General features: G+C 37.9%; 1 protein-coding gene and 2 pseudogenes across 1 annotated transcript; 1 reads left to right on the top strand and 2 right to left on the bottom strand.

The window, feature by feature from the left end:
* The window catches only part of LOC129521176 (nucleoside diphosphate kinase, mitochondrial-like), a 4,260-nt pseudogene extending 537 nt beyond the window's left edge, over positions 1-3,723 (bottom strand).
* Positions 3,724-55,901: 52,178 nt separating this feature from the next.
* Positions 55,902-141,481, top strand: ENPEP (glutamyl aminopeptidase). Its single transcript, XM_055342471.1, has 20 exons — positions 55,902-56,656; positions 68,335-68,476; positions 70,552-70,683; positions 85,412-85,532; positions 88,674-88,828; positions 89,278-89,391; positions 92,267-92,401; positions 94,199-94,264; positions 99,154-99,219; positions 99,346-99,497; positions 108,307-108,386; positions 118,037-118,173; positions 118,310-118,365; positions 126,876-127,026; positions 128,086-128,159; positions 128,267-128,371; positions 128,460-128,630; positions 130,243-130,383; positions 138,947-139,025; positions 140,008-141,481. Exons 1-20 carry the CDS (start codon positions 56,022-56,024, stop codon positions 140,158-140,160), a joined length of 2,865 nt encoding a protein of 954 aa, XP_055198446.1. The 5' UTR covers positions 55,902-56,021; the 3' UTR covers positions 140,161-141,481.
* Positions 82,407-83,247, bottom strand: LOC129521166 (dnaJ homolog subfamily C member 8-like; annotated as a pseudogene).
* Positions 141,482-144,179: the final 2,698 nt, after the last annotated feature.

Below are 144,179 nucleotides of genomic sequence, written 5' to 3'. Positions count from 1 at the left end.
GCTTCCTCTGCAGGTCACCGTAGTGCTCAGCAAGGCTCTCTCTGGCGCCTGCAGCATCTTCATCCCCACCAGCTTGAAGCCCCTCCTCTCAAGCGCCGGATCACATCCCCACAAGCCGCCACTGCACCCCATCTGGCTTCACTGCAACCAGGGTCCGCCCTCGAGTCCAGGAGGACCCTCCCGAGTTGGGGCGCGCCAGCAGGCTCGGCCCGAGGGGGGCGGGGGGCCCAGGGCGGAGCGCGGGGAGAGCATGGGCGACTGAGCCCCGAGGATGAGCTCCTCTTTCTTCTCTGGCTAGTTCCTACTACAGACTATTCAGTTTCCAGAAATTTCCATAACAGAATGTGCTCACTCGATCCAGGTTGTTCACAGGTAAGGAAGGCTAGTGGTTGGCACTGTGCTCCCTTCTCCCCCCTGATGCGGTGGGAGTGGAGTTGGGGCCATGATCACTTGGTTCCATAGACCCACGGCTCCAAATGACTTAGCAGGGAGTGGGGCCTATTATAGGATGGTTTTTTCTTTACTGTTCTTCTGTTTTTAAAAATTTGCTATTACACCAATGCAAGATTTAAAAATTCCTTAGTTACAGGAGAGTAACTCGACTTGATTTCTTGCTTTCATAGTTTCTACCGAGAATTGACGTAGGATTTGGAAGCCCCTGAATGTACTGACCAACACAAAGCAATGGAGGTGCAAGAGAGCAGTACCCCTCAGTCATGGTTCTAGTTGTTTCTCGGAAAGGCCCGTTCTGTCTACTGTTACTTCCCAGGATAAAATTTCTTCCTTCAGAAACTGGTGCTGTCTATTCTTTATTTCAGACTGAAACTAACTTTTGTGTAAAGCAGCATTTTCATTTCTTTGTAAACAGAGATGCAGTTTTAAACCTGCCAAGAATGAAGTGGTAAGTGTTTAACTTCAGAACAAGTTATTTTAAAAATATTCATATGGGAAACTTTATGTCACCTACTGCCAACAAACAAGAACGATTGCCAGAATTAATAGATACATGCACAGCTAGTTCTGACCTCTGTTTAGCATGGTAAAGGAGGAAAATGTAATTTGACTATTAGGTATAACTTTCTTTACAACATCTTTGCTTTTAAGTGATTGCCCAACACTCTATCTTGTCATCACTGGCCAAATCAGTAATGTCCAATTTTTCATTATTAACAGACCACTTTGATATGGAAATTCATAGGCTTTCTTTCTATGTATACCAGGAACTTTCATGGAAATGCTCACCTAATTTCAACAATAACCTGAAATGGGGGCTTTGTTCTCACTTCATAAGCTAGTTTTTCAGAATCACAAAATAAGTCAGTGGAAGAGCATACATTATTCCTTAGGTTTGTTCAATCCCAAACTTAATGATTCATTTAGTCATGCTTTAACAGTGGTTACTCTATGGTACTTTGCTGGGGACCTAGCAATTGAGAATCTGGTGCTGTAATTAACAAGTACCAACATGATTTTTGGAGTGGGTGTCTCACAGAGTGGAAGGGAAGTTAGAGAATAGATGAGACCAGACAAAGAATGAAGACAAGACTTCGAATAGTCTCTGGATATCTAGGCAGCAGGATACTCTGGACTCCATGATAGAAGGAAAAGCTCCAAAAGTTGTTGTTGTCCTCTTAATTCAGTTTGGTTGTAATTCCAAGTCCCAGGAGAGAGATTCCTATTAGACCAGCTGGCATTAGATGCTCTTTTGCTAGGGGAAGGAAGAAATCCTGAACGTAATACCAACAAGACTGCTTATAGCTGGGAGAAATAATTCCTCCAAAGTGCTTTGAGGAAGGGAAAATGGGTGCTAAGATGTCCCCCCTCAAAAAAAGTCAAAAGTTCACATATGGTTGTCTTTGAGAGCATTAACCTTACGTAGTACTAAGACTAATCCTGAATTTCACTTCATAATCTATTATGCAGATTTCATACATGGATTTTCTCAGACCGTTCATAAATTTCTTTTTATATTGAGCCATAACCACTGACTCTGATAAAATTTCTTCCAGTAGTTTCTGCATAACTACTTCATGCAAAAATTAGAATTTATTTAATCTTAATAAACACTTTAAGATTCCAAGAATGTCTGATTCAGGATGTGACAATATGTTTTATTCACAGCCTTTGTGATTTGTAGAATGTGATAATATTTTCTCCTGTCCCTGGATGTTCCTGTCACATTTCTGGTCTTTAGCACATCTAAGTCAAATGCAACAAGGTTAGGTAGCCTAGTGAGAGCCAGAGTAAGAGAGAGTTCCACACACCCAGGTAGGAACAGGCACAGCGTGCTGTCCAAAGGGGGTGGCAAGTGGTCTTAGGCTTCCAAATGAAATTAATGGAGCCTTGTGATGGAAAATCGAAGAATGGAAGATACTCTTCATTTCTACACAAGTTGAGAATCAATATCAGAAAAGCTTATTCAAAATAGTATGCTTGAGGGGATCCCTGGGTGGCGCAGCGGTTTAGCGCCTGCCTTTGGCCCAGGGCACAATCCTGGAGACCTGGCATCGAGTCCCACGTCGGGCTTCCAGTGCATGGAGCCTGCTTCTCCCTCTGCCTGTGTCTCTGCCTCTCTCTCTCTCTCTCTCTCTCTGTGTGACTATCATAAAAAAAAAAAGAAAAAAGAAAAAGAAAGAAAAGAAAATAGTATGCTTGAAACCACTAGGCTGTGGTTCAGGGGCAAAATGATAAGTTGCTCATTCATACTCTAAATGCCTTACCAGTCCATAGACAAGACTCCACAGATATGTGCACTCTGTCTGTGGAAAGCCTCCAGACCACCTCCTACTCAATTCACTAGTCACTTTAATTTTGGCCTTCTTAATTCAATGATTTCCTGCATTTGGACTTTGTACCTTGACCTCCTTCACCTGAACTGGCTTGCTCCATAACAGGCTCCTGGCCTCGACTTTGGTTATATGTCAGCTCTCCATTCACTGGCTACCAGGTCACTGTGGTCCTGGAAAGGTCACTGAGTGTTCTCTGCCTTGGAGCCTGGTTGGGCTGTCCTGTAGCTAGAGAAAAAACAGACAAGGGGGAGTTAGGACAGCTGGAGGGAGATGGGATTCTTGCCCACTGGTCTCCAGGATTCATCCTAGGGCAGGAAATGTGTGGAGAAGAGAAAGACCCAGGGGCCTGAAATTGGCCTCGGGCCTGACACCAGAAAATGAATGGCCTAAAACCGCAAGGTCATGCTCTTGGGTCAGGACTTCAACCCAACTGATTACTTTATTTGCCTCTCTGACTTTACTGGCTCCATGATGTCTTTCCTGAGGTGTGGCTATCTCCAATTCACATAGTAATCAAGGTACAAATCAGCCATGTGTGTGAACATGGCTGTAATAAATGTTTCACTGGAAGTTTTTCCCACATGCCTCCTAGCCTAATGCAGTGGAATATTTCGGGGGAGGGAGAATAAAATAGATATAATACTTCTTAATTCTTATTTTAAGAATTTCTATTCTTAAGAGATTATCTTACAAGAAAATTTGGATTATATGTCTCTAAAGGTATTTCTTTCTGGCTTTTTAAAAAATAAAAGCCTTTCCAAAGCTTCTGACAAGTTACTTCCAGACATCTAACAATTCACTCACTCTTACAGGGGGCTGCCAAGTGGTACCAAGACCTCTCTTGGACCACTGGCATGGTCTGTTCTACCATTACCATGGTTTTGACAATGATGTATTTTTCTATATTCAAAATTGCTAAATGGTTCTTCCTCATAATTGTTCCTGCTCTGTATTCCCAATATCCTCACTTATTTTTATGAAGGTATTTATTATACTTATTTAAATTCCCACTCTGTTCAACTCGCTCTGCTTCTCTTGAATAAGGCATTTTATTTATTGTGTCTGCTTCTTGGCTCTTGTTTTCATATGTCACATAATTTCCATTCCGAATTTATCTTTATTGCCTTGGGACAACAGCCCCAGTCACATTGCAATATTGTTAATTAAAAAAAAAAATGGAAGACTTAGAACAGTGCTGGAAAGAAAGCACCAAATACTTGCTAGCTATGGCATATTTACTTTCTCTGGGTATGTACTGAATTACCCCCAACAGCTGCTTCAGACAATATCTATTTATTATCTCATAGTCTATATGTTAGAAGTCTGGGTGGGCTCAACTGATGTGTCTTTTTTTTTTTTTTTAAGATTTTACTTATTTATTCATGAGAGACACACAGAGAGAGAGGCAGAGACACAGGCAGAGGGAGAAGCAGGCTCCGTGCAGGGAGCCCGACATGGGACCCAATCCCAGATCTCCAGGATCGCACCCTGGGCTGAAGGCGGCACCAGACTGCTGAGCCACCTGGGCTGCCCTCAACTGATGTATCTTGATAAGAGATTCGAAGGCCAAATTCAAAGTGTTGTCTGGACTTGGTTCTTAAATCTGGAGGCTCCGAGAAATAGTCCACTTCCAGCTTCTTTCAGGTTGTTGACAGAATTTGATTTCTTGTAGGTGCTAATCTGAATCCCCCCCCCTTTTTAAAGAATTTATTTATTTATTCATGAGAGACACAGAAAGAGGCAGAGAAATATGCAGAGGGGGAAGCACAAGCTCGCCTCAGGGAGTCTGATGCAGGACTCGATCCCAGGATCCCAGGGTCGACCCCAGGATCCCAGGATCATGACCTGAACCAGAGGCAGATTCTCAACCACTGAGCCACCCAGGTGTCTTGAATTCCCCCCTTTAAAGCCTGTTGTCAGCTTGACCACTTTCAGCAACTAGAGATTCCCCTCAGTAGTGTGGCACATGACCCCTCCTTCTCTGAGACTGCCAGGTGCAATCCTCCTCATGTTTGGAATCTCTGATTTCCTCTTTTGCTGAAGAAAACTCTGCTTTTAAAGAGCTCATGTGATTAGATTATGTTCACCCTGACAATCTTTCTTAAAATGCAAAGTCAACCGATTATTGCATTATTTTGCTAAGGCTAACACAGCAAAATACTAGAAACTGGGTGGTTTGCACAACAGAAACATACCAACTCACAGTTCAGAAGGCTAGAAGGGCAAAATCAAGGTGTGGGCAGGTACCTTTGGATCCTTCTGAGGGCTGGGAGGGAGGATCTGTTGCCTGCCTCTCCCCCCTGCATTGGTGGTACTACTGAGTCTACTGAGTCTACTGGTGGTAGACTCGGATTCCTTGCCTTGTGAATGGCTTTCTCTCTGTATCTTCACATCATCTTCCCTCTCTGTGTATCTTCCTCTGTCCAGATTTCCCCCTTTTTATAAGAAAATAAGTCTTATTATTGACCTCATCTTAACTTGGTCATCTTCAAAGACTCTATTTCCAAATGAGGTCACATTCTCAGGTACCGTGAGGATTTCAACACCTTTTTAGGTGATAAAATTCAACCCACAACAATGAGGACACTTAATTATATCTATAAAATCCATTTTGCCATATAGCATGATGTAATCATGAGAGTAACACTAGAGGCAAAGCTCATGGGGCCATCTTAAAATGCTTATCATCATTTTCATTTCTTTTAGTGCCTAACAATTAAAGGCTTCAGACTATGCTCAAAGGAATGCCTTCTAGAGAGTAGAATCTAAAGAATGTCTAGTTCCAATCGTGTAAGGGTCTAAAAGATCTGGGGAATTATCATATACTTAAAGAAACAGCACAAAATGTTGAATCTGCTGAGTCACTTTCAATTTTCTTCAGTTATTGCCTACCTAAAAATATTATAGATTGCCTTAAAAATGTTGTTTTATCTAAAGAAATATGTATTCCAAATATAGAGTAGCAGAGAATTAAGATTTTCAGAGCTATGATAATTCTCACTAATTCTCTCTTTTATTACTAATTTTTTTTACGTGGATGCCATTTGCATTTGCTAGAAATTCAGCAATGGGTGATGCCCAAGCAGTCCCTTTGACATTAGTAAAAATACATTTTTAGGTTTCATGACTTATATGCAGACCTGGTAACAATATCTCCTGCCAGATGAACTTAATACTGCTTTGTAGAGCAACTAGGTGAATCACTTTTTATTTTAAAGAAAACCATATGGAAAAATCTATAGATTGTAGTGTTAGTTAAATTTGAAATGTGTAGTTATGATATTTTAGTTTTTAGGGTCTTGATGACTCAGTATTTGGTATATCTATGAGGGAATGGAGTATGTAGTTGCAATATTTTGTAAGGCTGCTGTAACAAATGCTACAGACTGGGTGGCTTAAACAACTGAAATTAGTTTTCTCACAGTTCTGGAGGCTACAGTCCAAAATCAAGGTGTTGGCAGGATGAGTTTCTCCTGAGGCCTCTCTCCTTGGTTTGCAGGTAGCTGCCTTCTTGCAGATGGTCTTTCCTCTTTATGCCAACATCCCTGGTATGTCTTTGTGTATTTGAATTTCTTCTTGTAAGGATACTAGTCAGTTTGGATTAGGGCACATCCTAATGACCTCATTTTAACTCATTTAAAGGCCCTATGTTTTAAATACAGTCATATGCTGAGGCTCTAGGAGTTAGAGCTTCAAGGTATGAATTTTGCAGGGGTGGTGGATGTCACAAGGCAGTCCATAATAGTGGTCAAGCTTGCGCATTTTGGAATCAGTGAGACCTAATATTGAAAGTCATGCCTTCAGCATTCTATATCCATCAGGATGGGCCAGGTTGGGCTGTAGTGATAACTAACCCCAAGACACACAAAGATTTATTTTTCACACATGCTACATGCCACAGTGGCTGGGGTCCCTAGTCTATGTTGTCCCCACTCTAGAACCCTGGTTGACAGAGCTGACATCAATATCTGAAACATTGATGGCAAGTAGAAAAAGAACTCTGGTAAATTTTATACTGACTCCTTGAAATTCTGCTCAGAACATAAGTCCACATTTCTAAGACCAAGGCAACTTATATGGCTATGCCCTACTTTAAGAGTGGTGGGGGCATTGGGGAAATAAAATCCAGTGGGTGCTTAGAAGGATACATAACCTGGAATATTTGTGAATAGCCTCAACATCAATGGAAACCACTTAGTAATGAGTGCTGTAAGCAAGTTATTTAATCCCTCTAGGCCTCATTTCCCTTAACTGAAAAGTGGAATAATATTACCATTACTACCTATCATGTGCAGCTCTTGTGAATATTAGGTGTGATAATGAAAAGAATGCACTTAGCACAGTGTTTAGAAAGGGTAAAATGCTCAAAGCATTCAATGCTCTCCATAAATGTTAGGTATTACTACTATTACTATAAATAACATTTGAACTAGACAATAGAGAACTAGTCAACTCTTCTTTTTCTTTTTCTTTCTTTCTTTTTTTTTTTTGAGGTTTTATTTATTTATTTGAGAGAAACAGAAAGAGTATGAGTGGGAGCAGGGGCGGGCAGGAGCAGAAGTAGAGGGAGAGGGAGAAGCAGACTGTAAGCTGTCACAGAGCTTAACACAGGACCTATCTCAGGACTCTGAGATCATGACCTGAGTGGAAGGCAGACTTAACCAAATGAGCTACCCAGACACCCCCTTCTTTTTCAATAAATAAGGGAACAGAGGTCTATAGTGGATAAGTGACAATCACTACCTGGAATAGAACTCAAGACAGAATTTATTACTTCAGTCCGTTGTCCTCTATACTTTGTTGAATTTCATAACCTTTTAAAAAATATATATTATGTATTATTTATTTATAATATTTAATAATAAACATAAATAATATATTTTACATTTAATAACTATATTAAAGAATAAATATGTAATATTATATATTTATATATAAATATGTTTATATTTATATATACTATAAATTATATATATAATAGATATAAAAATAATACATATTTATTATTCTTTAAATATATATTAAATATATATATTAAAAATATATTTTTAAGCACATGGGCGACTCAGTCAGTTAAGAATCCAACTCGATTTCAGCTCAGGTCGTGATCTCAGGGTCATGAGATCCAGTCCTGAATTGGGTTCCACAATCAGTGGGGAGTCTGCTTGAGATTTTTTTTCCTCTCTCTCTCCCTCTACCTCTCCCACTGCTCATGCTCTCTCTCTCTCTAAAATAAATAAAATTTTTAAAATAGATATATAATTTAATAATATATATAAAATGCATATAAATGGACTATAATAAAGGACAAATATGATAGTTTATAGAGTTTGAGAAAATCCAGATCCTGTAATACTTAAATGGACTAAAGACAAGAAATGTTTTAGGCAAATCCTCTTTATCAAATATGTTAGTGATTGTGAGTTGGGAACAGGAGCCCATAGGGAAGAAACCAAATGAGCTGCTGAAAATGAGAAAGAAATGAGAAGAAAACGAGCTGCTGAAGTGCCAGCTGGCACCACTGCTCAAGAACAAGGAGTCATCTGAGTTTACAGGTGGATACAAAATGCATATAGAAAATTTGAGGGACAAAGAGCTGAGTGTCCACTGCTGCCCTCTTTTTTTTTTTTTTTAAGATTTTATTTATTTATTCGCGAGAGACACAGAGAGAGGCAGAGACATAGGCAGAGGGAGAAGCAGGCTCCCCATAAGGAGCCCAATGTGGAGCTTGATCCCAGACGACGGGCTCACACCTTGAGCGCCCTGAGCCAAACTTAGGTGTTCAGTCACTGAGACACCCGGGCGTCCCTACTGCTGAACTCCTGACATGCACAATCCTTTCACAATATATTTTCTGAACTAATACTCTTTGCAGGGAAGTGGTCTCTCTACCAGGGATAACAAGACATTCTCAATTGCCCCTTGGGCTCAGTATGGTTGGCCTTGGAGGGTTTGTTCTTTCCTGTATCTTGCAGAATACCTGGGAAGGAGCTCCTCATTCGTTTATGCTTCTTTCAACTACCAGGTAACATTAGCATTGTAATTTAAGAGTAGAGTCTATTGAAAAGATGTGCTGTCATTAAAAAAATGTAAAAGAACTAAAATGTTTATGAAATTGAAAATTTTTAAAAATTTAAGGAACAATGCTACAGAAATTGTGAGAGTGCCAGAATTAACTAGGATAGCTTTGGCAGAGGCATACTTCCTCACTTGACAACAGTTTGGAATTGGGCCAAGCGACCTGGGTTGTAACTCTGGCTCCCACCCCTTTAACTATGTGACCTTGAACAAGGTGCTTAATATCCGTAAGTCTTCATTTCCCTAGCAATAAAAAAGGAGATAATAATAATCTGTAACTCATAGGCTTGCTATAAAGCTTAAGTGAAATCTATCATCAAGAAATACTATCTAGAGGGGCACCTGGGTGGCTCAGTCAGTTAAACATCTACCTTCAGGTCCTGATACTGGGGTCCTGAGATGGAGACTTGCATTGGGCTCCCTGCAGCAGGGAGTCCTCTTGTCCCTCAGCCTCTTCCACTTTCTCACTGTCCCTCCCCCCAGCTCATACTCTGTCTCTTGCTTTCTCTCTCTAATACATAAATAAAATCTTTTAAAAAAAGAAATGTTATCGAGAATCACTATCCTCCTCATCATTATACTCTCAGAGTCTCTTCACACCCAAATTGAACATTTTCAGAACTAAATTTCTTTTTTTACAGATTTTATTTACTTATTGACGAGACACAGAGAGAGAGGCAGAGACACAGGCAGACGGAGAACCAGCCCCATGTAGGGAGCCCGACGTGAGACTCAATCCTGGGTCCGCAGGATCAGGCCCTGGGCTGATGGCAGCACTAAACCGCTGAGCCACCCGGGCTGCCCTCAGAACTAAATTTTTAAGACAAAATCTATCTTTTCTCTATAAATCTGGTAGTGAATATAAAGCTTTTTAGTTCAATGCTTACTTTTTTGTCAGTTAAATTAACTCTCTTAGCATTTCAAAATTACACTGATATTCAGAAAAAAATTGCTTACTGAATTTTCTTTGGTTAGAAATCTTTGTAAGAATGTAGTGAAATTTCTTAGTATGAAGGCAGCCTGACTCAGGGAAGAGAATACTAAATGTGACCATCAAGAAACCTAGATTTTGTCCAAGAACATTATCACTGACCAGCTGATGAATGGCTTTACACTAGTCTCTGAATCCTTGGTTTTCTTATGCATCAATTTTGAATCAAATTAATGAGGCATCACTGGGTATTCAATGAAGATTCAAAAAAAGTCTCAATTTGAACGATTGCAAGAATAATAATACTTCTCATCAAAATATGAAAGTGGGAAGATAAAAAACAGTCTGTCATAAAAGAACATAAGTTTTCTTTTAAACATGTTGAGCTCGAGGCTGATGGCAGAAAATCCTCTAGGAAATACCTAGAAATCAATTGGCAATCTACAATTGCCAGATTTCAGCAGCAAAGTTAAGGCAGAAAATGTCAATGTTAGGATCATTACTTCGAACACTTGACATTATTAGAATGGATAATAATTTCGATGATAAATAGGTCGATACCGAAAGAACTACATGGCTAACAAATTATGTTGAGGAAGGAGAGTGGAATTAGAGACAGGCCAGAGAGGAATCATGACAATGTAGTGCATGCTGTAGATGTGCATGTCTTTCTGGTCAGGCAGTGATGTGTGAAGGTGCAGGTGAGGATGGTGTGAATTTTGAGTGCCTGAAATGAGCACAACTTTTGTTAAAAAGTTGTATGCTGGTCCTTTCTCCTCCCCCAAACCAAACCAAACCAAAACAGAACAAAATCAAACTCCAAACCCCAAAAACCCCAAACCAAAAAACTTTGGGTCTAATTAGGCACTGAGTAAGCCACTGGCTTCTAACTCTTGGCATCAAGGGAGGAGAACATCAAGAAAAATCTGGAAACGGAATGTCAGTTATGGCAGATAATCCAAAGCATGAGGCTTGAGAGTAAAAGTCCACTGAATTTCACCCTCGAGAAATTTTTGGTGGCCTTCAACAGTGCTGATTCGTCCCTGGATCAGATTTATCAGAAGCCATCTTGTTGGGAATCAACTGGAAATTGTCTGCGAGCAAATAGAAACTCCAGAAATTTGGGAGTGAAAAGAAGGCAAGATTTGGTCTGACAGTGAAAGGAAATAAGAAGGGTAAGATAGAGAAGCAGGCCATATATGGAGGTAGAGGGAAGGGAGCCCATTTGGAGAAAACGATTGAGATGAGATCCATATAATCAAGTGGAACAAAGTTTTGAAATGTCAATCTAAGGTAGTGATTATTCTTTAAATATTTACTCATTGGGCAGAATGATTAATGTAGAAGAAAAATTCTGTTAAAAGCAACTTCTCTGTTTCAAGAATATGTTTTAATTATTTTAAGTAAAGGCAGATTCTACCTAAACTAATTTACTAGTCTGTTGATGCTGAGGATGTGAGATTATTTTATTAATTTGAATGAATGGCCTCCCCCCAATCCCACCATTTTTCTTTCTCTTTAGTTAGTTCTAACAATCCCCAGGGAGACTTGTTTTTCTCAACAGCTGTCTCTGATTTTGGCACTCAGTGACCCCTTCCCAACCCTCTGCAACCAACCTTTATGAGCAGAGGGGAGCTAACTAATTAGACTGGTAGCTTACAGAAATATAGATTGTGGTACACACCCACGCCAGAAAGGCTTATAAGCACAAAATTTGAGTGTTTGGGCCTGCCTGAGCTGTCCAAAACTGGTAACCTCAGACTTTCTCTCACACTTGGAAAATTGGTTTTATTCTACTTTGTTTTACACTTTGGCATACTATATAGAAGTTTTGCTCCTGGAATAAAAACTACATTTGAAACGATGAGATCTACTTTGGGAAGATTATGTATGAGAGGATTTGGAGATAACGACCCAACCATTTGTCACTAATGATAACATACAGATTGGCAAAATGGCAAGATCTGTTTTAGCTGTTGAAATTTTGAGGACAACTTTAAAGAGGATTCACTTTTATTGTGCCTTATAATGAAAAAAACTCCCACATGTATCAATAGTTGGCTTGTGAAATATGGTATTTTCTGCCCAGCTTCTGGTAGAATTGTCTTTGCTGAACCCAACTGTAATGTCAGTGAAGTTGTAGCTAGCTGTCAGTGTCAGAGGAGAGGTCAGAGAAGATGCAATTTTTCTAATCCATTGGCCACCCACATCAGAATTAACTAAGCTTGTTTAAAAAAAAATGCAGATTCCAAGAATTCACCCTGCATCTACTAAATCTCTATGGGCAAGTTTTGAGCTCCTGGGTGATTCCCACAAAAACTAAAGTCTGAGAACTACATTTCAAAACCGACAACCACATTTAGATTCAGCACTGCTCAGAGGGAGTGAAAATAGAGCATCTATGATGTGCCAATTTTTTCTTGCAATTTTTTTTATCAGAATTTAAAGTGTGCATATCCTTGGACACAATAATTTTTATTTCTAGGACTTTATCTCAAGAAAATTGTACAAATGTGTAAAGACACATGCAAAAATCTATCTCCATTATGAAATTGGCAATTTAATAGAAAAGTGGTAATAATTTAAATACCTACCAAGATATTTTGATTAAATAAATTGTATATACTTATATATTATTATTATGTACATTGTTCTAAGCACTTCAAAAGAAATGTCATTTAATCCTCATAACATTATGTAATATAATACAGTATAAAATGTTAGTATAATATAACAATGTTATTATGTCCATTTTACAGAAGACAAAGCTGAAACACAGAGCAGTGACATCCTTGTGCAGGATCACATAGCTAGTCCCCAGCAGAGCCAGGATGCAACACCAGGTAGTGTGTCTATAGAGTCTGTGGGCTTCACCATCCAGTATCTGCCTCTCTTGACACTCCGCTGCCTTCACATAATCATTGTATGAAAGAAAATATTTTACAAAAAATTATGTTTAACATGATCATATTTTTGTGAAAATGAATATTTATATTGGTATTTTGAAATTAAAGTTTTTTTATGAAACAATAAAGAATAGGCATGAGAAGTGGGGGCACTGAATTAAAGATAGTGATGGATGTTTTCTATGTTTCTCTTGTTCCTTATCTATGATTACTTTTTCTATTTTTCCTCTTTCTGGCAACGAACATATAATGTTCTCGTAAGAAGACAAGAGCAGGGCAGCCTGGGTGGCTGAGCGGTTTAGTGCCTACCTTTGGCCCCAGGGTGTGATCCTATGGTCCCAGAATCAGATCCCACATCGGGCTCCCTGTGTGGAGCCTGCTTCTTCCTCTGCCTTTGTTTCTGCCTCTCTCTCTCTGTCTCTCATGAATGAATAAATAAGATCTTTAAAAAAAAAAAAAAGACAAGAGCAATAAGTGATTGTGCTTGGTACACAAATGTATTGTAAAGTTTGTGCTTTTGTGAGAGTGGCCTTAAAGGATAAATAGACTAGAGTATAAAGAGAGGGAAGGGAAAATCAACCTATCTGCTCCAACATTCTCCTTTCTCCACACTAGTCAACTGTGTTTCCAGCATGTTCGTCTTCTCAGTCAGGCTTCTTTTCTATGAACACACAGTATAAGTGCCTTTTTTTCTTTATTAGTAATTTTATTTTCTTTTTTTTTAAATTTTTATTTATTTATTTATGATAGTCACACACACACACACAGAGAGAGACAGAGACAGAGACACAGGCAGAGGGAGAAGCAGGCTCCATGCACCGGGAGCCCGACGTGGGATTCGATCCCGAGTCTCCAGGATCGCGCCCTGGGCCAAAGGCAGGCGCCAAACCGCTGCGCCACCCAGGGATCCCAGTAATTTTATTTTCTATTTGATGTTTTCTTTCCTCCAACAGAAAGGAATAAGATTTCTCTTTCTGAATAGATAATACTCTTTGCCTCACCTGTAGGCATGAATGTGATTATTTAATTAAGTTGTAATGGGTTTTCTAAGGAAGGAAGCTTTATTCTGCTCTCTGAAATATTTATGTTGATAAACCAACTGTGATTCCATCCAAAGTGACAAAATTTAAAAGGGCCTCAAGACACATGTCACACCAAACTCCAGGCCAACTCAATGTTTGGTTAACTAAACATAATAATTGTAGTCCTTTTGAACTTACTATACCTTAGTACAGACAGGTAAAATTGGTATTCATTTTATAAATGTCACTGTTGTCCAAAAAGAATCTGATGAAGCAAAGTCATTTGCTTACTCTCTGAAGATTTTAATTTTGAATCGTAATATGTTTTGCTGGTAAGTTATTTTAATTGACCATATTTTTTTTTATTTTTTACTTAAAAACTATTTTGTTTATTTATTCCTGAGAGACACAGAGGAAGAGAGAGGCAAAGACAGAGGGAGAGGGAGAAGCAGGCTCCATGCAGGGAGCCTGACGTGGGGCTGGATACTGGGACTCTGGTATCATCCCCTGGGCCAATGGGAGATGCTCAACTGCTGAGCCACCCAGGCATCCCAACCATATTGTTTTTTTAATGTGAGACTGTTTTATCTACTCAAAATTTACTGTCAAGTCATATCATCATTTTAAAAAAATGAACATTCAAAATAGATTTAGAGTCATCATAACAAAATAAGACACACTTTTGAACAACAGTCTGTCATTTCTCTGGAAATTTAAACTGACTTTTCTGTCTCAGCAAACACCTAATTTTGACAGAATTAGAAATTTAAAAATCGCATATCCAATCTGAGCCACAATTGCTTATCTGCAAATGTAAGAGCTCTGCTATTTGAAGTAAAACCAGCTTCTTTTTCTTATATCAAGGAGTGCCCTTCACTTTTTCAAAGCTAGTACAAAAAGAATAAATAACCAAAGCCAAACAATAACAACAAAATCGTTGTGGAATTGCCAATTTTCTACAAAAATGTTAAGTGTTAAATCATAAACATTAATTCTCCTTTTGAATAAAATTTTTCTGAAATTCATTGTATTCCTACATATTTTTCTACCACTATAATTTTATCTGTTCATGTTTTAAGTCAAACACATAAATCAACATCATTGCTCAACATAGAAAACTATTTATGGTATGACTATAATGTTTATAAGTGCACATGTAATTGCACTCTCTAAAATATTCTACATAATTTGCAATGAACAATTGATCTTTGACATGCATTTCAGATCATTGTATTTAGGATCAAAGTCTTCAGCATTTTCATAAGGTCAAGAAGAAGTAGTTATTGGATAATCTCCAATGACTCAACAGATAATGGTGGGTAATTAAACTGTAACTGAAAAAGTATATTGTTTAGTCATTTATTGTACAATGTCTTTCTTATGTTGAATATATAAGGCCACTTTACCTCAAATTTCAGATATTTAAAAATCTTCTAACTTTGCCATTTCATCCACCATAGAAAAGTACTGATTCTTAGCTGCCGGTAAATATGTGGCATCTCAATGAATTGAAGAAAATTTGACTCAAATAGTTTAATCAAATCCAGTAGTTACAGATAGTCTGTATTTAGTGGGATAACTGAAGGAAAACACAGGCCTTTACTCTGGGCAGAAAAAGCTGCTCTGAAAAATTTGGCTGATATTAGTGTTCAAATGGGTCTTGAAATTATTTGTGATTACCACAAAGGCAAACACTAATTTGACATACACTAAAACACCATCATAAAGTGGAGAATGTACTGCTTTGTGAGGCAGGATATCTGTTTGACTGTCTTCATTCCACATCCTTATGTATAAAATGGGGACAATGACACTGATTTCTTAGGACTATTGGGAGGTAATAAATAATGCATGGAAAATTGCCTGTCACATAATCAACTCACAATACATGTTCCTTTCTTTCCCTTTGAACAATAAACATAAATGGGATATCCACTGATTTTCCACACAATAGAATTATTTTCCATTCATTCTGCAAATATTTATTAAAAAAGTTACTCAGGGTTTGATCATGAAAACAGACACGGCTTAGAATTCCAAGTATGAGGTTTTGTGTGTGTGTGTGTGTGTGTGTGTGTGTGTATTTTTTTTTTTTAAGTAGGCTCCATGCTTAGTATGGAACCCAACACAGGGTTTGAACTCACGACCCTGCAATCAAGACCTTAGCTGAGATCAAGAGACACTGTTTTCTATTTCTGTGACTCTCTTCATGCCATTTTCATGCCCCTGAATTCCCTGTTTTTCCATGCTTATTTATACCCCAAACTTTCTGGTTCTTCAAAGCTCAATCTGAAGTCCTTGAAGTCTTCCCTGATAGCTCCTTGGCAGCTAGAAACCATCTCTTTCTCTAAACTGCCTGATATTGGGATGCCTGGGTGGCTCAGCGGTGGAACATTTGCCTTTGGCTCAGGGCATGATCTGGGTCCAAGGATTGAGTCCCACATCGGGCTCCCTGCAGGGAATCTGCTTTGACCTCTGCCTACGGCTCTGCCTCTTTCTCTCTGTCTCTCATGAATAAATAAAATAAAAATCTTTAAAAACATAAAATAAAATAAATGCCTGGCATTGCCCCTGTATCTGCCTCTGGCCCAGTCTTCTTCATTGAACCACTGTTTTTATTCACATGTCTTGTCACTTCTACCAGATTGGAAGAAGGATGAGAAGATCCACAAATGAATCTACACTGTGTTCCCCACAGCATTGAACACTGAACCTTGCACTTAGTAGGTGTGCTGGTTAATCTGGAGTCAACTTGGAATCACTGCCACCTCCTACAGTCTCCATTGCAGAAGAAACTGAGAACTATATTTCCCAGACTCCTCCTATTGGAATAGAAGACAATAGCACAATGTTTGGAAGAGAAAGGGGCCATTTTCTGGTGGCATCTGAAGGCAGATGACCTAGCAGATGTGAGACTCTAAGCAGTTTCCAGGAGGGGTTCCTGAGAATTACCTGCATCAGTTCTGCAGACTGAGAGGTCAGTGGGAATCTTCCAGGGTTCTGGATATTCTAGGAATCTTGTGTGTCAGCACTTGAGAACCCTGTGGTGCTATAACGATGAGATTATCACTGATAGCCTCCTTGACCTTAATTTTTCCACATTTCCAACCACTGTGGAAAGCCTTTAATTCCTTGCATTAAAAATATTCATACCTGTGGGGCATGTGGGTGGCTTAGTCAGTTGAACACCCAGCTCTTTGTTTTGGCTCTGGTCATGACCTCATGGGTCATGGGATAGAGCCCTCACTGGGCTCTGTGCTTAGCAGGGAGTCTGTTTGAACATTCTCTCCCTCTGGTCCTCTCTCATCCTCCCCTTTCCCTCTCTCATATAAATAAATAAACTTTAAAAAATAAAAAATAAAGAATGCAGTGAGCTTCAGGAACACTGAGTGATTTTATTAAGTGAAAGAAAGGTGTTGCTGAAAAGGAGCAAAATGGGGGAGCCTAGGTGGGTCAGTTGGTTAAGCATCTGCCTTCGGCTCAGGTCATGGTCCCAGGGTCCTGGGATTGAGCCCCATATTGTGCTCCCTGCTCAGCAGGAAGCCTGTTCCCTCTCCTCCCGCTTGTGCTCTCTCTCACGATCTCCTTTGCTATCTCTGTCTCTCTCTCTCAAATAAATAAATAAAATCTTAAAAAAAAAAAAAAGAAAAGAAAAGGAGCAAAATGGAGGGGAAACCCCAGAAAGTAATTTTTGTTTTATCTTCGGATGCCATTGTCAAATAGAATTTGAAATATCATTAATAGGAAAAAGGGAGAAACTGAAGATTTTGAGAAAACCATGATTAGATTGCCCCGGGAGGATGAGGATGCATCCTTACTTCCTCTCTGCTCTACAGGCAGGACCTACCATTAGTAGACACCCTGGAGATCCCCCATTTCATAGGTCAATAGAAGAAATTGGGATTCAGGAAGGTTGTAGGACTGCTTAACTCCACAGAATTAATGAAATTTGAGGTTTAAGGATTTTAAAAAATATTTATTTTAGAGAAAGAGAGTGAGCAGGGGGAGAGCCAAAAGGAGAGGAAAAGAAAATGAGAATCTGGAACAGACTCCGCATTAAGTGCAGAACTCGAACCCACAACGGCGAGATCATGATCTGAACTAAAATCAAGACCTGGTTGCTTAACCGACTGAGCCAGCCAGGTGCCCCAAGGCTTGTGGATCTTGATTGCAGACCTAAAGTTATTTCCATGTAACTTGCTGTACCGCCCTCTCTCTGCTGCGGTTCTGCCAACCACCCCGCAAAACAAAACAAAACAAAACAAAAAAATGACCTTTAGTTTTCTGCCCCCTTTTTCTAACTATATAGATCTTATTCTGAAACCCTGAGAAATAACCAGAGTACAGTGAAATTTGCTCCAGCTACAATTATACTGACAAGCCAGGTTTTCTCATATACACATGTGTTACAGCATGAAGATTGTGCAGTTCCACATAATGAAAGAGGAGATTCTGAAAGTTACTTGTCATTCAATAAAATGCCAAAAAAAAAAAAAAAAACTTATTCCCTGAGTGCCCGGGTGATATCAGTACTCTCAATCCATATGCTTTAGTCGGCTTAGTGGATTACCTAACTAACTTAAAAAATGATTTAGTCTTTACTTATATAAGCATTACAATCCCATCACCAAGTCCAAGATGAGCTTACCTCCTGTTTTGCAGAAGTTTACGTGTGAAACTGTGACCCAAAACATTTCTGATCTTATTTATCATTATTTCCATCTTCATACTTTGGCTCCTTTGACTCTGGGCCTCCAGATTTCTCACTGCTGTGCTAAGTTTCTCTACCTAAAATGCCCCATCTCTGTGAACTTTAAATTCTACTCATCTTTTAAGTTCCAACGTAAATTCTGTTTTCCCCAGGAAGTCTTTCTTCATCCAATGCCTACCATCAGCCCTCTGAACCCTCCTGCCTCTGATATTCCCATAGCACTTAAACTAAATCACCCCAAGAGATGTCTATTTATATTTTGGTTATTTACCTATATAGTGTCTCTTACCCACTAGTCTGCAAGGTTCAAGAGGGTTAAATTTATCTTGAATTGCCTTTACATCATTTAGCAGAGTGTCTTCAAGCAGCAAGTGTTCAATAAAGATTCACTGTGCTCTGTAGGATATTTGCTCTTCCAAAGCCCTCTCCACCCTTCTCCACCTGTTCAGTGGCCAAGGATGCTGGTGAGTTAGGTTTGGCCAAAGGGGAGGAGGCAGAGAAAAAAGTGTTTGGGGTGTTCATCCTCCAGCTTTCTCCCAGTGGCTACCAGAAGCTACTAGAAACTGAGCCTTCTCTTTATCAAAGGTCACCGCTTTTAAGACAGGGCTCTCCCACTGCCAGTCTTTTCAGGCTCAGAGATGTAATGAGCCTCTGTTCTAAGAGTCTGAGATACTGCACCATCCCTTGTGGCTTTTCTACACTTGTTAAGAGCTGGGGCACCAGTAGAAATAAAGGAATTAGTAGTAAGACATGAAAGCCTTAGGTGTGTAAGAATAAGAGTTTGAACCAGAGTTCGGTAGAATAGAAATTGAACATGGCTACTAGTTTATCAGAACCAAAGCCAAACTCACTAGGGAGTTAGCATACCTGTCTTAAATTTGCTATCTGAGACCATGATTAAAATGTCTCCTATTTCTTTTTTTTTTTAAGGTTTTTTATTTATTTGGGTTGCCTGAGTGGCTCAGCTCAGTCAGTTAAGTGTCTCCCTTCAGCTCAGGTCATGATCCCAGGGTCCTAGGATCGAGCCCTGCATCAGGCTCCCTGCTCACTGGGATGTCTGCTTCTCCCTCTCTCTCTGCCTCTCCCCCTGGGTTGTGCTCTCTCTCACTCACTCACTCTCTCTAAAAAATATTTTTTATTTATTTGAGAGAGATTGCACAAGTGTCAGGGAGAGGGAGAAACAGGCTCCCCTTTGAGCAGGGAGCCCCAGGGACCCTGGGATCACACCCAAATTGGAGCCAGACACTTAACCAACTGAACCACCCAGGCTCCCCATGCCCTACTTCTTTTATCAGCAGTATGCCATGAGTTCTTGTAAAGAATAACATTATGCTTGCTTCTTTCATTCCAGTCTGTAACTCAAACTCACTCTGTCATGCTGGGCTCGGCTGTAATTGAAATGAATAAATGACAAAATAGTAAATACTTAATATAGCACTGTATTATGAGCTAGTCTCTGGTCCGAGTGCTTGACCAAATGATGCTTTTTTTTTTAAACGATGCTTTTAATACAACAACCTGATAAGGTAGATACTGTTATTATTCTTTTTCACAGATGAGAATCTGAGGCCCAGAGAGGTTAAATAACTGGCTTAACATAACACAGCTAATACTAACTTTGAATCAGGATTCGAAGACAGGCAGTTCAGTTTCAGAATCAGCTTTTCTGATCATATTGGGGAAGTAGGGTTCAAACACAGGAATTTGGGGGGAATGAAAATATTTATCCATAACAACAGGTGAGTCAGATGCACAACCAGAATTAAGAACCACTGCATTCTGTGTAGTGTTTGTACAAATATAGAAACATTTCTTCCCAATTACATTAGTACTACCTGAAATTTTCTTTTTTTTTTAGAGTTTTTTTTAAATTTTTATTTATTTATGATAGTCACAGAGAGAGAGAGAGAGAGAGAGAGAGGCAGAGACACAGACAGAGGGAGAAGCAGGCTCCATGCACGGGGAGCCCGACGTGGGATTCGATCCCGGGTCTCCAGGATCGCGCCCTGGGTCAAAGGCAGGCGCCAAACCGCTGCGCCACCCAGGGATCCCAATACTACCTGAAATTTTCATCGGAAGATTCAATAGAAGTATACAGAACAGAACAAAATAAATATGGACAAATTTCCATTGCTCTGTTATCATATGCTCTGTTATCCTATTTCAGATATCTCTAGCACACATTCTTATAGCCACTTATTAAAACAGTTCTGTGATGTGAGACTCGGATTGGTTAAGAGGTAGACAGTAATTCTATCAAGATGGAGTACATATATCTGTTGGCGGAGGATTTTGTATCTTTGAGAACCCTGTCCCCTCCACATACTTGGTATCATTATCTTCCATATTCAAAAGTTCCTACTGACCCTACTGTGCAGGTGCACAAGCAGGGATATGCAATCTGCCTCATGACTCACAGTAGGTTCCTCATGATTTGCTCCTTGGTTTGTCATTCTTGGCAGGATCTCTTACTGTTTCCAGCTCTGCCTCTTTCTCTCATGGGCTGCCTGGAAGCTTGGTTTAAAATAACATACCTTTTGTCTGACTTTGGTAAGATGTATTGATCAGTCTGTCTGGGGGTCTCCCAGCCTTTCCTGCTTAGGAGTTAATTTAGATTTTTCTGAAATTCATGTTCATCACCCTACCCTGAGACTTGGGATAGTGTGGGACACATGACAGAGAAAGTCAGTTTTTACCATAAGGAGACCCTGACTGTACTGTATCCTAAATCAGGTAGCTGTCTGCTTTATGGTCTTCCTTCCAAGATTTCTCACATACCCAAGGGAGAGGATAGAGCTGATAAGCACAGCTGAGGAAAGCATCAATAACCTTAAGACAGGAAAATGGGAATCATCCAAAATTAAACATAGACAAAAGAGAGTGATAAGAGAGAAGAGAGCATTCAAGGACTGTAAAACTACAATAAACAGTTTACCATAGGTGTAAGTACATTTCCAGGGAAGAAGAGAGGGAGAGGGTGAGGGAGGGAGGAAGAGACAAAGGAAGAGAGAGACGGATATCGAGGAAGACTCATTTAAAGAGATAATGGCTCAAATATTCTGAAGTTGAGAGACAGCAAACTATAACACTGAAAAAACCATAGAGCACCCTAAACTCTGAGCAGGATAAATCCGTGCGCGTGTACACACACACTCACACAGAGAGGCACATCATAGTCAAACTGCTTAAAACTAAAACTGAAGAGAAAAAAATTTTTAAGGCAACCAGAGGGGGGATATTTATCACTTAGAGAACAACACAGCGAACAATGACAGCAGAAATTGTGTAATCAAAAGACAGTAGAGTATCATCTTAATAATAGTGCTGAAAGATAAAAACTGTTCATCCAATGGAGAGTCTCAAAAATTAAGGTGAATACTATCTACATCCCAGAGTTTGCTTTTGGCATTTACATTAAAACACTAAAAATTCACAACACTTGCCACATTGTACAGCATGATATATACTTATATACTTGTGCTCTATTCTGTATTGTGATCTACTCAAGGATAAGGACCTTTTATTTACTTTTCTCTTTAGTGCCAGATATGGCACCTGGCACCCTGAATGTGTTCAACAAGTGTTTCTGATTGACCAAATCAACTCAAATTTGAGTCATAAGATAGATCATTTCCAGTGCCTGCCATATGCAAGTCATCATCTGTTAAATTGGAAGTTAAAACAATTTATTGAGACAGTCTCACACTTTTTCAGTATGAATAATATCTTCCTATATTTACTATCATTACTACTACTGCCACCACCACTATAGTATGTTGTGCCCATATTATGCAGAGCATTATACAGTGTGATTTAGGGATAAAGAGAGATATGAAAAGCAGGGTCTCCTTCTGTCAGTTTGAGATAAGAATACAGGAATTATCTAGGCTGCCTGTACACATTTTGAAGCAATAACTTTTAATTAAATTAGTAAGTTAAGATAAGGTTCAGCATTGTGATAGTAATAGGAATGGTCAGTATTTCCATGTCCCTGTTATTTGTGTATGGTATGTGATATCTGAATTCAACCAATTGTTTATGTTTAAATGTTTCGGAAATTTTGCTATCACTCGTTCCATGTAAAGCATGAAAAAGGGGAGAATCACAGAAATAATGAAGTAGCAGAGACATCAAAACTTACATATCGTGGGGCGGCCCAGGTGGCTTGGCAGTTTAGTGCTGCCTTTAGCCCAGGGTGTGATCCTGGAGACCCGGGATCGAGTCTCACGTCGGTCTCCCTGCATGGAGCCTGCTTCTCCTTCTGCCTGTGTCTCTGCTTCTCTCTCTCTCTCTCTCTGTGTCTCTCATGAATAAATAAACAAAATCTTTAAAAAAAGAAAAAAACTTACATATTGTGATTGTGTTTGCATCTAGGTATACACACATACACACATGCAAGCTTAAGTCTCCTTGGTAATAGTCATACATTTTCAGTTTTACTACATAATTTACATAAAATTGAATATAGCTGTACATTCATACTAATGCATGATTACTACTTTAAGTAACTTTCAGGATCATACTTTCATTTGATTATTTACATTCATATAGTTTTTAAATTTTGTACCAAGTGATGTGCTATGCTAAAGTTAGATGTTATTATTAACAAGCCTAGAAGGTAAATTTTCCATTGGATTAAAAACATACAAAGCAAATGATTTGTATTGTTAAAGTATGTATGTCTATATATATACTGATAAACAATAATAAGCAGAACATAACATCAAAACAATTTTAAAACTTTTCAAATCTGCAGCACCTGGGTGGCTCAGTTGGCTAAGCGTTCAACTTGGTTTCAGCTAAGGTCATAATCACGGGTCATGATCTCATGCGTTGTGAGACTGAGCCCCACATCAGGCTCCACACTCAGTCTCTCCCTCTGCTCCTCCCCTCATTCACATGCTTGCTCTCTCTCTCTCTCTCTCTCTCTCTCTCTCAAGTAGATAAATAGATCTTTAAAATAAAACCCTTAAAACCAAATAGGAAGCAGGTTTTATTTTGTATTGAACAATGCCAAAGAACAGTGTAATAAACACCCACATAACCTCACCTAGATTCATCCAGTGGTAATATTTTTGCCATACCTGATCTTCCTCTCTCTCTGTTTCCATAGACACACACATGCACACACCCCCTTTTCTCAACCATCCAAAAATTAGGCTGCATATATGAGGAATCCTCCTCCTTAACTCCAGTTCTCAAGAACAGGAGATTTGGCTACACAGCTAAACCTCCAGGGCCACACCTAAGAAAACCATTATTAGTTTGATAACCACAGCAACATGCAATTAATGCCCAAATATTCTCAGTTGTTCCATCATGTCCTTTTATCCTAGATTTTTTTTTTTCAATCCAAGATCCAGTCAGGGTTGATATATTGATTTGGTTTTTATGTCTGCTTAGGCTCCCCTAATTTTGATCTGGAACATTGCTTCCTCCCCTTTCAAATCCTTTGAAGAGTTCTGAAGAACACCCTGTATTCTGGATTTGTCTGTTTCCTTGTGTCTAGGCCCAAGTTGAACATTTCTGGCATGAACACACTGGAGGTGATGCTATGTGCCTCCTGCCACGTCAGGAGGCAGGACATCAGGCCACTCCACTAGTGGCAGTGCCTAGCTTGATCATTTGATTCATGTGGTGACTTTTTCATTATAAAAGTAAAGTTTGTCTTTTGCAATTAATGAGTCACCGGTGGGTGTAAACTTTTAAACTGACACTATCTTGTTCCCCAAGAACTTTTCAACTATTGGTTAAATATCTATCCTTGATGATCTGAAATCAGTTTTACATTTGAGATTACAAAATGATGATTTTTCATATTCTATCAGTCCTCTGTATTTACTAGTGGATGAGGTATGCTTTAAATAAGCACTGAATAAAATGGTAACATTTCATCAACTAAACAAAATGATAAAAATATTATTGCCGAGCCTTAATACCCCTGAAACCTAATCTCAGCTGCTCAACTAGTTTCTCCAAGTTCAAAGATAGATAATGGCAGCCAAAGTACCTGGGATCCTCAGGACTTCAGTGTATTTCCAGATGGACTCACCCTGAGGTAAGCTGATCATGTACACACATCAGGCTGAGCATAACTACCTTCGGGGAGCCTTCCTCATTAATCCAATGGGGGAAGAGACGCTCTCATTTGTGCCCAAGCTGTGCCCTGTACTAACATTAATCAGAGAGCATTTCTGACACTTCATTGCACATTATTATCATTATGTTTATTTCCTCCTCTGGATAACCTCAGGGAGGATAAGGACTTCATTTTATTGACCTTCTTACCTATAGCACCCAGGACAATACTGAATGCACATTGAATTCATACTGAAGCCACACACATCATCTATATCATCTAACAAAACTCCTGAGAGGTAAGTAGGACATATGTCCCTTATTTGTTTTATAGAGAGAGCAATTTAGAGAAGGTTGCGAGGAAGTGAGAGGGAGGAATGAACAGATGAAGCACAGAGGATTTTTAGGGCAGTGGAGTCATTCTGTATTATACTATAATGGTGGATATTTTTCATTATACATTTACCCAAATCCACAGAATTTATGACACAATGAATGAACTCTAACATAAACTATGGACTTTAGTTAATAATGATATATCAATATTGGCTCCTTCATTATAACAAATGTGCCACTCTAGTATAAAATGTTAGTAATAGGGGAAAATAGGAGAGAATAAAGGGACATATGGAGAATTCTATGTACTTTCTCCTCATTCTTTGGAAACCCAAGACTGCTTAAGAAAATAAAGTGTATTAATTCAATATTAAATTTATTTAACATATTTTCATTTAATTATATAATATAATATTTCAAGTAGATATTTATATACTATTCACAACATAAATGGGGATGTATGGCAAAGAAGAATCAGTATTTGCACCATGTTCAGTGTATTATATGGTGAAATGTTCTTAAATTTGGTTTTACTGGGCTCCTCAGTTAACTTATTCCTAATGAACTGCTCTGCTTTGAGAGAGTTGATGATGGGGGAGATTATATTCCATAGCAAAACTAAACTAGAGGGAGTTTCTTTTTCAGTAAGGAGAAGGGTTGAGTTCCCAGCAATGTTCCCATGGTCTATAGTGGCCTCAAATACTTCTTAAGTTAAACATGGATAAGGTTATACAACAGGAAAACCCAGATTATCTTGCCTTCAGAAGGATTGACACAGGCAAATGGTTCCATTGCTTTAGATAGGGTGAACTTGCTCTTCAAGCAAAGTTTCTTTTTTGGATAGCACCATCTAGCAGCAGGGATAGTACAAGGTGCCCTGCAATGGCAGTCACAAAAATCCACATTGGCCTGGAGCCCAAGGCAGGAGTTGTCATGGACAGAATGAATCATTGTTAGGGTCCCCAGTGTCTCCCACATTAGCTAGCTGTGCACAGAAAAGGTGGCATGCTTGGAAATTAAGGCATCGTTAGGCCATTAGCTTATTTCACTTCTTTTCCTTTCAAATTCAAAGCTTAGTCCAGTCATGAATATTATGAATTGGAAATTAGAGAGAGAGGAGGAAAATGTCCTGGAAGGAGGCTTTGAGTTTCAGTTGAGAAAAAATACACACACACACACACACACACACACATACACACACACACACACACAAACACACATACCTGCCTATAGGATTTTGTCTAGAACATAGTTCAAGACCCCTGGAGGTTAGAACGCATGAGCATGAGGAGGTTGGGTGAGCCAATGGTCCTGAAAAAAGGACTAGAAATACATGGAAGATCCTATTAACAAAGTTTTGTGATGTGTGTGTGTGTGTGTGTGTGTGTGTGTGTGTGTGGCAGAAAAGTAGAGAGTGGGGATGGGGATACAGTGAGATTTTAAGATGGAAATAAACCTATTTCTCCCTCCCCTCAGCCCCACATGAACATTTACATGCCTGGAGCATATAAGAGTTTCTCTAGGGTATAATCCTTAACAATGGAACTGCTAGATCATAGGACATCCAAATCCTCAAATTTACTAAACAAAATCAGGCTGTTTCTAATTTTGTTTCTCCTAGTCTGTAGTGTTCCTCACCATATTATTTGTGGTTTATTTTATTTTATTTTTTTAAGATTTTATTTACTTAGTCATGAGAGACACAGAGATAGAGGCAGTCATAGGCAGAGGGAGAAGCAGGCTCCCTGCAAGGAGCTTGGTGTGGGACTGGATCCCAAATCCTGGGGTCACACCCTGAACCAAAGGCAGATGCTTGTGGGCATGACCATTATACTTTTGATTATAATGGGGGATAGTGATTATTTGTGAAATTCAAACTTAGACACTCCAATTACAGAGAAGTCAAAGGTGTGTTTCTTGTGACCAGAGTTTATCTGCTTGTGTGCTAAAGCATTAATAAGATAAGTACCAAAATTAAACAAGAGCAAATAGTCCTGGAATAGAGGTTTTGAGGAATCCTGCCCAATTTAAACTTCACCTTCAGATTCCATGAGACTTCATGTATTATTTTGCTTTGTTGTGAGTGACAAAGGAGGAAGTTTTTGAGGTCAATATGTAACTCTTACCCAATTCTATACTCCTTCTTTATCTATCACCCCTACTCTGAATGGTTATGGCTAATATACATAATAAATTTATTACGTGCCAGGTACTGTTTTACACATCGATTTAACTCATTACATATAGCTCACTTAAGAAGTCTTAGATCTAGCCTTCTCTGTTCAGAAAAAACACCATAAGAATGTGAAGCACCTCCCGTGAGAAAAAAATAAGGTATAGTAAAAATAAATTCTGTCTGCACAAGACTTCACTTATGTGGAATTAAAATTACTTACTTGCATATTTCATGCGATGAAACTGTATTTGTACTGTCTTTTGCAAAACCTTATCATTCAGACACACAGACATGCTTACACTAGAATGTAATGATTGGGACCTATTACACAAAGGTAGTTGTAACTATTTAAAGCCATGTAAAGCATTAGATCAATAAAAATACTTTCCCTTAAAATGTACATAAAATAAATGAGACTAAGAGGGAGTGGTAGGAAAAGATTGCATTAATTTGAAAGGAACTGTCCATGCATGCAAATCTCAAGAATTCCGACAGTTTGTTATCTTCAGGTAAATCTCTTTCCTTATATGCAGTCTCTTCTGCCATTTTCCCTAATTACAATTTATATAACTGTATGTAGTCCTATAGTCCAAAGCAAAGATGTCAACTGTACTCTCCTTTTATCTGTTTTAAATAATACCATCCTCCATATTTCTTTTGTCTTCAAAGAGCAGCTTTCTTTTTTTTTTTTTCCAAAGAGCAGCTTTCTATGGGAGTAATTTTAACAGCATGAGAACTAAAAAGACAATAACTTAACAAATATATTAATGTTTGAGAATTCATGGATCTTGGTTCTTTGTGGATTGTATTTTGAAAAGAAATACCTCTTCAGAGGCACCTGGGTGGCTCAGTTGGTTAAGATTCCGACTTTTGATTTCAGTTCAGGTCACCATCCATTTCAGGGTTGTGAGGTTGAGATTGAGCCCCACGTGGAGCTCCATGCTCAGTATGTAGTCTGCTTAAGATTCTCTCCTTCTCCCTTTGTCCCTCCTTTCATTCCACCTCCCCCTACACTCTCTTGTTCTCCCAAAAAGAAAGAAAGAAAGAAAGAAAGAAAGAAAGAAAGAAAGAAAGAAAGAAATACTTCTTCAATGGGTGATTTTGAATTATTACAGTTTCAAATCAAGTGAGTTTTATTATAAAACAGTGCAGAATTGGAGGTAACTTTTTAAAATATCTTGATTCAAAAAATAAAATTCTCAGGTAATGATATACTTTACCTGTTGCTAGTATTTCCACATGTACACAAATTGTTTTAAAAGTCAGACAATGAATATTTCAGCTTTAAGGGAAAACTATCTATTCAATTCTCCATGCTTTTCTTATCATTCTCAATAGAATGAGAACCTACTTGCTAGGTGAATTTAATGGGTAAAAATAAATCATGATGTGAGGTATACTTATGCCTTTCGGCCACTTACTAAGATTCAACCCTATTGTGCTAAGAGAAGCTTTCTTTGCCTAGGAAGTGTATGTAATATTAGGGAAAATAAAAATATAAAGCTGAGAGATATTGTTTTGATTCACTCATGGGAATATGATCAAGAAACCAAAACCAAAATCATAATTATACGTGTTAATCCTTGTTACCTTAAAATGTTAATACAACCTATTCCAAGATATTATGCCTTAATGCTCTCGAAAAATAGCATATTGAAAATCATACTGAAGCAGCAAATTGTACTAAACAGACATTTCCCTCTAATCAAGTATTTCAAATTTCTTTTTTTTTTATTTTTTTTATTTATTTATGATAGTCACAGAGAGAGAGAGAGAGAGGCAGAGACACAGGCAGAGGGAGAGGCAGGCTCCATGCACCGGGAGCCCGACGTGGGACCCGATCCCGGGTCTCCAGGATCGCGCCCTGGGCCAAAGGCAGGCGCCAAACCGCTGTGCCCCCCAGGGATCCCTCAAATTTCAATACCAAGAGAAATTCTTTAGAATACCGAGGTAAAAGTCAGCCCAGGGTTTCTCATGAAAGTTATTCTTTCCCCTGTACGTGAAAATATCATTTATCAGAATGAGAATCACCAGAAAAATACTTTTTAAATCCATTGTTATTCATATAATATGATTAGGACTAGTTACATGGGGGTTTGATGCCAGAGTATTGGCCCAGTCTATAAAACCATATCTACTGACCAGTGCCAGACACTGATACGTTCCGAAGATATCATTTTTGTGAGGATCTCAGCTTAAATTTAATAGAACTTAAGAAAGCTCTTCAAACTTACCATAATGAGTCAAGAGACTGAGGACTAATGGTACAGATCTACCAAGAGTCTACTTACAACTCTTGTCTGTGCTTCAGCTGGTCTTCTGGGGGAGGGGCCAGCTGTGCTGATTCTCAGGTGTCTGCCTGGGCAGAGATGCACCACCCTGTGCCTACTTACACCTCTTGAAGCAAAAGTCATCTTAAGGGAAGAGAGAGCCCTCAAGTATATTCTAGACCAGTGCTCGACATCAAGAGAAGGGTGACTACTGAAGATAGCAGTGTCTGTTGCTTGGCTTAGTTCTCCCACCTTGACTTGCCTGAAGCTGGAGTGGTGAGAGAGACCGAGAGGCTCTGCTTAGTCCAGCACTCCCACCAACAGGGTGTGACATGTGCTAGCAACAGAAGATTTTGCCAGCACTGGCATCACTGCCCCTACTAAGTGTATCTGGGCTGGTGGCTGTAACTCAGCATGGAGGACCATTGGTAGAAGAGAGCAACAGCAACAGCCAGAGGCTTCCTGAGGTTTGGCCCATTGAGGGGCCATAACCATGGGGAACCAGAATAGAGCAGGAATGTTAGAGAAAATGGGAGATATGATGTAGCAGCAAAAAGTGCTATGCGCACAGGTCACACCCTTGTGAATTCCTAGATATAACTAGAGGATTTTGAATGGGCCTGAAGGAACCTAAGCAGTGGGTTGTGGGAGGATACTGTTTGAAATGTGGCACAGACTGTAGAAACAGACTGTCTGGGTTTAAATCTTGCCTCCATTGCTTGTCAGCTCTGTCAGCAACTTAATATCTCAGTTTACTCATTAGTAGCATTTACCTACCTTATCAGGTTATTATGGGGGAGGATGAAATAGATTCTTTCTGTGCAGGTTCACAATTTTGCCTTATTAGGACTGTGCTATTCCCATCTGGACTGGTGAATCAGGCTATGAAATTTTAGTGACTAATGTCCCACAAAGATGCATTATTTTTTCTCTCAAGCTATTTTACTTAAATATGCTTTAATTTGGACATTGCAAAGACTTTGTAAACTAGATCTAAAATAGAGGTTTTGTTTTCAATGATTTCTTTTATTTCTGTCTCTTCTTTAGCATGCCTTTCACTTCTCACTATGTATTTAGGTGAGGATAAGGAAGATACAATGAATAATGTAAAGGTATACCTATGTCTATATCCATATCTGCATCCATATCCACATCTCTGTCCATCTCTATCTCTATCTTTTCCCACTGTGAAAGATTGCTGGCAAGATGATTGCAACAATTCTACTGCCCCTGTATGCTTGCCATTTAGCATTGAAACTTTGAGGCATGTTTCCCATTAAGAGGTAAAACCTATTTTTCCATTCTCTTAACATAACTGGTCTTGTGACTTGCATTGACCAATAGAATAGGCAGAAATGATGCTGTGTGGCTTTAAGTGCTATTCAAAGGCCTTGCAGGAGGCAGGACTTCAAGAATGGCCAGAAATAAGACTCTCTCTTCTTCAGAGACAAGCTTAGCCTCAAAGAGTAATGATAACACTGGATACAATTTTTCAAACATACTACTTTCAAGACACAGACATATAACTATTTGAGAAGTATTGATTTAAGGGAAACTACTGATCCACTGTACCAGCAATGGGAGTTTGTGAAGTTTTAGGCTAGGGCTGTATCCATCCTGCATCTCATGCCCCATCAGCTAGTTCCATGACACAGGGCAGAGTGGGCTGTGAAGATGGGCAGCCTCAGTACCTGAACAGGCTGATTGATTTAAAACAATGCAGAAAAACACATGCCTAGTGGTATTGATGAAGTAATAATGATCTCTGGCAAATATGCAGGGAGGCCAACATTGCAGTTAGCCTGAGATTACACTAGTTGGAAAAAATAGCAGATGATGCAGATCAGCAAGAAATTTAACAAGAAGATCTGGGAAATGAGCTAACCATAATGGGTCGTGGTAAGCTCCCATGTATTTCTAGGATTCAGGAAGATTGCATTCATGCACAAGGACATGCTTACACGCTGGGAAGACTGGAGAAAGCTATCTAATTGTCATTGCCTGAGTATGGGGCCTTGTATATGCAGAAAGTAAAATCTGGGGCAGACTTCTGAACTGCCTGAAGTTTCAAAGCATTCCCCAAGCCACACACAGAGCCAATGGCAAAGAGTAGAAGCTTTCTTGGATCTAAGCAAACTTCTGACCAATCATTGACTGACTACTGAGGTATGCTGATCCAGGGGAAATTCTAGGAAGCCAGGTTTAAAAGCAAAAAGAATTAACAACAACAACAACTAGACAGAGAAATCAATTCACTAGGGGGGTCCAAAAGCAAATTTGAGCCAGTAGAGAAAAAGAATCAGGATTTGAAGATAGATCAATAGAAGTGATCTAATCTGAAGAAAAGATAGAAAAAGAATAAAGAAAAATGGCAGAGCCTCTGGGACCTATGGACATATTAAACATATCCACATATGTCCCAGAAGAAGAAGGAAAAAATCCAAAATTTTGAAGGAAATAAAAGCCAAAAATTTCTCAAATTTGATGCAAATCATTACACATCCAAGAAGCCTAAAGAACTCCAAAAGGGATAAACAGAAAGACATCCACATCTAGACATAGCATAATCAAATTGTTAAAGCCAAAGGCAAGGAGAAAATATTAAAAGTGGCAAGAGAAAAACAACTAATTATGTACAAGGAAATGTTAATATTAACAGCCAATTTGTCATTAGAAACAATGATGACCAAAAGACAGTAACATAAATATTTAAAGTAAAAATCTGTCAGTGAAGAATCTTATACAGAAGTACTGTGACAAACTATATGGGATCCTGAAGCAAAATGAAAAATCGGTAATACTGAACTTATCTTTATCTGAAATTTTGACATTTAGCTCATCATGGACTTTATTTTTTTAATAATAAATTATTTTTATTGGTGTTCAATTTGTCAACATACAGAATAACACCCAGTGCTCATCCCGTCAAGTGCCAACCTCAGTGCGCGTCACCCATTCACCCCACCCCCACCCTCCTCCCCTTCCACCACCCCTAGTTTGTTTCCCAGAGTTAGTAGTCTTCATGTTCTGTCTCCCTTTCCGATATTTCCTACCCATTTCTTCTCCCTTCCCTTCTATTCCCTTTCACTATTATTTATATTCCCCAAATGAATGAGAACATACACTGTTTGTCCTTCTCTGACTGACTTACTTCACTCGGCATATTACCCTCCAGTTCCATCCACGTTGAAGCAAATGGTGGGTATTTGTTGTTTCTAATGGCTGAGTAATATTCAATTGTATACATAAACCACATCTTCTTTATCCATTCATCTTTTGATGGACGCTGAGGCTCCTTCCACAGTTTGGCTATTGTGGACATTGCTGCTATAAACATCGGGGTGCAGGTGTCCCGGCATTTCATTACATCTGTATCTTTGGGGGTAAATCCCCAGCAGTGCAATTGCTGGGTCATAGGGCAGGTCTATTTTTAACTCTTTGAGGAACCTCCACACAGTTTTCCAGAGTGGCTGCACCAGTTCACATTGCCACCAACAGTGCAAGAGGGTTCCCCTTTCTCCACATCCTCTCCAACATTTGTGGTTTCCTGCCTTGTTAATTCTCCCCATTCTCACTGGTGTGAGGTGGTATCTCATTGTGGTTTTGATTTGTATTTCCCTGATGGCAAGTGATGCAGAGCATTTTCTCATGTGCATGTTGGCCATGTCTATGTCTTCCTCTGTGAGATTTCTGTTCATGTCTTTTGCCCATTTCATGATTGGATTGTTTGTTTCTTTGCTGTTGAGTTTAATAAGTTCTTTATAGATCTTGGAAACTAGCCCTTTATCTGATGTGTCATTTGCAAATATCTTCTCCCATTCTGTAGCTTGTCTTTTAGTTTTGTTGACTGTATGCTTTGCTGTGTAAAAGCTTCTTATCTTGATGAAGTCCCAATAGTGCATTTTTGCTTTTGTTTCTTTTGCCTTCGTGGATGTATGTTGCAAGAAGTTACTGTGGCCGAGTTCAAAAAGGTTGTTGCCTGTGTTCTCCTCTAGGATTTTGATGGAATCTTGTCTCACATTTAGATCTTTCATCCATTTTGAGTTTATCTTTGTGTATGGTGCAAGAGAGTGGTCTAGTTTCATTCTTCTGCATGTGGATGTCCAATTTCCCCAGCACCATTCATTGAAGAGACTGTCTTTCTTCCAGTGGATAGTCTTTCCTCCTTTATTGAATATTAGTTGACCATAAAGTTGAGGGTCCACTTCTGGGTTCTCTATTCTGTTCCATTGATCTATGTGTCTGTTTTTGTGCCAGTACCACACTGTCTTGATGACCACAGCTTTGTAGTACAACCTGAAATCTGGCATTGTGATGCCCCCAGCTATGGTTTTCTTTTTTAAAATTCCTCTGGCTATTCAGGGTCTTTTCTGATTCCACACAAATCTTAAAGTAATTTGTTCTAACTCTCTGAAGAAAGTCCATGGTATTTTGATAGGGATTGCATTAAAGGAGTAAATTGCCCTGGGTAACATTGACATTTTCACAATATTAATTCTTCTAATCCATGAGCATGGAATATTTTTCCATCTCTTTGTGTCCTCCTCAATTTCTTTCAGAAGTGTTCTATAGTTTTTAGGGTATAGATCCATGACCAAGTAGGATTTATTCCCGGGACACAAGGCTGGTTCAACACTCGTAAAACAATCAATGTGATTCATCATATCAGCAAGAGAAAAACCAAGAACCATATGATCCCCTCAATAGATGCAGAGAAAGCATTTGACAAAATACAGCATCCATTCCTGATCAAAACTCTTCAGAGTGTAGGGATAGAAGGAACATTCCTCAACATCTTAAAAGACATCTACGAATAACCCACAGCAAATATAATTCTCAATGGGGAAGCCCTGGGAGCCTTTCCCCTAAGATCAGGAACAAGACAGGGATGTCCACTCTCACCACTGCTATTCAACATAGTATTGGAAGTCCTAGCCTCAGCAATCAGACAACAAAAAGACATTAAAGGCATTCAAATTGGCAAAGAAGAAGTCAAACTCTCCCTCTTCGCCGATGACATGATACTCTACATAGAAACCCCAAAAGCCTCCACCCCAAGCTTGCTAGAACTCATACAGCAATTTGGTAGCGTGGCAGGATACAAAATCAATGCCCAGTAGTCAGTGACATTTCCATACACTAACAATGAGACTGAAGAAAGAGAAATTAAGGAGTCAGTCCCATTTACAATTGCATCATGGACTTTATGCATTAATTTTAATCCTAAAATATTGCATTAAAATATTTTTCTTGATTACCAAGATTTTTGGTTTCCCCTAAATTTTTTGCCCAAGGTGAGTGCCTCACTTTCCTCACCCTAGTCCCAGTCCTAATCAGCATAACTGTGTTTCAAAAATGGATCAGAAAACTAATGAAAAGCAAAAGCTATACAACTCCTAGAAGAAAATATTCAGGACACACAAAGATTTCTTAGGACACAAAAAATATTAAATTAAGAGTATTAAAGAAAGAGTTGATCAAGTGGACTTTATTAAAAACTTCTGCTCTTTAAAATATACCACAAAGGGGATACCTGAGTGGATCCTCCTTGAAATGTCCCAGAATGTCTCAGGATGTTTACTTGTTATGAGAGACCAGCCATGTTTGCTTGTGGCTTGCTGCTGGAACCAGAACTCAGATCGTTCCTCCTCTGAGAATGACAAACTCCACAAATGCTAAGACAGGCTGGGTGTCCAGAACATGCTATGTAACTTCTACATGTTATTATAGTTAAAACCTGCATTGTCCAAGGAAATTCTGCATTAATCATAGCCAGCATTGGATCATGTTGCTGGCGCCTTCATGATGAGGAAAAGGACTGTTATCACCAAGCCACAAGTGTTAGTTAGCATTTAGATTGGTCTGAGCGTCTTCTTCTTTTTTAAAAAGATGAGAGACACACAGAGAGAGGCAGAGGCATAGGCAGAGGGAGAAGCAGGCTCTCTGTGGGGAACCTGATGCAGGACTCGATCCCAGGACCCCGGATCATGCCCTGAGCCAAAGGCAGTTGCTCAACCACTGAGCCACCCAGGTGCCCCTTTTTCCTTCTCCTTCTCCTCCTCCTCCTCCTTCTTCTCTTTCTCCTCCTCCTTCTTCTTCTCCTCTTCCTCCTCCTCCTCCTTCTCCTCCTCCTTCTTTTTAATATTTATTTATTTTATTTTAGAGAGAGAGAGAGAGAAGGGGAAGGATCTTAAGCAGATTCTTCACTGAGCAGGGATCCTCAAGTGGGGCTCCATCCTACAACCCTGAGACCATGACCTGAGCTAAAATCAAGAGTTGATGCTTAACAGACTGAGCCACCCAGGCACCCCTAGATTGGTCTGAGCTTCTAATATAACAGTTCTTAATGTTACATGGACCATTCTTTAAGTACAGAAGTGTGATACTCCCATACCACAGAGGTGGATGACTAATTTGGGAATGGTAGTAGTGTCTGCCACCCATAAACCCAAACCATTCCCCCCTGACTACACACTCATAGCGAAGATCAGCTCACCAATTCTATTTCTTCCTACCTTCATGGAAACTTTTTTTCTCTAGGACCTTTCATGCCCTTTCCTGATCTAGTCAGGGTCCATGCATCCATTAATTTTGGGTAGTTTCTATTGCCATGCCTTCAAATTCACTAATCTTTTTTTTTTTTTGCAACGTGTAAGTTATCATTAATCCCACTCAGTGTATTTCTCAACCCAAACATTGTAGTTTCATCTCCAGAAGTTCAATTGGCTATTTTTACTACTTCTACATCTTCTTAACTTTTTGAACAAACAGAATATAGTTATAATAATTGTTTTAGGATTTTTGTCTGCTGATTCCAGTATGTGTGTAAGTTCTGGTTTTAATTGAGTGACTTTTCATCTATTTAAGTTTTCTATTTTCCCACTTCTTTGCATCCCTGGTAAATCTTTGATTGGATACTAGACGTAAATTTATCATGTTGAGTGCTGGATATTTTTGTATCCCTATCAATATTCTTGAGCTTTGTTCTGAGATACAGTTAAGAGTGTAGGAAAATACTCAAAATCCTTTGAGTCTTGTTTTTTAAGATTTATTAGGTGAGAACAGAGCCATGTTTTGACTTTGGCTAATTATTTCCCACAGCTATAGCCAAACTCTTCTGAACAATTTATCCAATGCTGAGTGCATGTAGAAATCTCCCAGGTGGCTGTTATCTAGGAACTATACCTGGTTTATGTGGGTACTCCTACTGTGCCCTCTAATTCTTTTGATGATTCTTTCCCTCGTCTTTAATAGTTTCATTACCTAAGCATGCACTAATGTGTATTGTGTGGTATAATCTTGTGGACACACTCACTGTAGATCTCTGGGTTTTTTTCCCCTCCTGGGTCCTCTACCCCTGTCTTGTGGCCTTTGCCTCCCTGGATTCTTAGCTACATCTTTGCAACTTAAGGAGGCCTTTAGGCTCCTCCTGTATTTCCCCTTTCTGTGCCACCATCTGGAAACTCACTTTTGCTAGGGCAAAAATAGAGCTCATCTAATTTGTATCCTGTCCTTTGAGGGGAACTGTCCTATGTTGCCCGATATCTGCTGTCCTGAAAACCATGTATTTCATTCCCCCCAATAAATCTGGTGCCTGTTGATCAGTAATGGCTGAACGTGTAAGTCCACCCAAATTTATATACATATTTTATTGGAGTTCAATTTGCCAACATATAGCATAACACCCAATGCTCATCCCGTCAAGTGCCAACCTCAGTGCCCATCACCCAGACACCCCAACACCCCACCCACCTCCCTTTCTACTACCCCTTTTTCTTTTCCCAGAATTAGTTGTCTCTCATACTTTGTCACCCTCACTGATATTTTCACTCATTTTCTCTCCTTTCCCTATATTCCCTTTCACTAATTTTTATATTCCCCAAATGAATGAGACCATATAATGTTGTCCTTCTCTGATTGACTTATTTCATTCAGCATAATACCCTCAAGTTCCATCCACCTCGAAGCAAATGGTGGGTATTTGCCATTTCTAATGGCTGAGTAATATTCCATTGTATACATAGACCACATCTTTATCCATTCTTCTTTCGATGGACACCGAGGCTCCTTCCACAGTTTGGCTATTGTGGACATTGCTGCTAGAAACATCGAGGTACAGGTGTCTCGGTCTTTCACTGCATCTGCATCTTTGGGGTAAATCCCCAGCAGTGCAATTGCAGGGTCTTAGGGTAGTTCTATTTTTAACTCCTTGAGGAACTTCCACATAGTTTTCCAGAGTGGCTGCACCAGTTCACATTCCTACCAACAGTGCAAGAGGGTTCCCCTTTCTCCACATCCTCTCCAACATTTGTTGTTTCCTGTCTTTTTAATTTTCCCCATTCTCACTGGTGTGAGGTGGTATCTCATTATGGTTTTGATTTGTATTTCCCTGATGGCAAGTGATGCAGAGCATTTTCTCATGTGCATGTTGGCCATGTCTATGTCTTCCTCTGTGAGATTTCTGTTCATGTCTTTTGCCCATTTCATGATTGGATTGTTTGTTTCTTTGCTGTTGAGTTTAATAAGTTCTTTATAGATCTTAGATACTAACCCTTTATCTGATAGGTCATTTGCAAATATGTTTTCCCATTCTGTAGGTTGTCTTTTAGTTTTGTTGACTGTTTCTTTTGCTGTGCAGAAGCTTTTTATCTTGATTAAGTCCCAGTAGTTCATTTTTGCTTTTGTTTCTTTTGCCTTCATGGATGTATCTTGCAAGAAGGTGCTGTGGCCAAGTTCAAAAAGGGTGTTGCAAAACAAACAAAACAAAACAAAATAAAACGGGTGTTGCCTGTGTACTCCTCTAGGAGTTTGATGGATTCTTGTCTCACATTTAGATCTTTCATCCATTTTGAGTTTATCTTTGTGTGTCGTGTAAAAGAATGGTCTAATTTCATTCTTCTGCATGTGGATGTCCAATTTTCCCAGCACCATTTATTGAAGAGACTGTTTTTTTTTTCCAGTGGATAGTCTTTCCTGCTTTGTCGAATATTAGTTGACCGTAGAGAATCCACTTCTGGATTCTCTATTCTGTCCCTTTGATCTATGTGTCTGTTTTTGTGCCAGTACCACACTGTCTTGATGACCACAGCTTTGTAGTACAACATGAAATCTGGCATTGTGATGCCTCTGGCTCTGGTTTTCTTTTTTAAAATTCCCCTGGCTATTAGGGGTCTTTTCTGATTCCACACAAATCTTAAGATTATTTGTTCCAACTCTGAAGAAAGTCCATGGTATTTTGATAGGGATTGCTTTAAATGTGCAAATTGCCCTGGGTAACATTGACATTTTCACAATATTAATTCTTCCAATCCATGAGCATGGAATATTTTTCCATCTCTTTGTGTCTTCCTCAATTTCTTTCAGAAGTGTTCTGTAGTTTTTAGGGTATAGATCCTTTACCTCTTTGGTTAGGTTTATTCCTAGGTATCTTATGCTTTTCGGTGCATTTGTAAATGGCATTGACTCTTTAATTTCTCTTTCTGTAGTCTCATTGTTAGTGTATAGAAATGCCAATCATTTCTGGGCATTGTTTTTGTATCCTGCCACACTGCCAAATTGCTGTATGAGTTCTAGCAATCTTGGGGTGGAGTCTTTTGGGCTTTCTATGTACAGTATCATGTCATCTGTGAAGAGGGAGAGTTTGACTTCTTCTTTGCCAATTTGAATGCCTTTAATGTCTTTTTGTTGCCTGATTGCTGAGGCTAGGACTTCTAGTACTATGTTGAATAGCAATTCCACCCAAATTTTGAACACTAGGCAGATTTCAATAATTTTCCATCTTGGAAGGGAAGATTTGAAGAGGCAGTGTTTTAAGAATGTCTAAATAAGAGAGGTTTAGAGATGGTAATCTTATTCAAAGAAAGACTTACAGCTGTGTTGGCATATATTTTACATAATATTGAAAAAAATACATTATATCAGAGAATGAGGGAGATTATGTGGAGGGGGTCCACATTAAACCTGCTCTTGGGGCTGCCATAGGGTTGGGGGTCTCAATCTCTGTTCTACGAATAAGCTCATGGGATTCTTATACAAATCTATCCTAAATCTTAACAGCAGATTCAGACTTATTTTTACCCACACAAAATTAAAATTGTACCCACCTCCTCTCAACAACTTAATCTACGGAAAGGGGAATGCCTAGTAGAATATAAAGAACCTAGCAGATCTTTCTGCTCTGGAACTTTGCCTCGTCTGGCTCCTTAGTTGTGGATCTGGGATGCCATAGCATGAGGTACTGCAGGAGTGGAATGAAGCTAACAAGCACAACCCTGCTGAAATTATGTGGTCACATTTGCAAGATTTACTATCCATATTTCATGTGGATATAAAGCAGCCCCATGCATTCCTTAATGAAGCCTGGGTGATTCTCCAGAGTCTAGTTGTAGGGACTATGGGAGAAAAAGAGTTTATTCTCCCGTGCATGCACGGGGATATACTGATCTAAGAAATGCCTGCCCTCCACCTGAGTTCTTATGGAGACTATGGTTCCTGGCACCTCTAAAGCAGACATCATATTTGCAAGAACCTACACTTACCCACATGGAAATAAAGTCATCTTTAAATTTTTTTTTAAAGAACTTCACAAAAAAAATGGCTGTTTTAGATGCTGCAGGAAATACAGAAGTGTCTGACATGGAAGTACTCGTAACCTAGTAAGGAAATAAGTCATCTGTTTATTAAAAGTAGCATAAGAGGTCAATGTTGAAGGTTACAAATAAATGATAGAGAAAATAGTATTTTTCAGTTTAGAAGGATGAGCAATCACTACCTGGGATGCCTTACAACGGCCTCATGGGAAAAAAAATGGGGCTTAAATGCTGAGCTTTAGAGGATGTCAATGAACAGATTTTGAAGCTCTTTTTTTCCCCTGCCAGACGCATTCTTACTCATTTCCACAGAACTTACATTTTTCAGGATCACCTTTAGGGGTAAGGGAAACTTTCAAGAAAGGGAAAGTGGCAACACTTATGAAATTCTGCATTTCTCACAGTTGAAACTCTAAAGCATTATGTCCCAGAGACAACTGAATCGTGACTGCTTCTGGTACTGAAGCTGTGGCAGTCCCACAAAACTGCTTGCAGACTCTTACCTCACCACGGCCAGGAGGGAGAGACATCTTCCATAAGGCAGGTACCATTTCATTCAGTACAAAATAGTGCAAGGAATCACTCATCACTCTGATCATTAGCTGAGTCAGTGAACATGACTGATGCACAAGAGACAAGACTGTTTCAATACTGCTGTGTATGTTCATGCAAAATTGGTAGCATCATTTTTCTGCTGTCTGTAGAAATATCTCATAGATGGGATGCCAAGAAAACTGCTGCAGTCAGAACTGCTGGCCAATGAAGCGGGAGAGAGTATGCTGCTCAGTCCTGTCTCCCCACTGGATAGGACAAGCAAACATGTTCCACGTATACCAAGAGGAATGCTAAATAGAACTAGCGCGAGTGAAGACTTCATGGAATTGGACAAATAAAGACAAACTGAAGAAGGAAAGGGCAATGTTGTGTGCAAAGGTGAAGTGGGGCAAGTTAGAGAAGGGTGCACACAGCCAATGAGGAGTCTGTGGTGGGGCAGGGGTTGCATTCTAAATGGAGCAGGATAGCGTTGCTTCCCACTGGATGGCTTCTGAGTGATAGGATTATGAGACTGTGTCTGGACTTGGCTCGATTGTGTCACTCAAGATATAAAGCATAATTTCAAAACATCTTAAATAAAGGTTGGCATTTTATTTCATAAAACTATCACCATTATAATTTCTCTTCAGATTGAAATTTCAAGAACTCTTCTTTATTTCATTTCCTACCTCCTACAATATACGACATCTAATGTCAAATTGAACTTTTTTTCATCATGCTAAGAATTTGTCATGTAACTTTTCAAATATTTTGAATGCATGAAGAGAGCATCCAAAGATGTAATGCCAAATTTTTGGTTTTATTATTCCAGTGCCAAATATTTTAAAATAATTTCTACATGAGGAGTACTGATAATTAAATCCAGCATTTCCACCATAATTTATTTTCCTTTTTTTAAAAAGATTTTATTTATTTATTCATGAGAGACACAGAGAAAGAGAGAGGCAGAGACACAGGCAGAGGGAGAAGCAGGCTCCATGCAGGGAGCCTGATGTGGGACTTGATCCCAGAACTCCAGGATCACGCCCTGCGCTGAAGGCAGGCGCTCAACCACTGAGCCACCCAGGCGTTCCTTATTTTCCTTTTGGAAATAACTACCAGTAAGTACATGAAATAAAATTACTATATATCAGAACATTATTCACATCAGAAATGGAATTACATAAATTGCATTATGAATACCAAGATGTATACACATTCTGGGTATGTTCATCATGTAAGCATGTGAGAGTTAGATAATCATATAAATTAATATTGTTTAAATTATTGTGTATACAAATGGTGTTGGGAAAACTAAACAGCCACATTCAAAAGAATGGAACTGGACCACTTTCTTACACCATGCACAAAAATAAATTCAGAATGGATGAAAGATCTTAATGTGTGGCAGGAAATCATCAAAATCCTAGAGAAGAACACAGGCAGAAATTTCTTTAACCTCAGCCGTAAAAACTTCTTACTAGACATGTCACCACAGGCAAAGGAAACAAAGGCATAAATGAACTATTGGGACTTCATCAAGATAAAAAGCTTCTGCACAGCAAAGAAACAATCAACAAAACTAAAAAACAGCCTATGGAATGGGCAAAGATATTTACAATGGACATACCCGATAAAGGGTTAGTATCCAAAATCTACAATGAACTTATCAGAGTCACCCAGAAAACAAATAAACCAGTTAAGAAACCCAGAAGACATGAAGACATGAACAGACATTTTCCCAAAAAAAACATCCAGGTGGCTAACAGTCACATGAAAAGATGCTCAATATCACTCATCAGGGAAATACAAATCAAAGCCACAATGCAATACCCACTTACACCTGTCAGGATGGCTGGAATTAAGAACATAAGAAACAACAGGTATTGGCAAGGATGTAGATAAAAGGGTACTCTCTTGCACTGCTGGTGGGAATGCAAACTCATGCAGCCACTTTGGAGAATAGTATAGAGGTTCTCCAAAAAGTTAAAAATAGAACTATCCTTTGATACAATTGTGCAACTAGGTATTTAACCAAAGGATACAAAAACACAGATTTGAAGAGTACATGCTCCCCAACATTTATAGCAGCATTATCAAAAATAGCCAAACTATGGGGAGAGAGCACAAATGTCCATCAAATGGTGGATGGATAAAGAAGATATTACTCAGGCATCAAAAAGAATGAAATCTTGCCATTTATAATGACATGGATGGAGCTAGAGTGTATTATGCTAAGTGAAATAAATCAAGGGACACCTAGGTGGCTCAGTGGTTGAGCGTCTGCCTTTGGCTCAGGGTGAGATCCTGGGATCCGGGATTGAGTCCTGCATTGGGCTCCTTGCATGGAGCCTGCTTCTCCTTCTGCCTGTGTCTCTGCCTCTCTGTGTGTTTGTCTCTCATGAATAAATAAATAAATGTTTAAAAAAAAAGAAATAAGTCAATCAAAGAAAGACAAATACCATATGATCTCACTCACATGTGGAATTTAAAAAAGAAAACAGATGAACATATAGGAAGTATGAAAAGAAAAAAAGGTGAGAGAGAGAGAAACAAGACCTTAAAAACTCTTAACAACAGATAACAAACTGAGGGTTGATGGAGGGGTGGGTTTAGGATGGGCTGGATGGGTGATGAGCATGAAAGAGGGCACTTGTGATGAGCACTGGGTATTATATGTATGTGATGAATCACTGAATTGTACTCCAGAAATTAATATTGCACTTGCATATTAACTAACTAAAATTTCAATTAAAAATAATAAATAGATTAAAAAATAAATGATTGTGTATAACAGTCAACCTACAGTTTATATCCTCAAAAGACAGAGATAAATGAGAAGCACCAAGACATGATAACCACTATTCCAGATTGAAGCCAATTCCTAAACTCAAAAATGTTTTTAAAAACTTCATGTTAGGGATCCCTGGGTGGCGTAGCGGTTTAGCGCCTGCCTTTGGCCCAGGGTGCAATCCTGGAGACCCGGGATCGAATCCCACGTCGGGCTCCCAGTGCATGGAGCCTGCTTCTCCCTCTGCCTGTGTCTCTGCCCCTCTCTCTCTCTCTCTCTGTGACTATCATAAATAAATAAATAAAATTTAAAAAAAAATACTTCATGTTAACTGTGCATTCACATATCACCAAACTTATTGATTTCCTTCTATGTGCAAGGCACTGTGACAGGAAAGAAATGATTAAATATCACAAAATAGTCCATCTTATAACTAATAAACACTGGATTTCATGAAATGTAATGGGAAGAGCCTTGGTCTGGATGTCTAAATGTGGCTCTTCCCTTGTCTGGCTTAGTGACCTTTGGAAGGTTAATCTCACCCTTGGTTTTAGTTTCCTTATCTGCAAGTTATACCATATCTAAAATTGCTTGCAGCTCGAAATTGCCATGTTCTTATGAAAAACAAAGATGTGTTTATTTTAAAATAAGTTATGATTGAATAAAATTTTAGGACAAATTAGAAGAATTGGTTAGGCTTTGATGCTAATGAAACCATTCTCACAATTTGCATTTTGACCTAAGTTCTAAAACAGACTCATACCACGCCCTATTGACCAGTTTTGCAGAAACCTGATTCAAGGTTAGGGAATGGGTGTGATAGATAAGTGGCAATTCAACTGCAATCCCAAGCTCTATGAGGATAGCACCATAATTTCACCTCTATAAACCAAAGGACAACACTGAGATTCATTGATTCCAGTTGATTTTCCATGATAGAAACTAATAAGAAATTTCTCCAGGAACTCGGTGAAAGGCAGAAAGTGCAAGTGGAGCCAGGACAATTGCCCATTTGGTGGCTGCCTGAAAAGGCACTGACAGTTTGAGGATGGTGACTTTGAGAAGCTGAAGAAACTGGGAGAAAGGACTTTGTACTTAAAATGGAAGGTGTGCTCCTTTATCCTAAGTAGCAGATTCTGTAGCCATTTGAGGGAGAAAACAAGACACAGCTACTGTGTATTATTCAAAGCCAGTTTTTGTTTAGATTCCCAAACAAGAGATCTTTATTTCGGGCCTTCTAGCAATGGGGATACAAGAGCAAGTTCCTGCTTGGTGGAGCTTACAGTCTAGTAAGACAGGCAATGCACATTAATGAGTAACTGAGGGGAGTGAAGTCGGGTGAGAGAAGGCTCTGTATGAAAACTATGCAATTGTGTAATGGGAGGAGGGAGCAGGGCAGTGATAATGAAGCTAAGGGAACCTGAGGAAGCGACATTTGAGATTAGGCATGAGAGGCAAGAAGAAGGCAACCTTTCGAGGGTGTTGGGATAATGTGTTTTAAGGAAATAGCCCGGAAAGGGGACTCTGGGGTGTTAAAGGAACAGAAAGCTTGAAAGAAAGGACCCTGGGGGATAAAAAGAATAGATAACTTGAGGTACCTGCAGACCATAGGAAAGACTTCAATGTTGTTTCAATTGCACAGGGAGGCCATTGTGAGTTTTTTTTTTTAAGATTTTATTTATTTATTTATTCACGGGAGACACACAGAGAGAGGCAGAGAGATAGACAGATGGAGAAGCAGGATCCTCACAGAGAGCCTCACAGATCGAGTGGGACTCGATCCCCTGACCAGGATCAGGGATCCCCTGACCAGGATCTCGCCCTGAGCCAAAGGCAGACACTCAACCACTGAGCCACCCAGGTGTCCCCATTGAGAGTTTTAAGCAAGAAATAATACTATTTATGCTTTGAAAAGATTACTGACTCCTGTCAGTATAACAAGATTACTGACTTTGACAAGATTTGAAAAGATTACTGACTCCTGTGTATATTATATTGTGTGGGATTGAGAAGGGAAAAAAGCAAACTTTATATAGAAACTTTTCATAAAGCTTTTCTTTAATAAAAAATAAAATCAGATTTCAAATGTGCAACGTTTGCTCTATCTGCATGTATGTCTGCATGTCACACGTCTTCAATAAAGGCTTACTACTGTGTATTTGTTATTTGACTCTCCTGTAATCCATGTTGTAAGAACAAACTCCAAGGGAAGGAGTGACAGAGTAATGCCCAAAAGAAGGCCCAGGATGGACAGGGTGGGGGCATGCGGGAGAGAAATTTGGGAGGGAATGGATAGCACATGGAATAGGAATCTCAGCACAAATTAAAGGTCAGCACTCAAAAATATGATTTATGGCTAGATGCAAAAAGAAGGAACTCGGATAAATAATCTTATCCTAATAAACTGTAAATATGGAATGATAACAGGAAATGGATTTGTATTTTCTAGAGACAGGATAATGTCTTTTCTGAGTTTGTTTAACTTAATGGATCAAGATTTGGGAGGGCCAGTTATTACAGTCCAGGGAAGTAAGAGATGCTAATAAACATCTAGGTTTTTCATGAAGGACTAGACCCACTATACTAATATGCATGTGTTTATTTTTCACTAAATACTAAATAACGTATTTTTAGGAAAATGCACAAAACAAAATAAGAATAACACACAAAAAAACTGCAAGATAATTTTCCTGTAATTTTATATGGGAAAACCAAAGAAAATGACTGTTTTTAACACTTTGATTTATGCAATCCAGGCTTTTTTCTATGTGTATATTTTTACAACAGGAACTTCATATTATACATATTGTTCTGTTGTCTGCCTTTATCACTTAATGTATATACACAGAGATTACATTTTGTGCATTTTCTTTTTTTTACAATGTCTATATTTGTTATTAAAACACTTAGTCATAACATTACAATAAAACTGGTTAGCATTTTAAAGAGAAATACTGATAAAATGCTGTTGCATAGAATTAGTGCAAGTTAAATTTATAATTTATAATTTAAATTAGTGCAATTAAATTTATATATTTTTTTTTAGGGGAAAGGAGTAAAGGGAGAAGGAGAGAGAATCTTAAGCAAGCTCCATGTTCAGCACAGAGTCTGACACTGGGCTCAGTTTCAAAACCCTGAGACCATGACCTGAGCCAAAATCAAGAATCAGACGCTTAACTGACTGAGCCATCCACATGCCCCTAAATTTATAGTTTTTCCTTCAACTTAAATTTTACCTGATCATCATTTTATCCACTCATTCTACGTGTGTAGTATCTTCTATGAATTTGGCACCATGCAGTGTAGTTTGGGGAATACAAAGAGATTAGAAAACATAGTGAATGACCCTAACCTCAATATATTGTATGGGGAAAAATTCATAAATATGTCAAGCAAGTAAAAACAACTCAAGCCAGCAAAAAAATAAATTTAAGACAGTGTGCAACACACATTCTGCAGCACTTTAGAACAAAGAAAAGCCAATTCTGTGAAAGTAAAGTTAGCTTCTTTGGTCAAGCACATTTGTGCGCCAGAGATTGCACCAAATACTATGAACACAAACAAGCAAGAGATAAAATCTTGAAGCTCTAGAGCTATGCTGTCCACTAGAGTAACCACTAGCTAGGTACAGGGCAGCTGAAATGTGTCCAGTCCAAATTGAGATGTGTTGTAAGCACAAAATACACTAGATTTTGATAGTATGAACAAAATGTAAAATATATTATTAAATTTTATATTGAGTACATTTTTAAAAATTTTAAGTACATTAAACGAAAATGTTGGGGGCATATTATGTTAATAAAATATATTACTAAAATTAGTCTTACCTGGTTATTTTTCATTTCTTACTGTGAACTAGAAAATTATAAGTCACAATTATGGGTCACATTATACTTCTGTTAATCAGTACTGCTATGGATTTTTAAAATCTGAGCAAGAAAATGACAAAATAAAGCCACACAAGACAACCTCTACATGTGCAGGGAGACAGGAAAGAGAGGCTGAGATGGTCAAGCACTTAACGATCCATCTAGCAGTTTGTGAGGGAGAGGGAAGAGTCTTGGCTGATGCCAATAAAGAATGGTAATTCATATTAAAAAATCAAACATGGAAAGGAATAAGTAGATACAATGTTTTCATGAGGAATGATGATACTCAGCTTTAGACAAACTTGAATTACAGGTGAGGGTGGGATATGCTAGTGGACATAGACTGGCATTATTTTGACTTTGAATCTAAGGAGAAAATTTGGATAAGTGATGAAATTTGGGGGTTTTCCAAGTAGATGTAATGGTTGAGTTATCCAAGGAAGAAAGAGAAAGAAGGGAAAATATATGACTTGTTGAAGAACTACATTTAGGAAAAAAGAGGAGAAGACATTAAGAAGACAGGGGTGAAAAGAACTAAAACAATGGCATGTCATTGAAGCTGAGGGAGAGGATGGTTGAGAGCAAGGAATGTTTCATTCTTTTTTTTCTCTGTGCTTTTGTTTGTATTTGTTCAGTCTTAATTCACCACACATTTAATAAATGTGTGCCAGGTATTGTGGGACTTGCTGGAGACATAGCAATAAACTATGGTGGTAGTAAACATGGTAAGGAGGCTGTAGTGGTGAAAAGGCAAATGTTGAGGTTTAAAGCTTTGACAACTACCAGTCTGAAGTAAAAATTTAACAATTAAATACTAAGATGTATGGTAAGGAAAACGAGTTAAAATTACACTGGAAGATAAGTCCTTCAACTTTTTATAGCTTAATGAATAGAATTTAATTTCTTATTCAGATAAGGATCCATGGGTGATGTGGAGATGAGAAGGGATGTGTGGTCGTGGGGAAGCTAAAAATCCCTGCAGCTTGTGACTCTTCCATTTTCAGTATATGACTTTCCAGATTTCTGTGGATGTCAACATTTAGCCGGCAGGCCAAGGAAGAGACGATGTGGGACCACACAGGTGGTATTTATGGACTGGATTTGAAGAGAATAGATCACTTCTCTCCACATTCTATTAGCTAAAATAGAATTACATTTCCACAGTTAAAGCCCCATTGTGAACCCAGAAGGAAAAGGAAATGTGCTTCATGAACAGTTAGCCAGTCACTGCCAATAAGCCACAATTACCCTGGACCTCTAATGTCATTTTGTCCTTAATTATCAGATTTGGATATCTACATGAGTCAAATTGATAAAATTGTTGGTTAAGTTTCCATGTGTCTTATTGCCATATGCAGTCTCTGTTGCTTTAGAGTTGACAGTATTTTTGGTTGATAAAGACAAGCAACAAAACGAATAAAGGTTTCTCTGTGGAATGACCCACACTCATTATGCAAATAATTTTATAAGCATTTGGGGCAAATGACCAATGCTGGCCTTCAAGGGGATGCAGGATAGAATGTTAGGTGCTAGGACTGAAATGACAGATTGGATGGGAACTTGAACTCATAGCCAAGGTGACCTCAGGAAAGTGACACGGTGACTCTCTGGATATGGGGGTTTGTACACTTACTTCGTGTCTGTAATGATGAAGCTGAGACACTCGAACCATCTATTGCCAAGAACTTGAAGTAGCCTTCATTAAAATCATCTGCAATGATAACTTGCTCAGCTCCTCAAATCTACTACAACTTATTTGAAAAATAGAATAACAATCAGTTTGCATTAAACAACATTAGTGCAGGACACTTCTCGTGGTTAGTTTTTGGTTCTCTCACTATTCTAATATATGTCATCATTTAACTAATAAGCTAGGTAGTAGTATAACTACGAATCTAATTTCTCAGCATCCCAGGGTGAGAGAAGCACGCTGGGGGCATTGGAGGGGAAAAAGTAATGCGAGAGCCACCTCAGCTCAGTGCATGCTGAGGAGGGGATTCTCCCAACGACCTCATAGGCTTGATGATAAATAGGTATGTCTTATATGTTGGATCTTGTAGTACATTTTTTCTTAGAAACAATATTGTGATTTGTTGCCTAGGCTAGTTGTAAGATCTATACAATCTGTAATGTAACCAAAACATAAAATTATTCATGGAGGAGTTTGGATAAACCCATAAGTAGTATGAAATTCCTTTTGTTAGATTTGGAGGCAGCATGGTGTGGTAAGTAGCAGCTGGGGCTCATAATAAATAACTTATAGAATTGCTGGATGTATGAAAAAGATAGCAAATAAAAGACATCTGGCAGTAAGTCTATACCATGAAGGTTAGTTCTGTGTCATTCCATTTTCTTCTTCTTTCCTTTCACCTAAATGCAATTACTTTTACTTGCATTTGTTTCTACAGTATTCTGAAAGGCAGATAAAATGACCTCTGGCAAATAAAATAAAAATGGATCCCCCTCACAATACAAGTCTGTTCAGAAAAAAATCAAGTTAAAAATAAATATTCAGAGAAGCAGTGGTAAGAAATAGACCTAAACTATCAGCACGTAGCTGAATAATCTTTACAGGTATGGGAAGCTAGAAGGTGCTTTGACTTGGATATGGTTTAGGTCTTAATAATAATGTTAACAGCAATTGGCACAGCATTTTTCTTCCGCGTATGGACTTTTTTCTTCTGAGTCACTGGGGTGTCCCAAGCAAGATAAACCCTACAATGAGGGGAGGCCAGCATGAGGCTGACATGGCTAGCTGACCACCAAAGACGTGTCCCCCTCTTCCGAAGGGTAGAGTTGGTGCTGCTTGCCTGACCCAGCCTCTTTGCTTTTAAGAGGAATAACGTGACTAGTTCGGGCCAATGATTGTGAGTGAAAGCAATGCTTGAGACAAAAGCATACTAAAAATGTGATAAACAAAAACCAGAAGAGCTGCCAGAAAAATAGAACACAATCAGTAGAAACAACATTCCTGTTACTCATATGGATGACTTTGATCCTATTAATGCAGTTAAAGTCCTTACAATGAAAACAGCAGCTAAAGACAACTGTATTTGTTAAAATTAATGTGGTAATAAAAATATTTTCAAACCAACAGCCAGTGTTAACAAATAAAATTTGGGAAGTTACAGTTCTTTCCTCTGAAAGAAGATGAAGAATAGCTCTATTAGAATTTTTGTGGGAGATATAACCTGAATTCATCACTGCTAGTGTAATTCACTTAGACTTTTTATAGAATAAAAGAACATCGGGTGAGATATTTTGCTTACACTAACGTTATTTTTGCAGACTTCTGCAGATGGGAGAGACGAGAGGAGGGAGGGAGGGAGGGAGGGAGAGAGAGAGAGAGAGAGAGAGAGAGAGAAAATACGAGAAAATATTGCCAAGAATTTTGACACTACAAAGACTGAAAGAAAACGCTGAGTGAATTCAGCATGTTAGGAAGTTTTAAAACTCAGAATCTAGAGCTATTGTTTAGTGTACTGAGAATATGTTATAAAGATTATTTTGAAATTCTGAGAGCAACAGAAATCTAGACTATATTATCACTATTATTTTTCTCCTATTGTTTCTATATCCTGCCACAGTCTCCTAAGTCTATTACTGACATTAGAGAACCCAATATAAAAGCAGTTTAAAATTATAGAAATAATAAATCCTTCTGTTTTATGTTCTTTGCTTTTCTGAGTATTTTCAAAACCTCTACATTCTAAGAACAAAGCAGGTATTTACATACATGCTTTTAAGAGAATTTACTAACATTTTTTAAAAAGTCTACATTTTAAAGTTTATCCTAGAATTCCTTGTCCAGTAGGTTTTTGTTAAGAATAAAGTATTTATTGAGTCAATATATATCTGTCGAATGATTGAAAAAAATGAATGACTGAATAGTGGCCCACAGACACTTTTTGAGAGGCAGGTAAAGTGAACTGATTTTTTCCAAGGTGATCCAAATGAGTAACAAATATGATTGCTGGGGTGCCTGGGTGACTCAATGAGTTGAATGTCTGACTCTTGATTTCAGCTCAGGTCATGATCGCAGGGTGCTCGGATTGACTGAGCCTTCTGTTGGGCTCTGTGCTCAGTGGGGAGTCTGATTGGGGATTCTCTTCCTGTCGCTCTGCCCCTCCTCCTGCTTCTCTCTGTCTCTGTCTCTCTCTCTCAAATAAATAAATAAATCTTAAAAAAAAGAAACATGATTGTTGCTTGTGACTTATGAATCCCTGGTACCTGTTCATCATGTGGGTGTGAGACATCATGAATACAATCTGTGTATCCCAAAAAAGCCTGCAGAAGGACTCTCAAATCAGTCTGCAAACAATAGATAGAGAAGATGTACATCTATGATTTTTATTTTCACTGATTTTTATTTTTTATTTAATTATGTTTAGATGTGTTTTGGAGATTTCTTCTCAACATATTTTTTGAAAATCCTTCTTCTTCCTCTTTTCTTCCTTGCCTCTTGACCTTCATTCTCATTCTATGCTTTCTCATCTTGCCTGCTGTGTAGTTCTCCACATTGTGGCAGTCTTTGGACAAATTCATTATTACCTACCAACAAAAATTAGATGTGGAGTGCTCAACATTTTCTGTCCTAATATCTGCAGCTATTTCCAGCTCTTGGAAAAAGTTAGTTGAGATCACTTAATCTTAAAACCAACTGAACCTTTTAAAAGATTTGCTGAGTCCAAAACAATATGAAGGCTAGGAAATAAGGTGTAATTGACCAAGATCACACTGAACGTTGTCAGTATGGATTTAGACTTCCTGGTCCACCAAGCCAAATGCAATGACACTCTCCCTTTTCAATTCTAACTAAATCTTTAAATTTGGAAATACCTGGGTTGACCATGGGGTCTATAGAATTGATATGCTTGATAATAGTGACCCAGCCACAAGAGAAAGACAAACAGGTTCCCAACCTCCCTGCTCCCTATATTATACAGCCTGAGTTGCAGATTATTCTGCTTCCCCTATTATGACTGCAGCCTGTCATTATGGTTTGTTATTTTGCTGAACCATGGAGTTTGGCTCTGATCAACTAATAGGAGTAAAGAGCCAGTCAAATAGTCACACTGTTGTATTAATTACTGACAACAGTCTTGGAGATGTTCCTAGTTCTCACGTGAGTTGGCAGCTCCCCATGTCTACAGAAGGCCCAGTCGTCTCTTGGGTACATGTCATTCCTGGGACCTAACAGAAAAGCTCTAAACTGAAGCTCCTAGTGAAAAAGAGAGGTGCACACTGTGTATTCAGTATTATTGTGGGTCTCTTGCATCAATCTACCTGCTGTGGGAAGGAATTAGCCAAGAAATCCCTTACTTTCTCAAGATCAGGTAATGTTTCCAGGTCCTAGTCTCCATGGATTTTCTTTCCAGTCATTCTTAAAATTTGAACTGACTTTGTTTTATCTCGACATTTCTGGTATATTATACCCACGAACCCTTCTCATTCTGGATTCTTGGTGTTCTTTTCCCTCCTTTCTATTTATCTATTCACTTGTTTTTTCAGTCAGCAATCAATGAACATTTATGCCACATATGGAACAGATATTGAACTTTGTTTCTTGGGTACAAAAGTGATAACACACATTGTCAAAAGCTGTGGGCAAGCAGAGTGTGGTCTAGTATCTATAATGAATGGCTTTGCATTCACTCCACTGGCTTGAACCTACCAAGTGGAAACTGACCAGAGGTAGCCTTTTCATGTTACTTGTATCTAATGTAAGATTAGCCAGTGTAAACGGTTTAATCTAGGTGAGCACCTATGATGGTTCATTGGTCTCCTGTTAGGAATAGACTCTCTCTCTCTGTCTCTCTCTATCCTCCATCAGTGACTACCTTGACCTTTGCTGTGGATTAGATTTGGCTTTCAAGATCAAGAGCCTCCTTTCATAGACTCAATATTTCAGTGTCAATGAGAGGAAGGACAGCAAGTACTGCTGCAATGGAGTGCAGTGTTATCAAATTATGAATGCTAGGGGCTTTATATTTAGTAAATCCTAATATGTTGATCCTAAACATGTTTAATGCACATGCTGGCTCTGCTACACCCACTTATCTGGCTGGATGATTTAGCTCTGTAACATTAGGGTACTTCTAACACCCTGATACTGATAAGATGTAGTGCCCTTCACTGGGTGTAGGCAGCCCTCATGGATTGGTACTAAGATGCTGTGGTTAGAACTGGGACTTAGATTCAAAATTAACACAGACGTGTGCATGTATGTATACACACACACTACATACATGGATTTAAGGTGTTTTATTTCTACTATCAAAAGTATAGTGTTTAAGTAATGAATCCCTTTTGGTGGAATTTTTGGCAGAAGAGATGAGGTATTTTATAGCGATTGACCATTCTTAATGCCTTGTAAGTACACTCTATTCCAAGGGTCTTTTATCTATTTTGTTCAGTCTAGCCACAGCATAGGGTCTGGTGGTAACATTGCTGTCTTTCTAGTTAAAGTTGAATTTTAGAGTTTCAGGTGTATTTGTCTCAACTGAGATTTTTTTAGAAATGCTTCCAGTTTCACACAATTTCATGTACATTCTTCCAAATACTTTTCATTTTAGTCATTATGTTGAGATAAATGTGATCCACATTTTCCCTTTCATTTAGTGAAATGTCAAGTGATCTTTCCAATAAAAAAAGAGGCTTTCTTGAGAGCTCAAACTCAAGAATTTGATTTGTCAAAAATAAGCATACTATGATTTAAAAAGTCTAAGACTGCTTCAGAATGGGAAATTAATAAATGCAAGGTGAACCTATAACCGAGAATAGTATATTCCTCCTCCCTTTAATTCCATTTTTCATAGTACTGTTTTATGAGAGAACAATAGAAATGTACAGAGTAAAATAGATTCTTCTGCCTTTAAAGTCTCCCCCCACCCTGTTTGTTTAGTTGGTAATTTGGAACAGTTTAAAGTAGCATTCTGAGTGTTCCATGGAACACAAGTCCCACAAAAGTTACCTCACCAAAAATGTTCTCTCATCGACTCAATGTAGAAATTACTCAATAGTCTATCCTGTCTGGAGATTTACAACGTATGTTACCATCTGGAGGCTCTGAGAGAATGGAGGGTAGTGAAAGAACATTCTTAATTTCATCTAATCCAGCATTGCCTGCTTCACAAGTGTATCAACTAATACCCATGAATTGTACTGTAGGAAACATTGATGAAGTTTTTTAGAGCTATTAACCCTTAAATATTTGTCCTCTTCAGACAATGGAGGCACTTTGGACTCAGACAATATGGGTACAAACTCCAATTTTTTAAAAAGATTTTATTTATTTATTTATCCATGGGAGACAGAGAGAGAGAGAGAGAGAGAGAGGCAGAGACACAGGCAGAGGGAGAAGCAGGCTCCATGCAGGAAGCCCAACATGGGACTCGATACTGGGTCTCCAGGATCATGCCCTGGACTGAAGGTGGCACTAAGCCGCTGAGCCACCTGGCTGCCCCAAACTCCAATTCTTCTATTTGCAGATTGTGTGACCTTGTCCAAGTGCCTTAACCTCTGCAAAAGTCAGTCTTCCCACCTCTACAATGGGCATCAAAATAGTACCAATATTATAGAGTTATTGGGAAGACTTAACTAATACTTCTATAATGTACTTAGCATAGTGCCCGGCTCATAGAGAGCTCTCAAATTTTTGATAATTCTTATTGAATTGTTACTATGAGAGGTGGCTTGGGGTCTACACCTTAGCTACTCATAAATATTCAGGTCACTGCTGTGATTGCCATTTTGCCCTTGTCATTCAGAGGCAATAGATTTACACAGAAAATGGATCTCCCGACAGGCCAGCTTTCACATCTGGAATCTGCTGCAAACATGATCTACACATCCACGTCTACACAAGTCAATCTCGCTCAGAGGCCAACTGCAGAGATATGTTTATCTGCCCCAGTTTAGTTATCTAACCTAACAAGTTTATCTATCCTTTCAATCCTTTCCCTTTCTGCCTCTTTTTTTCTTCTTCCTATGCTCTTCATTCAGCTCCAGGACTGCTTTGGCTACTTTCCTGTTTCTCCCCTCTCCCATCCAGCATTTACTGAACTGATTCAGAGTAACTTGGCCATGCTTTGCTAATCCAGCAATCCAACAAATATTTACTAAGTGCTCCTTGAATTTATGTATCCCTTTGCGCATCCAAGCCCAGGGAATGACTTGGGTAAAGGCAGAGTCTGCATGTTTATGTAATAAGAGAGGGGTGTGTGTGTGTGTGTGTGTGTGTGTGTGTGCGTGTGTGTGCGTGTGTGTGTGTGTGTGTGGAAATACCGAAAAGAAAACACTTATCTTTGGCAAGCTACCTGATGAAACAAGCTGAAATCCAAGAAGCCCCTTTCGTTAAGGGAGAGAGATTGCGAGCACAACAGGAAGAAGCCATAGACTCAGTGGCAAAGGTTGAGGTTTTCTTTTCTTTTCTTTTTTCTTTTTCTTTTTTTTTTTTTTTTAATTGCAAGCACACTTCTCTCCCGGAACGCTCTCTCCCTGGGAGCTGCAGACCGGACTTTGGCAAAGGCTCCTCCTCCCGCCCCCCGACCAGCGCAGCCCTGCTTCACGTCGAACTCCCTTCTGCGCCGGAGGGGCGGGGTGGGGACGCGGTGTTCATAAGGGGCCGTGACAGCGTCCCCGCCAGTCCTCCTCCGCCAGCTCTGCGGGGCCGCTCCCGGGCCCTCCGCCCACCCCCTGGGCCCCGCGTCCACCTCGGGAGGCTGCAGCGGGACGTGAGCGGGAGCGGCGGGGACGGGCGCAGGCGCCGGGGGCTGGGGGCTTGGGGGCTTGGGGGCTTGGGGGTTTGGGGGCGTGGGAAACAACGCAGACGGGCTGCCAAGCCCGGGAATTCCTCCCAACTTGAAAAGGAAGTCCGCTGACGTTAGTGAGTCCCATCTAACATTCTCCCATGTGTGATTAGTTGCCTCGGGAAACAAAAATGAACTTTGCGGAGGGAGAGGACGCCAAGAGATACTGCATTAGGACGAAACACGTGGCCGTGATCTGCGCGGTGGTGGCGGCGGTGGGCCTGATAGTGGGCCTCTCGGTGGGCTTGACCCGGGCCGGCAGCTCCCCGGGGGGCGGCGGCCAGGGCCCCGCGCCCGGCCCCCCCTCGCAGGGCCCTTCGCCCGAGACCCCGCCGCCGGGGGACCAGGGGGTCTGTCCCGCCAGCGAAGATGACAGCGGAGACTGGAAAAACTTCCGGCTGCCGGACTTCATCAGCCCGGTGCACTACGACCTGGAGGTGAAGCCCCTGCTGCAGGAGGACACGTACACGGGCAGCGTGGCCATCTCGGTCAACGTGAGCGCGCCCACCCGGCACCTGTGGCTGCACCTGCGGGAGACCAGGCTCACGCAGCTGCCCGAGCTGCAGGCGCCCTCGGGGGCGCAGGTGCAGGTCCGGCGGTGCTTCGAGTACAAGAAGCAGGAGTACGTGGTGGTGGAGGCAGAGCAAGAGCTTGCCCCCAGCACTGGCCTCGGGACCTACCTCCTGACCCTCAGGTTCGCCGGCTGGCTGAACGGCTCGCTCGTGGGATTTTACAGGACGACCTACGAGGAGAACGGACAGATCAAGTAACTATTAATTTTTGCTTTATTTGCCCTCAGCTCACATATTTGTTCTCCATTTCTTTCCCTTACCTCCTCGCTTTCCACCTTTTTAATCGTCTGTGTTGCTCTGATGGTTACCCACACTTGGTTTCCATTCTGCTCCTTCACCTGGGAAACCCAATTCTTGCCCCGTCGTATTTTCTTTTTTAAAAAAAAGTTTATTTATTTATGAGACACACACAGAGAGAGAGAGAGAGAGAGAGAGAGAGAGAGGGAGAGGGAGGCAGAGACAGAAGCAGGCTCCAGGCAGAGAGCCTGATGCGGGACTCGATCCTCGGACTCCAGGATCATGCCCTGGGCCCAAGGCAGGCGCTAAACCACTGAGCCACCCAGGGATCCCCCCAAACCCGTAGTATTTTCAAAGCCTATCAAAAAACCTAAAAGTACAGAGTGAGCTGCATGGAGTCCAAAGAATCAATGTAAGTCTTTTATTTCATCAGGAAAAGTCATAAGGTGCTGCATCCTGTCAGAAGGCAGAAACTGCCTAGAGAAACTACCTCAGATTCTAAAAATACACGTATTTCGCTGCCATAGTCTTGGGCTACATGACAATGATTTCAAAGTGAACTTTTATACTAAGTTTAAGTGAAAGTCAGCAAGTGACAGTTATAATTTTGACTATTTTATTGGAGAAGAGATGCTGAAAGAGTATGGAAAGTCCGCGAAATTGTCCTGGTGTCTCTAGGAAGGGAGGCACGATTCCGTCTTTATCTTGTGTGGCCAGAACCATGTTTCAACATAAGCTTTCACTAAACAGAGTTCACACGTTGGTGGCAGCACATGGATAGCTCTTTGGGCTCATTGCCCATCATGCAACATGCAATGGTAATGCTAAGCCTTTTGCAATATAAAAGATATATTAAGTAATTAAGGATATAAAGATATGTCAAGTGATGAATATATGCATTTTTTCATTTCTGCGTCTAGCAAAGATGGTTACTTGCCTTGACAATCAGATGCTATTCCTAGAACCACATGAAGGGCATACACTCTCTCAATAAATTAAAAAAAAAACAAAACCCTTCACTCTGTGGGTGTGACCTTTGCATCAGGAACGAAGGCTATCTTGAGGTATCACTGAACTTGAAACTGCTTTGACCTTTGCTTATGTCGATTCTTGACAGGTAAATGATTAAGAAACCTTAGTGTCATAGTTCAGAAATGTGAGTCCAGGGCCAGCCCACCGAATATCCCTTCCCTATGTTGTTTTAAGCATCTTACAGAGCAAAGTAAAGCTTTTGGTCAAAATTCTTCCTATTGTTTGTCAGAGAGACCCAAGGACTAAATGAAATGTTTAAGTATCCCTATATTACTGTGGGATATACTAATAAATTGAATAGGAATGATAGTTTGAAAAAAACATTTGAAGGGAACATGCTCATATACTGTATCTTAATATCACTAGTGATAAAACAGGCTTTATTGCTGACTTGTTTTTTTTCCTGATTATAAAAATTAAAAATAGTGTAAGCATGGAAAATTGTAAGGAAGGAAAATCAAAAGAAACTATAAAGAGAAACTTCACATCCAATGGTAACTTTGGTTACATGTTAATGAATATTTTTTTAGACAATCAGATTGTAATTACATAATGTTTATGTATATACCTTTTTGCCTTCATATAAGCATTTCCTCTCAGTCTTCCATATTTTCAAGAATCTGACTTTAAAGACCATGCATGAATGCACTCTTATTTTTTAAGACCTGTTTCCTAATACTGGATATTTAAATTGCTTTCAGTGTTCATTACAATAAAAGAGTCAGAAAAGAACATAATTGTAAGTAAACCTTTAAGTATATATCTGTTTATTTCCTTATGTTAGGATATATTCAATAAAATAGAATTGCTGGGTCAAAGAGTATCAAGAAACTTGTGACAGTTATTTTGTTGATTTCATAACACACATTCACTCTAGAAAACTTGGAAAACAGAGAAAGTTCTACCACCGAAGTATAGTCATTGTTAATATTTAGGCAGATACCGTTCCAATATTTTTTCTGAACACAGATAAAGATGACATTATGTTGTACATAGTATTGTGTAACATGTTTTTAGAATATATCAACACTTTAACATGGCTTGGTAGATGATTTATTTAATGGATACATGATAGTCTATTATATGAATATAATGTACCTTATTCCACTTCTTTTCCCCACTTTTCCATTAAATTTGGGCACTTACATTTCTTCTAATTTTTTTTACCTTTTTTATAAACACCTATAAAAATATAATAACATCCTTATCAAAATATGTATAACATTTTCTAATAATTCTATAGGAAAATTCTTAGGAAATTGGCTCAAACTACCTATGTATGGATGCATGAATCTGTGTGTATGTGTACACACATACACATAAATATGTGATGTGCATGCATGTGTGTGTGTGTCTTCAAACTGACTTCCAAAAATATATCTCAAATTATGTTTCCACAAATAAGGAATAAAAATGCCTATTTCTCTGAGATTCACTAAGGATTAAGTGAGTTTTTAAAATGTTCTCAATTTGTGGGGGAAAGACAAGATATTTGGAAGAATATCCACCTTCAAGAGATTCTAAAAATTCATTAATTGAAGTGAAAACAAATCAAAACTTGTAAGTGGTTTATTGCTAAGACTTTAAAATTGTTTCTTGGGTTGAGAAAACAGTAGAAACGTCATCTGAGTAAAGCCACCAAATTATTAAAAATTCCATACACTACAGGAAGGCCAAAAGATATGGAACAAAATTCCATTAATAAATTTCTCTTACGTACTTTATAAATGTAAGAAAGCATTATATACTGAAATATATATTAGTCAATTGACTCTGGATTATTTTATCGTACCAATAAATTTTACCATAAGATATATACTTGAGAGCTGATATCCTGAAACTCGGCTGTTGTAATTATTGGACAACAAATACCACGTCACAGCAAGACTGGTGAGAGAGGCGGGCTCAGGCGGGCTCTCAGGGACGACTGGTAACCCGGAGCTTGTCTGCTCTCCTTGGTAGCGGTTGAGGCTCTCATATTACCCAGGATGCTTCCAGTTCTGCATGGCACATGTGGTTTTGGAACAGTTCTGGCACATACTCAGTAACCTCAGTTAGTCTAAATGGAACACTTTTTGTTTTTCTTGTTATGAAATATTTCAAGCATATGAGGAAAGTCTGTTGTTTTTGGTTTTTTTTTTTTTTTCAAGCCTGTGACATTTTGACATGCGGGCCTATGGGGGTGCTCATCCACAGCATCGACATAAGGACACAGGAGTGGGTTCACTGGGAGCAGCACTCTTCTTTCATATTATAGAGTAAGCTGCGTAATACTTGATCCTTACCATTTATTTTTATTTTTTTTAAGAGTTGTAATGAGGCTTAGGAGAAGAAAGTTTGAGAAACTTAAGTCACTTTTCCTACAGTGGTCTGTTCCTTGTGATCTGAAGAAACCACTTTTAAAATAATTGGAATCTTTAGAGTGTTTTTCTGCCCTTACCACCAATACCCTCCACACTCTCACTGTGTTATGTAGCATTTCCAGTTGCTCTCTTCCCAGAGTTCCCCTCCATTCAACATCTCCAAAGTATATACTATTTTCTTCTCTCTGAGGGTCAGCATTTCCTTCTCAGCATTTGAACTACTCTTACACAGCATTTTCCAACTTGCTGTTCCACAGAGTTCTAGTTGCATAGGATATTAATAGCTATTGCCTGAAAAAAAGCAGGGGAGGGATTCTGTGGCCAAGTTAGTTTGGACAATAACACTAAATACAAAAGTGATGTGTGTGTGTGTGTGTGTGTGTGTTTAAATGATGAGTCTTCTGAGAGACTTTTATATAATAACATCCATTATGAACCTCTAGAGACTACCACGAATCTCTGGAGTATGGAGTTTCCCAACCGTACAAGACTGTGGAATCTTCCATAGCTGGGAGTTGGTCTGTTCCTCTCTTTTTCACCAGCTAGCACAAGGAGTACTTAATATTACTAAATAAATATATAGAAACATTTTCACATAGACTCTCACATGATTAATGTCCTATGGTACATGCTGGGATGTACTGCAGAGCCACAGCCCTTTCCCACTAAGGAGTCCAATGTCCACTAACAACATCTCTATTTTTCCACTCACTCAGGATGGACATGTTTCTTTGGTTCCCTTTCTCCCCATCTCACTGAAAAGAAGAGGAATTGATAAAATCTTTTTTTTTTTTTTACTTGGGAATGCAGTCTTCATATTTTAAGGACTGACAATCATTGCTTAACAAGAATCACATCAAAAATTTACAAGAGGGACGGATGGTTTCTAGTTTGGGTTTTCTGGATGTCTACAGGATTGCTAGGATTGAAGGTGAATTCTGATATAATGGTGGGATTGCAAGAGGCAGAGGCAAGTGAGAACATAAAAGCAGGTAAAAAAAAAAAGCAGGTAAAAAGGGAAAGGTGCTAGGTCAGAAAAGCAGAGTGAGGGGGAGGGGAATTAGTTTGCAGGAGAGGTTTATATGAAGAGGCCAGCTAGAGACAACTCTGGGAAGCCTGTCAGAGAAAAGAAAGGAAGGACAGTTAATGGCAGCCATGTAGGAAAAATTAACTGGTGACTATTTAGGTGGATGGTGAAGGAAAGAGCTAAATTCATGTGTGGGTATATGGGAGATATTGGAGGGATCCTAGAAAGAGAAGATGAGGATCAGTAGGTCAGGAAATAGACACTGGAAATAGAAGAACCAGGTTTGGGAGAGAAGGTCATGGGTTTGTTGTCAGATGCCTGTCAAGCATCTAGGAAGACAGGTCCAGTAGGCATTTGGATAAATAAATCTGAAGCACAAGCTTAGGGCTTAGGAGAAAGATTAAGAGTTAGATGGAAACACGGCAGGAGAGACACCAGTGCGAGACACCAGTCTCAGTTAAGTCTATGGTGGTACACTCTCACATGCATGGATATATATGTTCTTTTGTGGATTTGATCTTGAAGTTTTAGTTGTATGTCAGTATATTGATTATTCATTAGATGGATATGAGCTATCAATGTACCCATGATCAATAAAGAATAGATTCTTTTTGGTCTTATTACTTGTTACAGGAGGCAGGGTAATTTGTTTTATTTTGGAAGCAAGGAAGCAAAAAGCAACGTTAAGTGACCTTGAATGTCTTCTACATAGAAAAAAAGCAACTGGACTTAAATTTAAATAATTAACTGGTTTATTCAAACCACCATAGAAATATGTTGGAGTCTGGGGGCGCCTAGGTGGTTCAGTAAGTTTAGCGTCCAACATCAGCTCATGTCATGATCCCAGCGTCCTAAGATCCAGGCCCTTGTAGGGCTCCCTGCTCAGTGGGGGATCTGCTTCTCCCTCTTCCTCTGCCCCTCCCCTCACTCACAAGCACATGCTTTCTTTCTCTCTCAAATAAATAAATCCTTTAAAAAAATATGTTGGAGTCTGAATAATCTAGATGGGTTGTCTTGTACTAATCAGCTCCTGTACTTAATTCTGGAACCCTTCACTTAGTCTGCATAGACTCTTAGCAATTGTGGCCAAAGACTACAATTATTGGGGTGGGGGGGGGGGGGGGGGGGGGGGGGGGGGGGGGGGGGGGGGGGGGGGGGGGGGTGGGGGGGGGGGGGGGGGGGGGGGGGGGGGTGGGACATCAGATGGCCATTTGTTTAAGGTTTTCCATCCCCCTCCCAACCTACCATGGGGCACCCAGTACCTTGGCCCTTTATTTTGCTGGAGTTTGCGTATGGTGACTCACAAGCATAACCTGGCTTCCTGAGCGCGTCATGAGACTGCGCCCTAGTGAGCCCTATTCAATAGCATCTGACCGCTCCTCCATCAAAAAAAACCTAATCAAATTCGATGCCCATTTCATTTATCGCAATCCACCATGGCCAGGTGCCCCACTCAACCCACTCATGCTTCAAACATAACAGCACCCCACCTCTCCCAAATCACCATACTTACCATAGCCTCTCCTAACGCTTGTCATTTCAATAAAAAATCATATAAATACGCCATTCGCCACCAACTACACCCACCACCCAACCCACACCCCATCCCTCCCAATCATCCCCCTCCAAAATCCCCTCCCATTCACCCCCCCCCACAACCGCCACACCGCCCCCTCCCCCCAACCACCACGCGACCCCCACCCCCACTCCCCCCCGCCAGCCGCAACCCCTCCACCTCGACACCCCCCCCACCCCCCACCCAACCACCGAGCCCCCCCCACCCACCATCATCCCCCCCCATAGACATAACCTGCGCTAGCACCCCCCCACCCCAACAAGCCCAGCATCCACTCTACACCCCCCAACCTCTCCCCCCCCTCACCCCCCTATACCACCAATGACAAGCACCATATCTTTAACACTTACTCTATCCAAACAACTCGCCCTAATTCATTCCCCCACTCTCCTCTTCCGTATTCATTCCCCCATTAAACTTCAACGCTCCCCCAATATCAATTCCATCAACAACCAAACAACCTTATGATGTCACCATATACTGTTTCTGCTCTTCCACCCTAACACTGATCTTATTGCTCCAAAGAACGCATCCCCCCCATGATCTACAAGACTCCAACTCAATTATACGCTCAACCCAAAAATCCTACCCAGTTCACCCCCAAATCATATCACCCCCTCCCCCTTGGCGCTAAAACCGCACCCACCATACATCCACCCCACACCACAACCCGCCCACTCCGAATCATCACACCCACAAGCAGTTTAATATCCACAAAACCCCACTCCACAGCATGAATAAAACCCATCAAAATCCCCAAATCTCCCCCAACCGACCCCAAAGGCAGTGTCCAAAACTACACCCACACACGTGTCAAAAGCTAACACCCTTCAAAGCATCACCCCCCCAAAGTTACCATTGAAAGTCTTCATTATATTGCCCATAGCATTTACACACTAAGTACTTTTATTCCAGCACAGATATTCCTGTTTAATGGATGAACTTTGAAGTCTGTTCATTGTGAAAAGTGCATTAGCGGAAAGCATAGTCAGCCTTCTAGAGATAAAGAAAATAGATGAGGTGTATCCTAATACCATCATGTAAATGTGAAGGGAATTTCAAATACATTACTACATGTGAGTTATCCCTTGTCACCCCCACATAACCCTGTGAAGAGGCCAGATGTGCTATGGTAACCAGGTTTGATAGATCAGGACACTAAGAATCAGTATGCTTTGTGACTAGCACAAGATCACACTTTAGGGGGCTGAAGTAGGATTGGAATCTAGGAATTTTTACTCTTAGAAGAGGGTTTCCCCTGGGGCGCCTCAGTGGTTCAGTCATTTGGGCATTTGCATTCAGCTCAAGCCGTGATCTCAGGGTCCTGGGATGGCGCCCCATATCTCGGAGGTGGGCTCCCTGCTCAGTGAGGAGTCTGCTTCTCCCTCTGCCCCTCCCTTCCACTTGTGTTCTCTCTCTCTCTTTCAGATAAATGAATAAAATCTTAAAAAAAAAAAAAGGTTTTCCCCATGAAATCATGTCAGCTCTGTACTCTAAAAAACAAAATAGTACATATTCGATATTTGGTAGCCCTTCCGGTTGATGAATGCCACTTTACATCGCTTTACCTACATCAATCACTGTAATTGAACTGGACTTGGTATGATTAACGTTCACTGACAGGACCACCGAGGTAGACCAAACACATGATGCAGAAACACCACCAACACTGTTCTGTTCCATTTCCAAAGGCAGGTTCTGAGATCCTCTAAGTCAGGGAGGCAACTTTTTGTGTACAACCGAGTGTGATCTCTTTTAAAGAGAGAAGGTGAGAATGACCAAAAGTTCTCTCTGTTGGGCACTTGGGGGTATGGACTTTAGCATGGAGGACAGACTGAAACAGAGATTTGAAAACCTAGCAATGGCTATTGCTTAGGAAAGTGGAATCTCATTCCCTTCTCACCCTGACCCCCACCTTCTCTCTCTCTCCCTCTCTGGTGCACGTGTATACACACACACACACACACACACACACACACACACACACACACACTCTCTCTCTCTCTTTTCTCAGTCTCTCTCTCTCTCTCTCTATTCCCAAATTAGTTAGCTGGCTTATTTCCGAAGTGTGACTAAGCTGAAACATTCTTGCAGAGAGTGATTTTTCCTTTTCTTCTGCCTCTGGAAGAAATCAGAAGCCAGAAGAATTCAGAAGAAAAGGCAGCTGACTAAACATGGGGCTAGAGCTTGGTGGAGTTTATTGCAAAACCTTAGTACCCTGGGAAAGTGTGCAGGTTTCATTATATCCTGATGTGTTTGCAATTCTCTACTGTCTGCCCAATGTTAGAAACTTCAGTTGATTAAGCTGTTATCATTACAAAAGCTAATCAGTAATTATTCTACTGAAGAATAAATTCTTGAGGCTTTTTTTGGGATAGGTTATCTTGAAAGAATTTCAAACTTGCAGAAAAATTACAAGAATAGTACAAAAAAACTCCTAGAAACATTTTACTCAGACTCACCAATTATCAACATTTTGTCCTGTTCCCCCTCCCATCCCATGCCTCTGTCTCTTTGTCTCTCTCTCCCTTTACAGTATTTGACATATCATTTCCCTTTACATCTTAACATTCAGTATATATTTCTTAAGCATAGGGACATTCTCCCACATAAGCCCAGTGCAGTTATCAAAATCAGAAACTTTAACATTGATACCGAACAATGATCTAACCCCAAAATGTCTTTCTGAGCTATTTTTTCTCAGTCCCGTATCCAGTCTGGATTCACGCATTGCATTTAAGGTTATGCCTTTTTAGATTCCTTCAAACTGGAACAGTCCCTTAACCTTTCTTTGCCTTTCACAACCTTGATAGTTTTGAAGAGCACAGGCCAGTTATTTTGAGAATGTCCCTCAATTTTAGTTTATCTGACTTTCCTTATATTTAAAAATGCAAACTAAGCAGTTTTTGTCAGGAATTTCACCGAAGTGGTGCTGTGCCCCTCTCAGGAAGTCATGTCAGGAGACAGATTACGTTGATTTGTCCAATGATTAGTGATGTTGTCATTAATCACTTCGCTTAAAGTAGTACCCTCTCCTTGTAAGTAACTTTTGAGAGATTCTTTGAAACCTCAGATACCCTTTCATCAAACTCTCACTCACTTGTTTTGGTATCCACTGATGATTTTCTAAAGCCATCATTCCTCCTAAAATCACTAATAGGCAATCTGTTAACAAACTAACAACAACAACAACAACAACAACAAAACAGCTTCCCTTCTCTTCCCCTCGATATATATATCAGAGTAAGGATTCAAGGATTCTTATTTTAATCAGTGAGTTATAATTTCACTATTTATTTTGACATTCTAATCTGGGGGACCAGATTTGACCGGTGATACTCCATTCAAGTGAGCTTCTGTGTCCTTTGACTTGTTCCCATGGTTCTTTGAGAACTTCCTTACTTTTGGGCAAAGCAAGATGTTGTTCCAGGATCATCTCGGACTTTTCCTGACCCATTTCTGGAATTGACCATTTCTCTAAGGAGTCTGGTTCCTCGACGTGGAGAGTGGTATTTAGAAATCATCATCTGGGAATTAGCTGTGCTCATTTGCTGCAACCTTGTCAATGCTTCTAGTTCTGGCTCAGCAGACAGAATTAAGAAATATATGTCTCAGTTTGGAATTTTTATCCATCTACCTATATCTATACAAATAAAAGTTGAATTTACACCAAATCCTCAATTACAATTCAATATCAAGGGTACATTCTAGTCTTTCCCTTTTACAGATTTGTAACTCTCTTCCCCAACAATGAGAAGCCTGCCTTCCATTATCCTCATTTTTATTTTTTATTTGCTCAAGCCTAGAATACAGAGAAGGTTATTTCTGAATTGCTAACCTATACCACAGCAAAATACAACTTACTAGAACTTAATATTCATTTACAAGTATTTTTTTGTAAAATTTATATATGGTAAACACACAAATCTATTGGACACAATTCAATGAATTTTGACAAGTGCATACATCTTTGTTACTCACATCCCTTATAAGATACAGATATATCATTCCAGAAAGTTCTGTCCCTCAGTCAATCATCTGCCAGAAGACAGCTACTTTTCAGGTTTTAATTTTTACAGATTAGTTTTCTTGGTTGAGCTTTAACAAGTAATTTTTATGTGTGGATTTTTTTAATTCAAAAATATTTTAATTTCTTATATACGGATGTTGACCTATGGCATATTATTTCTTAGATGTCAATGTATATAATACATTCTTGAACCAAAATGCAATGCAGACTCTTACCATGGCCCCTACTGACTAGCCAAACTCTTTTTCTTGGCACAGTCCCTCTGGTTCAGTAGACTTCAGCTACACTGGACACCTTTTATGTCCTCAGCCACATTAAGTTCTTTTCCACCCTAGCGACTGCATACTTGCTGTTCCCTCTGCTAGAATATATTTTTCTTATGCTTACCCTGTCTGGTTTTTTTCTCATCATTTAGATCTCAGCAAACCATTACTTATTCCAAGAGATTGTCCCTGACTATTTTACCTAACGGTACTCACAATTTTTCTAGGTTATTCTCTGTCACTTCCCCTATTTTATTTTCCATATGCCTCTTATCAATCTCCTGATGTTTTACTTAGGCTTTGTTATTCTCTTAGCCCCTAGAATAATGACTGGCAAATGTGTGTGTGTGGTGTATGTGGGGGAGGTTGAAGGGTATAGAAGGAAAGGGTTCAATAAATATTGGATGAGGGAAATATCTAATAATTTAACTTGGTATTCTTTATATTATACCTAAGGGACAAAATATTTTCCTTACCCAAGTTGTTAACAGATAGGTCAACATTGCTTTACTCCTCCTTTCTTTTAAACCTTTTTATTTTGCTTACTCTTCTAATGAGCAAATATACGATATCTTACCATGATATAATTATGTGTAAAAAAATATATTTTGGTTTTTTTTGAGCAGTTACTCAGAAAAAATATTATTTCCACTTTGAAATGATGGAAACACTAAAAATTAACAGTTTAATTTACACAGGCATTTGCCTAGTTAGAGCCATTAAAAAAAAAAAGTGCTGTCTCTTTTCAGAAGCAGGCTTTCAGCCTGGCCAAAGGTTGTTTCACCTGGGAAATTACTCAGAGCATTCACTGCCTTTGCATGGAAATGAAATTGGAGTTTGTCCCTGGTGCAACATAAATAAGAAAGAATGTGCCATGAGGGGTAGGATCTGGGGATTCTGGAAGATACTCCTCCACTCCATGACAGGACACAGCTGTTCCCTCTCACAAGGACAATTAGAAACAAGTCCTTGAGTTTGGCTTTGTGTTTATCTACTTGCTGCTCGATAGTTTTCGGGTGGAAAGAGTGATAGCTCATAATTGGATTTATTTTTGCTTATCTATGATTCACAGATTTTTCATCATGGCACCAAACTATCAAACTATTCATATAAAGTATCTGAAGTAGTTTCCAGATTTTCATTTATTTGTTAACCTGAAAATTCCAGGAAACAGAACTATTTGATAGTTTTCTGGACTGAAAATCATCTTAAGAATGTAATATAATTACACAGTAGTTATAATTATATGCCGTTGTAATCACACAATTGACTTTTTCTATATGAATAGAAACACGGGCTGTCAGAAGAAGTGACATGTATTTTGTTTGTGTGTTTGTTTTTAAGGAGCATAGCAGCCACTGATCACGAACCAACAGATGCCAGGAAATCCTTCCCTTGTTTTGATGAGCCCAACAAAAAGGCAACTTATAATATATCCATCATCCACCCCAAAGAATACAAAGCAGTTTCAAATATGCCAGTGGAGGTAAGTACTTTAAAAATTTTTATTTATGCAGATCATCTATTTATAATATCAGGTAAGTTATCTTCTTTGCAGTGAGAAAAGCCACTGAATTCTAAAATTAAATGTGCTCTCATAGTTCATTTAGAGGCTTGAAAATGCATTTTGGCAATCTCTTTTCTTTGAGTTGCGATAGTCTTTAACCCAACATATCATGGTCTAGTCAGAAAGCCATGGTTGGGTTCCAAACATGAGTGAATATAGTAGACACTCATCAGCTGGGCTCTACTTAACTAAAGAACCTCCTAGTCATGATAGAGTAATGGCAAACTCATGGAATTAGAGACTCAAAAATATTCCTGGGCCCAGTCACTGTTCTTGGTTTTCAGTTGAATATAAGCACAGTGTTTAAGATAGAGCTAGATAGAGTAAAAAGATAGAGTAAAAAAATAGAGTAAAAAACCATCACTCCACTATTGGAGTATAGAAGCCAACTTCAGAGAAACCTGTGCCCAAAGATTTTTCTAGTAAACAAGTAGTACTTATGAAATGTTAACAAAAAATAGGCTCCAGTAAGTTCTTTGTAATGATTGGCATAAGATTGTTTCCTCTGTTACTGCTACTCAACCACAGAGTGGGTAATGCAGCTAACTAAAGTGTCATTAGCTAAAGTTGAGAGTTATTGTACCTTATACATATAATAAATACACATATATTGACATGTTAAAAGGTCAGACTCATCCTTAGATATAATTGTCATTCTCCTTAACACTAGAAAAACACCCTGCCTAAATTATATCTCCCATCTTTCTGATCCACTATCTGAAATGTCATCATTGAAATTCATCCCTCTTAATGATAAATATTCCTCAAAAAAGCAAGAACAAAATAAAGCAAACAAAAGCTTTAAGAGGGTTAAAAAGTAAATTGTTGTTAGTCATTTGCACCTTGTGATGTGAATTAGTTTATCAATTTGTTTTCTTCTGGTGTTGGTCACTTGGCCAATTGAGCTTTGACTAGAGAAGATAAACTTAAAGTCTGACACACTAATCTAGAAGAGTGGGTCAGGGTAAAAGGCCCTTTGAATTTTCCATCTGGAAGGAGGAGTGCCGATAGGAGAAGAGAGGATGCAAACCTTACCAACCTCTGCTGTAGACCTCTCAGATGACATTTTCATTTTGTGGAGTATATTTCCTCACTTGTTACTTGTTCCAGACAATAGTACCAGAAGAAAGAGAATATCCTGGATCCTTAAGTGGACAAAACTGATACTGTTCTTATTGTAGAGTAACTTTGCTGGCACTCGGACACTTCTCTGCAAGCACTTGCACAAGCAGGCTTGCTTGTCAATGAGGCATCGATTCTAGTCCAGCCTTCCTCACTTAATCACCTTTGAAAGCTTCCCACAGTAGTGACTTACTGCATGGCTGCAAGGCACATGGAAGTATTTAAACAATGATAGTGGGAGCCAGGCAAGTATTCATGGATGAAATATTAGGGCTGGTGATTGGCAGTGAGGAAGGCAAAGCTGACGTGGACAGGCAGCCAGACAGGTGGAGTCAGCAGTGACATCAAGTAATGAAATCTTTCTTTCTGTCCGTGGTAACCAAGGCAGTAACTTTAGTGATGATACCTTGTATTTCTGATGTAGACACTGGAGATAGAAGAGAGAACCCAACATCCTGCTATGCCTGGTACAGCCATTGCCCTTCTGTGTAAATATCTGCTCCATTCTTCCTGCATACAAGGGACCAAGCACAAGCCTTTTCTTCATTGATGGATCCGGTATCCCCTCAAATATTATGGTCAGGATTGTGTATTTCATGTAGAAAGACAAACTCCTATATCATAGTCAAAGTTGTATTTTTCCCTGGGAAACCTCATACAGTGCATAGTTCAATCACGCTTTCACAGAACTAAAACTAAATGCCTTTCCCTCAGTCTTTTTCAATATCACCATTGAGCAGGAAAAAGAAATTTTATCCCTAAGCTTTGACAAAGGACCTCTGACTGAAAAGGCAGGTTTGGAGAAATCATTTGTTTCTCTTGTACATGATTGATCTTTTGCTAAATAAAAGATTATCTTTTGTTTTCAATAGAAAGAAGAATCGATGGATGATAAATGGAAAAGAACAACTTTCCAGAAGTCTGTCCCTATGAGCACCTACCTGGTGTGCTTTGCTGTACATCAATTTGACTATGTTCAGAGAACATCAAAAAAGGGAATACCTGTGAGTCTCATATTTTTAAAAATTTCCTACCTATGCATCTGTGATTAATTTTCCATGTTTTTTGAATAGTTTTTCTCCTCACATGCAGACTAGGAGAGCCCATTAGTTCCCAGGGGCTGTGCACTTGATGATAGATACTCTGAGCAATATAGAAGATCATAAGCAGAAAGGACACATGAAGAATAAGCAAATATAACTGACATAGGAATAACTAATTTTGAATTATTTTAAAAGGAAAATTCACTATAAAAACAAAGCACACTCCTAATTATATCAGCACACATATATTAAAAGAGTTGAGCATGCCCAGTTTAGCAAAGTGGTTGCGTATATGTGTTTGGGTGGAGTCCTGGATGGAGACCAGGGTGAGAGGAGACCACAGGAAGATGAGTATTCTTTAAAGTTTGGGATGCAGTTCCTTCATGTAATTCAAAATAAGACAACAAAAAAGTGTCAAAAAGCATTTTTAAAAAGTATAAGAGATGAATAGGCTTTTAAAAATCAAGACAACTAATTCAGTAATTTCCTTTTGAAAACACAAATACTTTGACCTAATCAGTCTTCTCATTCTAAGGCCCCCATTTTGTTTATGTCCTAAACACTTGCTTAATCTGCCTTTTGGTTAGTCTGCCTCTCTGCTACATATCATATATATATAAAACTTCATAATCTTTGCAGTATAACTTTCTAGGGAAAAAAAATCATTGCTTCTATTTTACAGATGAGAGAATTGACACTTAATGTGTTCAGGTCATTTGCTCGAGATCACCTGCCTGGCAAATGGTGGAGACCCAAATTCTTTTTTTTAATTTTTTAAATTTTTTTGAATTTTTTATTATTATTTTTTTTATTGGAGTTCAATTTGCCAACATATAGCATATCACCCATTGCTCATCCCATCAGGGGACTCAAATTCTTTCCAAATACTGTACTCTGCTGCACCTTCTGAAATATAATATTCTAAAAATATCTTTACCTCTTCACCATTCACTGGAAGGAAGGGATGAATTCTTCTATTTCCCATGCAACTATCTGCCAAGGGAATTTACCTTTGTGTTGGATAGTAGGAGTCGAACGTGGTTATCAGCATGCTGCCTGTACTGTATCCAGGTTAGAGGGGATAGGGGAATGTCCTGAGACCTTTTCAAAGAGGCTGTACATCGTGATGACTTCTGTCATCCCTTACCACATGTGTTGCTTTGATGTGACCTTCAGTCATGGTGAAGAGCACTGCCAGGGGCTAATAGATAATATTCGGTGTAAAAAGGAAATGCCATTGGAAAGAGGAAATTTTTTTTTCTGTGCTGTGCCAAATGTCATCACTGGGGCTCCTCCTTCGTCATATGGAGGGAAAAACATTCGTCCAGCTGCTTTTCTCTTCCTATATCATAGCAGTCATAGGATTTTCATCCAAGGATGCTTTCTTTTTCCTCTGCGGTTCAGTTGCATGAATGTCTCATCATGTGCAGGTGTTTTCTACACCACATTTTAAACATGATTATTAGATTTGGGGCAAGTTTTTAAATTTTGAGTAGAAATGCCAAGGCATGGGACGCCGGGGTGGCTCAGTGGTTGAGCACCTGCCTTTTGCTCAGGGCATGATCCCAGAGTCCTGGGATCGAATCCCACATCAGGCTCCCTGCATGGAGCCTGCTTCTCCCTCTGTCTGTGTCTCTGACTCTCTCTCTCTCTCTCTCTCTCTGTGTGTGTGTCTCTCATGAATAAATGAAAAAAAATCTTAAAAAAAAATGCCAAGGCAAAGCAGAAAGCTTAAACAATTCACTAATGATGATGTAATTCCCTAAATAAGGACAACACAACCAACCAATCAGCAAAACGACAGTGTACTTGGAGCCATTTTCCAGAGTGACAAGGAGTTTGCATTTCCAATGGGACTCTATCACCTGGTCCTCTGACCAAGGACACTTATTTGTAAGGTGGTGACACTGGCTGGTTGAGTCATTAAAGTCTGTCTCAGTTAGTTATCTGCATTCTATTGATGGATTTTATATCAAGGATTTGGGTGACATAATGAAAAATATAATTTGGCAAAAGATCCCAATGCCTTTTAAGTGGTAAATATTTCTTAAGTATCAGAGCTGAGCTCATAACATTCTGTTGTAAATTTGGTGAAGTTTTCACCATTTGAGTAGGAAATGAATATTGTCATAATGTATTTACTTTCTGACCATCTATTTGATAAGAGAGGAACAGAAAGCCATAATCTCTTTGGATAGTTACTGGAGATCTGGGTCAGGAGAATTCAGTGAAAGTGAAGCATGGAGCTAAGCAAAGTAGGTATCCTTCCCTCCACCCCGTCTACAGGAGACAGGCAACCACATTTTTCCCTCCTACAAAACCTGGTAGGGCTGTTTTCTGCAAAATGTGAACAGAACATTATAAGAAAACTTTTAAGCCATCTAATGTGAATGTCAGTTTATGGTAAATTCCACTTCATTGGCATTTGAGAGTCTCCCTGCCTGGCTTTTCCTACCCACTCCCTCTAAATTGACATCTAGCAGTTAACACTCAAGCACAAATTCCCCAGTACAATTTGCCATTCCAGAAAAAATTACAGGGAAACCAACCTAGTTAGATCTGCTTAGATGAGACATCAACGAGAATGCAAACCAGCCTCAGTACTACATTTTTAGAGCTGAACAGACAACTTACAATAAACAGGCATGTGAGGAAAATAACAACATAAAAGAGAAAATCCAAGGCAAAGAAACAGAAAACATAGTGGGGGCAAATAATAATAATTGGGGAAAGTAAAGAGAAATCCAAAAAAGCCATAACAAATTAAACTTCCTCACACATACAACCTTTAATTATTGCTCTCATAGATTCAAGAATATGATCACCATAAACTAGAACAGAAAGCAATGAGAAAACAATAAGAAATCAGCAGTCAGAGTTTAAAAACATGATTTTCAAAGCATAACTTGGCTCTGACCTCCAGGAACCTGCTACCAATTACCAATAAGCTTATGGCTTCAGTCCTGCCCACTGATTTGTATTTTTATCAAGTCCTGGAGATATTGTTTAAAGTCCTAATATGTCTTGTGGGTTTTCCATTTTTACATTGCATCTGTCATTTCTGTATGTGGAAATGCATCAAATCTTCAAGTTATTATGCCATCTTAACCCAAAGTCCCCATATTTCTATTTCAGTTTTAAAAAAATGGAACTAGGTAGTTTTAGTGCTATATCATACTTTTAGTAGAAATTTCATGAACCAAAAGACCATTCTCTTTTTAAACATATTTTATTTATGGGACACCTGAGTGGCTCAGTGATTGAGCATCTGCCTTCGGCTCAGGGCATGATCCCAGGGTCCGAGGATCGAGTACCATATTGGGCTACCTGTGACTTCTCCCTCTGTCTATGTCTCTGCCTCTCTCTCTGTGTCTCTCATAAATAAATAAATAAAACCTTAGAAAAATATATTTTATTTATTTATTTGTGTGAGAGAATGAGAGAGAGAGAGCATGAGTAAGGGGAGGGGCAGAAGGAGATAGAGAGGGAGAAGTAGGCTCCCTGCCTAGTGGGAGATCCACCTCAGGGCTCCATCCCAGAACCCTGAGATCATCACCTGAGCCCAAGGCAGATGCTTAACTGACTGAGCCACCCTCATACCCCCAAAAGACCATTCTTAGCCACTTTGCTTCTGACAGTATTATTCTGGTACGTTAATCATTTGCTATTCATAGTCAGATTATATTGTACAATCAAGAATCAATAGCACCCTGATTAAGCTCTCTTGGGTATGTTTGCCATTCTGGCAATAGATTCTTTATATAAGTAAACATGGAATCCAGACCTATGTTCTTCTTGTTTACTGGAGATTACATAGCAGATATTAGTAGTTGAACCATTCATTATGCTTAAAATGTCCTTGTTGCTCTTGAGAAAAAATTAGATTGAAGGACTCATCCCAAAAATTATTAGGAAGAAAGGTAACCAAGTTTGGAATGTAGTTGAAGAGACTTTTAAGTTTAATTCTGTATATTTTCTTTTTCAAATACTATTTGCATTACATTTTGATTAGGTCCTGAAAAAACAGAATAACTTGAAGAGTTACTCCAAGTAATTTAGCAACAATTAGGGCCAGCCATTGGTGGAAAGACTTTTTAAACTCTGTTGGTAAGAAATCACCTGAGGCCTTTTTCAGGTTTAGTTGATTGTTTAAGGGTTTTAAAGTAAATCAAATCTTTAGGTATTTATCCAAAGAAAATGAAAACACTAACTTGAAAAGATATATGCACCCCTATGTTCATTGCAGCATTATTTACAATAGCCAAGATGGGAAAACAACTTAAGTGTCCATTGATGGATAGGTGGATAAATACACACACCTATATACACACAGAGGAATATTATCCATCCATTAAAGAATAAAATCTTGACATTCGTAACAACATAGGTGATCTTAAGAGCATTGTACTGAGTGAAATAAGACAAATACTGTAAGATTTCACTTACATGTGGAAACTTAAAAACAAACAAAACAAAAATAAAAATAAACCAAAAAAACAGGCTCATAGATTCAGTACATACTGGAGGTTGCCAGAAGCAGGGAGTGGAGGGTGAGTATAATAGGTGAATGGGGTCAGAAGATACAAACTTCCAATTATAAAATAAACAAGTTGTGGGAGTAAAAAAATAAAATAAACGAAATCACTGAATTCTACTTTAGAAAAACAAAAATTAAAAAGATCTGACAAGTACAAAATGTAGAGACTCTATGACTTTCCAGTTAAGTGAATTAACTCCTAAATTATCAATAAAATGCACTTTTTAAAAATAGGAGTCAAGTTATGGGATACAATGTCCTTGATAAATATGTCATTAACCTGATAGGTTAGTTCAAAGTTTTCCATTGGGCTATACTGTATTCCATTTTCAAATCCAGGACATGGATTATGAATATATTTCTAAGTTTTAAAATTTAGAGGTTTAATACACATACATTACTAGAAGTTTGGATGGAAAAAAGCAGGTAAAAAAAGGAAAATCACCCATATTTAATAGCTTTGTGAAGTATATTTGACCTATGACCTCAGTAACTTTGCCAGAATTTTTAGCTTTGCCCAGTTTTCCAGAAACCAAATTCAGAACAAGTTAAGTGGAAAGGGTAATCCTATTCCTGAGAAACAGTAAGTTTTAATTAGGACTTGAGTTTCTTTGGGCATTTGACCTCTGTCTTTTGTAAAGGAGGATATGCAGAAAGGAGGAGTTTCCTTGTGGAGATTATTTCAACTCTAGTTAAATTCTCCTTGGCTTTCGTGATCAGAGGGAAGAAGTTGAGGGGGACTAAGAGAGTGCTGGTATTACCCATGGAATTTGGTTTATGCTATAACCATACTAATTGATTAATTCAGTAAAAGAGATTATATTGTGCCTGCTTCCAAAAAGTTACAGGATGATTCCTGAATAGGTGCACTGGATTTATAACTTTGAATGAATCCCTCCTACTTGCCTATGTCTTCTTACTTTTGGCTTTAGCCCATTATTTGTCTGTATTGGAAAGATTGGTTGAGGGCAGCAAATACATGTATTGTTGGGGTTTTTAAAAATACTTTATTTTTTAGAGCAGTTTTAGATTTTGTGCCATGGATTTTAATTTATGCATTCCCCTACATAGAAATAGTCTTATTAGAAATAAGTTTCATTGTTTTAATACTCAGATATATTCTTAAACTTCTTATTTTGAAATAATTTTAGATTTACAGGGATTACAAAGATACAACAAAGTCCCTATGTGACATTCACTCAGCTTCTGCCAAAGTTAACATCTTACAAAATTGGTTATTATACGTTCATCAAAACTAAGAAATTAGTATTTGTACAAAACTATTAACTAGGTTACAGACTTTATTTGAATTTCACCAGTTTTTTCACTACTGTACTTTTTCTGTTCCAGGACCCAATAGATAATACCACATTGTATTTAGTCATGATATCTCCTCAATTTTTCCAGTCTGTGTCATTTTCTCAGTCTTTCCTTGTTTTTAATGATATGGATACTTTTGAAGAGTACTGGTCAGATATTTTGTACCATATCCTTCGATTTGAGTTTGTCTGATGTTTTCTCATGATTAGAGTGGGGTTTTGGATTTGGAAGAAAAATACCATAGAGATAAGGTACCCCTCTCATTAGATCATATCAGGGTATATGCTATCAACACAACGTATTACTGGTGAGGCTAACGTTGATCACTTGGTTAAGGTGATGTCTGTTAGGTTTCCATAGTATAAATTACTACAACCCATTCCCAAAAGGAAAGGAATTAATCCCCACTTCCTGGAGGGAGGACTATCAGAGAATTTATGGAGATATATTTTACCTACCTCAGTGATGAATAAATATTTATAGGAAGAGATAACTAAATGTTATGTACTGGGGGCAGCCCTGGTGGCACAGCGGTTTGGCACCGCCTGCAGCCTGGGGTGTGATCCTGGAGACCCGGGATCGAGTCCCACATCGGGCTCCCTGCATGGAGCCTGCTTCTCCCTCTGCCTGTGTCTCTGCCTCTCTCTCTCTCTCTCTCTCTCTCTCTCTCTCTCTCTCTCTGTGACTATCATAAATAAAAAAATAAAAAAATAATTTAAAAAAAAGAGTCTGCCTTTGGCTCAGGTCATGATCCTGGGGTCCTGGGATCGACCCCCACATTGGGCTCCCTGCTCAGCAGAAAGTCTGCTTCTTCCTTTCCCTCTGCTGCTCCCTCTGCTTGTGAGCTCTCTCTCTCTCTCTGTCGAATAAATAAATAAAATCTTAAAAAAAAAAAAAAGCTTATGTACCTATTCGATTTCTCCTTAAAGCTTTGGCCATTCATTGTCACATTGCTCAGTGTGCACAAGGAGGAGGCTAAACCCCGAAGGGAATGAAAGATGCTAAGAAAACTTCAGTTGAGACGTGAAACAGGTGGTCACCACTGTCCAGCATCACCCAAGGGTGTTTTTAGGTCTTGGCTGGTCATACCATCTCTTTCAATGCCAAACATAGCACCCTCTGTTACAGGGGCCTTGCAAAGGTCCTGGGCTCTATACAGGGGAGTGCCTACTTGGAACAGTTCAGATAAAACTATAAAATCTCAAGAGATGAACAGGTGCTAAATCTGCTAAACAATCAACAATGGAAAGGCAGGGTGTTACATATTTATAAAATGTAAATATTAGGGAAAGTTATTAATGCTGGGACAAGAGGAGTACACAGATAAACAATAGACTTACATTCTTGGGAAATTCCTGGGCAAACCTGGCTGATGTGGTTACCTTTATCAATAGAAAACACTTAACAGACAAGGACAATAGGACATGGATCCAGGGCACAGCTGATCTGCAGTGCTCTCAGGTGGCAGTGGGAAACTTACAGGCACTGGCTTGGCTTCTGACCAGGGCGGTGGTGACAGTTGTGGCTGGCCTTCTGTTCAGGCTGATGCCTCTCTGTTCATAGGGTCATTCTATGTTCAGTGCCTTCACCTCAGACCCTAACGTGCTCTTCAAGAACCCCAGCCCATCCACCTCACTATCCCTCTCCTGGTGCAGGCAAGTCTCATGTAGTTTTTTGAGGGAGAGCTGGATCTTCCTCTGTTCTCTTTCCAATCTATTGATATAGTATAAATTCTGCTGTTTGTTTTTTTCTTGGCCTTCTGCTTTTATTTCCAAAAGCCTTCTAGCTACCCTTTTGCAAATTGAAAGGTTTTGGCTTTCAGATGTATTGTGTGGGCATGAAAAGCCTATTTTGGCAGTCAAAAATGTTTTACTTTTTTTCCGCTTCTGTGTTGTCCTACTGTCCCTGAGGGCTATGTAGCGATCACTCACATATAAGGAAATGCAGACAAAGAAAATCACAGAGGTTAATAATTCAATGTATTATCTGCAACGACACCAGTGTTCTCGATGGGATGCATAAAACTCTTACACGTCAAGCACTGCTTTATGACTAGTTTATTTAATGCTCCCAATTACTCCATGAGCTAAGGGCTCTTGTTATCTCAAATTTGCAGCTGGGAAAAGTCAGGTTCCACTCTTAGAGTAGAGAGAAGAGGCAGCATGATACAGTAAAAACCCAACATTGGACTGAAGACTATGTCATCATTTTTCTCATGTACACAATGAGGAAGTTTATTTTAAAAACCCTTCAAATTCTAAAATATGAAATAGGGATCTACAGTTCTTATCTAAAACCGGGGGGCTAGTTGTAAGTTAATATTCAGAAATTTTCACACTCGTACAGGTAATATGCTACCACTACTGCATATGTTTGAGTAACTGCAGCAGGATCTGGGGCAGTGCCTTACAATCAGTCATATTTCTGCAGCAATGTTTTTGTGGTGAGATAAAGATTATAAAAAAACTACTATTCAGGTTGAACAAGACTGCCCAATTAGTTTGCTCTGAACATATAAAAAGCTTTTTTTATTTTCAGAACTCTTTGGATTCTATAATTGTGCAAACTGGAATAGTGGAACTTATCAGTGAGCAACATATTATATTCTAGTGTTGTCAGTAGTGCCAGATTCATAGAATTAATGTGTAGAATGAGACAGTGCGTGGAAAGGGCTTATCACATTACCTGGAAATTTTAAGCACTCAGTAGGTCTAATGATTAATCATAATGATGACACATAAAGGAAGCAGCAGTAACCAGGCAGGTTCTTAATTCTTGTTGACATAAGTTCCATCTCTCAATTTCCTGGAGACACTTGAATGAAAGGGACAATAGTAAGAACTATGAAAGCCTTCCCATATGATGAGAAAAGTAACAACAACAACAACAACGATAAAATAGATATATCACACCTCCTCAAAGAGTAATCAGCTGAATATACACATTGGAAAGCACAGACTTTAGATCTGATACCAGCTCCATAGATTCAGTACTTTGAGGTATGACTAATGGTATCCAACAGTGGTATATCTAGGTAATTTAATTACTTAAGGAACTTATTACCTCTAAAAACTAAATATATGAACGCAAATTAGGTTCTTGAAGGCTTACACACTTTATATTTTATATAAGATTATAAATTTTAAATATAAACTTGATATTTGACCTTTAACAGAGTCCTGGCGTAATAAAGGATATATGACTCTTCTAGAAGGCAAGAAAGAAGAAAGAATATACATGCATATCCCCCTCCTAGCTCTGTGCTGTTTCAGTATTGCCAGTCATATGCTTAAAAAAGTCATCTCAGTGAAGCAAGCTTGTGAACTAGAAAGATGGCAATTATTACAAAGTGATGACAATTCAGGGGTAATTTCCTAACTTTGTCACAGACAGAAGCACTGTGGCTTAGCTGACGATGGAGGAAGGGTAGCCATCTTTGCTAAAGCCCACAGAAAGGAGAGGGAGGTGCAGATGGAATGTATGCTGAAGATGAAGTTGGTGAGCAGGAAAGGCTGAGCAGAGGACAAGTGCAGGCAGCAGCAGAGAGAAGGATGTTTAAGTCACCAAATCCGAACATTGCAAATGATCTGCTATTAAATGGATGCCACATAAAGGATCTTGAAACTTCCAATAGCACACAATATTGGCATGATGGTAGAGTCTTTAAAGTCAGAATGTATTTGTTACATATCATAGATAGGACACACTCTAGATAAACTTTGGATGATTATGTTACAAGATTAATGGCTAAATATACATATTCTGTGATTGGTTTGCTTAGGCGATCAGAGCAATAGTCATAAAATATGACTGATGACAGATCACAGGTGATCTTCAGACTGGCCAGACTGTGAAGATAGAACATTATGCCGTGGTGTTGGTTTTCTCAGAAATGAAAGAGGATGGGGCTACTTTCATTCTGATTCAATTTAGATTAACATCAATCCAACAAGAGAAATATGGAGAGTGAGGAAAACCAGATTATGTTGTCTCAGAAGCATTCTGTGTGAAGGGAGTCAACCTACAAGTATGAGAGGGAAGATTGGGTACAAAGAGCAGGGTCTTTCTCTTCCTGGTTGTTCCACCTGGGGCTCCCACTGTTATCTGTTCTTCCTCTTTCTCCCTTTTTCTCAACCCTCTTTCATTCTTCAAACATCATGTGTGGAACAAAAGTAGTGTGTGGACAACAGTGGAGTAAGTCAAGAGGAACTACCCTTCCTGAAGTTTTTAATGGTAGAGAACAGATATGGTAGAGATTCTGAGGGAGTTTTGGCAGTCTAATTCACAGCTGAAAAGTTCTGAGAATCTCAGTACAATATGGCAATCCTGTCTGAACATGATCGTTTTGATTTCATAGGGGGCAATTACCTTTGCTCTGTACAGTGGCCACCAGCTGGATCCTTAGTTTCACTTAACTTCTTGGAAAATGCATGGTCACTGTTCATAAAGAGAATGAGAACAGTAAGAAAATGTATCAACTATCCTGGTTACTGAAAAAAACAAAAACAAAACCAAGCCCAAGACAAATCTCAAAGAATGCTGGGATGGTTGTTGAGTGAATTGTGTTGCCTTTGGAGATGAAGATGAACACATCTTTACTTTTGCAAATAAAGCAAGAATGTCAACTACCCAGGGGATGTGCGAACAGTGAGCCAGCTCTGGTAATTTGAGGGATGCTCTTTCAGTACTTGTCCTTTAAATTCTTGGATCTTTTTTCTGTTTTTCACATCTAAGAAAAGATGGCCTGCAATGTGTGCCTAAGAGAACACCAAAACTGGCAATACTTTTGGAATAATAAAGGAAGAAAGTAGGCATAATTTCTCTTTCTGTTTTCTGTTTTTAAAATGATGAGTCACCTGTAGATGGGTGACTACCATTTGGGTAGATGGGCTTGAATTTACCAAATAACTGCATATTTTGCTTTACTTGAGGGTTTTGAATCAGGTCTTAATTTTAGCAAATATGCTTCATTTGAATTCCTCACAAACTTTTTTTTTAAAAAGTTTTATTTTTTAGAGAAGTTTTAGGTTTACAATTAAATTGAAGGAAAGGTACAAAGATTTTACATATACCCTTTTCCCCCACATATGCAGAGTCTCCCCCATTATCACGATCACTCCCTCAAATAGTACATTTTTTCTTTTTTCTTTTTTTTTCTTTTTTTTAAGGTATAAAAATTTATTACAGGTATAGAATATGACCATTAACGAATGCAGACAGGCTAGGACACAATGATACTAGATGGAAGATGGCTAGCTCTTTGGAAAGTGAACAGGTTTGGGTGGCTCGGAGCCTCATGCCATATGGAATGGTCAGTCAGAAGGGAGAGCGCATGCCAAACACTGCAGGAGGTCAGGGCATCAGTGACTGCTCTGTGTGTCCAATGCCTTCCCCATCTGATCTGGGGCTTCAAAGGATGCCACACCCAGAAGCAAGCAACTGAAGCAGAGAGGATGCCTAAGGTGGCCCAGGCTTGTCTCTGAAGTCACAGCAACACCATTTTAAGCAATATGTTCAATTGGATGATTTCCACAAACTATACACGAAGTTTCTAACCATCACAATTCAGTGAAGTACAAAACATTAAGTTACAGGCTGTGGGAAGAGAAGGCAACACCAGTGGTGGCACCTTCCAATCCTGGTTGGTCTAAGAGTAGGGGGTGGGGAAGGTATCGTTTTAAACTGAGCCCCTCATTTCAATGTACAAAAGAATTACTCTGATCGATATTAAATTGTATTGAAAACAAAATGGACTAAAAAGCAACTACTACTCTATGTTGGGGTGGAAATGGGAGGAAGAATGAGTCCTTCAAAGCAGGAGGGGAGACAGTTGGGAAAAGGTTCTGTGGCTGTGACCCCAGGTGGTCACTCACGCTGCTCCATCTTTACTTTGGGTGGTCTCAGGAAGGTCCGGTTTTTCTTCTCTTTCTTCCCCTTTGTATTTGCTTGGAAGTTTCACCAGCTGTCCATACGGCCATCTCGACTTTCCTTGGAGTTTTTCTGCCACTCCCTTTCTCGTTTGGCTTTTTCTTGAGCTTCAATTTCTTCTTCCCTTTGTCGCTTCCTTTCGTGCATCTCTTTGGCTTCTCTCTCTTTCCTTTTAATTTCCAGCTCAGCAAAGAGTTTCATGGTCTGTTTATATACAGCTTGTTTGAACAGCTCAGGGTCATCCTCCTCCACATTTCTAGGTTTTCCTTCCTTCTTTAATTGCTTTTCTCTCTCTTTCACAGTGTGTTCCATGTATTCTTTCCCTGCCTGAATTACATCCAGGGCCCTCTTCTTTTGTTCCTGATCCAGTAGCAACTTGTAAGCTTTGTCCACAGCTTCAAAAGCCTTTTGTGCTCTGTCAGCATCATCTTGATTTCTGTCGGGGTGTACCAATATGGATAACTGTCGAAACCTCTTTTTTATTTCTTCATCTGTCACTTCAGGATCTATCTGAAGAACCTCAAATGGGTTCAAATTGAAGTAGGAAGAACCAGGACGGGTCAATCTTTCAATCTGATTTTTGGATGTTAGAACGGAATCTCTCTTTTCTGTTTCACCTCACTGTAAAAGGTCATAAATGCTTCCTTGGTGCTCCCTCCGCCAGCCCAAGCCCCGCTCTCTCCTGGAGCCGCCCTTTCCCCAGCCCAGCAACCACGTGACTCTTCTTTTTTCTTTTTCATTTTTTTCATTTTTTTTTTAACCAAAAATGAACCTACATTGACACATCAGAGTATTCAAAGTCCATAACTTACCTTTGGGTTCACTCTTGGTGTTGTATGTTCTATATCATCAAATGTTTGATGACATATAACTATCAGTATTATATCATACAGAGTATTTTCACTGACCTAAAAGTCTTCTGTGCTCCATTTATTCATATTTCCTTCTTCCTCTGCCTCCCAGCCCCTAGCAATTACTGATCTCTTTATTGTCTCCATAGGTTTTCCTCTTCCAAAATTAATATAGTTGGAATAGTATGAAGCCTTTTCATAATGGCTCTTTCAGTTAGTAATATGTATTTAAGGTTTCTCCCTGTCTTTTCATGGCTTGGTAGCTCATTTCTTTTTAGCAGTGTATAATATTCCATTGTCTAGATGGACCACAATTTATCCATTACCTGCTTCAGGACATCTTGGCTTCTCTCAAGCATTGGGAATTGCGAGTAAAACTGCTATAAATATCTATGTGCAGGTATTTGTTGTACGTGTTGTAAAGTCTTTTAGTTAAATACAAAGGAGCACAATTCTGGATCACATAGTAAGAGCATATTCAGTTTTGTAAGAAACTGCCAAATTGTTTTCCAAAGAGGCTATACCATTTTGCATTCCCACCAGCAGCATACGGGAGTTCCTGTCACTCATGTCCTTACTAGCATTTGGTGTTGTCTGTGTTCCTGATTTTGGCATTCAAGTAGGTGTGTAGTGGCATCTTATTGTTGTTTTAACTTGTATCTTCTTGATGACATCTGATGTGGAGCATCCTTTTGTATATGGATTTACCATCTCTGTATCTTCATTGATGAAGTGTTTGTTAAGGTCTTTGGCCCATATTTTAATCAGGTTGTTTTCTTCTTGTGGAGTTGTAAGAGTTCTTTGTGTATTTTGGCTAATAGTCTAATAGTCCTTTATCAGGTGTGTCTCTTGCAAATTTTTTACCCCAGTCTTTGGCTTGTCTTCTCCTTCTCTTGACATTGTCTTCCACAAAGTAGAAGTTTTAAATGAAGTCAATTATCAGTTATTTCTTTCATAGATCAAGCCTTGGGTTACATCTAAGAAGTCATCTTCATATCAAAGGACATCCAGGTTTTCTCCTATGTTATTTTCTAGGAGTTTTATAGCTTTGCATTTTACATTTAGGTCTGATTCATCTTGAGTTCATTTTTGTGAAGTGTTTTGAGTCTGTATCTAAATTCATTTCTTTTTTGCATGTGGATGGATATTCAATTGTTCTAGCACCATTTGTTAAAAAGACTATCTTTGTTTCATTGTATTGCTTTTGCTTCTTTATCAAAGAACAATTGACTATATGTATTGGTCTATTTCTAGACCCTCCATTGTGTTGTATTGATCTATTTGTATATTCTTTTGCTAATACTGCACTGTCTTGATTAGTGTAGCTTTATAGTAAGTCTTTAAGTCAGGTAGTATTAGTCCTCCAACTTTGTTTTTATCCTTCAATATCATGTTAGCTATTCTGGGTCATATGTGTTGAAATTGGGGGATAAAAAGTCTATGCTTGGATTTGATTTAAAAATCATGTCATAGGGACATGAAATAACATCTTAGAGACTGACAGAATTGATGCTTTCCTCTCAGAATACTTTGAATCACTGTATTTTAGACTCTGAGAGCAAAATAGTTAAAATATTAAAAGGGCAATTTGGACAGTAATGGATAGAAGAGTACAAGTGGAAAAAATGTATCCAGGGGCTCTTTAGATGAGAAAAATCATATGATTCATTTCCTCAAAAACAAACTACTCAGAAGTAAGCAAGTAGGTAAGTAGGTAGATAGATAGATATTGATAGAAAGATAAGTAGACACATAGATTTTAAGAATATATGTTACAAATAGAAAAAAGTAATGTTTAAAAAATACATTGGACAATATGCCAACCATTGTGTCTTACATTATTTTTAGTTACTGAAATCACTCAGAGAGTTATCAGTATTGTTTTCCTTTACACTTAAGTCTCAGAGATGTGAAGTGATTTGTCCAAAACCAGGATCCAAATAAGTCTTTACCTGACTCCAAAGCTCACCTTCTTTCCACTATGTTATATGTCATAGATTTTGTGTTCTTTCAAATAAAGAATAATTTTCACTAAATTTTTGTGTTTTAATAGCTCACTATATATGTCCAGCCACAGCAAAAGCACACAGCTGAATATGCTGCAAACATAACTAAGATTGCATTTGACTATTTTGAAGAATACTTTGCTATGGATTATGCTCTTCCTAAATTAGGTGAGATTCATTTTTTATTTTCTTATTTTTAATAGTGTCTTTGCTTTTATTTAAGTTAAATCATTTCCTCAAATCTTAGTATTCTTAGTTAATAGTCTCCCCTTAGGCTTTTTATTATATGCCTAAAATATGTGTCTCATATTTATTAGATGCTGAAAGATGCACTTTGGATTCCTCCAAGAATAATGTCCATAGTTACTCTGTTCTTACCCGATAAATGCATAGACTTTTATTTCCAAATAAAGATTAAAGTATTTAAAGTGCAAAACTGCAGGTATTGATAATAATCAAGCCAGAAATAGCAACCTATATTAGTTGATTTCAAAATCATTACCATTCCAATAGCTTACATTGCCTCCCTACCATCAAGGAGGTGATAATTCATAGGGATAAGTGATGGTATCAGAGTCCTATGTGCTTCTAGTCTTTCCATTGTACAGGATTAACTCTAGATTCCCCAGTAGTTAAAATGAAATACTGATGCTCCTTCCATAAATATTTTTTTTCTAATGGGGGGGCATGTTTTCTTTTTAAAATAAAAATAGGGCTATAACCAAGATGGTACAGATATGATACTTCTACCAATAGCAGAGGTGCTTTATTAGTAAGCTTGAGTGGTATTAACAAAAACTGTAAATGAAACAATCATATAGATGTCTGCAGGGATAAAATGATGACAATAAGGAAGCTGACCAACCCAAAACTGATTTCTCTATTTCTTTTAATGCTTCTCCTTTTTTAAAAATTTTTTTTATGATAGTCACACAGAGAGAGAGAGAGAGAGAGAGAGAGAGAGAGAGAGAGAGAGGCAGAGACACAGGCAGAGGGAGAAGCAGGCTCCATGCACCGGGAGCCCGACGTGGGATTCGATCCCAGGTCTCCAGAATCGCGCCCTGGGCCAAAGGCAGGCGCCAAACCGCTGTGCCACCCAGGGATCCCAATGCTTCTCCTTTAATAAACTATTAGTGCAAAGTGACTGAGGCACCAAATTCTCTACATGGGAATGGCTGTGGCTCTGGGTAACTTTGTAGATGCTCCATTTTCTCTTCAAGGGCATCAGCTCCCAACTCTTAGAGAAAGATACAGGGACAGAAACAACTTTTAATCAACATCAGAATAATATTTAATTAAATGTTAAGCCCATTATTTTAAAAGTCTCTTTTCTCTTTATTTCACTTGAAACACCTGGGAGAAAGTGGGCAGTGGAGCTCTTACAAATTTATATCTCTCTTCTCCTTTTCTCTTCCTCTTTCTCCCATATGCCTTCTTTATACTTTTAAATGTATTTTCAGTCCTTTCTGAGTTGACTCACTCTTAGACTTTCTGTACAATTGAAATCTGCATTTATTTCACTCCCCATTCATTAAATACACTGGAGTTAATTAATTATAATGTCAATACTCGCTAGAGAAGTGAGGTTACAAAAAAAAGTCCTCTCATTCAAGGATTAGGTACAAATTACACTCCATAGTATTATAGAAAATAATGGCCCTTGGGGGGAATACTTCTCCACCCTTTAAATGGTATTCTTGTGACAAAACAACCAAGCCTATGAATGAAGATGACATAAAAAGGAAACTACTGCTGTAATCTTGACTTTTATTTAAAATATATCCATTTTTCATTCTCTTATAAAAAGCTTTTTTAAAAAATTTAAAAAATAATGATAAAAATAAAAAAATATTTTATTTAACTATTTGACAGAGAGAGAGTGAGTACAAGCAGAGGGAGCAGAAGGGAGAGAGGGAGAAACAGGCCCCTTGCTGAGCAGGGATAACTCCCCCAATACACACACCGGGGGCTTGACCCCAGGACCCTGGGATCATGATCTGAACCAAAGGCAGACGATTAACCAACTGAGCCACCCAGGTGCCCCTATAAAAAGCTTTAAGAATCTTTAGTTAACCAGAAAGGACCTTTGCTTATATGTCAGCTAAAAAATTTAATTTATTTTTATTTATGTGCCTCATTTAAATTATATATAATAACATGGGGTCCCTGCATGGCTCAGTTGGTTAAGCATTCAACTCATGATCTTATTCGGGTCTTGATATCAGGGTTGTGAGTTCTAACCTCATGTTGGGCTCCATGCTGGGCATAAAGCCTACTGTAAAAAAATTGTATGTAATAACAAAGTAATTACTATTTTATTATAGTTCATTAGCTGAAGAATCTGTATTCTGTCCACTAATCAAGCTCAACATTTTCTGTTTGGGATTTAACAAAGAACTGATAGATACTGCTTCTTCCTGTCAGATGTTGTATCGAAGATTATAGGCCCAAGAAAAATAAGGAATAGAAATTCCTGACTCAGTTGATTAAGCATCTCCCTTTGACTCAGGTCATGATCCCAGGGTCCTAGAATCGAGTTCTGCATCGGGCTCCCTGCTCTGCAGGGAGTCTGCTTCTCCCTATCCCTCTCCCCCTCCCCCCTGCTCATGATCTTTCTCTCAAATAAATAAATAAATAAATAAATAAAATCTTTTTAAAGAATAGAAATTCCTGGTAGAATCCAACATTTTAGGTCTGGAAGATAATTTAGAAAGAATATATTCTATTTTATGTTGATCCAACTTATTTAACACATGGAAATGGATGGAAACCTATTCAATTATTAGGGAATTGGGTACAACCTTAAGTTGTACAGAAGTAGGGAAAAAGCAGAATTTCATATTCTCTAATATTCTGCATCCTTATATAGACATATATTCCTGTGTACTTGGAAGCTGTGTATTCCTAAGTCTTCATTTGAAAACTTCACTCCTTATTCCTCACAGCTTATCCTCGAAAATAGACTTTCTGTTACCTAAGTGAAAATCTTGAAAAAAAAAAAAGCTAACAAAAATGAAGTACAGAGAGAAACAAAAGCCATAAAATTATAGAGGACTGAAAAGAGCATTGCCATTAGTATCCTTGAAAACTAAAAGACACATTGATATCTGGAGTCAACAGGAAAAGTTCCATGGAAAGTTTGAATGCATGAAGGCTGAAAAGTTTGCACAAATAAATGATTGTCTTCTACTCCAAGAAATTATTTTTAGTCCTTTTAAAAAACATTCATCCAAAGAACTTAATTTAGTAAGAAATGTTATAAACAAATGCAAAGAAGTATTTCTCATGGGACCATTTCTTTCTCCTTAGATGAAATCGCTATTCCAGACTTTGGCACTGGGGCTATGGAGAACTGGGGACTCATCACTTACAGAGAAACAAACTTGCTTTATGACCCTCAGGAATCAGCCTCTTCAAACCAGCAGAGGGTGGCCAGTGTGGTTGCCCATGAACTTGTGCATCAGGTATAGAATCTTAGTATCAAATTAGCTTGTTTTTAAAAGTGGCTTAAGACCCATAGGAATTATGAAAATTAACAATAACTTAGCAAATAAAAAACAGCCAATCAGAAAATCCTGCTCAAAGTCTTTCTTAGTGATAGTAAACATGTTACCATACAAACCTGTTAAGACACATTGTTTTGCCTTTAGTAAATGCATAGGAGACCTCACTCTGACTTTAAATAGGCCCAATAATACCTAAATAAAGGCAACAAACTAAAGAGAATTTAAGATCATTTAAAAATCAGGAGAAATTGAAAAAAAAACAGGAAATAAATGTTATTTAAGTACAATGTCTGCCACTTCTGTGTCAAGTGGCAATATTTATATGGACAAATAAATGTATTGAAAATTTCTAGGTTTCTGTACCACAAGCATAAGAATTTAACTCTCTTTATTGCTTATCATTTCAGTGGTTTGGAAATACCGTGACCATGGAATGGTGGGAAGACTTGTGGCTAAATGAAGGATTTGCTTCCTTCTTTGAGTTCCTGGGAGTAAACCAAGCAGAAAAAGACTGGCAAATGGTGAGCCACAAAACACATAGCTCTAAATGTCTATTTGTCTCCTGCAAAGCACAGAAACCTTTATACCATGACAGTGTCCCTGAATCAGGAGCCTGGTCCGATGGTGAATTCGGAATTTTGTTGTCAGTATGGAGCGGAGTCAGTTCATTCTACTGACTTATACCTTGCTTAGGCCAATGCCCAGGCCTTGGAGGGCAACTGACCACCCCAATCTGAGGATGTCCTCGATAGAGTCACTCAATAACACATGTCAAGGCAGGAAAACAAATAGTGAGCTTAGACAACGAGGCTCTGTATTGAAGTGTCTGTAGTGTTAATCCTTTGAAAAATCTAAGTCTAATTTTGCAAATGACTTACCTCATGCAGGTTGCTGAAATAGTGTGTAGAGAAGGGCATAAACTGGGTGTTACAGGGGATGTGACCTTGAGCAAGTGACATATCCTGAGTCAGTTCTCTGCTCTATGAAAGAAGAGAATTGTTCTCTCCTTGTAAGCTTAAAAGCTCCTAAACAATACATCTAATTACCATTATCCTACCTCCTGTCCTTGAGGGGCATGAAAAGAGGCACCTATGAACCCTAAAGATATTTTTTTCTGAAAAGCTAAATCTGTTTTTATCAATACTTAAGTGATATAAGTACTCTTGCCTGGATTTATGAAAGAGTCAGTGTGTAGATGTATAAAAATAGAGAATTACAGGTTGTGTACTATAGAGACTACTGCCCTCTACTGGAAAAAATAAAAAGACAACCTTAAAGGCCTGAAGTCCTTGGTAAGTTTCCATAACCTACTTTAAAGAGTGAGAAAGTTAATTTCCAACAATTCCTGCTTTAAGGTTTTCAACCATGAAACTATTGACATTTTGGACCAGATAATTTGAAAGTGGTTGACATTTTTGGGGGTTGTTCTGTGTATTTTAGGATACTTAGGAGCACCCTTGGCTTATACTACTAGATGCAGGTCACCCCCCCCCCAAGTTGTAAAACCAAAAATGTGTCCCCATATTTCCAAGTATCCCCTGGGGGACAAAATTTTCCCTAGTTGAGAATCACTCGTATATGTTGAAAATTGTTGATATTGTATTGTTGAAATTAAACTATAAATATGAAAAATTATATTTTCCTTTATTTTCTATAAAGTAAACTGAGGCCTTTCTTATTGCAAGATATTGTAAGAAATTACAACATTTTAATATTGTTGTATTATGTATAATACATTTAACATTTTAATATTCCAATTTGGTACTTCAAAACACCAAATAAATTTCAGAAGAATTTGGTATGCAGGTTCTTTAGTTTTTTAAGATTTATTTATTAGAGAGAGAGAGAAAGAGAGAGAGAGAATGAGTGGTGGGGTGGAGCAGAGCAAAAAGGAGAAAGAGAATCCCAAGCAACTCCCTGCTGAGTGCAGAGCCCCAATGTGGGGCTCAATTCCATGACCCTGAGATCATGACCTGAACTAAAATCCAGAGTTGGGTGCTTAACTAAATGACCTATCCAGGTGCCCCTAGTATGCAGTTCTTAAATGAAATGTAATTACATGGTCCAACCCATCTATCCATCCATCCATCCATCCATCCATCCATCCATCCATTCTTTATCCATTCATTCAGTCTTCTGTGCTCAGTGAATACTACAGAGGATACAAAATAGAATAAAACATATTTCTTGCCCTCAAGGAGTTCCCAACTAAGAGTTGGTGGATGGAGGGGAACAGATATAAATAAAGGTAAATTGTAAGAGAGCCTGGTAAGTAACACAACAGTGGAGCCTTATTTCACAGGTGAAAAAGCTGATGGCCAGAAATATAACTCTCCAATCTCATGCAGACAATTGTGTAATACAACCAAAACTAGAGTCAAATTTCCTGACACTGAGAACTGAATTCTTTCTACTTACTTACGCCTTTCAGGTATACAGAATTTAAAATCCAAGTCAAAATTACCTTAATTGGCAGTCATCACTTGACAATAGTACCTTGCCTATTATAATGGAAATCACAAAATTGGAAAATCTGAAATTAGTATGCTCTTCTTTGAGGAATATTTTTAATTAAGTAAGACTAATAAGACTTGATTTTTTTTAGTAGTGATTTAACAGAATGAGATTTCAGAATCTAATTGATAAAGAATCAAAATAATAATAGCAGTTAAAGTGTTAGGTTTCACTCTGCCAGGTACTATGCCAAATGCATATCATGCATTATCATTGAATTCTCTAATTCCAAAAAGCATATGCCATTATTATCCTTATTTGATGGATTAGGGAGCTTAAATTTACAAATCTAGAAAGTGGAAAAATTGAGCTATGAGCCATGAATGTCTGACTATAGGTCTAGACCTCTCAACCACTCTATTTTGCTGAAAAAACATAGGATTGGAATGAGAAGATGATCATTAGAGTTAAAGCAAAAACTAATATTTTTTTAATTATGAATCATCCAAATTCTAATGATTCACCGACCAAAAAAAAAATCCTAAGCATCAATTTTTGATCAACATGCAGTCTCACTTAATTCTGTGAACAAATCTGTAAGGTGATATTATTCCCATTGCACAGATATGGAAATAGGGCTTGAAGAGTTTGATACATGTCTGAAAGTCACATGAAGTAGCAGAAACAGAATTTACAGATGCTTGTGTCTTCATGGCCTGTCATATGGGGGTAAAATCAAAGGAATTATAATAGAAGAAGGGCATGGAACCTGTATAGATCAATCAATGAAAAATATGATTAATGTGAATACCTAGTCCTTGTCTTAAGTAATTTGAGTCATTTATATTTATTCCCCCCCCCAGGGTTATATAAATGATATTCTGAAATATGAACCGGTATAAAGGAAGTGGTGTCTTTTTTTGGTTCCTCTTGTCATTTCAGAGAGACCAGATGTTACTTGAAGATGTATTACCTGTACAAGAAGATGATTCTTTGATATCTTCACACCCAATTGTTGTCACTGTGGCAACTCCTGCTGAAATAACATCTGTTTTTGATGGAATATCCTATAGCAAGGTAGGGAAAATATGACATTGTTGTGAACATCTTCCTGCTTAATGAGTTTCAGTAAACACTAAAAATGGAAAGACTGGTGAGACTATGCTAATGGACTTTAGGAAACAGTGTAGAGCTTATTCTGGGTGTTGAATATTCAATAGTTTGTACTTTTTAGTCAAACTGATCAATGCTGGTCATTGTCACAGGATTTTGAATCAGTTTTTAAAAAATTTCTCCTTTCGCTTTTGTTTATAGCCTCTCTCATTCTACTGGAACATTTATACTTTAAGCTTCAAATTCAAAATTATTTTATTTGATTTTTTTAAAAGACAGCATATCTTTTTTTTTTTCTGCTATATGGTGTTTGAGAAATGCCATATATGTGGATATCTTTCCTAATGGAATCTTTTAGAGAAGCCAGGAAGAATTTAAACCCAACTCAGTTTGAAGGAATGACTTTTATGAATTTTTATACAAGATATAAAGATGACTTTATTAGCATGTAGTAGATGGGGGATTTTTGTTCATTAACATGTTTTGCAAAGCTACTATAAATCTACAGTGACCCATTTCTCCTACAGTGTTTCCTATAGCTCCTCCTCCAAACGTATTCATGACTGCATGCAGTATAATTTAGTCATTTCCCTTTTGCTGCTCATGGTTTACCCACTATGCTAAATTGCTCAAAAGCCACTGCAAACAAATGCATTTTTTATTCTGATAAAACAATATATTATAACTATTAAAATGAATACTAGATAAAATGGCTTGAGTGAAAAAAACCTTCTATATATTACTATTTCAAAGTTATAGTGTCATAGTTTTGGCTTTCCCTGTCATTATTTCCATGGCATCTTTTTAGGCTTCCTTTATTCATTTTTCTTTCACATCACCAATGATCCTTTTTTTTTCTGTTAAAATGGACATCTTAACATTTCTAATCTACTTATAGTATGTTCTAATATCTCATGTGGAGATATTTATATTTTATTAAACCAGTTTCTGAGTCCTGAATATTCTATGGATTTAAGACATTATGTCAGAAATAAATGAATGTTCTAAGCCTTAAGTCTTCCACTAGGTACAAAAATAATTTATATTTAAATGACAGTAAAAATTGCTAACTTAAATGAGAAGATACATGTTTTCTGGCAAGTCACCTGAAAATTGATTTAAAAATGCATAAATAGTGAATTTTAGTATTAATCTTATAACATGTGCAGAGAGAGTAGAGAGCAGAGGTATTCATCAGATCCTTCAGACAAAATAAAACCAAATGAGATAAACTACTTTCGAAGATGATTGTATGCCTAAGTGATACATCTAACTATATTAAACTATTTGACCAGATAACTCCTCAACTATCTATTTCCACTAAATGTAATCTTTTTAGAGTATTGAAATATATTTTAGAAGTAAGCAGAATTTTATCATGGAATTACTTTCCTTATATCTCCCAAAAATAGTTTTAATTTAAAAGTATTTCTAACCTTCTTCTTTCATTAGAAAAGCCCCATCTGCTGGTTCATTTGGTGAAGTGCAGTAATTATTTAAACCCCAAATCAATAAAATGATGGCCACTTTATCAATTTTTTCTCTTTACTCTTTAATTCCTTTAGAAGCAGATACAGGGGCTGTGCCAAATGGCATTTTTATCCTAATACTGTAAAGCTAAAGCCAGGTAATTTAGTGGAGTCATCTAGAAGACATAATCTCACAAATATGATCATGAAATACTCTTCACAATAGTGATCACTGGTGTGTGTTTCCTGCCTGTCCTTTAGTAGTTCAATTTGTCATTCTTTTCCACCATAGGGAGTTTCCATTCTGAGGATGCTTGAAGACTGGATAACACCAGAGAAATTTCAGAAAGGATGCCAGGTATGATTTATTACTTTTTAATAGTATTAAACATAAGCTACACTGATATGCGGCTGATGAATGTCAATATGTGATTGATTAAGGATGGCTCCCTTTTTACTTTTTCTCTCCTTACTCAGGAATAGATTAAATACCAAAACAGAAAGAGGTGACTTCACGTCCAACTAAGTGCCTATACTGTATCTGTAATTACCATTTAACAGAAATCTCATGAAGAAGTTGAATGGCATCCTTAATTATTTTGGATACCATTTATATGTGTATTAGCTCACTCTGCTATAATAAATACAATCGATCAGGTCATTTAAACAATGGAAATTTACTTTCTCACAGTTCTGGGAACTGAGAAGTTTATGACCAAGGAGCCACAGATTTGTGTCTTAAAGAGGGCTGTCTCCCTGGCTTGTAGATGGTTGTCTCTTTGCTGTATCCTCGCATGGCAGAGCAAGAGAGAGAGCTCTCTGGTGCCTCTTATCAGATGGACATTGGTCCTGTCGTGAGGATCTGACCCTCCTGACTTCATCTAAACCTAAATACCTCCCAGAGGCCTCATCTGCAAACACCATCACATCAGAGATTAGAGCTTCAATGTATGAATTTCAGGGAATGCAATTCAGTCCATAGCAACACGATATAAAAACGTATATGTATCTCTAAGTCTTCCCTTACAGTTAAAAAAGGACTTTTTCCTTGTTTTTAAAAATGGCATATATACACATTCCTATTATGATGGAGTCACTGAATAAAGATGGCCTGCTTCCTTTTGGAAACAGAAATGACAATAAATTTTCGAAAGCATTTCGCACATCCCGCTTAAGCTTTTTACGCCGGTAGATATTTCAGTTTCATTTGTATTTTTCTAGCAAAACCTAAGCCAATCCTCTTAGGATTTTATATTATCAATTTTGCTACAATCTGTCCCTGCAACTGTCCTGTGTGCAGGTTGCCCCTATTCCAGCCTTGAGATGGAGTTGTCTTCCTACTTTTTCCCGTTCATTTCCATCCTCCCTACTGCAATGCCCAGGTAGTTCAGCAGAGTGGTGGTGCTGGTGGCCAGTCCAGAAAGCAGACAGCAGATCAGAGCTGCACCCTGCTAGCTTTCCCAAAGAGTGCCAGTACTTCTTCTGGATGTAATTCCCCAGGACAATGCCTGCTCACCATGCCTTCAGCTCTCACTACCACCAAGTCTTCTTATGTGCCATGTAGTGCTTTCTATGCTTTCCCAAAATGAGATCTCCCCTTATACGCAGTGCTAAAAGTCCTAAGTGACTACTAAAGAAATAGGACCAGAACTTGGGGAATATTCAGGTAGTACATCAGTACATTTTACTCCTTTGGTCCATTAAAAAAATATTCTGTGTGGACACTTAATATAATGGGAAAAGCTATGTGCATGTTCTTATGTGTACTATGTGTACATGAGAACATCTTGTAACTTTCCCGTCAGCTTCAAACTCACATTTCATCCTGTCTTCTCTCACTGTGAGCACCTCTAGGGAGGAATGCTGTCTTCTATATCTTTGTGTCTCCTCTGGTACCTAGTAGAATGCATTCCACATGTTAGGCAATCCAAAAAATGCTTCTTGAGTGAATCAACAGTCTATAATAAGTAGTATGAAATATAGAAAAAAGCAAGACAATTCCTTTTTAAAAATTAAGTTAAAATTCCATTTGCATAGTTTTTATCTAAATTAAACTGATCAGTAATGCATTCTTGTAATCTTCAAAGCTGACTTCAAATTAAGTGATTTTTATAGTAACTTCTAGAGCTGTACCAAAAGAATCTTTAAAAGTAAATAGCTAATCTAATAATTCAGTAATACTCTTCATATTTCCTTTAACCCAAATATCTATGGTATAATTAATTAAAAAGGCTGTCTTGTCTAAAACTAATATTTCTCAGGTGAAAACTGTCTTCATCCACCCTGTGACTATAGATGGAGCTAGAAACTGAACTAGAATGAATAGGTATTAATTTTTTCATGCCTCATCATAGTGCTATAGAATAAATTTACAAAAAAAACCCTACTAAAACATTCACTTTTCCCTACAATCTTCAAACACTAGCTAATATCTGAAAATAGTATATGATCGGTATAGGCGACACTCAATAGCTCTCCAACAAATTGGAACATTCCTTTATTTCACTCAAGTATCCAAATAGTATCTCTTCTTGAGTTATCACACTATGATTGCTGCCCGTAAATCCCACAATCTGATACTGTTCAGAATTTTTCCTTGCAAATACTAATTTTCTGTCCAAAGTTACTCTTCATTAGCTAACCTGGTGTGGCATGAAATCTGGGGGTGGTCAGCTGTCTGTTCTCTTTCATGCTCATCACACTCCTCCAAACCCCATCCGAGATAACAAAGTAGGTGCACAGTGTGGGAAAATAAGAGCAAAATCATCACCTGGAAAATCTTTAAGGATATGCTTGTGCATAAGAAAAAAATCATTATAGATAATGGGGCGTTTGTAACAGCATATGGTCATGAAATCAAGCTGAGCAACATATCCATCCTTTCTTTTTCTCCTAGTATCAGCAGTATCACTAATAGGACAGGAACGGCTCAGCTGGAATATGGCCTTTCCCTTCTTGGGATACTAGTCACAGAAACAGTGCTCCTTTCCTTTTATCCTTACCACACCAATACCAGCTAATGAACTATTATTGGGGCACCTAGCTCATCATAAAATTTTGAGTGGAATGACTGCATTGTGATTATTCAAGGTGAAGAAAGAAATTTCTTCATATAGACTATTCAGAAGTGCACTAATCTAGAAAAAATAAAATTTATGTCTTTTAATATACTGTTTATATAAATGACTATATAGCCTGCAGTTCAGGAGAAGCAAAAAACTGCAGTTTAAGAAACAATAATATCAACACCACTGAAACCCGCACAAACTGGTCCAGGAGTCAGAATTCTTTCAAGGTCACTGCAGGAAACTCTCTTCACCTATCTTCACCTCTCTAGGCACCGGTTTCCTATACCCCTAAAAGTGTGAGAGTTGTGTTAGATAGTGTTTAAAATCACTTCTAGTTCTGAGATTGCACATTCTAAGCTCAAGGCATTGTGAATATACAAATAAACTCCTCTAAATTAATTTTAAGAAGCTATGACTCACTAGAAATTGTCATTAACAGGTAGCTATAGTTACAATTAATTATTACTATTCCAAATATCTCATTATTTTATTTAGAATGAATGATTTGTGCAAAGCTCTGGAACAAATACCTAAAATTGATGATCAAATACTTGCCTTTCATTTCTTCTCCCTTCCTCTGCCTGCCCTCCAGTGGTAGTGCTGAGCAGTGAACTCATCAAAAGAACAAAAATGAAGGTAGCATTCCAAACTGTTCTCAATCCTCATTTAGACTTCTTGGGACAGTAGTGATAATATTGTTTTATCTCTCTATGCCTGAGAAGAAAGGAATTTAGAAGATAATGTGACTTAGGCACAGTGCCTCCTGAAAATTATAGCAACTTAGAGCAAAAATGTCAAGTGCAAAGTCATCTACTGGTTATTTTCTTTGAAATTCAAGGAACACTGAAGAAGGTTCTGTTTCTATTAAAGATGTCCATATTTTGAATGGGACAACTCTTGACAGCATCAGAGGCATGATACAGCAGGAACTTCAGATGGTTTCCTGGAGAATCACAATTATGAGAGTAGGAGAAAACTCGCAATTTTGTGAACAGAATTGCCAAAAGAGAGAGGCTTCTAGTTAAAAAATTCATATCTTAAAAATAACTGAAGAGTGAAGACACTCTTTAAAGTGAATAATTTGGGACACCTGGGTGGCTCAGTGGTTGACTGTCTGCCTTCGGCTCAGGGCATGATCCCAGGTCTGGAGATCAAGTCCCACATTGATCTCTCTGTGAGAAGTCTGCTTCTCCTTCTGTCTATGTCTCTGCCTCTCTCTGTGTGTCTCTCATGAATAAATAAATAAAATCTTAAAAAATATAAAGTGAATAATCTACCCAATTTATCCATGATCATGACCATTATCATCATTCTTATTATTCAAAAAACATCATAAAACAGGTGTCTACTAACTGCTACCTGCAGGCCAAATCTGGCCCACTGCCCATTTTTGTAAGGTCCCCAAACAAAATCACTTTTTACAATTTTGAATGGTTTAAAATCAAAAGAATATTTCATGACAATGAGAGTTACATGAAATTCAAATATCAGAGTGCATAAATAATGTTTTATTAGACCGCCATGGTCATTCATTTACATGTTACCTATGGATACTTTTGTGCTACAGAGGCAGAGTTCAGTAGATGCTACAGGTAATACATAACCCGCAAAACTTAAAATCTCTACAATATAGCCTTTTATAGAAAAAGTTTGCTGAGCCCTGTCTTAGAGCCAAACTCACCTGTTCTATCTTTGGATATTGCCTCTATCACTCATGTGTGATGGGGTCATCTAGTGTCTGAAATGAGAAAATAGCACTATAAATGAAAGTAGGGGATGTAGCAATAGTGCTAAATTAACACCACTAAGTAAAGATCATAGAATTATGGATCTCTCCTTATACTGGATCACAAATGTTATGGACTATTGACAGCTGAACACCTGACTGCCCTTAAATATCTTATATTTCTAGTCCTGAAAAAATTGAACTTTTCCTCTCCTGTCCACAATTCCATTAGACTATTAAAAAGAACAAGTTATATCATTAATAAGGAAAATATTTTTGTGCTTTATAAATAATTTGTACAATGTTTTTATAGGTTACAGAATGTTTTACATGTGGTATATAATTTTATTTTATTATAGGTACATTTGCCATATTATACGTTAGAATGATGTTGTGGAAGTATGAGAAAAGCAAATGTTGACTTCTAAAATGCTTGTTATCTTTCACATACAGATTTACTTGGAAAGATACAAATTTAAGAATGCAAAAACTGAAGATTTTTGGGGAGCACTTGAAGAGGTAATGAGTATATCCTGAAGTATTTCTTTGTCTGATTAACAAATGATTTGTCATTTCTTTATCTGACTGTTCTACCCTTTTATTCCCCTAATTTATTAATTACTGTTAATGTTTTTTAAATATCAGGCAAGTAATCTTCCAGTGAAAGAAGTAATGGATACATGGACCAAACAGATGGGTTATCCTGTACTTAATGTGAAAGATAGGAAGAATATCACACAGAAACGCTTTCTATTGGACTCAAGAGCTAATCTTTCTGAGCCATATTCACCTCTTGGGTAAGTATCTATAATGCATTTCAAGAGAAAGGCAGAAATTTGTTGGAAATACTGGCCATTTGCTTGGATCTTGCTCTTCAGTACATGACTGATGGGTGAAAATATAAAAACACAGTATCTTTAGGGAAACAAAAGCATTCAAAGATAGCTCCATGGTCTCCAGGTTCAAAATGGTGGACTGACCACATGCATCCAAGTCCTGTTCTTCCCAGAAATCACTGAATAAAAGAATAAAAGTGCTAAAAGGAATAAACTCATAAAGGAAAGAAAACAAAGAGGAGGGCTATATGCATCCTAGAATTCTAGGAGAAAAGCCAGAGGAGAAATATTGGTAGAAAACAAGGAAACTTAGAACGATGCAGCCAATAAAAAAGGGACTTGCTGTAGAGGTGGAAACATCTTCCCTATCCCTAGGCAAGCTCTGGGCTTACTGTCAGCATGAAGAATGGAGTGCAGGAATGAGAAGTGAGGCTGAAAATTGGGCAATTAATTTGAAGTCCGGACTCAGGACAATTGTGCCAGTCAGCCACGCCTCCATTCCATTTTCCCTTCATCTGCTGCCATCCTTTCCTCTGTTCAGAGCTCTCAGAATCTGCCAGAAGTCTGGCAATGACCCAAGGCAAAAATCCAAGCATCTCCCTCCCCTCCTCCCACCAAATAAATTGACTGAAACGGTAGAGGAGAGCTAAGGATTTCCATTTGGTTAGGATGCCCAGAGTAAAGCTTTCCTCCTTATGGCATTTGCGGGATGGACGGGCTAGAGGTGCCAGTCAGACTTCCTGGTCAGAGGAAAAGCCCGTTTCAAAAACATACCTCCCTCTCAACAGCAGAGGGATTACATACAAGATACCAAAAATAATATAGTCCTTTTTTCTGAAATATGGGTGGACCATTAAGATCACCAGACATATAAAAAAGTCTAAAAGCATAGAAGATAAAATCCCACTTGAACAAACAAAAAGGCTGTCTCTATAAGAAACATAGTTGAGGAAATAGAAAATAAATTTATGAAATACATTCAGAGATCAAAGAAGCTTTTAACACCCGTTAACTAAAAGCAGAATGTCTTTGAAAAGACAAACTTAGAATATAGCATTGCTCCGGAAGATTAAATTTTTGGTTGTCAAAGAATTATTAGACCAAGTAGAAATAAATTTGGGGGATTATCTCAAGTTATGAGGCAAACACACAGAGATGACAAATATGGAAGGGAAGACAAATACGGAACATCCAGCACCCAACTAATAGATGTCTCTCAAAAAAGAAAACAGAAACTTGAGGGGTAAGTTATATCAAAGAAATAATAAAGGACACAAGGATTCTGATTTAAAAGCCCCACTGAGTACACAGTACCAAAAAGGAAAAAAGATATATACCTAGCTATATCCTCATGAATGAAACAGTCATCTAAAAATGGTTGAAGCAAAAAAATATTTTCAACCTCCAGTTTTCTACCTGAACTGAACCAAATGCAAAAGAACAGAGACATTTTCAGATATGCAGCCTAGAAAATGCTTTCCACATGTGCTTCTTAGAAAGTTACTAGGGGCGGGGCGCCTGGGTGGCTCAGTGGTTGAGCGGCTGCCTTTGGCTCAGGGCGTGATCCCGGGGTCCTGGGAGCAAGTCCTGGGATCAAGTCTTGCATTGGGCTCCCCGCAGGGAGCCTGCTTCTCCTTCTGCCTATGTCTCTACCTCCCTCTGTGTCTCTCATGAATAAATAAATAAAATCTTAAAGAAAAAAAAAAGAAAGTTACTAGAGAGAAAAAATATGAATAATAATAATAATAAAAAGATGTGGATCTTGGAAACAGTGCATCCAACAAGGAAAGCCATCAAAGGAAAGGCTGGCCATTCGGGACCCAGGGGGCTCATGATCCCATGCCTAAGGGCAGGAAAACTGCCTCGGCTAGGTGATGGCCAGGAAAAAGCAAGTATGATTTAGAGAATGGAGAAACCTGAGGAGCTGATGAAGGCACATCAGTTAGGTCAACTCTAAAGAGGAAAATTAGACAAAATCAAGGCTGTATGTAAAAATTGTGATCCAAAAATATAAACAGGTGGTATAATTTTATGCCATTGATAAACACAAGAAAAAGGAATGCATTTGACCCTTATGTTAGAGTGTTAGGGTAAATTTTTATTTAAGTGACTCAGGGGGGCCATGAAATCAGCCTATAGAGAAGGAAATGTAACTCCAACACACTTCTTGGCCAACAACATGTATACAACAGTATGATTTCATAAATGTTACTTATTGACTTTTAACTTTTATAACCAAGGATAAATAATAGCATAAAAATTTTGTTACAGTAGCAGAGAAGGTTGTAACTATAAATGGTCTTAACATTGTAACAGGAAAATAAAAAAGCTGGCAAAAGAAAGGAGGTGGGAGAGGGAGGAGAGCTAGAAGAGCGCTGGGCTACTAATTCAGTGGTGTGCTGGTGCTGACCCTAATCCCAGCTCAGTGCCATCATGCTGGTAGCTTGAAATTGATTATATTGTGAGTTAATGGAAACCAGCAAATACTGTATTCTGTTCCACCACCCCCAAGAGCCAGTTATTTACCAGCACTCCCTAGGATATCCTACAGTTTCTCCTCACTGTAAAATAGGGATAAAATCTCCTATTTTACAGTTAGGAGAGAGTAGCAATACTAAAATTTATGAAACAGGAAATGGCAGCATGAGTATAGATTGAAAAGAACAATATAACCTATAGAAATCCAATAATAATTTTACTTTCTTAAATTTTGACTGTTAATGGGGAAATGGAAGAGAAAGTAGTATAAATAAACTCAGTCACCCTCTCTCATTTATGAGCTAACAAATACTATCAGAAAAAAAAAAGGAACTATTTAGAGCTATAGATTTAGCCATCAGAAGAATTAAACCCAGAAGCATTTTTTAAAAGGAGATGCTTCCAAAAGAGGGGCGGGAAGGGTGGAAAAGGAGACTGGCTTTTCAATGGCAGTCCTTCTGGTTTTTGATGAAGAGGTGTCTTTGTATAAATTGCACAAATAAAAATCTCCTGAATATTTAAACAGCAATTATAAATTTGATCAATAAAATTCTGTCACTAGTATCTCTTATAAGAAACTTCTGGACATCACTATTTAAAATTTTATTAAACCCCATTTATAATTTTAGCTTTACAAACAGCTAAAGACATAGATTTATAAATTGAATTTAAAAAAACTTCCTATATGTTTTTATGAATTTAACAAATTAAAATTCATAGAGCATATCAGATTTCTTGGGCATTTTCAGCATACTGAGAATCAAACCTTTAACTTTACAAACTCATACTTTTCTAGGCAATTTAAACATGACTACTGGGTTATGATATCCTTAGAATTTCAGTTAAAATTATAAATATGTCACTTCTCTCTAATGTGCCAGATTTTTTAAAACATTTGAAATACTGTAAAAGCTGATGAAATGTCATACTTATCACACTTGTATGAATACAACTTATACAAAAAAATCTTTATTTTTATTTTTCTGTTTTTTTTATTATTATTATTATTTTTACAAACCCTTGTGTCGAGGGCTTTCAATAGATCATAGCGAGGGAGCTGCTCTGCTACATACAAAACCCCAACCCAGAAGCAGGTCCTCTACAAATGGTTTAGCACCAGGCTCCCCACGAACATGTGTTGAGTGATGGGAAAAATTCTTAATATTATATCCATTTCTGTATGACTAGTTATTTTTGTATACATTTCTGGGGTGCCAATGGCTGCCAAGAGAAGAGAAAGAAATCAGGATCTCAGGACCTCTGGTATAGGGCTGGCCACATACCACTTTGGGGGATATCGTCTCAGTCCCGATTACCCAGATGTGTCCCCTCCTAGACAGGATCCTGGGTAAATGCAAACAACCATAGTGTGTACAGAACTGGTTGTCTAGATTTCCTTTCATTTTCACCCTTGCCAATTTTTTCCCAGTTTCATTGAAAAATAATTGACAAATGTCATATATAAGTTTAAAGCATACAACATGATGTTGTGATTTATGTCTATCGTGAAATGGCCACCACAATAGATTCAACTAACACCCATCACCCATGCCCATTTGTATTGTCTCTTCTTTCAACTTCTGAATAGTTGGTTTGGTAGAGAGACATTTGTGTCCACTGCCACTTGATCTCTAATCTCTACTCTAATGATCTCTAATCTCCACTGCCCAATTTTCACTGAAAAGGTCCTTTGACCTCTTTATCTCCTTTTTGATAGTCTCAATGATCTTATTTTATAGTTACTTATGTATACATCATTACAAGATCAATTATTCGTTAGCAATTAAGGTAACATGAGGAAGGAGAATTATAGGGTGTGACAAAGGTGTCCCAGAATAGCTATAACATGGATCTTTTATAGTTATTGTTTTATGTTTTGGCAAATTAAGATTGGCCAAATTTAATACTGCTATTTAATAGATATTAAAACTTTAAATTTCACTGGGGAGTTTCACAGTAATTACTCTCTCCTGTCATATGTGCCCATTGGTACACTGAGTCTGGATTAACAGGTGAGTCAGCAGGTGTGCTTGAGTAGGGAGGGCCACGGAAGATTTTCCTAAGGAAGTGATATTTAACCTGAGTAGATTGATATGGGGGGATGTTCAAAACAGAAACTACAACATATATGAAGGCCCCAGTGTTTAAAAAGTAGCATTACTCATGTCATATGGAACACTTATTGAGCATTTACTAAGTAGCTGGTGCTACTTTTAGCACTTTAGAGCATTTTTTATAACAGGTAGGAAAACAGAAATAACTGAAGATGATTAAATAACTTATTCAAGGTTACACAGAGTATATGTGATGGAACTTTGATTTGAACACAGGCAGTCTGGCTCAGAGAAACTGAACAGCAGAGAGAGGCACCAGGCACAGTGGTGAGAGAGGAGGCAGGTGCCAGGCATGAACACCATGTTAAAGATTTTGAACAACAGTATAAAATTTGAGGACTTCAAGGAGAGAGAATTGGCGGGTCACCTTTACATTTTTCAAAGTTTCCCTCTGGCTACATTATAAGAATGTAGAATAAGTCAGAACAGAGGGCAGTGTGGAAGCAGGAGGACCAGTTAGTATGATAATTGCAGTGAGTGACTCATGTGAGAGATGATGCAGAGAATGGGGTCTGCCCTAGGAGAGTGGTCATGGGCCAGAGGGGGTGGCAGATGTTGACAAGATTGGGTTGAGCTAAAATTTCTCATTAAATAAATGAGATGCAGGGAATTGGACTGGATGAATACTGCCTTTGGATATTAAAATTAAAAATATTTCTCTCTGGAGAAACAAACTTCCACTAGAAAAGCTTCATAGTAATTGTTGCCTCCTATAATATGTATCCCCTGATTTGTTAAGTCAAAGACATACCCAGCACTGTTTTTAAACAGTGGGATTGCATTTTTTAAATTACTTTTTAGTTATGCATTCCACTCCACACAAATAAAAAAATTATTACTCAGCAAATGACATATATTATCAGGTTTTCACTTTTTAAGTTATACCAAATCTTTAAATTGAATTCATCAAGATTTAGAACATGGAACTATATTAACATTTATACGTTTCTCTAGTATTTTCTTTAGTTTTTACCTTCAGATACAGTTTTTATTTTATTTAGATTCATAGATACATGACTTTTAGTGATCACTTATTAAGTCAATCTACTTGTTCCATTTTTGTAAAAAAAAAAAAAGTTATATGTACACAGGAAAATAAACCCAGAAAACATATGCTATCCTGTTGAGAACATTTGTTAAAAATCTATAGTAGCACCTGAACAAGTAAGAGAGAAAGTGACATAATATCAAAAGTGACCCCTCATTATTTTTTACCTGATTGAGAAGCTAGATCATAATATGTGCCCTCATGCCCCCAGAAAGGAATCAGTCTTTTCTCCAATGTTAGTGTTCACCTACTGTCTGTCCAGATATATTCCTGTCTGGTGGAAAATGTGGTTGATTAAACTGTACTATAAACTCTATGGCCCCCTCCCTTTTCTCATTGTTTAAATATTTCAAGATTAGGGAATTCTTACCAGAAACTTTTTACAACGCAAATGACCCACACATGTGTAAGTTATTGTTTTAACACTATGGCCTCAACTTTCTCTTAGAAACAAACTAGTTTTATGTCTCCATCAGGGGAAATTCTCTATCAGGGACATGTCTTTGGCAGTCCACCTCAATGTAAACAGGGGAAAAGGGGAGTAAGTGTATTATTTTGGGGCAATCAAAGTGAATTTCTTTAGTGAAAATTAGGTTGGTCGTGTTTAATACTACCAGAATTTGTTATAGCGTTAGATACAAAAAAGTGAATCATATCTTTAAAAATGAAATTTGATCCTCCTGGATTTTGGGTAGCATACAGAAGACTTTCTCATTCCATTTATGTAATTTCCATTTCTTGACACTTTGTACTCAAATCTATTATTTTACTCAGGTTATATTTGATCCTGTAAAGGATTTTAAAACTGTAAAATTCTATAGCCTCAACCCTCTATCCTTTTAGTCTTATGATCCCCTCAGACTTAAAAGCAGTATTTTTTACGTAACTTCATAGTGTATCATATGTCCATGTTTAGGCACAGTGTGGTCCCAGAGACCACATTTTATAGGGGATAGTCAAAATATGAAATCTTGATTGTGCACACAGGGCATCCAGATACTTGCATGCTTCATCCTTTCAGTCAGGTTGGCATTGGGGAAATATAGTAAAGGAAAGAAATGTTAGTTTATGTGGCAACACCAAAGCAGAAGAGTAGTAAAAGAGTGAAATACGTAGATAAGGATGTGACCTTTAAAAACGCTTGTTTGTGGAATCCCTGAGTGGCTCAGTGGGTTTAGCACCTGCCTTCGGCCCGGGGCATGATCCTGGAGTCCCAGGATCGGGTCCCATGTCAGGCTCCCTGCATGGAGCCTGCTTCTCTCTCTGCCTCTCTCGCTCTCTCTCTGTGTCTCTCATGAATAAATAAATAAATAAAATCTTAAAATAAATAAATAAAATAAAAATGCTTGTTTGTCTATCTCTTGAGAAACTGCAAAGGATCACTCTTTGGTTGGCTTCCCTAAAAGCAGATCCTGAGTTGATGATTCAGGTGGAAGCTACTCACCTGGAAATGTTTCTAAGAAAGGCTGAAAGGGTAGTGGGAAGTGGGATGTCAAGCAGCAAAGTGCAATTATCAAGCAGGTGCTATAGAGGGTAACTACGCAGCAGGGAAACTCTGGAGATAGTGCTTTAGTATGGTCCTGACAGATGGGGCAAGGAAGGTTCTCATACCCATCCATCATTGGCTAAGGGCTGTGTCTAAGAATGTGAATTCCAATGAACTTTTGGCTTTCCTTCCTCGGGCAGCTAGAGGGCAGTCCTCTGACAGAGACACCCAGGTGCTTGGCTATTGGCAAGGAGAGCATGCACATTGGGATCTGGGGTGTACAAAAATGACAAAGAGATTCAAGGGGATAAAGGTGGAGCACTGACAATGCTTGCAACATGACCTAAGAAAAAATTTATGTATTGGTCCTGTGGAGCTTATAGCCAAAAACATTCCACAGCAACAAAATCCTCAAAGAACACTACTAATAACTCAATCCTATAAAATATTTCAACAGTTATGAAACAAAGGATTACTTCTTCCACGTAGATGGCAAAATGTATTCTCCCCATGGGGTGCCTGGGTGGCTTAGTCAGTTGAGCCTCCAATTCTTGATTTTGGCTCAGATCCTGATCTCAGGGTCCTGGGATTAAGCCAGGTAGCAGGCTCCCTGCTCAGTGGGGAGTCTGCTTGTCTCCCTCTCCCTCTGCCCCCTCTCCCCTGTCACACACACTGTCTTTCTGAAATAAATAAATAAATAAATAAATAAATAAATAAATAAATAAAATTGTTAAAAATGTATTCTCCCTGAATTACACAAATTTTATTATATCTTGAAGGAGAAATATCATTCTCCATTCTCTGGCCGTGACTTACATGATCACAGATGAAGAAAAACAAGGCGAACTTTGAGTCAGAACCCAAATCCAAACACAGATTTGTCTTCTTTCTAGGTCTCTTGAATTTTCTGATTGATAATACATGATATGAGAACAATCAAAAAAAAAAGTTAAGACCTCTTTTGTGAGATTTCAAGACTAAAATATTAAGTATATATCATACCTAAGTATGAAGCTAACCTCCATCCCCTGCTCCACAAGAAAGTACTGAGAACACTAAAAACCTCCCAAACATGCCTGTCTGATGATATTTCCTTTGCAGTACACCTGATTCACATGATGCAAAATAGGAGATATTGAAAGAACATGAGACTCTTTAAGGGATGGATGGTAGTCGTATAATTTAAATTTCAACATAATCTCTAAAATGTGTTATTTCCTGCATGGTGTTTTAAGATTGTCTTCTGAATTTGAAAAATTTTGTGTTCCTTGACAGAAACTAAGCATATTAGAATATGTGCAAGTATGTGTGTAAAAGCTCAATGTTATCATATAATGTATTATATTTACACAGTATCTTTATTTCAAACCCTCAGAGCATTTTATTGAAATAATCTTCATGCTTAGCTAATTTGTTGATACAAAGTTCCAAATTTTAGAGATTTATAGAAATTTAAAGCAGTTATATGCCTATCTTCATCACTAAAGAGTGTTATGTTAATGGCATTAATCATATCCTATTCATTGGATGATGATTTATGAGGAAAACATGCTTGTCTATTGGCTTTTTAATTTTTTTTTAATTTGGGGAATGTTTTTATTTTTTAGTAATAAAAGTTACATTTTTCTTTTTAAAAAACTTTAGTTACACATGGAATATTCCAGTTAAATGGACTGAAGATAATGTATCAAGTATTACATTCTACAACAGGTCAGAAACAGGAGGTAAATATCATCAATTGATTTGTTTCTTCTTTCGAATTAATGTGCCCCATTAAACTAATGTAAGTGTAAAGAAACCACAATAAATTTGGAATTTATGATGTAAATTTCAGCTAAAAGAGACCTCTTAAGTAACTTACCAATGAATTCAAGCCCTTATCTACAATAATGAGAAATTTCCTACCGAGGAGATATTCTTTTTAAGATTTACGATGACTGAAACAATAACAAATACCCATATCCAAGTAAGGGTCACACACCAACCATTGTATGATCAATGTGTAAGTTTTCTTTCTTTCCCCTTTGCTCATTTCTTCCCTCCTTACCTTCCTTCCTTCTTCCTTTACTCTTTTCCCTTTATACCAGAGAAGTAAGTCATAAAATTTCTTAAAAGGTTATGTGACAAGCGTGGTTTCTTAAAATGCTATCATTAAATTGGATTTACCATTTTTCCAATTCAGTATGACTTTAGAATCTTTAATAACTCAAAATTATCTTTTCTAAGTTGCATATTGTCACCAGTAGCTCAAGGCACTACCTATATCTATTTCCTTCCTTCCATTCTCCCATCTATCCATCCATCTCCCTAAATGAATTACTTGGCATGTGCCTGTGTTAAAATTCAGATGTGACTACTCTGCTCACTTAAATCAACTAGAAATATATTTGTGTATTCTATCTCTCTTGGTTTATCTCTTCCTTTGTTGAAAAAATTTAGTTATATAAAAACAAGGAGGCCTTATTATCACACAGGTTCTCTCCTCCAAATTGTTGAAAAAAAATAACAGAGCCAGTTTTAACAACCATCCCAGAGATTCCTGATTTTTATACTTTTACCATTGTACTAGTTTTATGTTTCCAAATTGTTTCTTTCCTAAGACAAATGATACTCTTCTTCACCTCCTCCCATGCAGAGTTGGTTTCGGAAAAGCATTTGGCATGGGCTTTCACCTGTAGCCTCTTAGAAATAAAAGTAAAGTAAATCATTTATCCTTTATTTACATATGCCTATTTGCTCCTGCAAAATATTATAAAATATCAATGAGGTCTGAGTTCCCCTAGCAAGAAAATTTTTACCCCATTTCAAGGAGGTTGATTTTTTAAACAGCTTTATTGAGATAAAATTCACATATTATACAGTTCCTCCTATTTAAAGTAGATAATCCAGTGGCTTTTTTAATTATATTTGCAGATATGTGTTATCATCATCAAAGTCAACTTTAGAGCATTTTAATCACCTCAAAAATGACATTCTGTACCCTTTAGCTGCCCATCCCTCTCCCCTCACAGACCCCCAGCCCTAAGCAACTGCTAATCTACCTCTGGTCTGCATAGTTTTGCCTATTTGGAACATTTCATATAAATAGAATGATATGTGCAGTATTTCATGACTGCCTTCTTTCACTTAGAATAATGTTTTCAAGGTTCATCCATGTTGTAAGCATATATCAATACTTCATTCTTTTTTATTGACAAAGTATATTCATATCATATCATTATACCACTTCCCATTTATTTATCAGTTAATGGGCATTTGCATTATTTCTACTTTTTGGCTGTTAATACTGCTATAGACATTTGTGTACAAATTTTTCTGCAAATCCAGGTTTTTTTTTCATCGTTGGATTTTTTTTTTACTTTTATTATAAATTCTTTTGTGTGTGTGTGTGTATTTATTTTTACTATAAACTCTACCAGCTTTGCTACTGTTGAGACAAGAATGCTTTCTGTTGCTTTATTGCAAAACTTTCTCTTGACCATTTATACTAACAATTACTTTGATTGTTATGGTCAACATTTCTCCCAAATTCTTCTAGAGTTCCCAGATCAATGCCATTTCATCTAACTCTTTTACATATGATTATGTTGTTTTGAATACTGAGCTCTATCTTTCAAGATCTGCCTTCTGACCATTCTCTTACTCATAAGAATGCTTGCCAATGGAAAATGGAGAAGACCAAAAAAAAAAAAAAAGACTTTTTAAAATATGCAATACCACTGGGGTGTTTCGGTGGCTCAGTCAGTTAAGTGTCCAATTTATGAGTTTGGCTCAGGTGATGATCTCAGGATTGTGAGATTGAGCTCCAAGTCAAGCTCCACGACCAGCTTGGAGCCTGCTTAAGATTCTCTCTCTCTCTTGCTCTCCCTCTGCCTCTGTCTCACCACCTCCCTAAAAAATGTCAAATACCACTGATAAAAGGCATAGTAAGCTACCATTCCATTGGAAAGTTTTCAGTGAATTTGGTTTAAAATTAGAATATGTACAAGTATATGTGTTGCACACACATTGGTTACTATTGGTTAACTGAGGGTTAGAGGAATTTTGGCAGTTGCTTGATTTGCTGCTAACAAATTTCAGAGCATGAATAATTTGTCTTTGCTAACAGCATTTTCATGGAATGAAGTTTCTAAAAAAGTGAATTTTCCAGATATCTAAAGCTTACTCAAGTGTTTTGTAAAATAAAGTTGAAGAGTTAACAATAAACTTTTTTCTTATATGGATTATATACTTATTAGAATATTTGAATAATAAATTTATTCCATGTTAATCAATAAATCAATTAATTCGTTCTTCAAGGAAGTTTTTACTGAGAACTAACCGTGTGCCAGACACAGAGGTAGGCATGGAAATAATGCTGAGGGGAAAAAACTCTTCGCCTCTTGGCACTTACTGTCTAGGGAGGGTGCACACAAGTCAGCAGGCAAAGATGTGTCATGAGTGGCTGATGTGGTAATAGCCAATGGGACTCACTGAAGAAATACCAGCCCAGATTTGGGAGTTGGGGAGAAGTTACTAAAGAAAAGAACTTCTAGGCTGAGAGCTAGGGGGATAGAATTGACCAAGTGTAGATACGAACTATGCTCTGGGCAGAGAATGCTAGTAGGAAAGTTAGGGCAGAAGGCTCTGCCAGCAACTGTAACCCTCTTTTTACATTGAACACAACTATAACTATTGACTTAGCGGTCTTTCTCCTCCCCATACAATATTTCTTGAAGAAATGGAGCTTACTTATTTTACTTGTGGTTGTTCTATATCCTTATCAGCTACCCAGTAATTGTTTATTGAATGAATGAGTACAAGAATGAATGAAGAGGCTCTAATGTTCACAGAGCTTTGATGACAAACCTGCCTTTATCTGAAATTTCAGAATCATGACTGCTTACTTAGCTAGAAGCAAACTAGAAATCTCTTCCTACTTCAAAGTGTCTGCTCCATTTTTAGGCTATGCAATAAGTTCCTGTTTCCTGTTTGGGGACATCTTCAGCTCTCAGCTTAGAGCCCGGATGACAAACATGTCCCAAGTGCACTGGATGGGCAGTCAGCTCAGGTTACCAGCCCTACCTCCCTCCTCTTGGCTTCTTTGATGATTCATCAGTTAGAAATTTCCCAGGCAATGTTGGGACTTCCCCCAAGTCTTTTATTTACATTTGTGTTGTACATGATATTTTAAACATTAGAAAAATGAAACATGTAATTTATAACAAAAGAATAGGACCTCTATCACAGACACTTCTCAGGCTGTTCCAACCTGCCCTGTGTAATCTCTCTTCTCATTGTTTATAGTATGTTTTATCTATCAGTTTAATCAATCCTTCCTTATAACTAGTATTACTACTTTATATTTTAAATATCATCATTGTAATTTAATCTCCATATGCTTTGTATTTCCTTTTTTAAGTAAATGATAAAGTCCTTGGAGATGCAACCCCTACATCACACTCCTTGATGGCTGGTCAGGAATACCCTATTCTCAACAAGGTTCTCTGCACATTTTAAGACTTACTAAGAGTTTAGTGAGTCCTTGCTTAATGGATGCTTGTTTGCTCTCAGACTGCTGTGATTTTAGAGGATGTCTGTATATACTTTAGTCATGCCTCTATCTTTAGGACCAGCTACTATTTTGCCAGTGTACCTACATTTAGTAGTATACATTTAGTAGTTAGTTACTACTACATTTAGTAGTATATCACCTTTTTGCTTTTTATCTTCTGCTTTCTAATATTTAGAAGACTTGAAGATTATCACATGATGTCAGAAAATTAATCTTACTGAAACATAATATTTTAAAATAGGTATTTCTAAGTGCATAGGGTCCAAAAGAGGGTCTAGGCAATAGGAAATTGTATAGACTTTGTGATGACCATTTTCATAATTCTTGTAGATTTGAGGATACATTCTGAATCGTTTAGATAACCAAACCCTGATTACATATAAATAGAATATTACTAGAAGTTGATAGTAGTTATATTTAAATATTTCATGTCAAAATAATTATGGGCATATATTTTTAAACTTAATAACAATGAGAAAGAGAGACTTTCTTCATTCTTTCAAGCTGAGCTTCATGGAATGTTTGAATTTTGATTGGATCATTATGAATTCAGTTTTGCAGATTCAAGAGCTCAGTTTCATCAATTCAGCCCTGGTCAACCAAGTCTTGGTAGATTTATTCACACAAAGCAAACACATAAGAATGCTAATTTGTTAATTTATACAAATAAAAATACACTGGCCAAGGTGAACCAGAATACTCTTGTCAGCTAATTAGGTATCTCTTTCCAGGAAGAAAGTTTACTTAATAAGAGTAAAGAGAGAGTTAAGGTAGATCAATTATTTTAGAGATTTCATCAAGCTGTGATAGCCTCATATATTGCATTAACCAGGGGAGTCTAATTATTGCATTTAGAGGCTATTTTGATGCAATGAAAGTTTCTTATTCATGCATCAGTCCAATGGAGATATTCCTGAAATGTTATTTCTCCTAGGTGGCCCACTCTCAAATAATAACTTAGAAATCCTCTTGTCCTTCCTCTTATGGCTCCACTGCCCCTTGGACCTCTGATTCCTCTGCTGGATCTTTGCATCTGACCAGGAGACAGAGGAAGATAATGGAGGGACCAGGTCTAGAAGTGCATTTATTACTTCTCCCCACAGTTTGTGTCCAGTTGTCAATCCCATTTTGCTACCTAACTGCAAGAGAGACTAATAAATAAAGTTAGGAGAAAAAAGAAGAGTGTGGTAAATAACTAACATATCTCTGTCACATATACTGTTCTCAATAAGAGGAAATCTGTTGAAAGATCTGGAGTCCATGTACCAGCTCAACTGTGCACCTACTTCCCTGGGTAGACTGACACACCCTGAGAGATCTTCATTATCCAACTCTTCTTTGTAATTATTTCTTCCCATTATCCAACTTTTCTTTGTAGTCACCAAAACATCACCAGTGATCATTCTTCATCATAGTAGCCAGGTTGCATTTTTTACAGATTCCTGCTAATTATATTATACTTTTCTTTTTAGGGAGATTCTCTAGGCCACTTGCTGAGATTTAAGAGGGACTCTATAATTATTACTAATAACATAATCACTAATACTTTCTTAAATAAATGATTTGTTAAAATATTACCACAAATGTATACCCTATCCATTTTACAATAGATGATGTTAATTTTAGCTTCAGAGATTAAAATTTTCCTCCTTGACCCTAAATTCTGATAGCGCATCCTAGTAGAAAATTTTAAGTATAAATAGTGTGTCATTAGTCAAAAAGTACTACTCTTGTATCTTTCAGCTGTCTTACTAATATGTGATGCCTAAAATGTAATATCAACTGTCATTTTATACCAAAAAATAATTTGCTTAAAGGATCAATGCAAGAAAGCATTTACATCACTAAAGAAAAATGTTTCTTTCTTTGTAATTATCAAGCTATCACAAACTATCTAGTTGTCTAAACTTTGTTATAATTATTTATATAAAATAGTATACAGGCATACCTCAGAGACATTGCAGTTGCGTTCTAGACTACCACAACAGAATGAATATTGCAATAAAGCATGTCAAATGAATTTTTTGCCTTCCTAGTGCATAACATAAAAGTTATATTTACATTATACTGTAATCTGCTAAATGTGCAATAGCATTATATCTAAAGAACAATGGACATACTTAATTCAAAAATGCTTTATTGCTAAAAATGCTAACCATCACCTGAGCTTTTAGTGAGTCATAATCACTGAGCACGGATCACCATAACAAATATAATAATAATAATAATGAAAAAGTTTGAAATGTAAGAATTACCAAATTGTGACACAGAGACACAAAGTGAGGAAATGCTGTTGGAAAAAATAATGCTAATGGACTTGCTCCATACGGGGTTGCCACAGACCTTCAATCTGTAAAAAAAATGCAGTATCTACAAAGTGCAATAAGCAAAGTATAATAGAGTGAGGTATGCATGGATTAAAGAACTGTTATGAGAACTCTATGACAGAAATCTATCTGGGTGGACCTTAAATAGCCCCTGAATGAAATTTTGAAAAGGTAATTATCCATCTTCACCATCTAGACAAATAAAAGAAAAAAAGAAATTTTCTAGAAAGAACTCCTACCCCCCAAAAAATTCACTCAACCCTTTTATGCATAAAAATAGCAAGAAACAGAACAAGATGACCTATTAATTGAATGATAGGGTGTTATGTGGCCATTAGATTCACACACAGGTATCCCCCACTTTCTGAATGTTCATGTTCTACCATTCATTTTTACAAAAGACCTACCTTAGTATGGTAATGGCTTTTTCCATAAAAATGAAGATGCTCTTTGGATTTCTTTCCATTAGCAAAAGCAGGTACTAATGTAGGTCTTTTGTGAAAACACAGTGGAATTATTACAGACTTTTAGAAAATGAGAGTCCTCTCTTTATGCCATTTCAGGTTATGAAAGGTTTCACAGGAATGCTCCACTTTCAGATGGGGGGGTGCTCTGTATAGAAGACAAAGTTGCAAGATATTTACAATGTACTTTCAAATGAAAAGGATTATGAATCTTAAAAACAGTGAAGTCCCATTATGTGTATTGTTTGCACATCTATGCACATATATGGAGGGAACACATGCAGAAGACAAAAACATTATGTTAACTAGTGGTGGATAATTTTTATATTCATTAAACATTTTTTGTATTTTCCAAATACATATTTGGAACTGTAAGGAACACACAGGACCATGACAATCAGAAAAACAGTTAAAAGTAAGTGGAGAAACAAGAGGAAACATACGCCCCGACTGCCATGTGATGCCAGGAATGGGCACCAGTATTTTAGTCCTATCTTACTTCACTATGTAACTAAACAATCCAACAGTATTTTGCTGTTGACAACTGTTTTGAAAGTAGCATGAACTTGGAAAGTCCGTAACTACTGACTTCCTGGATCTCAGCTTCCTCATCTATAAAGTGAGAAAAATCACAGTAACTCTAGACAGGCTTAACTAGGTATATATAAAGCACACTGAAATACTGCAGTATTTAGATGGATTGCCAGGAACTTCTCAATGTTATTTATATTCGCCTTGCTATTTATAGAACTGCGGCATATCCCCTTTCATAATAATGAGGATAGCTACCATCTGTTGAACAAATAACTGTGTGACCAACACTTTACCGATGTTATCTTATTTAATCTTCACAACAGCCCTATGAGGGATTTTTATCCCGATTTCCCTTATGGTGAATGGGGACACAGAGAGGTCAAGTGATTTGGCCAAGATCACACAGCTTGTTAGTCACAGAGCAAGGGTTTTATCCTAGATCTGTCAGACTCAAAAGTTCATGGTCTTTTTCCTAAAACATATGGCTCTGCGCTTAGCAAGAGGCTCTCCTCCAGATACAAACATTCGAAGTGTATGGTTGCCAAAAGATTAGCTTCCTTTCAACAACTTGTCCATGGGAAAATGACAAAGAAAGATAAATACTACATGAGTGAGGTAAAAGTTTATAATTTGTCAAGTACCTACTCTGAACATTCCTAAAAAAAATGTATTGTCTTGTTGAAGAGCTTACTCATATTATGAAAAACTACTGTGTCCTGGATATCTTCCAAACCATGTGAACACTTTCAAAATTTAAATCTTCTTTCCTCCCAAACTAACTCACCTTCCTCTATTCTGTAATGGCAACATCATTATTCATCCCATCATGAAAGCCATTTCCCCTCCTCTGACCGTCCACATCTAGTAAGAAAACTGACTGCTGATTTGACCTGAGATGTGTCATGAAAACATGACCTTCTTTCTTTTTCATTACCTCCACATTAGAGTAGGGTCTCATTCCCTCTTGCCATAGATTATTATAAGAGACTCTAAAACCTCTTTCCAATATCTCTCTCATACCACCATCAAAATTGTCTTTCTAGACAGCAGATCTGAACATGCTATTGCCCTGCTTAAAAATCCTCTCTATCTAACCATGTATCAGAAGATGGATTCCTTTACATGGCACGTGGCTCTTGCACTCCGAAGCCCTGGACTTTCTTTACAGCCTCATCTTCCATCTTCCAGTATCACATCCTATGTTGCACTACATTAAACTATTTGAAATTTCTAAACAATACAAAGCATTCCCACAGCTCCCGGGAGAGGCTGGCTGAGCTGGCGCAGCAAGCCAACCCCGAGGAGATTGAGCTGGGCAAGGATGAGGTTGAGGACGAGATGGACCTGGAGCCCAATGAGGTGCGGCTGGAGCAGCAGAGTGTGCCGGCGCTGTGTTTGGGAGCCTGAAAGAGGACTGACGTGACCCCTGATAGCCCTTGTGCCCCCCCCCCCCAGCATCCTCCAATATAGCCTGTATTTGTAAAAAAAAAAAAAAAAAAGGAAGGATTTTATTATCACCCTCCTGCACCACCACCATCACTCTTGCAGTGATGCTGCTGCTCACTTATTATTTAAATTGTATATTGTCCTTGCAGACAAAAGACTGTATGAATTAAAAATATAAAAGCAATGCCAACAAATGAATACTGGTCATGTCAGAGCACAGCTATTATTTTAAGTGAATATTTTTTTACCTCAAACATAAGTCTCTGTTTCTTTAATTGAATTTCTAAAAAAATCTATATACTAGAGCCCTATGTAAATACTGGATGCTACTTTAGAAAGAGAGATTTAATTTGGCAAATCCATTGATGAAAAGCATTGATGTAATCAATTGAAATAAGGAAACAGAAGACTTTACAAAGATAAATAAAATTAGAAGAGCAAATATGACATGAATTACAAAATCAAGAATGTTGTATTTGCATTTCAGTTCTATTGCAAACCTTCTTGACATTTTAAAAGCATTACTGATTCTTAAATCATTATTTTGATAGGCAATAGCCATTTCCATCCATTTAAATGTTGATTTTAAAAAATGAAGTATTCTTTTAAATGTTTACATTTTTATCCTCTCCCTAGGCTGCCCAATGAATATTCTTTGTGTAATTAATCCATCATGATTAAAAATATATGGACTACCCCCAACAGCATGGACCTTTCTGTCTTTTGGCACTGTTTTCTTTTATTGGAGGATTGACAAGCACAGCATTATTTCACTCATTTGGCAAGCTTCTACCAGTAAAAAGTATAAGTCACAAACCATAGGACACTTATTTACATTGGTTATTCTTTTTCAGCTCACGCACTACAGTGACATTCTAAACTTAGGAAACTAAATAAGAATTAGGCTTTGGGGCTTTGGATCCAATCAAACTTGACTCCTTGAGCTGATATTTCTTTTCTTTTCTTTTCTTCTGACCCTCTGGGCCTAATTTCTCTGTGTTTACAGCATATGCAAACATGTTTCTCATTAGTGTTATTTACTACCACAGGAATCACTTTGAATTCTTCTAATCCTGCTGGAAATTTTTTTCTCAAAATAAACCCAGATCATATTGGGTTTTATCGTGTAAATTATGAAATACCAACTTGGGAATGGATAGCTACCAATCTTTTCTTAAACCACAAGGTAAGAGTAAAAATTGGTTGTGGTTGTGAATTGTTTTACTTTTGCTCTAAGAACAGCATCTTGATGATATTAATTTTTTTCAACATGCTTTGCTTTAGCAATTGTGCTACTTACCTCTTTTTCTTTTTGTTTTCAGAGCTTTTCTTCTGCTGACCGTGCAAGTCTTATAGATGATGCTTTTGCCTTGGCAAGGTGAGTTTTGGAAGGAGAGTGGACTATTTAAAGAACAGTGGATTTTGTCATGAATCTCTTTTTTTGATGAATTGCAGCCAAGTTTAAGTATTAGTGGTAGTTTAAAATGTCCAAAGTCACTATTTATAACATTATTGTTTTCCTTAACTCTTTTTAAATACTCATATAAGCCTTATAGCTGAAATACTCATGTTCACTCTTAACAGACAGAAAAACTCACCTACCCTACTGACTTTGAGTAAGGTTCATTTATATCAGAGCCTTTGAGCTAATTTGAGTGACATTTGCAAATGCTCAAAAGTGCACCTTCATAATTTGATTTAATAAAATGATAATGTGTTTCATTAACTTACTTCTATGAGCCTAATCCCACTGTATGAGTTTATGGCTAGAGTTGTCAACTCTTGTTCAGGTCATGAGGGTAAGAAGAATGAGACTGGGTGCTCTAGGATTGATCAGAATTAAGGTACCACTTACGAAATTCGACTTTTTTTGTTTTCATGGCCTGAAGGTAACCTACACTTAGAAAAAAAAATCAGCATAGATTGGGAAAATGCAGGAGTAGTAACTACAGTATCTTTGGGATTTTTTGTTTTGTTTTGTTTTCAAGTAGTCTGACACCACTATTTCAACAGGTGTTTGTTGAATTTCTGGGATTACTGTAGGAGCCAGGGACACAACCAACTGGTTTTGCTGGCTTTGTAGTGGCTTCATCCTAGATACAAGCAGTGTACTGGGAAGGAGATGCTACTTTCTCAAAAAGTCTTCACTAGCCCCTTTGTCTGGGTTAGGTGTCCCTTTCATGGGCCCCGTCACCACAATATTATACTATCATTTCTTATTAACTGTCCATCTCACTTACCAAATTGTAAGTTACGTGAGGGGAGGCACCCAGATCATGTTCCTGTTTATTTTATTCGTGGCTCTTAACTGTGACTGGCCCATGGCAGAAGCTCATTAAATATGACCCCAACACATGTCTGAAGGATAGTATACCATCACCAAAGGCATGGGAGAACTATTTTACACAGACTTCCTAGATGATACACTGGAAGTCAGAAAACCTTCTTGACATCTTTTAAGGAGGAAATGGATAGGGTTATAAAACAGGTTCTGGGACAATTAAAATCTTGATTCTGTATTACCTTGAGTAAATTTTTTTTAAAGATTTTATTTATTTATTAGAGACACAGAGAGAGAGAGAGGCAGAGACATAGGAAGAGGGAGAAGCAGGCTCCATGCAGGGAGCCCGATGGGGGAATCGATCCCGGGTCTCCAGGATCACACCCTGAGCATGAAGGCAGACACTTAACTGTTGAGCCACCCACGCGTCCTACCTTGAGTAAATTTCTTAACTTCTCACTGACTTCATTTCCTTATGAGTAAAATGGAGATGATCTTATAAGACTCATTTGAGAAATAAATGAAATAATGCTCATAAAGCACCCCAAACAATGTCTGGCCCATAGCAAGTGCTTAATAAAGTGTATCACTTGACTGTACCAGACACTGCATAGGCCTTGGAAATTAAATGGTAAAGGAAGATAATCAGTATATGAAAACACAATAGAACTATTAAGAATTCTTTTGGGGGGAAACTCTCCTAGGAATGCATCATGACCTTTTCCAAAGCTTGGCATCTTGGCTGTTAGAGATTACACAGAACTGCAATATCTTTATGGTTAAATTCCCATCATAATACAATGCAGACAGTTCTTTTTTGCTTTAAGAAGTAAAAGCTTCTTGAACAGGTCACTCTGGGGAACTGTGTATAAAGCAATTAATTCACACAATTCAAAGACTTTCTTGCATTTGCCCAGTTCCTTGGCCACAGCCCAGTAAAATTTTGGAGAGATACGGAAAGGAAGAAAGTAAAAGAAATTTGAAAACCAAAAAATACGTACAATCACACAGCAACTGATCTGGAAAATAGCTGAGCAATCACCTGAGCTATAACCTGAGCTATTTAGTTATCATCCAATTTCCTTCTGTAATGCATGAGGAAAACAGGACTCAGGGAAGTAGAGTCCATCAATATTGGCTATAGCCAGGTGTGGTTCACTCTGAAACTTTAGAGAGAAAAAAAGGAGAAACATGTAGCTAAACAGGTTAGTACCTGTGATAAGAATTTATACAGTTCTACTTGGGTGTTTAAAAGGAAATGTTAACTATCATGTTTCATAAGCAGGGGTAAAAGAGCACATCTAAATATAAATGTATTCTTGATTCTCCTATCCCCAAAATAGAGGAGCTAGTACTGTTACTGTCCTGGATGAATATCCAGATGGGCACATTTGTTCAAGACAAGGAATAAAAATTCTCCCAGCTACTTCAAGTCCCCCCCCCCCCCGTCTTTGAATTTGAGTCAAGTCCAGTAAAACCACCAAAGTTACCAACTTCATTAAAGTTCTTCCCTGCCCCCAACTCAGGCTGGTTTCAGGCCAGCCACCTACAGTGGGAACAAGGTGACTAATGTCTTCTCCATTTTGCTGCATGGAACTTCTACTTCTCCTTACTCACTAGACTGCCTCTGATTCCTCCAGAACTAAGGTGAGGAGAGCAGGGAGGGAGAGCAGGTGAAGGGAAGAAAGATCCTCATAACGCTATCTACGTTTGGTCCTCTGTGAACTTCGTAGATGTTTAATACTAGCTCATTTTCTTGTGTGCTGTGTTCATGGGGTATTTGCCATCTGCACCCATTTTTACTGCTAAGAGTCTTTCTCTTGTAGTTCCCTGAGATGGGTAAGTGAAAACCTCTGAACCATATCTGGTCCAAAGGAAGTATGAATATATTTTTTCCCCCAACAAAGTCTGGAAGAATGGGCCACTTCATACAGTCTTAACTCCTTCACTCTGAGATTAGAGCAGTAGTCAACCGTAGTCTCTTATCCATTAGATTTCTCAGAGTATCAAACACTAGGCCACTGTGCCCTCAAACTTTAGGATACGCAGGTACAACTCTTCAAGTGGTTTCATTGAAGCCCCTTTTCCTAGGCTTCATGTGAGAGGAAAAGCCTCCTGCATCCTCCTCTTCTCTGTGGGAGGAGAATATTCACAATACCCGGACAGTGCTCCCCCAAAGCCCTCTTTTAAAATGTCTCATTCTGCCCCTAGCCTCTCCAATGCTTTTAATAGCTGGTGATAGGTTATCAGCTAAGGGTCACAAAAAGGGTCACCACGTTAGTTCCAACTTGGTGGGCCTGTATCTTATTTTGGGGTTTAGGCCAAAGGGCCTGGTTTGGGGGTTAGGCAAGGGGTCTTGCCAGAACAGAGGCAGAAAGAATCCTTTTTTGTCCACCTGTTACATTAGGGTTTTCTTTTTCAATAGCTTATTGTGCTATGTAACCACTGTTTGCTAAAGCCAGGAAAGGGATGAGGAATAACATAAGGGAAAGCAGAGAGCACTGCCTAACAAGCCTGTGAGTGGAAGCAGGAGTCTCTAGGTGAGGAAACAATGGCAAAGGATGGTTTAAAAGGCCATCTAAGCTAATCATCCAAACAGAATTTTAGCCATGCATGCTTCACACAGCAGTGGCTCTCATGATATCCAAGGTGAGGAGCAAGTTACCAAATAAAGACCACCAAATGAGCATAAGCCACACCAAGTTATAGACCTCTAGGGTCACTGGGTCATACCATTTTACAGGTGTTTGCAGAGGTAACCAGAGCACAATGCAGGATTGGATAAGCAACTTCACCCTCCTACTCCCTGCCCCCCCATACACACACACTTTCATGCTGCCTTTTAAACATAGGAGAAATAGGGTAATCAGGAAGATACCAAAAAGGACCTAATTGTTTGCAAAGAGACTGTGTTAAGCCAAAAATCTGAATTTAATTGGCAAGTAAACACTGAGAGAGCAGACACAATGGGGATTTGTTGAAATTCTCCACATCACCAAAGGCTTTGCTGGGGGACATGAGCACATGGGATTAGTTGCATCTACCTAGGCACCTTTCTGAACCATTTCTAATGTCTCAGTGAAGAGAGATGTTGGACAAAACACTGCTTAACTCAGCTTCTCTGAGGACTATACTGTATTTCCAGGTCATATCTAATGAAGCAAAAACAAACCTTTTTGTTTGTTTGTTTTTTTAATAAATTTATTTTTTATTGGTGTTCAATTTGCCAACATATAGAATAACACCCAGTGCTCATCCCATCAAGTGCCCCCCTCAGTGCCTGTCACCCAGTCACCTCCACCCCCCGCCCACCTCCCCTTCCAACACTCCTAGCTCGTTTCCCAGAAACGAACCTTTTTTTATAGGATTCCCCGAACTTCCTGGGTACCTCAGCCCAAAATAGGAGGGCAAGATTTCTCTCATCGGACCCATTTGTCCTCTTTTCCATCAAATTTGGTGGGAACTTTTAAGTTATAGCCTCCATCTTCTCCAGGTGATAGGATAGTTATATAGTTTAAGTCCATCAGGCTGGGCTTTTTCTAGATGATGGAAGATTTTTAAAAAATTTGTGGGAGGCCATTTGCTTCAACGTGGATGGAACTGGAGGGTATTATGCTGAGTGAAGTAAGTCAATCGGAGAAGGACAGTGTATGTTCTCATTCATTTGGGGAATATAAATAATAGTGAAAGGGAATATAAGGGAAGGGAGAAGAAATGGGTGGGAAATATCAGAAAGGGAGACAGAACATAAAGACTCCTAACTCTGGGAAACGAACTAGGGATGGTGGAAGGGGAGGAGGGCGGGGGGTGGGGGTGAATGGGTGACGGGCACGGAGGGGGACACTTGACGGGATGAGCACTGGGTGTTATTCTGTATGTAGGTAAATTGAACACCATTAAAAATAAATTTATTATAAAAAAAAAATTTGTGGGAGGGCAGACCTGGTGGCTTAGTGGTTTAGCGCCACCTTCAGCCCAGGGCCTGATCCTGGAGACTCAGGATCAAGTCTCACATCAGGCTCCCTGCATGGAGCCTGCTTCTCCCTCTGCTTGTGTCTCTGCCTCTCTCTCTCTCTCTCTCTCTCTCTCTCTCTGTGTGTGTGTGTGTGTGTCTCTCGTGAATAAATAAATAAAATCTTAAAAAAAATTTGTGAGACACCCGGGTGGCTCAGTCAGTTAAGCATCTGACTTTGCCTCAGGTCATGATCATGGGGTCCCGGGATTGAGGCCTCTGTCTGGTTCCCTAGTCAGTAGGGAGTTTGCTTCTCCCTCTCCTTCTGTCCCTCTCCCCTGCCTGTGCTCTTTCTCTCAAATAAATAAATAAAATCTTTAAAAAAATTAAATAAAATGCTTAACCATATCTGGCTTTCAGAACTACTATGTGCCTATGGATTTTACAAATGGAGTTTGAGACTCAAAGTTGCATAAGAATGCTACCTTAGGTTGAGATCCCTAGAAGCAGAGTATGAAACGCAGGTTCATGTACATTTAGTTTATTAAGAGAGTACTCTAATGAGATAAGGAGTATGAAAACTAGGTTAGGGCAGGGATTAAAAGCTCAGCCCTGATATGGTCTCAGATGGAGTCTAGCTTTGCCAGATTCTACTATGAAGCTATAAATTGTGCTGTAGAGTGGGTCCAACTTGAGGGAAGCAGGCTGGCTTGTCACATTCCTGAATCAGAGAATTAATGGCAAGGGGTGGAGATTACCTAACCTCTTAGGCAAGATGGATATATTTGGCCAAGCGCTATTCTTTGAAGAAGGTGGCAGCTGTGAGCCAACAGAGCACTGTAAGGGGATCTGAGAAGGGCATATAGATGCCTTTGTTCTCAGAACCAGGTCTTCTCATGTGGTCCTACCAGTATCAACTCTGGCTAGAAGCCTGTGAGAAATGCAGATTCTTATGCTCCACTCCAAACCTGCTAAATCAGAAACTCTGGGGCGAAGAGTATGTGATTTAATGAACTTTCCAGGTGTTGCTGATAGATGCTCAAATTTGAGAATCATAGTTCTAAATGATACTGCTCTTCATCAGGAGTATCAAATACACTTGTATTTGAAGCTACAGAGTAACATAATTTGTGGGAAATGAAAATTCCATCAGCTAAATTCTCAAAATGTTATGCCTATAATAACCAGCAAAAATTCACTCCCAGTCCAATGTTCTGACCATATGACTCAAGACTTAAAACAAGTGATACCAAAATGGACTTATTGCATAGTTATCAAGCATGTTGGAAAAATAAGGCAATAGGATAAGATATCGATTTTCAACATTTGAATACATAGTATTTCCTCAGAACCTCTAACCTTTGGATAATTGGATTCCCTTCTTACTTCTACTTATGCTACCTAATTAGCCAATTCTTCTGGCTCTGGTAACTGAAATCCACTCCTTCTAATTTTTTCACCTACCTAAAAATGTACAGGCCACTTGGTTTCTGACCAAACTGTCGTTCATCCTAAACTTTCATTATTCTCTTCACTAAATTGATCCTCAGAGCAACAACTATTCTTTATGAACACCTTTAAAAATTACCAACCGAACACAGTTGTTGCTGTATCCCCTAGGAAAAATAGAGAATCGTCAAAATTAGAAAATCCTCAAGTTTCAAATATCAACACAAAATTCTAAAATTTTTCTTACTTAAAAAACATTCTCAGTAAAACACTCCATTTCTCAATATTTTTTAAAGATTTATTTATTTATTCCTAAGAGACACAGAGAGAAAGAGAGGTAGAGACACAGGCAGAGGGAGAAGCAATCTCCCCACAGGAAGCCCGATGCAGAACTCGATCCTGGATCCCAGAATCACGACCCGAGCGGAAGGCAGATGCCCCACTGCTAGCCACCCAGGCGTCCCTCCATTTCTTCATATTATTTGAACTTTTTTTAAAGGAGGTTGCATGCTCCAAAATGTAATTCTTTCTAAGATCAGGACCTGAGAAAATAGGGGAAATTAGCACTCTGAACTGAAAAAAAAAAACTCTATCATATCTCACTAGTACAAATCAAATGATGCCAAAGATTTCCATTCTTTTTTTTAAAAAAAGATTTTATTTATTTATTCATGAGAGACACAGAGAGAGAGAGAGAGGCAGAGAGACAGGCAGAGGGAGAAGCAGGCTCCATGCAGGGAGCCCGACGTGGGACTCGATCCTGCGTCTCAAGGATCACGCCCTGGGCTAAAGGCAGCGCTAAACTGCTGAGCCACCTGGGCTGCCCAAGATTTCCATTCTTATTTATGTCCAAAACTACTAGTTCATCCTCTAATCAAACTCTTGGGGAGAAATCAAGATATAATTACATTCTTTCATTCACAAAATATTATCAAACCTAATAGCATTCAATGCATCAGTACTACTAATTCAATAATTCAAGATTTATTATTCAGTTTAAACTTTCAAAATATAATTTGAAAAGACAGAATTCCCATCTAAGGTTGTTTTAAAAATCTAGGATAAAATTTGAGGATAAAATTTGAGGCATAACAGATTTTTGAGAAAAGTATTTCACAAAGTTCTAGAATCCCTTTTAAGGAGGAAGAAATTGGATTCTTTAAACTTTGAAATGTTGATAGAAACTTCAAATTTAGTGGAGAAACAAAATCCATTTTTATTTATCAATATTGTTATGAAAATGTATAAAAAAGGAGATTTTTTAAATAATAAATTTATTTTTTATTGGTGTTCAATTTCCCAACATACAGAGTAACACCCAGTGCTCATCTTGTCAAGTGCCCACCTCAGTGTCCGCCACCCAGCCACCCCCACCCCCCACACTCCTCCCCTTCCACCACAGTTCATTTCCCAGAGTTAGGAGTCTTCCATGTTCTGTCTCCCTTAAAAATGAGTTAATGGGAAAAATAAGTTCAATTAGAATTTTTAAGCATTCATAATTCATGAGTATTGTTATCTTTCCTCTTCATATAAAATGTAATTTCAATAAGATATATTTATCAGGGTATAGTATTATATTATTATTAGATTAATAAGATACATTTGTCATTTGTATATTATTCTCTTATAGATGATTTTTAAAGAGGTACTTATTTATATATTTAGAGAGAGTACAGGAGGAGAGGGTAGAAGGAGAAGCAGAGGGAGAGAGAGAATCTCAAGCAGACTCCTTGCTCAGCATGGAGCCTGACACGGGGCTTGATACCTCAACCCTGAGATCACAACCTGAGTAGAAATCAAGAGATGCCTAACTAATTGAGCCACCCAGGTGCCCTGCATCTGTAAATTATAATCAGCTTGTGTCTATTCATCAATATTAACTATAGCTAAAGGGCTTTTGTTGTATTCAGAATTTGGCCTCTGTGATTTTTCAAGTGTACTTTTTAATGTTCTATTTTCCTCTTTCCTATCGAATATATGAAAGCATTAACACATCATTGTGAATAAACCTCTTTGACTGAACCCCCCAAAATAAATGCATTTTCTTAATTGCTTAATAGAAGGATTCTCATTAACACTAAATTCTGTGATTTCCATATGAGTACTTTCAGTCAAATGTGTACTAGTCTATGGTTGGGGTTTTTTGTTTTGTTTTGTTTGTAGTCTATGGTTTTTAATTAAGGGGCATTTTTTTTCTCTTCTTTAGAGCTCAACTTCTAGATTATAAAATGGCTCTAAACTTGACCAAGTATCTCAAAATGGAAGAAGAGTTTTTACCATGGCAGAGAGTAATTTCAGCTGTAACCTATATCATTAGCATGTTCGAAGATGATACAGAACTCTACCCTGTGATTGAGGTGATGTTAATGATATATCTTTTGCAAGTAAATGTGCAGCATGAGCAGAATAGGGAGGTTTCTGAGGGAAGGAGCTTCTGAAAGACACAAAAGCACATCCGCCGGCCAAGTGAAATTAAAGGAAAGTATAATGACATGACTAGTCAAACCAAAGAGATGCTATCTCTATTTTTTTTCAACTTGAGATGTATCAGTGTTTTTGGTTTGGCGTACCACTTAATGATGTATTTTAGTGTTAGAGAGAATACAAGAATTAATATTTTAGTTGCAACATACAGGATACTAACTAGATCCTATTTTTAATGGATTTATCTATGTTAAAATGAATTTATTCTTACTAAAATATACCATTATATTTCCTTATCCCTACTGCTGTTATTTCCACATTGAGATTTTATTATAGGATAGTTATTCTAAATCCTTATCCCTACTGCTGTTATTTCCACATTGAGATTTTATTATAGGATAGTTATTCTAAATACTTTGTGTTTTCTGCAGCACATTGGTAGGACACTCGCAATTTTAAGGAAATTCTGGATTCAAATCTCTAGCTCTTCTACTTACTAACTTGGACTGATGATTTTATTTATGAGTCTTCATTTCCTTTGTACAATAGGAATGTCAGCACCTCCCTGCCTGTGGCAATGGGATAGGTATAGATCATATAAAATAAAAATCCTTTGTAAATCCAAAGGCAATATATGTATATTGGTTATCACTATTTTTATTTCATCAATATTTGATTAATCTTTTCAGTGCAGTATGTCCAGTGTTACTCTATTTCTTACAAATGTTAACTAAAAAGTAGAGGTTAAAAGGGGCTTACCCAAAGTTTTACAAAACATTAGAGAATGATCCAGAATGTTCTTATCTTCAGGATTAAAGCAAATTTGCAATGGGATAAGAACTGAAAATGTCCCTTCCCTAAGGAGAGGCCCAAAGTTCTCTGAACTAGTAGGAGAGAAGAGTACAATGGGGGGAGGGGACTGTAAATTATAACAAATGAGAAACTGCTGAATAGTAAATTATTACTCATTGTACATGGTTCTTTTATTTCAGGAATACTTCCAAAGTCGAGTGAAGCCCACTGCAGATCTTCTAGGATGGAATGACGTCGGAGACCACCTTACAAAGTTATTTCTTACATTTTTAAAACTAAATTTCATTTAATATTTGTTTGTATATGTTAAAAAAGTTAAGTGCTCATTGGCCCAGCTTTGTGTGTGTTTGTTTTTTTAAGGTTGCTCCGTGCCTCCGTATTAGGGTTTGCATGCAAAATGGGAGATCAAGAAGCCTTGAACAATGCTACACAATTATTTCAGCAGTGGCTAAGTGGGACTGTAAGGTGACTGTTCACTGGGTGTTCATTTCTAGAGGACTTCAAACTTAGAAATGAAGAATTAAAATCTCTGAAGCACAATTTCTTCTTCTAGGCTTCCTGTAAATCTGAGGCTTCTGGTATATCGGTATGGAATGCAGAACTCTGGCAATGAGACTTCATGGAACTACACTCTTGATCAATACCAGAAAACTTCATTAGCTCAGGAAAAAGAAAAACTGCTGTATGGATTAGCATCAGTGAAGAACGTTACTCTCCTGTCAAGGTAAGTTTTTTTTTCACTCATATGAATGGCATTTGATGGTTTATGCATCACGGTCACTTTAAGATGCTAATTAAAGTATGATACATTTCCAAGAAAATCTATTAAAATTTATTTTCCCGACAAGAAACAAAATATCCGTGTATGAGTGTAATAAAGAAATGTAATCTCCTATGAAAACATTCTGGGAGTAGGCAGGTTCTAGTGGTGAGCAGTGGTTCAACATTTTCATCCAGGGCCTGGGGTGTTTCTCTTTCTGTTCTTCCTCCTCAACATATTGGATGTCTCATAACCTCTAGAGCTCCAAATATTTTGTCTTCACACAAATACATTCAGTGAAAGAAGAACAAGGGCAAAAGAGTTCCTCCTCACAAGGCTTTGTCTTTTATGCTAAAGGTGAGTTATCTTTGCTTCCCCTCATAACCAGAACTGGATCACACTTGATCATTCTGAGTTAAACTCTAGATCTACCACTTGATCATTTGCCAGCTAGGAGGAACTTGAATTCTTTTGACTGATTTGGGCCATCATCATAGTCTGAGGCTAGGGTAGGTGCCTACCTACTTTCCTAGGATCAGGGATACATTGATCCAAGCCCAGAACAAAGTTGGTTTCTGTCAGCGGAGAAAGTGTCTGTGCCACAATATGCACAGAAAACACAAAATACATTTATATTCCACTCGGAAAGTCGCTTGAAGTGCAGCTATGAATCCTCAACCACTTCACCGATGCTCCAAATCAACTAGCATCTGCCTTAATTCAGTTCTGGTTTCTGAGTTACTTACTGCATTCCCTTAACTAACACTTATGATGTCCTGTCTATGTGTAGGTATATAAATTGTGAGAATAAAACTGAATAAGTCATGATATCTATCCTTGAGAAATGTAGAGCTCATGAGAGGCAGAATATAAATTAGGAAATTACAATGCAATAGCCAGTTTGTAAGGACTACTGGAAGCAGTTTGTATTCACCCGGCAAAGCCAACAATACTCCTTTATCATCTTGCTTCAAGGTAGATGTCAGTTCTCCTGCTCTCTGCCTTAAAATAGTCTACCAAGAACTTGATCATTTTGCCATTCCATAAAACATCGTATTGATCTATTATTTTGATGGCAGTGTGCTGATTATCGGATGAGAAAATTAGCAAATGCTTACTTGTCTTACTAAGACTCTTGGGAATTAGAGAATGAATGATAAGTTACACAAAAATTCAGGACTATCACTAAAGTGCAGTTTCTGGAAGTTCAATGGTCTAGAGTATGTTGAGATATTTCTGTAGGTACAGCCACAGCATAGAGTTAATAAAAATCTATTGACTTGGTCACTTAATTTATCTTGGACTTCTTTGCATTAGACTATAATTATAGCTAACTAATCTAACCATATAGGTTACATTAGAAGTTTATTTCTTATAATCTGGGGGAAGAACAAATAAGATGTAATTGTTATCTTTTAGAAAATAAAAGTATAAGTACTTTCCCTTAATTTACTCTTTTTTTTTTTAGTTAAGTGGGATAATAGGTGAGTGAAGTGCTTCTATTCAATAAATTCAATTAATTTTTTAAAGTTAATAGTTAACGTTTTGAATTGTTTTTCTATTTGTCTTTTCCTAGATATTTAGATTTGCTCAAGGACCCAAACCTTATTAAAACTCAGGATGTGTTTACAGTCATCCGATATATCTCATATAACAGCTATGGAAAGACTATGGCCTGGAATTGGATTCAGCTCAACTGGGAATATCTAGTTAACAGGTAGGATAATTAGACAATGGTTTTTTTGTTCTCTTTGTTTGATATCATCTACAAGTTCTTTCTTTTTTCTCTCTGCTGCACTTTCTCTGACATCTATACAATCTCTGGAATGGCATATTATTAGAAGTAAAGGATCATGGTATTTTACTGCTCAGGAAGCAATTTACTAGTTAACTTTAGGCCTAATTCCTTCTCTGGAAATTATTGTTTCCATCTGATCTACAGAGTCTTGAAATCTGGAAAGATGCCTAAATTGCATTATTTTTAGTTTGGTTAAAACAAGTTAATATGATTCTTCCTGTTGTGTTAGCACCTGGTATAATGCACTTATTTAATTTCAATATTTAATGAAAACTAAGTAAGTTTCTGGACTTGGGTTCAAACTAGAGCCTTATATCTTACTGAGTTTATATGGATGATAACTTTTATTTCCCTTGACCAGATAATCATACTTTAGGTATTATAGGGACCTCTATTTCCCAGGCAATAGAGACAAGAGAGGAGCAAATCAAATTAAACAGATGGTTTCCCAAATTCCTTATATCTTCACCCTCATTTAGAAGAAATGTTGCTATTCTTGGTCCCAATCCTCTAAATTTAGTGCTTAGTCTCATTAAAAATTTTTTGACAGAATATGAAATAGAATATAGATTATATATCCCAAATAGATGTGTAAATATTGACCAAAAGACCTTTACTGTCTGTAATCCCCACAATGGGTAATAGCCCCTGTCATCCCTTCCTAATCTCTCCTGTTTTCCCATCAGCACTGCCTCGTTGATAATGGCTGCCTTATCAGAACTACTAACCATGAAGATAACTTTTATTTCTGTTTTCTTTTCTACCCCACAATTCACCAGGCTGCCATTAGGTTCTTTCACATTTCTCATCCTTCTGAGATCCAGATTATATCTGTAGCTTTCAACTAAAATACCCAACATTACTTTTGCCTATTTGTGATAAATTTTTGCCTTTTCTGTTCTTGCAGTGATTGAATGTAACTTCTTATCCATCTCTATGAAAATTGACTGGCATGTGTGTATGTGAGTGTGTGTGTGCACATGTGATACTTTGTCCATCTCTTTTTAACTGTTTCAGTGAAATTCATGACTTAGAATTATAAATCTACTTATTAGAATTAGAATTATAAATCTACTTATTGAAAACACGTTATCTGGAGGTAACACTTCATGTAATGCAAGCTAGTACCTTTCATTTGCTTAATATATGCCTAGTGACATGTACTGAGTATTTTGTTTTAATCAAAAAGACTATAAGTCTTTCATTTTTTTTGGTACATGCTACAGGGAACCTATGCAGATGAAGAAGAATGCTTACTTTAGAATTATTGAAAAAGGATAAGTAAATAATGTTCCATTTTGTAGAATAAAATGGCCATTCCCTTATTGTTTATTAAATAAAGTACTTTTCAAGGCCTTTTTTAATAGTTCTGGTGTGATTTATTTAAAATAATATATTTTTCATTTTAAAAAATTAGTTCATTTATCATACCTGTTAATAATTAAGAATTCGAAAAAACAGGTGTTACTTTGTAATAAAAGTCATAAACACCTGGCCTTAAAATAAATTTATTAGACCTAATCCTGAATTTTTTTCAAAAAAATAATAAATTGATAAACCATTTCCAGTGCTAGTTCTAAAACCCTTGCCCAAGGCTTTTAATATTTCTTCATAGTCTAATGACCTAATTCTCTTGAGGTATTATTTTACATAGCCTCAAACATAAAATTATATTACAACCACATGTGGCACACAAAAATAATGCTCAATATTAATTATGGTTAGTTTGAATAACTAGAATTTCCCCACTAAAATTGGATAGGATGAATTAAACAAAAATGGGCAAACTTTGTACAAAAATTTCCAAACTCTTGAATATTTCCCAGAACTCAGAATGAGTGATTTTCCTGCCTAGGTTCCTGAACAATTTATTGTCATACTAAAATAAGTAAGCTGCTTTTTTTTTTATAAAGGGTTTTGTCATGTCATTTTTATGACAACTGATGGCCACACCACTATTGCCCTTTCTAGTTCGAGATTTACTCAAAAAATTCCAGATACTTCTGCAATTAGTCTTTGCTTTTGTTTATTCCGCTAAAGTCTTAGATGAAACTGTGAAGGTAAATGAACTCAAGTCAGTTGTGTTGTGTGCTATTTTTTAAATATTTAAGATAAATTTTTTTAAATTTTATTTATTCATAAGAGAGACAGAGAGAGACAGGCAGAGACACAAGCAGAGGGAGAAGCAGGTTCCATGTTTTGGAGCCTGATGTGGGACTCAATCCGGGGACATCAGGATCACACCCTGGGCCAAAGGCAAGCACTAAACCTCTGAGCCACCCAGAGATCCCTTAAGATAAATTCGTATTTTAAAAGTAATTAATATGATAAATTTACAGCATGTTTCCCTCTAAATGCTACACTTCATATGATACTGGTTTATTGGGATAAACATATTTTGTTCTTACATTTTTAGTATTTATACAAGTAGTTTCAGTCTTAATTCAATCTGTTCATTGCTAGTTCCCCAAAATATCCTTTAATTTGTAATCACTAAGAACAAAACAGAAGAGGAATATTATAATTATAGAAGGTCACTGAGAAAAATTGTTTTCTTACCTCTAATTAACAGACTTTCTTTGAATCTACAGAATATCAATATAGCAACTTAATGTGATTTCCTTTTTTAAATCCCTATTTTCTTATTATAAAATAGGTAAGTATTTTTTGCACAAAATACAGATAAGCAAAAATAAGGACACAAAAATCACCTGTAATTCTACCACCTAGAAATAACCCTTGTCGTACTACTGTTTTCTTGAGACATTTTTCTATGGCTGTTTATTTATAGAAATGGAATCATATAATACACATGGTTTTATAACCTGATTTTCTCCCTATATCATCCTCTATTATGGATGTCTTTTCAAGTCTTTAAGTATGCTTCTTCAATTCATCTTTAATGTTCAATCATATTTCAGTGTGGAGATACATTAGTTTAATAGCCAATCTCTATCTGTTGGATAATAAAACTGTTCCAGATCTTCTGATGAATGTTGTAGAATGGTCACCCAGAAAAAGATTTACTGTTAACTTTGCCCATTTTTCCAATCCTTGCTAATACTTAGGGCTGTCCTTAGAAATATTCTTGCTGACGAAAGACTTATATGTGTGTGAGACAGGAAACTATCAAAATTCTAGGGAAGGACACAAGCAGCAAGCTCTTTGACCTTGGTCGCAGCAATTTCTTACTAGACACATCGTCAGGGGCAAGGGAAACAAAAGCAAAAATGAACTATTGGGACTTTATCAAGATAAAAAGGTTTTCTGCACAGTGAAGGAAACAATCAACAAAACTAAAAGGCAGCCTACTGAATGAGAGAAGATATTTTCAAATAATATCTGATAAAGAGCTAGTATCCAAATTCTATAAAGAACTTATCAAACTCAACACCCAAAAAAACAAATAATCCAGTTAAGAAATGGCCAAAAGACATGAATAGACATTTTTCCAAAGAAGACATACAAACAGCCAACAGACACATGAAAAGGTGATCAGCATTACTCATCATCAGGGAAATACAAATTGAAACCATGATGAGATACCACCTCACACCCGTCAGAATGGCTAAAATTAACAACACAGGAGAAAACAGGTGTTGGTGAGGATGCGGAGAAAGGGGAACCCTCTTGCACTGTTGGTGGAAATGCAAACTGGTGCAGCCAATCTGGAGAATAGTATGGCAGTTCCTCAGAAAGCTAAAAATAAAACTACCCTATGACCCAGGAATTCTATCACTAGGTATTTACCCAAAGGATACAAAAATACACATTCGAAGGAGTACATGCACCCCAAATGGATAAAGAAGAGGTGGTGTGTGTATATATGGATGGACGGATGAACTGAGGGGAAAAAGAGAGAGAGGGAAACAAATCATGAGAGATTCTTAATTATAGAGAAGCAATCAAGGGCTGATAGAGGGAGGTGGGAGGCGGATGGGATAGACGGTTGATGGGTATTAAGGAGAGCACTTGTTATGATGAGCACTGGATGTTATATGTAAATGATGAACCACTGAACTCTATTCCTGAAGTAATATTGAACTTTGTGAATTGACTAGAATTTAAATTATGGAAAAATAGAAAATTCCTTGGTAATTGAGTATATAAAAACTGATATCTCATTTTAAATTATAATCCTTTCATCCAGTAAATATTGTGTAACATCTACTATGAGCTAAGCACTGTGCTTGGCATTGAAGATATGATAGTAGAAATAGACCTGGCTCTCTGTCCTCTTGGAGCTTAGGGTCTGGTAATGGAGACTGATATTAATAAAAGAATCACACAAATACATGTACACTTAAAACTGTAATAACTATAAATAGAAGAGGTTCTGGTCACACTGAAAGAGTGTAAAAGGGAAACTGACAAAGTCAAGAGAATTTGGACATTAAGGGCTTGTTGAGCTGAATTCTAAAGGAAGAGCAGAAGTGAATTAAGTGAACAGGAGGTGAAGCATTCCTGATACCTTCTATCAGAAAAGAGAAAAGTAAGGGCCAACATCTGCAGGGTCAGGTTAAGATTTGGGCTATTGTATTAAGAGCAATGAATGCTAAGTCACTAAAGGGTTTTAATTACGAAAGTAAAATGATTGATTTTACTTTGAAAAGAAATCTGTGGTGGTAAAGCATAGATGTAGATGGGGGCCAAAGTGAATTTGAGAAAAGCAGTTAGAGAACTATTGGAGCAGTCTGAGCAAAAGATAGTGGTAGATTGGACTCTGGATAGAATAATGATGTTAGAGAGTTAAGAACAACATTTAGAGCTTGGTGAATTAGAAATAGGACAGAGGTGAGGTAATAAGGATAATGCCTAGATTTCTGAAAAGATAAGGAAAAGAAGAACAATGGGTTTAGTTTGCTATTTATGATGCCTTTGAGTCTCTTTTGAGATATTGAAGTGGAGATTGTATTTGGGGAATATGAATAATAGTGAAGGGGAATATAAGGGAAGGGAGAAGAAATGTGTGGGAGATATCAGAAAGGGACACAGAACATAAAGACTTCTAACTCTGGGAAATGAACTAGGGGTGGTGGAAGGGGAGGAGGGCGGGGGGTGGGGGTGAATGGGTGACGGGCACGGAGGGGGACACTTGACGGGATGAGCACTGGGTGTTATTCTGTATGTTGGTAAATTGAACACCAATAAAAATTAATTTATAAAAAAAAATGAAGTGGAGATTGTTTCAAGGAAGTTATAATCCCTTGTCAAATGCTACTTAAGATTTGAGTAAATCCAAGACCGAAAAATGCCCATTAGATTTATCGGCACAAAGCTATTGGTAACTCTAGAAAGAGCTTTTCAGTGGAGTGAAAGTGGCAGAACCTAAATTGAAGCAAATTAATAAATCAATCATTGAAGATACAAAATATACAGAAATCTCTTGAAAAGTTTGACTATGAATGGGAAGGTGAAAGAAAGGATATCGAGATGCCAGATCAAGGAAGAAGATTTTTTTCTTCTTTTATGTGGAAGATAGTTTATATATGTTTAATATGTTTTACAGCTGAAGAGAAAGACCCAGTGAAGAATGAGAAATTTAATATGTAAGACATAAAAGGTTCTTTTAAAAATAGAATTTTTAAGAAGGGGAGAAACTGGAGCAATGCACAGATGATAGAAGAAAAACAGGCATCTTTGTATGTTTGTAAACTAAAAGATGTAGGAGTTACTATGTGTTTTCTCTGTGAATTAGAAGATAAGGTCATCCTTGTTGCAGAGGGAGGGAAGTAGAAGAATGTCTGGAGGTTGGAAGAGAGTGAAAACACTTGAAAAAAGTAATTCAAAGAATGAGAGAATGAATTGACTAGGGTAATGTAAGAGGACTGTCAACATATAAGACTGATGTTCATGAATTTATAGTGAAACATTTTAGAAAAAGTTGAGAGACCTCCCTTGGCAGATACAGTGGAAATGGGCAGTTGATTTCATCACAAGCTGGAGTTTTGTTAGAAACAAACTATTAAACGATCAGGGAGTTTAGGACCTAGAAAAAAATGTTTTTGAAAGTGGTAAACCATGGACTATAAATTACAGAAGGAAATAAGTGCAAGAAAAGGAAGAGCTGATGGTCCAGGAGAAAGTAGAGATAGGCATGGTCAATGGTCCAGTAATCCAGATAAAGTCAGAGAATAGTCATAGTGAAAACTGAAAGGTAAATTTTATCATGGAGGATGCATAAATGAATAGTGTACCTATGGATGACCACAAGATATGATCATAGAAAATTGTTGGCCAAGGTAAAGAAAAATCATTGGGAATGAGAATGTCAAGAAAGTAAGGAGCTATGATGTTATATTTATCATCGATGTGGACCTTGAAATCACAGCTTGAGTAGAGAGGAAGACTAGAAGTCAGGTGTCAAAGTGTATCATAAATTAGGTGAGGGGAAGGAGTAACTAGAAAGAACAGACATCTTTTAAAAAAGTGGAGAAATAAAGGTCTGGAATCCACAATGGGGAGCATGAGCATACAACTTCTTTTCTGATCTGGTTCTATGAAGGATGTGGGAAAATAAACGTTCTCCAAATGAGAAGTAATATTTCCTGGAAAGGGATAGTTCCAGAAGGCTAGGTAAGGGATCAAGAGATTGGGAAATCTCAGAGTCTGTCAGGAGCAAGGAAGTACAGCATATACATTATCGGGACAGTGTTGAGAATAGATGGCTCAGTCTTATTTTGGGATAATGACTGATAACATTAAGGGAAATTGCTTACCTTAGACTTCTATGACATGAAAGATGAAAGATATAGTGGAATAAAATTCAGTGGTATCTGTGATAAGAGTGAACACTGGACCTAGTCCACTGAAAATCAGTGTTATTAGATACATTTCATGTTTTGTTCCCATTGGTATATTTTCTCTTTATGTTTCTTCTGCAAACTGCTGATTCATTTCTTTCATAATTTCACATTGGCATATTTTTCCCTTTTACCAATTTGTAAGTGTTCTTTGTATAGTGAAAATATTTCCTCTTTTCACAACAAAAAAAATTTTGCCTTAATTTTATGAGTTTTTAGTATAAAAAAATTAAAGATATGTACAACAAACTTTATTAGCTTTTATCTCCATGGCGTCTGTTATTGTTATGTGATAATTTTTTTTAAAGATTTTATTTCTCTGAGAGAGAGAGCAAGAGAGGGTGAGGGGCAGAAGGAGGAACAGGCTCCCTGCTAAGCAGGCAGCCCAATATGGGGCTCCATCTGGGAACTCCGAGATCATGACCAGAGGCAGATGCTTAATGGACTGAGCCACCCAGGCACCCCTGTTATGTGATAATTATTAAATGTAGAATTTCTTCTATTGTTTGCTTACTTGTCTGTATAGCGATACATTTTCTTTTATTCTTCACCAGTATTCCACTGATTCAAAGTTAATACATAATTCTTGTGGTTTTTCTCACACAGTGATTGGTTGCGATGAGATGTTTATCTGTATCACAATTATTTGTATTACGGTCTGTAAGGAAATTTCTGATTCTTGCTCTTTAAGAAAAAAAGTACAACAGGGACAGGAATAGAGTATCATCTGTAAAATCCTATATTTGCACTTAGTTTCAAGTGTATGCATAGCCTGAGTAATACAGATCATATAAGCTATTTATTCTTTTTTCAAAAAGCTTTATTAGCTACTTGCCTATACTATTAGTCTGTATCAGCCTATATGACTGAGCTTCTCAGCTGTATGGGAAACACAGAAATGCAGCAGCTTAAAGGACATACATAATTATTTCTCACTCATGTTAGGCTCCTGAAGTGAGCACTCTAAGTTGTTAAAAGGTTCTGCCCCAGGAGGCCTACCTTATCTTGTCGGTGTGATTGAAGCTTGGAAGAAGGGGGAAAAAACCCAAGAAGTCCAAGGCAAACAATTTTCCTTGACTTAAGCAAGGAGCCAGAGGTTGAAGGTGGTGGAGCTTCTGCTCCTGTTCCGCTGATAAGAACTGAGTTGCCGGTCTGCACTTACCTGTGAGGGAGGCTGAGAGATGTTATCTCTGTCTGGGTTCTCACATGTGCAGGATAAAAGAACAGATCATGGGATGGGAATCCAAGCAGCAGTTGACCACATCTGGGATGATGTTGTGGCTCTGTCTACAAAAAGACTTAAAGATGTGCTAAGAAATGTTCTTGAATAGGAATTTTAAATGAGGGGACATCTGGGTGATCCAGTGGTTGAGCGTCAGCCTTTGGCTCAGGTCCTGATCCCGGGGGTCCTGGGATCGAGGCCCACAGAGGCCCACATCCGGCTCCCTGCATGGAGCCTGCTTCTACCTCTGCCTGTGTCTCTGCCTCTCTCTTTCTCTCTGTGTCTCTTATGAATAAATAAAATCTTTAAAAATAAAAAAAAGAAATTTTAAATGAAATGTGTTTACTTACTGTGTTTTGCTTACTTTGAAAATGACTTTTGTTAAAAATCCACAAAATCCAAGATTTCAAGTTCTAGGCACTTATATTCCCTTTTACTTCCTTAAATTTTTCTTCAGATACACAATCAATGACAGAAATCTTGGCAGGATTGTCACAATAGCAGAACCATTCAACACTGAACTACAGCTGTGGCAGGTATGAAGTTAAATCCCTCTATACTCATCTAGGAAGAACAGGATTACAATTTTTTTGCCTTTTTAAAAATAGAAATGGCATTTTCTCTATTTAGTTCTCAGATAAGGAGAAAGAAATAATTCTTATATCAAATTAAATGTATACCTATATTTTCTAAACTGAAAAAATTCAATTAACTAAGAAACAAAATGTAAAAGTTGAGAAGCTGAGGCCTTGAGAGGCTTAGAAGGCTACATGAGACCTTTTGGCTTTACCAAAGCATGGATAGTAAATGTGACCTGAAATAGGATGGTCAAGATTTGATTCCTTCCAAAATTCACTGTTTTGGAATTTAAAGACTTTTCAGTTTCAAATGTCTCAGTTCCCAGAGGGGAAAATGTTTATGGATGTTGGAAAATCGAGATTGTATGAATTTTCAATATCTGTATATTATATATTGGAATGTTAACATTCTTCTGAGTGTTAAGAACCAAAAAAAAATTTTATTTGTGTAAGTAGCAAACAATACTATGATTGGGGGAGGATTTTGGAAGGAAGACAAATGATAGAACCAAGGTAACAGAGAGGTTATTGTGAGTCCTTAATAAGGGAACTGAAAGTATATTAAAATGTTCTGGACTCCTGAAGTGAAAGAGAAGCCAAGCCAGCATTTGACAGACTGGGTTTTCCAGGGAACACCCTGGGGAATGCACAAAGTAGAGAAGCAGCAGAATCACAGAGGGGCACACCAGCCACCGATGTGCTGCTCTCCTTCCCCAGGATGGGAAAGCGTCTTTTGACCTGACGTGCTGCCAACAGTCCAAAAGCCATGGGTAATGGTTGCCAATCGAAGAGACGAGCTCAGTCTGAATGATGCACCAAGACATGTGCAATGATAGTGAATTTCCAGGGAAGAAGGAAACAAATCCAGCCTGTAAATAAAAGCCTTGAAAACTAATGGGGCTTAAAATGACTTTCTTAATTATTTCCCTCTCTTTTCTAGATGGAGAGCTTTTTCAAAAGATATCCAGATGCTGGAGCAGGAGAAAAACCCAGGGAACAAGTGCTGGAAACAGTGAAGAACAATATCGAGTGGTTAAGACAAAATAGGAACACCATAAGACAGTGGTTTTTGGATTTACCTAAGAATGGCTAATGTGTCCAAATGTCATATTTTGGTTTTGTGAATCTGTTGTTTCTCCTCTTCTATATTTGGTGGCCAAATTTACAAGTACTATGGAGGGAGTCTTATACACAGATACTGCTTTTGCTAAGTAGTGTGTTTATATGGTTTGCAAAGCTTTTAAATTGTTCTTCTTTGTTTATGAAGGAAGATACTAATAGAGTAGTTAATGTACTCAGGGATTTTTTTCTAAGTGTACTTCATTGGAGATTCTTTGCAAACTGAAGAGAATTTAATAGCTATTTTAATGTCTTTAAATATCATTCTTTATATCTTAAATCTGTGAAAATAGAACAATTTGGTCTTAGCTTTACATTTTTAAGTACCAAAGAAACACTACTTAATCTTCTCTCTTGATTGATTTTTAAAGTTTAAATACCAGTACTTGAGGGACCTAAATTACCATCTTAATCTTTATTTTATTATTCAGAATTACACATACCTAATATCATTGTATTCACATGTGTCCTATTCCTTTAAATCCTACCAGAGTAACCCAGGTTTAAATTTTACTCAAATGAATTAGCCAAAGAAATGGCTATTGCCTTCACTGTAAAATCAACAAGAGAACTCTCCTCTCCTTTTTAAAATAAATCTGAATGATTAACTTGAAAAAAAAAATGTCGTGTTCCAGTGTCACTTGACTCTCGAATAATAATGACTGCAGCATTCCCTAAATAATTTAGCATGAGGCAAATACAATTCAAGAACCTAGCTTTTTTCATGCTTGGTACTCTGTCGTCCTGCTCCATTCCCTACAAAGCTCCTTCAAACATGCTATGAAATTAGAGGGAAGACAGTGCTTAACTTTGCTCCATGGATTTTAGAGAAAAAAAGCTAAATAATTGGAAACTGGTCAGGAAAGAGAGAAGGCTGATTATTCCATAAAACTAAATGGAATTAGAATTTAGCTTTGATCTAACCTAGCAATCTAAGTGTGAAAATGAGGAAACCCATGTATATCTCCAGCATGACTCTGCATATCTGAGGATATATCTTCTCATAGATAACTTTTATGTACAAACCCTTAGATCCTAATCCATACAAAATAGCACTGATCAAATTTATATTCGTGACTTGATTAAAGGTATCAATTTTGTAACAGCCAGTGGCAAGAATATGTTTACTATGGTACTTGATGCCTAGTAGATCCACAATGTAAGTCCAATTGAAAAGAAGCTAAATGACTGTATTTGAGTCTACTATATCTAGAAAATCTAAATTTATTTGGAATCTTCAGAAGTATAAAATAAGATTGATTTAATGTTAATTAAAGCACACGAAAAAATCAAAATCTTAGCTTTGACTTTATTTACATAATAATGGGCCTTAATTAAACTACTGCTATTTCTTAATTATTGCTTCTCAATCTACACAGCTAAACTGACAAATTCAAATGTGGGGGGTGGGGCAGAGAAGATTTAAAAAAAAAGAAATTTCCATACCAGAACTTTAAAACTATTATTTTAAAAAATACATTAACAATATAAATCATCAGGAAAGCCCCACTATTCTCATGGTTGATCCTCCTGCTTTATGTAATAATTTTTTTAAAGAAAAATATAGGGCAGCCCCTGTGGCACAGAGGTTTAGTGCTGCCTGCAGCCTGGGGTGTGATCCTGGAGACCCGGGATCAAGTCCCACGTGGGGCTCCCTGCATGGAGCCTGCTTCTCCCTCTGCCTGTGTCTCTGCCTCTCTCTTTCTCTATGAATAAATAAAATCTTAAAAAAAAGAAAAATATAAGTTTAAGGAATATGGTAAATAAATCCATTCCAACTTGCCTACAAGTCATTCTGTTTCATTCCATTTTAAGCCCTAAAATGGAGAATGAATTGTTTAGTTCTCTTTACTCCACGTGAAAAGGAGCTATGCCCACTCTGTCATAATAACTTCACTAGCCCATCAGGCCCTTCTCAAACAGCATCTGGTTTTTAAAAGGCTAAAGACCGAAAGACAGATCTATGCCAAGAACAATTTACTACTCTGCTTGCTTGGTTTGTCCTGATTTTCACAAGGGAGGAAAATTAGTATGTTGTTTCCAAAATTAAACCGCAGTAAACCATCAACTTAAAAAAATTAACTGGAAGAAATGATCAGCAAGGTCATGTAGCAAGGAGCAGGGTCTGTGTTACTGCCTTGGACCTAGGAAGTCTACTCCTGTATTCCAGATCATTGTTATGCACCCACATAAATATAAAGTAGCAGTTCAAATAATAAACCATGAACATAAAAGTGACAGGTGGGGAAAGTCTGGGAAACAGAGATATACAACTGAGTTGAAGGCAATGGTATTCCTATAGTTTACCCTCCATGCTAGTAAAGCATTAGTCCAAAAAAAGATAAATATAATGTGGGAACAAAAATTTAGAATAGTAATTCTCAAAGGAAATTGAGAATAAGGAGGGAACAGACGGCAGGGGCTTTCTGAAACATTAGCGAATAATAACAATAATAATAGCAAACTTTTCTATTTAACCAAGCACTGTTCTAAACACTAGCACTCCATATATGTTAATTTCTATATTTACATTTACAAAAACCCCATGAGGTAGGTACTGTTAATATCCTATTTTACAGATGGAGAAACTGAAACAGAGAGCTTATAGAACTTGCTCAAGCCATAAAGTAGTGTCTGGCACCAGCCAGGATTTTGAACCTAGGCAGTTTATCACTAGATCTATGTTCTTAACCACAGTGTTAGAATAGAAACGTGCTTTAAAATTGGAGTGATTGGTCTGATGGAGTAAGTGGGTGATGGGCAGTAAGGAGGGCACGTGATATAATGAGTACTGGAGTTATATGCATCTGGTGAATCACTGAACTCTACCTCTGAAACAAATAATACACCATATGTTAATTAATTGAATTTAAATAAATTTAAAAAATTAAAAATTAAAAAATTAGACTTGAGAGATCTGGATTGAATCTCAACTACTTGTTAGCCAAGTACCTTTAATCTCTGTTGCTCAGTTTTCTCATCTATAAAGGGGGGACAAAAATAATAACTACCTCAATGGGTTGCTGTGAAAATGAAATGCAAGAATGCAGGTCAAGTCTCAATGGATGGGAAATAATAATCACCGAATAAACAGTAGATGCTTTTATTGTCATAATTATGGTTTCTCCTAGTCCCCACTATTACATTAGTTTGGACAACACTGTAAACGTGGGTTCAAGAAAAACCAAACCTAAGCAAGTGAAGGCACTAAGGGGAGGTGATGTGTCAGACTAGGGTATTGTTCACAAATAGCTCCTGCCCCTCCCTGGGGAGGGTCCCATTATCTCGCCCCACTGAAGTGTAGCAGGGGCATGTGACTGACTTTGGCTGGTGAAATATGAGTAAAAGTGATGTATGCTGATTTGAGTCAGAAATGTCCAAAGTCAGCATGTTTGCCATGCCTTCTGTTTTTCTTCTGCCACTAGATCCAGCAATGTTCCAGATAAAGGTGGCTCTGTGGGTCTGAATTCCAGAATGAAAACAACATGGAGCAGAATGTAGCCTGCACACAGTGCACCTGCATTGTGAGTGAGAAACACCCTCTGTTACAGTGAACCACTGAGATTTTGAGGTTGTCTGTACCTCAGCATATTCTAGCCTAATCTGTCTTGTACCAAACTAATGTGGTACTCTAGCAGAGTTATTTTTCCAGTTCTCTTGCCTTATATGGAATTTAAATAAGTCAGTGCCCTTAAATAAGGTTTTATTGAAACATGAGTACAGGCACTCATTTACATATTAATTATGGCTGTGCTGAGTGGTTGCCAGCAAAGATCTTATGGTCCTCAAAGCCTAATATAGTTACCTCTTGGATCCTTTACAGAAAAAGTTTGCAGACCCCTGCTAGATCTTATCTTTACTTCTTACCTCACTTTTCATTCAATGCTTTCCCCTTCCTCCCCCTTCTTCCATACTCCAACCCAAGGTTTCTCAACATCGGCACTTTTTGACTTTTGGAGCCTGTTAATCCTTTGCTGTGGAGGGCAATCCTCC

This window comes from Nyctereutes procyonoides, unplaced genomic scaffold (assembly GCF_905146905.1).
Source record: "Nyctereutes procyonoides isolate TBG_1078 unplaced genomic scaffold, NYPRO_anot_genome, whole genome shotgun sequence".
Classification (NCBI taxonomy): domain Eukaryota; kingdom Metazoa; phylum Chordata; class Mammalia; order Carnivora; family Canidae; genus Nyctereutes; species Nyctereutes procyonoides.
Note: the sequence above shows the minus strand (reverse complement) of the source record. Positions and strands in the feature narration are given on the sequence as shown.

Excerpts from the sequence above, each read along its gene's own strand:
- ENPEP (XM_055342471.1), top strand. The coding sequence starts at position 56,022 with ATGAACTTTGCGGAGGGAGAGGACGCCAAGAGATACTGCATTAGGACG. Across the intron at positions 118,366-126,875 it reads GATGCTTTTGCCTTGGCAAG|AGCTCAACTTCTAGATTATA; the intron begins GTGAGTTTTGGA and ends TCTCTTCTTTAG. Across the intron at positions 128,160-128,266 it reads GTCGGAGACCACCTTACAAA|GTTGCTCCGTGCCTCCGTAT; the intron begins GTTATTTCTTAC and ends TGTTTTTTTAAG.